We start from the raw sequence: 124,072 nt of genomic DNA on the forward strand, positions 1-124,072 counted from the left end.
GAGTGTGTGCGCCGTTACGAGACGCAGAGATTGGTACCCGATTTTAAGGTCCTAGGTCAACCGGTGACCTCTGAGGTCAGGTCAAGTGCCCCAGGGTACGGTTCAGTTTTTGGTGAATAACTTCGCATAAAACGGCCGCAGAGCCGCGATTTTAGCAGCATCGTGTTCGCCTTGCTCAGGCGCGTCGAATGATATACTTTTTGTTCGGGTCAGGTCAACTTAGGGTGTTGACCTCAGGTCAAGGTCAGGTCAGCACCCCCAGGTCACGAAGTTGGTCGAAAGAGGTCATGCCGCATATCATTCGATTCGGCAGGTCTTCCTGAGTCCATTGGTGGCTTTCCCGACTCGCTAGCTCAATTTGATCGGGAGTTATTGACGAAAAACTAATATGACCTTGATGACGTCATAAATGACGTCACGGAAGGTCAACATTGCAAAAGTGATGCATCTAACCTTGCAAGGAGTGCATCAAATCACGATTCTATATGCTTGATATAGTTGGAGATCGTTTCCGGCGCCAGAATAGCAGTTTGAATTTTTCCCCATTGACTTATAATGGTGAGGTCACGAAAATGACCTGACCTCATATGACTTTTAGGAAAAATCCGAGATATACAAGTTGTGAGACTCATAATGGATACTAGATCCTGCAAGTTTCATTTCCCTGTGACATCTCCTCTGGCAGTGAGGGCGTTGCGAAGTTGCGACATCTGAAGACCGTGCAGAGGTTCACTTATGACGTCATAGGTCAGTGACCTGACCTGACCCAAAAATGCGGTTGGTGTCAAAAGATGCGGCTTGGATCAAAGGTCAGGTATGCCAAGTTTCAGCTCTCTATCGCCAGCGTGTTCGGAGCTATCGCGAAAAAACCCTATGGGGGGGGGCGGCACCCGCCCCCCCCCCCCCCTCGGCCGGCGAGGGTTAACATGCGTGTACTGTGTCCCAAACAGTTTGTTTCAGGGTGTAGTTTTATGGCTAACAAATTGTACTGATTTAATGTTACCTCGGTACCTTGGGGTAAGATGCCCCCTGTCCTGATGGGGAAAGACGCCCCCCTAAATCCGTAGGCTGTCCTTCAAGCAGCCCGTCAAATCATTTATTACATACCTGTGATGAGAGACAAAAGCCGATCTGGGACTATTGAGAGTCCAGTACGGTCGGGTGCTCCCCATGCCGGTCTCTCGGCCCACACAGCGACTTTTTGGGCGGCATCTGACTCTGAGAGCCCTTACGACGGCCTCTGTGGGCCACATTATTGGCTCCAGGGCCCCTCACGACATCCTTTGAGGGCTCCCACGTTGGCTCCACGGGCCGCACTGGCATCTAAGGTCCCCACGATGGGCTCGAGGGCCCTCAAGCATCATGAAGACCTATAAGGGCCCCACAGTGGTCTCCGAACGCCACCACGGAGGCTTGTTTGGCCGCGCTGGACTATGATGGCCCTAACGCTGACCTCTGAAGCCCCTTACGACTACTTTTGAGGGCCCTTACGATGACGTTTGGTGTCTACTGCAGGCCCGAAGGGACTACTGATTCGTTCAGGCGATTCACGTGCCCATTTATGTCACTTATAGTGCAGGGGGCATCTTACCCAACGCCAGGGGGCGTCTTTCCCTCCCTGTGGGGTAAGATGCCCCCTTTCACTTCTTCAGGAAAATGCTTAATAGCAAAAAAAGTTATCATATTTCAAGCACGAAAGTGTGATATTTTTGGAGAAAAATGATGTCGGCTTCCGTTGAAACTACAAGTTTTTGCTTTCCGATCGTCATTTTCGAATAATATATGACATAGTAAAACCCTGGGCATCTTTCCCCACTCTCCCCTATCCTACATACAATTTCAAGGAGAGGTCATTCACAAAGTATTTCAAAAATATTTTCTGTTTGTCCGGTTCCACATTCCGCGTTTATTCATTAGATACTCGGCGTTTGTGCCTGTTTTCACGCTCACGTGTTCTTAGGTAATTTTATGGTTAATTTTTTTTGCCCAACTTCTTAGTCCTGTCACAATAAAAAACCAGCCTTCGCATTTTTAACGGAGGCAGTGATCCGTGGCCGTGCTTTTCATTGATGAGCAATCCAAGGCTGTTGCACCGTCAAGAAAAGCCACATGTGATTCTAACTGCTGAAGCAGGCTAGGTATGGCGTTGTAACGTTTTCTACAAGAAACAAGTTATTGACATGGCCGGAAAACCGTTTCATGAATGAACTTCAACTTGCAAACAAGGTCCGTTCGGCTGGCGCTCATTCAGAAGAGCCGTGCGCGGGCGTCACTGCAACCGTTCACTGCTTTGATACCGCACGTGGACGACCCGACAATAAGGCGGTAAGCAGCAGCAGGCTCGCCGATCGCATTACGTTTGAATTCAGGAGCGTTCCGCCCACATATCTGAGCGGATCGGTGGGTGGGTGTCCGTCGGCCTCAAGTATTTCGGCGTGTAAACAGCCGTTTGGAACAATGCGGCAGGTGCGAGAGCGCCGGCCCGCGCCGGTGACGGACAGTTGGCCGGCCGGCCGGCCGGTCGGCGGGGGCGGGGGCGGGCTATAATAGCGGGGGCGGGCACGGGACGGCCCGGCAGCCGGGAGGGCCGCGGAGGGGCCGCAAGACGGCCACAGCCTCGGAGCGAATCGGAGACGCCTGGGTGGGGCTGATTTGGGCGTCACTTAGGAATGATGCTGCGCGGAATTGAAACGAATCAATTCGCTGCAATAACAGTTCATCAACTTCAAATCTTCTGCGCCTTTTTACTTTTATCTCCTTGCTACTCACCTATAAAAATGTACCTAATGCTGTGTAAAAAGAACTTAATAAAATGTTCTGACACCGTAAAGATTGTGTTACTCTTGTTTTATTTTTGCAATTGCCGTTTTTGCTTCAGCAAAACATAAAATATTATTTTTGCTTTTCAATACACTATGTTTCAATTACGTAATTTTTGTACCTATACTTTCACCAGCCTGCAACTGAAGGGGTGAGTGGACACACGATCAGAATGTAACACGATTCCCGATAAACATCTCTCCGTTATCTTTTGGCACATTTGTCGGGTTGTTTTTGCCGCTCTATGGACGGCGGCCGGCGTCTGTTTGAAGAGTCTGCTGACCACAGCTGACCCGTCCAGTGTCCGGGGAACCGGAGCCCAGTGGACACTGCTCGGTTCACAGGCTACACTGCGGAAAAACACCGCGCCGGCCGCAGATGGACCGCACATGGCCCGCTCCCTCCCCTAGCTCACCCTGTCTCAACCCTTGCGCCGGTCATTTTATCAGCGCCTGTTGTTGCCGCGTCGGCGTCGACAGCGGCGTAGCGCGCCCGCGTCGGTCGCGCTTTGTGCGCCGTCGGACGGCGGACGGGAGCGACGGGCGCGGCGATGGCGGCGCTCCAATGATGGACGATGTAAATCAGACCGATTGTGAGCCGGCCGACAGCCGCGTCCGATCGGCTCCGTCAACAATACTGACCGCCGTCCAGTCCGGGTGTCTGTGTGTGCGTCCGTCCCCTGCGCTCCCCCAGGGAGGCGGTCCTCTGACCCTCCCCGGGAAGCGTCCCGGGAACACTGGACGCTGCTCCCCACCGATAGCAGCAGAGAGCAGCGCTGCGTTTAAACAAATATTGATTCGACTCCAAACTTTACTCCCCCGCTGTAGACCAATCTGCACCGTGATGGATGCTACGGGGGATGTGGCGGTGCCCATTATGCATATGCGACATAAAATAATGCAAATAATGCATAAATCTTTGTGCTTGATTAAAATCATTAAGCAATAAGCGTACCGAGAACCCTACACGTTTGTTTTCGGGATAAGAATTGAGAAGACATGAGAAGAACAGAGGAATCCTTGTTTTTGTGCCTACACAAAATCGAACTCGTTTCACATATCTCTTATCTTTTCATGTACATATTTTTCATTCAGCTTCGAATCACAAAATTTATAATGCATTAAAGTCCAACGCTGGGTGGGACAGCGTTACGTAGGCTGCGTTCCGTTTCACTCGATCGTAACATTGACAGGCTGGATATGAAGGCACAGCCCGTGCATTGTGCTTTTACTTTTTAACTCCGTCTTTCATTGGGTTTTGTACCTGTTGACGGTTTCAATAAAATACAATAATACAAATACAATTGGGGAATGAAAAACTTCATCTGTCCTGTGGACACTGGACTGAATGCCATTTCACCGCAATCTGCGATTGCTCATGGGGAAATATCGAGCGCCAAAGTGGCTCGAACCGGGCTCTTTTCCCACTCGATTCACGGACCCTGCTCTCACCAGCCTGAGCTACGGAGCTGGGCTGATTTATATTGCAGCCAACTCTAAAACTGTGATCTTGGGTGTGAAAACTGTCCTATACATATCGCATTTGAACTTACGCCGTCCTTTAGGTAAAGGTTTATCCGTGGATAATGAATGACTTTTCGTGCAGTAAAACCCTTGTACGAAGTATCCCTATAGATCCTCGTTCCAAAGAAGGAACCCAACTCCCAAGAAAAGACGGCCACTCTCTAAGCCGTCCATCGCGAATTTCCTCCTCCATTTTCCACTCCGTTAAACCGTCTTCGGATGAAATACGTCACAAACACCCACGTCGGTCAAAGGGATTCCAGAATAAGAAAAGTCTCGTCTCAGACGCGGGACTGGGAAGGTTGAATTTGCGGTCCTCTTTTTGAGCTGAATTCCAATCTCATTTCCTCCCCATATATTAGGTAGGACAGGCGCTGGATGGCCTTTATTCCGACTCGCGTGTTTTACATAAAGAGCTCGCTACCACTCACCGAATCACACGCGACCAGCGCCAGGTGCCCCACCAAAAACGACGCCCCAGCGACAAAAGTAAATCCCCGCTCTGTTCCTGTTTTTATTTCCATTTCCTATTCAAGTCGGCACCGATAGTCCCTGCTTTAGTACCACGAATTTATGAAAACCGTTATGCAAATGTTCTGCTGCTTGTCAAGCTGAGCTTTTTTTGCACTGAGACAGAGGGGAGTGGCTTCAAAGTCTAAGCTAAGAAAAATGTAGACGTGCAAAGTTATGTGAAGATTTTGCGTTGACTATTTAGGCACGAACGCACGGTGCACTCAACCGTGCCACCGAATTCAGCTCCCAGCCCGCACTGCTCCCAGCACCCATATGCCACTATCGGGCCGAGCCGTCCTTTCTACGTCGCTGCTGCCCAATTTTTGTCGTGCTTCAATAGTAAAAATTATTGGTTTTCAAAGCCAATAAAAAGAGAGGTGGTCGTGTGAATGGGGCGGCGCGCGCGGCTGCCGCCAGAAACGTGGCCGGCACCTGCCGACCGGGCCACAATGGCGGCGCCGGCCGGCCCGGGACCGCCGGCGACCCAGCGCGACGGTAAAACGTGGAAAATGAGGCTGCATTGCTGGCCAGACGCCCACGAGTCGGCGGCATTGTGCCTCGCAGAATGGTCAGTGGCAGCAGCGGTCGGTGGCGCGCGCGACAAAGAAGCCACGGCTATAACTCATGACCAGTGCCCGGCCCAAGACGGTAGCGAGTCACAGCTGAGACGGGCGAGTTAGAGGCGAGTCGAGCGAGTCTCGTCGAGACTCGACTCCGTTTCACGGCGCACAGCCGGATTACATGGGGCGTAAAACGGCGCACCGCAGCGGCGCTGAAGTGGGGGAGGCCGCCAGCGGTTCTCCGGACCACTTGTGCGTCCCGCGACAGATGGGTGTCTGGTGGGTGGCTCAGCTGGAGATAAGAGGATCTTCTCGGCTCGATGTGTCGACTCAACACAGTGGCTCGTCGGCTTGGAGGAGGAATGAATTGACTCAGAGGAGGCATTCGCACATGGCCTCATCCTTTACGTAAAGTTTTCATCAATGCTTTCGTATGACATCCAATCTCTCGATTAATTCCGTTTTGTCCATTTTCTCCATTTTCTCTTTGAAGTTAATGTAAAATCCCAGACGGCAATATTGTTTTTTAGGCCTTCAATAGTTCTACAGGTAGCCAATGACATCTGCACGTGAACATGGTTGCCTGTGAGAGGTGCACATGGGACCGATCGCGGCTGGAGGAGCTGGTCGAAACGGATGTCTGGGCCTGTGCACTGCAGTGGTGACCGGGGAGAGAAACGGAGCGGGCCGGCGTGCAGCATGGCCCACCTGCAACCCCTCCTCGACCCACCCACATACCCTCTCCGTCCTCAGCGACCCACCCCAACCCGCCAGAGCAGCGCGGGTCACACGTAAATAAATACCCCGAGCCGTCACCCGGCCGACTCAGCCCGCCGCTAAAGCCCGACAGCACCGGCTCAAACCCGACAGTCGTCCACAAGTGGGTGGGGATAAGGAGATATGAGGGAAAAAACGAACATATGCTATACGTCAACTGTCAGATCTGTCTGAGATTGATGTCAGTGGAAAGGGATTGCAGTTGGCCAAGAGTTGGTCAAGTTGGCAACTGTCACCGTTAATTTCGAACAAATCATTAATTGCATATTCACGCAGTAATGCTTGAAAGTGTTACAGACTGGCATGTATTTGCTAATTCCACATTGATTATGCGAATGCTGCACGGTTAAAAACAATATAAGGAACAGCAAAAAAGGAAAATCAGCGATATTTTGATTAAAAAATATTTACGGTGAGCAAATTTGCCATGATTCAAGCACGAGTTAATTATTCCCTATAATCTCAATCATGATTACCTACATGATAACATAGATAATATGTTTAGGTAGGTAATTGAAAACACTCCTTTAGCATAACCATTTTCTTTTTTGTATGGCCTCCGCATATTTCATGACTTTTTTGGTCAAGAGTCAGTGCCTACCTACTTATTTATGGTGCGTATACGGAAAATTGATAATACGAAACTACATTCATTTACAAGCAATAATGCTGTCTAGAATTTTACGTTTACTTCAAAGAGAGAATGGAGAAAATGGAGAAAACGGAATTAATTTTCAGGATGCAAGCATCCATACTGTCATGTTTTGCCATATTTGAATGGCTACCTTCTCTGAGGCTATGTTAGCATTTTTAATGCGAATTTCTACAAAGTAACTGACGAGCAGTGGCGTTTCAACTCAGTGTTATCAGCCAGAAATAGTCGTTTTCACGACGGCCATCTGGTACACATCTGGTGCACATTTGGTGCAGATTAGGTGCATATTTGGTCAAATTAGGTGCACTCGCCAGTCGCCGGATAGCCCGTCGTGAAAACGGCCAATACCTACATATGTACGTAGTTTGACAGAATTCCCGCACAAACATGGTTTCCGTGTTAGTACCGACACGACCCTCCATCGTTACCACCCATCAGTACTATCCCTCCATCGGTACCGTCATAACCCCCATCGGTACTATCCCTCCATCGGTACCGACACAACCCTCCATCGGTACTATCCCTCCATCGGTACCGTCATAACCCCCATCGGTACTATCCCTCCATCGGTACCGACACAGCCCTCCGTCGAGCTCGGCGATCAGGGGCGCCCGTGCGGACGCGCGGGTGAAAATAAACCGAAAATCAATACGGCCGCGGCGACTGCCCAGCGGTCAGGGGACGCGAAGGGTGGAGGGGACGGCAGGGCCGGCCAGCGACGCTGTTTTTACGAGGGGACCTCCCCAATGGCGGCCAACGAGCGCGTGACACCCCGCCGGGGCCGACGGAGCGACGAGACGTCGACGGCGGCGGCGGCGGCGGCGATCTTTGCCCCGTTGGCGCCGGCGGGCGATCGGGTGTCACCGACCCGTCCCTGTCCGCCGGCCGACAGTCAGTGGCGACACGCACAAAACGCACACGGCCGCACCGCCGACCAAGACACGTGGGCGGCCGGCCAGAGACGGGTGGGGTGGCCGACCGTCCATCCCTGCTCCCCCGGCTCCGATACGGGGCACTACGTCCCTCTCAATCATTCAGCCGTTATATTGTTGATTTGCGTCGCAGCGTGAGTTATTTATCCGGCGCACCTCGGCCCGTCCCTACCCACTCCTGTGACGATGTGTTTTATTGACCGGGAAGGTAGTCCCATGACGGGTCACTCACTTCCTGAATACAAACTCATCGATAGACTGAAGTGATCTAAGCCACTTCAGCGTTCTCTCCCGCCACTGATATCCATCATCAATCTCACTTTTACCAAAGACCTTGATCGCTCATCTCCCCGCGCTACGGGCCGGTCGCCAAAATAAGACCCGTCCAAGCGGCCGTCATGCGTGTACGCAGCCGGTGTGCGGCGGGGCCGGTGCGTCGTCCGGCCGGCCGGCGCGGCGCGGCGACCGTCAGCTGACGGCAGTGCGCCCGCCGACCGCGGCCGCCGGCGCTGCCCGCGGCGGTTCCTTCCGGCTGTCTGGGGGAGCTACTCGTCCCATGTGAGTACCGAGTACCCGATTGAACCGCGGTGACCCGCCTACTCGCCTCCTTTGCGGTCCTCCCCGGCGGGTTAGATACCGGACTTCCGGTTAGAGCCGCCCCTCGGCCGCTCCGTCCGGCCGCGGAGGGACCGAGTGTATGGGTGACGTCATAGCTGTGCGTATGGGCAGTCCACGGCCGGTCGATCGGCCCGTATCCCCCTCCCCTCCCCTGTCACCTCCCACTATGTGACCAAACCGGATATTGAATAGCGTGGTGTGCAGACCACATGATGTATTTCTGCAGGGTGTATACATTCTGCACTCTGCAGAATGTAGCAGACATCAGTATACTGATGTCTGCTCTATTACCCTTCTATGTGCGTATCTTATGCATGTCTTGACCAAAGCTTCTAGACACAGAACACTCGCAGCGAAGAAACCACCGCGTTATAGTCCACGTATCAGTACAGTGCACTGGAAAACACCCTCCTGAAAACAGCGGCGTCTTAAAAACAGCTGACAGCGTGCTCCAGAGGGCATTGGCCCTCACTCCAACGGTTAGTTCCCCGACAAAAACAATCACAATCATCCGCCTTCAAGCGCGCGGCTAAAGCTGAATAAGACCCGCCGAGCGGCCTGAAAGCATTTCATCGACAAGCATTTCCTTCAAGGAAAAAGATGGCCGAATTGAAAACATGTTTACGGCTGGGGCTGAAGCGTCTCGTCTCCTCGTTACCAATGTCTGGGCCGGTGCCGGTCCTCCGCGCCGTCCTCTTTGAACTAGCGTGCCCTGTCACGTGGTATAACGGTGAGTAACGGTCGGCCAACCCTTCCGACCAGTGCAGCGCTCCCAGGCGGCCGCACTGTGGCCCAGATTTTTAGCGCAAACAACTCGGTGGTATGGAGGCCGGGGCGGGGCTCAGCGCAGCCCGGCCCGAACTGCCCCGCCCCGCCCCGTCCCGTCCCGCTCAGTCCGACCCGGCGCAGCGCGGTCCCTCGCCCTCTGACTCTGTCATCGGTGGGTAGACGGCGCAATCCTAGCATTAGCTTTTTTTGCTTTAATGAATGGACAATTTGTGTTCAGTAGGTCAAAAGGAAAACATATGTACCTTATAAGCTAGGATATACGTCGTAATTTTACCTCCGTTGACTTCAGCAGCTCAAGATGCGATTGTCTCCATCTGTCATATTATTCCTCCTTTCACCCTCCTACATAGGTGTGAGGTTTCCTAGTTAGTCGGGAGACGTTATTGTATTGGCATTTGCCATGGTGTTGGACCCCGCATGTTATTTCACGTGTTCACCGTTTCCATGGTTACGACTTTGGATTTGTATGAATGAACAGGGTCGGGGGATTGATACTGGCCGGGCTGAGTCCGAACATGTCTGTGCTCCTTCTTTTGTTTACATTGTGAACCGCCAATACACGTAGCCGGTTCCATGTGGCATTTCTCAACACCAAGAAGACCTAACATGGCGCGGTCGGTAAGCTGAGCCAAGACTCCCGACCACAAATCAAGAACGACATCGGCATTACCTACCTCTCTACGACGGCCGACACTTCATCGCCGTGAGTTACACATTGACATTCACTGCGGTCGTGGCCAGCGGAAGTTCAATCGTGAGGTGAAATCGCATGTCTGAATTTGTAATGCCGCATTGTGTACCGTGCTTACTCTCGAAAGGATCGCTAGCGCAGCCGGAACACACTGAGTTGATATAGAAGACAATATACGCCACTCAGTTACAAGTGCCTCGATGGTCTAGCGGTTAGCGTACCCGGATTTCACGCGTGGGTACCGAGTTCGAATCTCGGGGAGGCAGGAATTTTTTAGCGTGATGTCTGCAGGAGAAGAATTCGCCGCTGCAATCGCCAGTCTCACCAGCCTGCTGAAGGACCAGGCTGAGGCCGCCAACCAGCGGGAGCAGCGGATGGCCGATCTCGTCACCCAGGCTCTACGAGGCAGGCAAGGGAGCGCATCGGGAGACGGTGACGACTCCCAGACATCGGACACCACGAACAGCAGACCCCGCCTGCCGCCGTCAGCCACTCCAGCGCCGCGTCTGGTCTGTTCGGCCAGCCTCAGAGAGTTCTCGTCATGGCGTGAGAAGTATAAAGGCTACCGTCTTCTCACTGGCCTCGACTCCCTCGACATCCCTGAACAGCGGGCGGCCTTATTAACACTCCTTGACGACGAATGGACGCGTGTAATACGCTACTCGCTGGACGTGACAGACGCCACACCTATCGACACTCTGCTAACAAAGATGGAAAGTCACCTCAGGAGCCAAAGGAACGTCATCGTCGACAGAAAAGAGTTCCATACCAGACAGCAAGCAGACGGCGAGCCATTCGACGAGTATGTAATGGCCTTAAAGGAACTGGCAGAGTTCTGCGACTTCTGCGTCCACTGCGCAGACGACCGGCTCCGAGACAGGATCGTGACGGGCATCAGATGTGAGGAAACAGTGCGACTCCTCCTCGCCGAATCGTCATTGACACTGCAAAAAACGATCGACATCTGTCGGGCAAGAGAAAACGCGACGCAGGACAGTGAAGCGATCCGTGGTAGTCACGCTCGCCCCGTGTCCGCCTACCGGCAGCGACGAAGCCGGGACAGCAGAGCCGGCCGGAGTCACGGTCCAGACGCCCGAGACACGTACCGAGAAGGCCGATACGGACGGGACGGCCAGGACAACCGGGAGAGAGGCTATGATAACGACCGACGGGACTACCGATCTGCCAGCCGTGGCAGGCGATGCGGCTACTGCGACGGACCATGGCACACCAAGGAGCAGCTAGCCTCCTGCCCTGCCAGAGGCACCACGTGCCGATCATGCGGCATCAAAGGGCACTACACATCCGTCTGCAGGAGATCTAGGCGGAGGCACACGCGGTCAGGCTCTGAAGACAGCCAGACATCTGACGGACCCCACCTGAACGGCGTGCAAATCCTAGGCGTCACAGCAAAGAAAACACCACAAGTCTCCCTCCTGGTTAGTCATCAGCGTGGACAGGGATCACTACTGTGGACGCCAGACACTGGAGCCGAAGTCTCTGTCATCGGCTCCAGAGAAGCGGAGCGGATTGGCATCGACACAGCACATCTGACACAGCCGGCAGACCGGCTCCTGGCCGCTGGAGGACACCAGTTGAAGTGTGCCGGCTCGCTCCAGTGCACACTCACCATGGGACAGCGCCAAACGTCCACCACCGTAACCGTCATACCGGGTCTCCAGGCAGCCCTCCTCTCATGGTACGACGCCATCGCCCTGGGGATAATCTCGCCGGACTTTCCGAAGCAGATCTACGGCATCACGGAAGCAACCGGAACGTCGCCTCCTGCTACCGGACACACGACAGCAGCGCCGGTAACGGCGCGCTCTCACACGGCGGTGGATGGCGACTCATCTCTCCCCACATGGGATCCAAGGAAAGGTGATCCGACTCCAGCACAGAGGCAGGAGCATCTAGACGCTCTGAAGAAGGCGTTCCCGATGGTGTTCAACACTCAGCCACCACTACGAGAGATGGCAGGCGGCCCAATGCGGATCGAACTAAAGCCAGATGCTCGCCCGTACGCGGTGACAGCCGCCAGAAACATCCCGCACGCATGGAAAGACGACATCAAGCGCCAGCTGGACGATCTGATCGCACAAGACGTCATCATGCCCGTGTCCCACCCGACCGAGTGGTGTCACCCGATGGTTCCGGTACCGAAGCCGCCGACAGACGGAAGCGGCGGCAAGACTTCCGTGAGGATGTGCGTTGATCTGACCAAACTCAACCTCTACGTCCGACGTGGAGCCCATCCTGTCACCACTCCTCACGATGCCGTCACCGGAATCGAGCAAGGCAGCCGATTCTTCACGAAGTTGGACGCGAAGTCAGGGTACTTTCAGATCCCGATCGCAGAGGAGGACCAAGACCTGACGTGTTTTATAACACCCTGGGGGCGCTTCAGGTTCAAGCGCGCCGTCATGGGCCTCTGCACGTCCGGTGACGAGTACGGACGGCGCGGAGACACAGCACTAGCTGGCGTGCCGAGAACGAGCAAGGTGGTAGATGACATCCTGGCATTTGACGACGACTACTCAAACCACCTCCAGCATGTTATCCAGATCCTCCAGCGGTGCGACAGCCACGGAATCACCCTGAACCCGGCGAAGGTGACGTTTGCCGCCGAGACGCTGGACTTCTGCGGATACGTCATCAGTCCTGACGGCTACACGGCAGACCAGCGCAAGGTGCGGGCGATAGCCGACTTCCCGACCCCAGAGAATCTCACCGACCTGAGAAGCTTCATGGGACTAGTGAACCAGCTCGGAGCGTTCTCAACGGACACAGCCAGAACGGCCGAGCCTCTGCGAGACCTGCTAAGGCCCCGCAACCACTGGGCATGGACTACAGTACACCAGGCAGCGTTTGAAGCCGTCAAAGCAACGCTCATCGAGCCACCGATCCTGGCTTACTTCGACCCATCGCTGCCAACAACAGTCCACACAGACGCCTCGCGACTCAAAGGTTTGGGCTACGCGCTGCTGCAGCGTCACGGTCAGGACTGGAAGCTAGTGCAGTGTGGCTCCAGATTTCTCACTGACGTCGAGTCACGGTACGCTGTAGTGGAGCTCGAGATGCTGGCAGTAACGTGGGCAGTGCGCAAGTGCCACGTCTACCTGGCCGGGATGCCGGAGTTCAGACTCATCACCGACCACAGACCTCTGGTTCCCATCCTGAACACCAAGTCTCTGCCAGAGATAGAGAACCCAAGGCTCCAGCGACTGCGGGAAAAACTCATGTCCTACAGCTTCACAGCAGTGTGGAAAGCTGGCAAGACGCATCAACTCCCAGACGCACTATCAAGAGCACCGGTGGACCACCCGAGTCCCGAGGACGAAGAAGCAGAGCACGAAGTGGCACACCAGACGCGCAGCGTCCTGCTGGCACACATCAGGAACGGCGAAGACGACGACGGAGAAGGTCCACCATTTCGTGACGTCATTCTAGACAAGATCAGGGAGGCCGCCAGAACGGACGAGACCTACCAAAAGCTGACAGATGTAGTCCTGCACGGGTTTCCTGATCACAAGGCGGACCTCTCCAGCGTGATTCACCCCTACTGGAGCGTCCGCGAGCGACTTTCCGTGGACGACGGACTCCTCGTCTGCGGGGCCAGACTGATCATTCCGCACAGTCTCCGACGAGAAGTGCTGGACCGTCTCCACGACAGCCATCAAGGTGTGGCCCGGACGAAGCGGCGCGCCAGGCAGTCCGTCTTTTGGCCCAACATCTGTCAAGAAATCGACAACCTCGTGACATCATGCCAGCTCTGTCACGAGCGGCTACCCAGCCTTCCGAAGGAGCCGCTCATGACCGACCCTCTGCCGACGAGGGTGTTCCAGTCGGTATCGGCGGATTTCTTCCAGCACGCAGGGAAGACATTCCTCGTGTACGCCGACCGACTCTCTGGCTGGCCAATCGTCGTCTCCTGCAAATGGGAAGCAACATCACGAACTCTCGTCCGCTACCTGCGCGAGATTTTCTCTTCCACAGGCGTGCCAAACATTCTGAGAAGCGACGGAGGGCCACAGTTCTCTGCGCATCACACGAGGGACTTCCTGAAACGCTGGGGGGTCGAGCACGTGCTCTCAAGCCCCCACTATCCACAGTCGAACGGCCACGCCGAGGCCGCAGTCAAGCTCGTCAAACGCCTCCTGCAGAAGACGTCGGTGGCTGGGAACACGGACTGTGACGAGTTCGCTCGAGGCATCCTGGAGATCAGAAATACACCTGGGGCAGACGGACGCTCTCCCGCCCAAATTCTGTATGGGCATCCAGTGCGGTCGGCAGTCCCGATGCATCGTCGAGCCTTCGACAAAGTCTGGCAGAAGGCCGCAGAAGACTGCGACCGAAAGGGAGAGGAGAGACAGAAGAAAGCGGAAGAAGCGTACAACGAGCGAGCCAAGCCATTGCGGCCACTGCGCATCGGCGCGCACGTCTCCGTCCAGGACTCGACCACGGGCCTGTGGGACAAGATGGGACTCGTGGTGGGCATCGGACGCCGCCGAGACTACCTCGTCAAGACGCCGAGCGGCCGTATCTTGTGGCGCAACAGGAGGTTCATCCGCCCCTACCGCCCAATCATCGCAACACGAGGAGGTCTGGCCCGCAGAGACAACAAGGACGGGACGCCCGCCCCAACTCGAAAGACGGTGCGGTTCTCGGAGATGCCGCCGGAGACAATGGCACCGCGGCGCACCGGCCGACGGCGTCAGCCCCCGGGGAGGTTACAGGTCGACCCGGAGCTGAAGACCTACCGGTCGACCCGGGGGGAGATGTGAGGTTTCCTAGTTAGTCGGGAGACGTTATTGTATTGGCATTTGCCATGGTGTTGGACCCCGCATGTTATTTCACGTGTTCACCGTTTCCATGGTTACGACTTTGGATTTGTATGAATGAACAGGGTCGGGGGATTGATACTGGCCGGGCTGAGTCCGAACATGTCTGTGCTCCTTCTTTTGTTTACATTGTGAACCGCCAATACACGTAGCCGGTTCCATGTGGCATTTCTCAACACCAAGAAGACCTAACAATAGGTATATAAGTATCTAGCATAGCACTAGCTAGCTGACCACCAATAATCTAGTTTTTGAAATTTGAATCACTTATATAATTTGCGAATGTGCATTGATTTTCGGCCGCAAGTTTCGGCACCTCTGTAGCTTTCACTGGCGCCAGTTTGATGTCTTGCGAATAATTCACCATTTCCAAAAATCCACCACCGCGACCGGTTGGCCGATGCCATCTGTGGTCCCAGGTGCGAGTCTGGCCCGCCCGCGGTGTTATTTTGGGAGCCCCACGCGATACCACGACTATATATCATATAGTCAGATATCGCGAGCTGTTTCAGCTGAAGGTGTGCGTGCCTATAATGTTGAAATCTCACACACGGTGGCTTCACGCGAGAATACCTATGCATTAACGACGCAGATGTTGGCTCCACGTAATGATTCTGTAGCTTTGAAAACACTGGAGGACAGAAAATTATGTCGTCAACAATGTCACAATATTTATCCGATTTAATATCAATACCAGTACCATTTGCTCCGGCCGATTCACACAACAGTAGAGTGGAAATGAAGTAAGTCGAGGCTACTGAAAGTTTCGTCACGATAGGCTGATTTTTTACCTTAGTTATTCGCGAAAAACCGAGGGGTTCCATCCAACCCCTAATAGAACCAGGGTAAAATTTGGGGTTATCATTTCAAAGAAATAAGATAATATATCCACAACCTTACATATTAAAGCTACGTTCACTACAGCAGTCAAAACACTTAGTTCGGGGACGTGAAGCCTACTCACCATAAGGCGCCATGTTCGGAGCCCGCGGAGGTTCTTCGCGTAACTTTTCCCGATGTGTCGTCGTCCTTAGGAGCTGGGAGTGCCGGGCCGATGTGCCGGTCAGTCACCCTCAGTTGTAAACCAGCGGGATGTTACTTAACGCCTAGAGGATGATGAAAGAATTAAATGACGCTCTTACATGGAGAAATGGGCTGATTCAAAAAGTCATAAAACAGCCTCAATTGATACGGTGTTCGACGTGAAACGCAATACGTTTATGAATGACGAAAAATGAGCTAGTAACATTTTACCTATTTTCGATACCTAAATGGCAATGTAAAATGTTTCCGCCAGTAATCAACTATCATGCTTTATTTTGCGGTCAACCGCTAAAGTAGCGCTCGGTATCCTCAGATGACCTTCTTTCACCCCGGCCGACCGGTCACGGCCGCCACAGAGCCGCCCCGTGACCCCCGGCCACTCCTCCCGCCCCCTCCGGCCAGGTGGTGAGTCAGCTCGCCCTGACGAGCCGACGACACCGTCCGGTATCGGCGGCCTCCGCGGCCGGGCGCCGGGGGCCATCTCTGAGAAAACACGTCTAAAATTATCAGCGCCGCGTGCCGCGCTCGGCCGCCTCACGCGCGTGCGTGTCGGCCCTTCCGGTGTGTGCGTGCGCCGGGGCGGAGGCGGCGCCGGGCTGGACTGGCCGGCAGAGCTGTTTGTCGGCTCTCTGGTCACCAGATGAGCGGATGTCGGTCCGTCCACGGTCAGACAGATGCCTCCCCGCCGACGCCACTCCGGTAATGGGGTGAAATGCAGCGGCGGCCCGGGAGGATGTGCTCTGTTAGTTGGCTTGTTTGATTCCGTTTGTTCTTTGCGGACTCGTCGATATTGAGCTTTAATCATGGGTAGATTTTTCGTTAGTCTTCATTTTATTTAATGGTTATCAAGCGGTGATTGTGGTACCTATATTTTATTTTATTTCATTATGATTTATTTTCACGGAAAACAAATATTTTTTATCCATCCAGATTCCAGACTACCGCTATCGGTTTTTGCGGACGATACGTCCGCTTACAAAATGAAATTCCACAGAAAGATTTGAAAACGCTTGATAGGGTAGCTGTGGATCCTTACACTGTGGAGTGTGGCCTATAAATGGGGAAAAAGCCGAAGTCTAAGTAGTTGCATAAACGGCAACAGAAAAAACGAGCAACAATAACTGATTGATCATTCTTAGATGCAGTGTATTGCTGCATATAATTGAAGGGCTAATTTTACTGTCATCTCAGTGTATCGGTACGGTTTGATCTGTCATGTTCTGGCCTGTCTGACGCGGGTTTCCGGCTTCACACGGAAGTGCAGGGCCCGGCAGTGGGGGTTACTGGGGAGTTTAACTCGGTCTAATCTGCCGCCGACTCTGTCTGGGCTGCTGACCATTAATTAGCTGCTGCGGCTGACCCATAATTGGCTGCGGCCGGCAGCTGGCTCCACTGACCGGTCAGGTGGGATAACTCCGCAGAGGGCACGGGTCAATCAAACAGCGCCGTCTCCCCCCGCCCCCGCCCCCGCCCCGCCGGGCACCAGGCCGGCCGGCCGGCAGGGGCGGAAGTGCCCCACTAATGACCGTGTTTGTAAACGGCCGAGACGACGAGAACAGCGGCCGATCTAATTAGGATCCACCGAATGCAAGCACACAACGATGGAAATTAAAAACAAACCCGAACGCTGCCGATCAGCGCCGCTGGTTGCCATGGCAACAGAAGTCGCTGCCGGGTGCCTGTCATACCAGCGTCGAGAGCGGTGCCTGTTGCGGAAGCGGTCGTATCGGAGGTTAACCAACCTGCGGTAATGGCAGGCGATGGCGGTCAGTTATTTATTAGGGAGCTGAAGGGGTGGAGGGTTTGCCCAGGGAATGAGTACATACCTGGGGTATTACAGGGGGTGTGGACAGCTGCTGTTGGCGGTTTTGCCACGGGCACGGGCGCGCGGGCCGGCCCCGGCAGCACGGGATCACCCTGATCTGTAATGAGACGGTGGGTTATCCGCATGACTGCAGATGCGGCCTCAAACACCAGCCAGGTATGGGCGAGCACGGCGAATCAATTACGGGGGCAAGGCCGCCGAAAACCACCAGGGTAATCTTTGAGCGCCGCCCGTGATGGAGCGAGCGCTGAGCGCCATTTTGCAGACCGTGCAGCTGGCTCTGTTCATAATGAGCCGACTGGCATCGGGAGAGCAGAGTGAAACATAATTTGTGGGCGATGCAGCTCCAACTGAAGCTCGTCACAATCTACTGCAAGCCGAAAACGCATTTGCGTATGCGTTTTCGGCCTATCTATGTTCAATGTTGGTTAGTTGGATAGATAAGAATAGGGGAGACCCGGGAGGTATGGGTCTCCGGGAGGTACACTCGGGGGCAGATTGATGTTCCACAACTCTTTATCCACCGGGTTCCTATGGCTCAGCATTGGCAGCAGCCGCCTGGTACCGGTAGACTGTGCCGCTTCACTTACTTGTCAAGCGGCACAGCCTACCCACCTGTATGACACCGGTCTGGGTCGGTGGCTGGAAGGCGATGTGGGCCGCCTGTGACGTCAGCGCAGCGGTGAGGGCCGAGCCCGGAGGCATGGCTCGGGTCGGCGCGGCGCGGCGGCTGGCGAGGACTGGGGAGTGAGGTGGGGTCGCATCTCAAGGCGCCAATTATTCTACCTAACAATTGCGCTAAAGCAGTTGTTAAAATGTCCTATCCCCAAGACAGCGCCTATCATCATGCTTGCAATGCACATTACGACACACTTAAGCGTGGCAATGGGACAGCCGATAGAACTTATGTCACTCGTGCATCGAGGTGCGGAGCTATATTTTGTATAACATATTAGTATTAAGGCCTTGATCGAGCAGATTGGTGTCTATTGTTTCGCACGGCAATCGTCCAGAGACGTGGGAACTGGGGGTTATGAGTAGTGCCGCAGCCAACGCTCCAATTTAAAGCGATTATTACTGTTGCTCTAATATGTGGTCGCAGCCTCCAATAGCAAACCGTTCCAACTAGGAGCCAAAAAGCCGGCCACTCAGGGGGGTTCGAACCGGGCTTCTCCCACCGGCCAATTCACGACACGAGCGTTCATCCACTGAGCTACCGAGAATGGTCCTCGTCCGCACAAAACAAAATGACATCCACCCGCTGACCGCCAATGACAGTATTGTGACATTTGATCGCGTTTGATCGCGGCGGGTGGTCGCTGGTTTCGGCAGCTCAGTGGATACACGCTAGCGTCGTGGGGTGACCGGTTGGAGAAACTCGGTTCGAAACGTCCCAGGTGCGCGACTTATTTGTTCCTAGATGGAACGGTTTGCTATTGGTGGCTGCGACCACACATTAGAGGAACATAAGAGTTGCTTTGGGACGCCGCGCTATCCAAAAACCAGAGGCGGATCCAGCTCAGAGTTTTTTTGGGGGGGGGCAAACCATAACAATTTATCGATTCTTTCCATGCCTCGTCCATAGGCGTAATGTTAAAATTATGCCGTTGGGGGGGGGGGGGGGCAAATGCCCATTTTGCCCCCCCCCCCCTGGATCCGCCACTGCCAAAAACCCCAGTTCCCACGTCTCTGGACGATTGTTGTGCGAAATAATAGACACCAATGAGCTCAATCAAGGCCTTAATACATATCTGTTAAAAACAATGTAGCTCCGCAACTCGATGCACGTGTGATATAAATTCTATCGGCTGTCCCAATGTCACGTTTAAGTGTGTCGTAATGTGCATGGCAAGTATGATGATAGGCGCTGTCTTGGGGATAGGACATTTTAACAACTGCTTTAGCACAATTGTTAGGTAGAATAATTGGCGCCTTGAGACGCGAAAGTTAACTACACTCGCTCAGCCGCGCGATGGTCCGTGCTCCCACCCCACCTCACTCCCCAGCCCTCGCCAGCCGCCGCGCCGCGCCGACCCGAGCCATGCCTCCGGGCTCGGCCCTCACCGCTGCGCTGACGTCACAGGCGGCCCACATCGCCTTACAGCCACTGACCCAGACCGGTGGCATACGGTGTGGGTAGGCTGTGCCGCTTGACAAGTAAGTGAAGCGGCACAGTCTACCGGTACCAGGCGGCTGCTGCCAATGCTGAGCCATAGGAACCCGGTGGATAAGGAGTTGTGGAACATCAATCTGCCCCCGAGTGTACCTATGGGCCAGCGCAGTTTTGAAGAAGTGTTGCGTATTTTTACACATTTGACCGCGTAAACTGGTAGCAGCCATTTCGTTATACAACCCATGTGATTTCCAAAATCTTCCTCGGTTTTCTTTGGCAATGAGCGGCGATCATGCGTTTTTTGCCCTCTTCGAGTAAAATACGGTACATACAGAAAATTCGTGATAAAATTGAACCAGGCTCGTTTTACTATGTCACGCCAACGCTAACATAAAGTTTAAAGCACACAAAGTAAGACTGGATAGACAATTTGAAGCTTTCTTGCAAGATTATGATATGAGCTGAGATGCTAACCGTCCTAACCGGGAGGTTCGGGCCACCCACCCCCGGTGATCCTAAATAATTGAAATGATGCTTTCATTGAATGTACTCTTCAATAAGTTTTATTTTTGTCGCACAAGGACGAAAATTTAAGTACAAATTGCATTCGAACAGATAAATATTATTTATCTTATTTCATGGAACATTATTAGAGTTTGCCAAAATACATATGTGCCCGCAAGTGACCTCCATGAAGTAAGCTGTTGAGCGCTTATGCGGTACCTGGGCTCTAAGAAAGCTCAAGGTAGAGCCCAGCTACAAGTATTATCTCAATGTCGAGAAAAGAATGTGAAACATGACACCGACCCATACGTCCCGGGCATGGCCCATCCTCCCGGTGTATTTTGATGGATCGAAAAAGCGCATGATTTATTTAAAGTTATCTCGAGATAAAATAGTTTATCCCAAATACCTAATATCAGGGCCACTTTAAAGGCGAAAGGCAATCTCACGTACACAGAGTGAAAAACCGGGTCTAGCCCCTGCCCAATGGAAGAAAATTGCCTTTTCACAAAACCGGCCCATACCTCCCGGGTCTCCCCTACGTAACGACATTTTAGGACTATGATGATTAGCGAATATCTTGAACTTTGTAACCATCATTTAACCCTCGCCCCGTTGGGGGGGGCCATTTTGGCCCCCCCCCTGTGGTTTTTCCTGAATAGCAAGAAAACGGCGGCGCGCAGCGCCGCCAAATTTTCAGTACCTTTCCGGGCATCAATTTGACACCTTCACACCAAATTTCAAGTCTTAGGTCACCTTAGGTCAGGAGTTATTGAGGTCAAACTGAGGTCATGTTCGAGCAAAAATGAGCAAAAAACGTGCAATCTTGAAATGCTCACCAAATCTACAGTTATCAAGCAATTTCAAAGTTCTTTATATGGTCTAATAGACAAAAAGCGGCGCTACAAAACTGCTATCTCGGATTTTCAAAATTTTGGGTTTTTGACCCAAAAAATTCAAAAAAATGATTTTTTTTAGAAAAACTAAAAAAAAATCCAAAATTTTTCCGAATTTCGAAAAAACCGGAATATATGTGATAGTCCCTGCGCTCTTCTATATACATACCAAATTTCAGATCGATATCTCGTTTTTTGGCCAAGTTATAGCGAAAAAACTGTTCAAAAATGATGACGTCAAATTTTTGAACTCAATTTTTAGCGATTCTAGACCTCGTACGGCAAAACAAAGACCACCATTGAACTCCCCGTGACGAGCTGCATCGATTCGATACCCATTTTATGCAAAAATATCAACTTTGAAATTTGACCTTTTTTGACCTGACCTTGACCTGACCTTGACCTGACCTTGACCAAAACGTGACCTAAGCTGGCCCCAAAGGCTGCCTGACCCACATAATCGCATTTGTCATGTAAAATGGACCATAAAACATGTATCACACGACACTTTCATATTGTGACCCCCCAGTGACCTGACCTCAGTGACCTGACCTGGTATCAGTGACCTCAACTAGCAAAATATGTGTTTGAAGAACATTTCCCCATCAATGATTTTCAATGAAATGCATTTTACTCGATTTTACAACGCATTTCTTGAAATGCCTGTAAACGGTGAAAATTGGACCTTTGACCTGACCTGTGACGTCATCGGTTTGACCTAGGTCAATAAAATTGGGTCACAAGGTAGTTCCCTGATAGGGCTATCCAACACCGTTTGCCGCTTGTCGCTACGTTGCGTGGTTCTCGAGATCTTAGGGGGGGGGGGCCAAAATGGCCCCCCCCCCCCCCCAACGGGGCGCGTTGCTCGGCAGAGCCCAACGGGGCGCGGGTTAATAGTGATCTGATAAGTATGTATGGCTTTGATATCAGATCAACACCAAGATACAGAGAAAGTCTTAGATCGGGAGACCGTATCTTACACTCCTCATTACTGACGCTGCATATTTCCACTCTGTCCGCAAGCCTTCCGTTTTCTCTGTGCCCGTTTTCCACGCTGTGCTGTGCGCGCCGGTAGCGCTGGCCCACATATCGGCGATTTGCCGGGGCCGTGAGAGGGCTGTTACCCCGGTCCTGGATCCCTCGGGGCACGGCCATGTGCGTACCGGCTCGCTCCACTGGGACAGCACGCATGGCGAGGGTTCACCGGCGACCGGAGCTCTGGGCGAAGTAGGCCGCTGTTTTCGAGTAAACATGGTCGGAAAGTCGGCCCGTCAGGTGGATTCCAGGTCACCGGCTGGACCAGGACCCAAGGGCCGGATGCACGCGAGATTGCCGCCCGTTTTCACCCGGTTACTGGTTACTGTTTGCTTCCCTGGGTCGCTGCCGCCGCCCGGCCGCCCGGCGAGCCGTCAACAGACCACCAACGCTGCCATGAATTCTGCCTCACAGTTGAACCACCATTGCTGCAATGCCGACCATCCGATCAACGGATGAAATTATCTGTTGTCGACAATGAGTGCTTTTAAACATGCTTTTTATCTTGGAAACAAGATCGTGAGTCTTCCATTGAATAAAGTATTGGATAAACAATAACCATCTCCGTCTGATTGCATCCATGGATCACCGGCCACCGATCGCTCTGATTATTCAATATTCTTATCAGTGTACCGAACTCGTTCTTATAAGTAAATCATAGGGATGCTTCTTCTTCATAAGCTCATGAAGGGTTTGATGAGCTTTGAGGCTTGGGAGTCGAGTTGCTGTCAGTTGTTGTTTCACTCAGGCAGTCATTAATCTGGTTTTTGGTTTTGCACTCTGAGCACATCCGCCCCGGGTTCCTGTGCTTTCTCAGTGCAGTGGACCGGCAGACGAGGTCAGAGGTCAGCTCTGGGCCGACGGGCGGGGTCAGAGGTCAGCACTCGGCTCGTGCCAGACGCTGCCTCCCCGCTTCTGGGGGACCGGGCGCCGCCGGTATTTTGTCCATCCGTCATGTCTCGGCCGGACGGCGGCCAGCCTCGGAGGAAGTCCGCAGGGGGAGGGAGAGGGGTGGACGGGTGTCGGCGGGTATGGCAGGGGCACGCGGCGTTTTGACGCCATGAGCGGAGGAGTTGTCGCGTCAACAAGCATCTTGGCACGTGGCGGGGAGCCGGACCGGATGTGAGGCTGTTCCCCGGCCGGGGATGGACGGGAAAGGCCGGGGAGGGCGCCGGAACCGACCTGGGCCGGGGTGGCCATCCCCCTCCACCCCCGGCTCCGTCTCTGTCTCCGTCAACGGCCCCGGCTCTTGATACAAGGGTGAAGACTCGTCAGCTGTTTAGAAAATGAGATGCACCAGAAAGTAAAAATCTGAAACCATACTGAAACTTGGCATCAAGCGATTTATTATCTTTTCCATTTTATTCCGCATAACCGTACTAATTTTCCCCGTTCAGCATTTGACTAACTTGTTCTGATGTCAGCATTTGAGAGACGACTTGTCCGTAAGGTATTCAGTGGCGGTCGCAGGGGGGGGGGCCATCAGGGCCATGGCCCCCCCCAAAGGCAAATCAGGGGGGCCATCATATCATTTGGCCCCCCCCCCAAACAACCGATGGGCCCCCATGGCCGTATGGGGCCCTGGCCCGTATTCGATTGTCACGAGGCTCGAGAAACCCACGCCAGCTATTAACAGCTCCCATACCAGTCTTTGAGGGTCCTACACTGACCTCTGAGGGCCCTTCAGTGGCGGTCAAGCGTCCACATTGACCGCTGAGGACCTGTATTGACCTCTGAGGGCCCTCCACTGGCCTTTGAGGGCCCCTAAACCGGCCTCAGGGGCCCAACCGGCGTCTGAGAGCCTCACACCGGCCTCTGGTGGCCTCATTTCTGTCTCTCGAGTCCCAAGACTAGCCTTTAAGTGTCTCTGAGGGCCCCGCACTGGATTCTGAAGACCCGATGTCGAGCCAGCATCGGCCTCTGGGGGGCCATCTTGGCCTTTGAGGGCCCTCCGCTGGTCTCTGGGGTCCAACGCCGGCCCATGCCGGCCTTTTAGGGCCCCACACTGACCTCTAAGGGCCCATGCTGGCCTGTAAGGACCCACATTAGCCTCTAAGGGCCCCCCGCACTGGATTCTGATGACCCAATGCCGGCCGCTCAGGGCCCGCATCGGCATCTGAGGGCCCATCTTGGCATGAGGGCCCTCCGCTGGCCTCTGGGGTCCAACGCCGGCCCATGCCGGTCTTTTAGGGCCCCACACTGACCTCTGAGGGCCCATGCTGGCCTGTAAGGATACACATTAGCCTCTATGGGCCCCACACTGGATTCTGTAGACCCGATGCCGGCCTCTAAGGGTCCGCATCGGCCTCTGAAGGCCCATCTTGGCCTTTGAGGGCCCTCTGCTGGCCTCTGGGGTCCAACGCCGGCCAATGCCAGTCTTTTAGGGTCCCATTCTGATCTTTGAGGGCCCCATGCTGGCCTGTAAGGGCCCATATTAGCCTCCGAGAGCCCCCCGCACTGGATTCTGAAGACCCGATGCCGGCCTCTAAGGGTCAGCATCGGCTTCTGCGGGCCCATCTTGGCCTTTGAGGGCCTTCTGTTGGCCTCTGGGGTCCAACGCCGGCCCATGCCGGTCTTTTAGGGCCCCACACTGACCTCTGAGGGCCCGTGCTGGCCTGTAAGGACCCACCTTAGCCTCTGAGGGCCCTGCACGGGCTTCTGAAGACCTGATGCCGGCCTCTAAGGGCCCACATCGGCCTAGTCTGAGTGCCCATCTTGGCCTTTGAGGGCCCTCTTCTGGCCTCTGGGGTCCAACGCCGGCCCATGTTAGTCTTTTAGGGCCCCACCCTAACCTCTGATGGCTCCATGCTGGCCTGTAAGGACCCATATTAGCCTCCGAGTGCCCAATTCGGTCTCTGATGGTCTCAAACTGCCCTTTGCAGGCCCTGTACTGGTCTCTGAGGGCTCTAAACTGGCCCCTAAGAGCCCAAACCAGCCTCTAAAGGTCCCACGACCCACACCGGCCTCTGATGGTCCCATTTCTGTCTCTGGTACCGAAACTGCCCTTATGTGCCTCTGAGGGCCCCGTACTGGCTTCTGAAGGATCGATGCCGGCTTCTGAGGACCCATACCGGTATTTAAGTGCCTCATAGCGACACCTGAGGCCCCACACTAGCCTCTGAGGGGCCCGCAAACTGGCCTATGAGGTCTCTACACCGGCCACTGATGGCCCTATTATGTTCTCTTGGGGGCTCAAGCCTTACCTTTGGGCGTCACGCACTTGCTTATGAAGGCCCACATCAGCCTCTGGGGCCCTACCTGGGGCCTTTGAGGCCCTTCGCTGACCCTTGGGTCCAACGCCAGCCTCTGGGGGTCTGACACCGTACTCTAAGGGCCCCATTGCAGCCTCTAGGCGATAGGTATCGCCGAAGCGCTATCGATGGGCCCATAAGTGTAGGAACCATGGGTGCAGTGGGCGCAGTTGCACCAACAATAATTCTGCAGTGAGTGCAGACAATGTATTCTGCATCCACAATAATCTGGAACAAAACCCCCTTTCCTCAGCAATACTACTTTCCATGCAGCACGACAAATTTAGGATATTTTGCCCACTATCCGTCTTTCGAAGCATTTGCTACTGTAATGGTCTTCAAAATTTGCATTTGTGCTCAAGTGAAAAAATATTAAACGGAAGTCGGAACACATGTGTGAACAGATACCGATGAGCCACTGTTAAAAGTTTTAGCACGATGATCTTAACCTTCGCCCCAGTGGGGGGGGGGCATATGTTACCACCCTGTCGCGTTTTTCGCGTGTGAATAAAAAACCGCGGCGCGTAGCGCCGCGCCGCTTGGGGTAGCTTTTGGTACATCAATTTTGGACAATGTGTGAAATTTTTGACCCCAGGTCATGTCAGGTCAGGTCACCAGGTCAAGTTAACTGACCAAGCCTTAAAAAAAGTTTGCAATCATGTCCAGCCTGCAGTGTTTGTCAGAAAGGTTTTAAACTTGGTGGATTGCATGCTGTTATGGGAGCCTACAATTTGTATATCTCGGATTTTTTATATCCGTGACCTAAGGTCAGGTCAGTGGCATGACCTTTCCATTACAAGTCAATGGAGAAAAATGAAAATGCCTCTAGATCCGTGTGTACGCATAGGAACAGTCCAAATATTTCAGAATCACAATGATTTAGTCCACTCGTGATGACCAAGGTGTCATTTTTGCTGATAACCTCTAGAAAGGTCATCCGAGGTCATTTGAGGCTACAAACAGTTTTTTGCCAATAACTCGCGATTGGAAAGAGATAGAACGCTGGGGATGGTCTCATTGTGTTTGTCTTGTTGAGACGCATCGACTGATATGCAACATGACCTTTTCCGGTCAGGTCATGACCTTGACCTGAGGTCAAATTTTTAAGTTGACCTTTCAAGGTCAAATTATAGTTCATTCGACGCGTCTCGGTGAGGGGAACACGATTCTGGCAATAGAAATGTCGTGGCTTTTTGTAGTCGAAAGTTATTGACGAAAAACACTTTTCGTAAAAACAGCTATTTTTTGAGTTTTTGCCCTCTGGAGGTTAAACCGTTGACCTGAGGACAATATTGATAATGAGCTTTTCAAAAGAAGAGCTCAAAAGCTATCGAGTGCTTTTCCATGCGTTTTTCTAGCTACCATAGTTCCTGAGATAGCGGCATGTTTTCTGAAAAATATAATGACAATTGGCAAATTTTGACCTTTGATGACCTCTGGTGACCCCAATATTGCTCTAAGGTGAAAAATGACCGAAATACTTTCAAACGTACGTATTGAGAGCTATCGACTGCTTTTTACCGCGTCTTTCTAGCCCTCTTAGTTTTTGAGTTAGAGGTGGGTGGTAACATATGCCCCCCCTCACTAGGGCGAAGTTGGCCGAGACCGCCACTGGGGCGCGGGTTAAAAAATTGCAAAGTTTTTTTTTTTTGCAAAGAAAATTGCAAAGTTAGCCGCCTTTACTTTTGCGGTAGTCCATTCACAGTTGCGTGAATTATTGACAAAATCAATGCTTCAAAATGCACTTTTCGGTACCTTTTCGACATGGTGCACCCTCAAAGCTCTCAATGAGCCTCCGCTCGGGTGCCGCTCCCTACCCCCCCCCCGCTTCACTGGTCATGGCCTAGATTTCTGCACCCGTGCACTACGCCCGTGGGCCCCTTTAAGCTAGCACCGGGCCCCCCGGATCAGCGCAGGGGCCCCTTTGCCAAGTTGGCCCCCCCAAACTCCAAGTCTGCGACCGCCCCTGAAGGTATTATGGTTATTTTTAACAGAAAAAAATGCTTCTGATGCTTTACTCTTTTCAATCGTTCCGATACATCAATATTAAAAATTATTTTGCGCCGTCCTCAAACTACCTTTGCAGTGAGTAGGTACACAACGCCAATAACGGCTGTTCGGCCTAACTTCAAATTACCGGATAAATTTTGCTATATTTGTATTTATTGAAACCGTCAACAGGCACAAAACCCAATAAAAGACGGAGTTAAAAAGTAAAAGCACAAATAACACTAATAAAAAATGCCACATTTATGTTATACATTTGATCAAACTTTACTCGTTTTGTTCCTGCCAGCTCTAAGCTACGCCACAGCCGGCCTACACTGAAAACAAGCCCACACAGACTGCAGACAATGGCGATACTGTGTGAACCGGCGGGGGAGTGCAGCGTCCTGTCAGCTTATTGAAATCGGCGGCGGAGTCGGGGCCGGACCGGCAGTCCGGTCCACAAAGGCCCCAAACGGCGCCGGACACTGACCACTCAATGGGGCGGCGCGCATAAAGCCGCCAATGGCCGGGATGCATTGCAGTGTCAAAACGGTCAAGCGTGCCATTTTAGTGTCGGGGCCGGGCCGGACCAGGGGAGGGTCGGTGCCGGAGAGTGGAATAAATCAGCGCCGGCGCAGCTGTGCCGCGGCAGCTGCGGGAGCGCTCCGCCGCTGACCAATGGCCACTTTTTGTCGCCGCTGACCGGCGCTTTGTGACCGCTGTCGGCGCAGCTTTGTCGCCCCCGACGCCGCGCCTAAAAACGGTCCACCCCGCGCGCCGGACCCGCGGCGCGAGATGCGGCGGTTCTCACGCGGCCGGCGCCGCCAGAGGTGCATTTCAATGCAAAACTGGCCAGTGGCCAGCGGCGATTCGCACGGTCGCATTCTTCGTGTCCGGTGGAGGCTGGGGGCCGCCGGACCCGCCGGGCTGGCGCAGGGGGACCCGGTGTAAAAAATGCGGAGGGACACTGCAGGCAGCCTGCGTCCACCGGGCGTCCACCGGGCGTCCACCGGGCGTCCACCGGGCGTCCAGGGGCGCCCGGTGCCGACCGCAGCACCGGGGCGCCGTCAAATTTCACAGGGAGAGCCGAACCATGCAGCTGCACGGTACTTGGGTGGGGACGTTAGACCGTGATTCTAGACCATGAAAATGAGAAAAAATGTGCAAAAAAACGTTTGCTATATAAAATCACAAGTTTTATCTATGCTCCAATGAATAATGGCCTTTTACTAAAAATAAGACGCCCACTTTTGGCTGGGATGGAGAGAGGTGTCAGGTGGCTAATGATAGTCAGTAGCGGCGGAACACCTTTGATTAAGGGGGGAGGGGGGGGGGCACCGCCGACTTTTGGTCCCATTCTTTCCATGCAACGCCCATAGGGCTAATGTTAAAATGCCAAAATCAAAGGGCCCGGTGCCCTCCCCGTTCCGCCGCCTATGATGATAGTGACAGTTATGCCAGTGATCTAATTTTCAGCATCGTCTAACATCTTTGCCGCTCTGTCACTCCGTTCCGGGGGCTCAGCCTTACTTAACTTAATATCACTATCTCGGCCCGCTTCTCCTTCGCCAGCCCGTCCAGCCGCGAATCCAAGAATGGCGTGGCTCTTCCGGCTGTCTGTATGTCTGTGTGCGCGCGTGTGTCTCTCTCACTCTCTGTGTGATGGCTTTCATTAGTGTCAAAATTGGCCGTAGCCCTCGCGTTTGTGGCCCCCAGTGCATCAATCATCCACGGTGCGGCTGAAAACGGACCAATAAAAAGCGTCCGCGACGCGGCGCCGCCAATCGGGGCCGGCCGACCGCTGAATGGGCGCCCGGCCGGATTTTTGTCATTGGCAGCCGCCCGGCGGCCCGCCGATCAAAAGGCCGGCCCGTGGCAGCGCGTGCGTTTTTAAAAGAGCTCGAGTTTTGGGTATTTTTATTGTGAATAGCGCGCGCGGCGCCGTCCGTTGAAATCTAAAAAGGGAGGGATATTCAGACAGTTGGTGAAATATCGATGGTTTCTGTGAAGGGAGGACGGTTGGAATATAGCGGACCAATGTCGACCCGTCGACTGTTCCCCAGTGTCGCCTTCGCTGTAACGGCTCGGGCATAACGTGGGCCCGAGAGGAAACGCTTGTCACTGCGACAGTTTCTTGAAAATATGTCTTATCGAGGCACGACTTTGTGGCAGCGGCAATGCTCCCGCATGTCGCTCGCACTTCACGGCGGTTACTCGTCCTAAAAGCTGCGCGCCCAACGTGCCATGATCTATAGGTTTGACATTCGTAGATGCCAGTCGATAATCGAAATGTATAATGCATCTTCTCTAATTGATCGTGTAAGACCCGAGGACAGGTGCAGCATGCAGCAATGGACGTCTTCCCGAGACGGTGTTACGCTGGTCATGGACGTTTGAACAAATTGCGCTACATTGTTTTTTTGGGCATCTGTATGTATATGTTCGCACATGAGCTTGCAAGTAAAAATGACTGTCCCAGAGTCCTGACCAGACATGTGCTTGGATCCGGAAAAATGGATCTGAGATCCGATCCCATGGATCCCGATCCGAGATCCATTCAGATCATAGATCCAACCCCTCAATTTTGTCGAGAGATCTACTGGGATCATAGATCTGACCCTTCAATTTTGTCGCTAGATCCACTCGGATCATAGATCTGGCTCCCCAATTTTGTCGTGAGATCCATTGGGATCATAGCTCATAGGTGCTCAAAATGTTAACAACTTTCTTTCATAAGAAGTTTTGAATACCAAAGTATGGTTAGAAACAAACAATCTTATACAAAGGACATATTAGTAAAGGCATCCAGTTACATTATACAGAATACAAAATAAAGGAGGCTCATGACGGTCACAACTTGAGAGAATTGAGTGACATGAAGATTGTTCACAGTTCACATACCTACCAACAGAAAAGTCCTCCCACCTTAACATTAGATTTGAGTTGAGATAGCCAAATTGGTGGCCATGACCTGAAAATACCGGTTTGGGCACTCACAACATCGAAAAATGCTTTAATTCGGAGATATCGAATTTCAAACTTGCAGTTTTCGGATTCTAAGGGGCTAATGCATTGGTATGCCCCCTTAGAATTTGTGACGTCAGCGGAGATCTAACGATTTTAAATCTTTTACTAAAACGTTTGGTAGCACGCGGTGGTATATGCTGCTTTGCGCGCAACAAATGCCGCACTTTCAAATAAAGTCGCTAGGAACAGCGGAGATCTCAAAAAGTAAACAAAAGTAAAAGTATAATATCTTGAAAACCGGTGAATATTTTTCGATGAAATTTGGTAGATATTCGTTTTTGCTCTTTCTGAACCGAGCGACATCACTTTCATGCCAATTCATTAACTTTTTTGAAGGTGGGAGGGTCCCTTTAACAATTAACATAGAGGTAAGTCAAAGTAATGACTAATGAACAATACATAACTAGGTACCTACCACATCACAATTCATGTTAGAATCTACATAATGATATTGATAAGACAATCTTGCATTAGACAACCATGAGGCTTTCCAGTTTCCACTTTCCAGCTACCACAATTGATTGATAAACAATAAAAGATGATAATGACACATGTGGCTTGGTTAGGTAAAGGTATTTCAATCTATTGAAAGAAATATTTGATAAAATAAACTGAGATATAAACAAAAGTATAAAAATATTCAACAGCCTGCGGAAGCGATGGGAAGCGAAATATCAATTGTAATGGCCTTGGATATTTACCGTAAAATGATTATTCAGTATATAAATAGAACTCGTGACGTCATTTCAAATGACAAATGAGCTAGGCGTTCTACCTTCGAGTATAATGAAAATAAATAAAAAATCAAACTGGAAATTCAAAAGTCTGGAGTTTTTTTTTTTAAAGAATGTTCATTTTTTCTGCCTCACATAATTTTACGATACGATTGTTTGTGAATATCATCTTTGTAGCGTTGAATTTAATGACGTAAACGTAAGCTGAAACGGTATTATATGGCCCAGAGCGGTGTGCGCCTTGCATTTTTGTTTTATTCATTTTTCAAAAGAATAACAATATCTTACGTCATTAGTTTAAAGAGCCTATTACGGGGAATCTTTTGGAATCATTACGGTTTTGGTCAAATTAAGATGTTTCATTGGTCAAACGACAATGACGTAATAAAACCATATTACCAAAACGTGAGCTGTGAATTTCGTTTGTCTTTTTTTGGGAGGCTCTCTCATAACAAAAGCACAGCATGGCACCACACACGTGGCACGGTGCCAAATGTAGGTAATCTGAAGAAGTTGATGCCATTTTATTTGGAAAGTATTAGAGGTTGGTTGCTTTTCTTACTAAATCGAAATTGTGTTGCACATACTAATAGCTCATACGAACATTCTGGATTGGGATTTCATACCTACCTGGCAGAAGTGGATTGCTGCATGTTTTTAACAAAACTGACCTATTTGGCTTCCAGGTTTGATTCCCTAACATCTGTCCATAGGCGGCAGAACAGGGGGGGGGGGGTGGCACCAGGGTACAGTGCCCCCCATAGATTTTGGCATTTTAACATGAGCCCTACTGGCGTTGCATGGAAAGAATGGGACCGAAATGAAAATCTGCAGTGCCCTGCTGCCACTGCATCTGTCTGTACTGCTTGTTCATTGAATTAAAGTGGCTGTAGCTTGTTGATAAGATTGTCATCAGTGCTGTCATGAAAAAGTTACAATTGGTCACAAAAAGTAGCAATATGCATGTTCTTGGTTTATTTTAAATGTAGTACAAATGTTGTTTATTTAAATTCAAATTTAATGATGATATCTAATGATTACTAGTGGTCTTAACCAATAACCATGTCCACAAGTGATAATTCTCAATTGTATTGCACTGTAAGTTGTACAATTATGTAGGATAGGGGTTTCATTGGCTACATGTTGTCGTGAGATCTATACAGATCATAGGTCCTCCACAAATTTTTGCCCGCTGGATCCACAGAGATCATAGATCCGACCCCTAAATTTTGTCGAGAGATCCATTCGGATCATAGATCCAACCCCTGAATTTTGTCGAGAGATCCACCCGGATCATAGATCCAACCCCTCTATTTTGTCGAGAGATCCACTGAGATCATAGATCCAGCTCTCGGATCCAAGCACATGTCTGGTCCTGACTGTCCCAAGAGTGGTTTTATCGATCTGTAGATGGTCTTCGAGCGGATACCTAGGTATGCGTGGCTTAACTATGTTTTTATTTGTAAAATATTTCACCGCTTACAATGATTCCAGCTCAAGCGGCCATTTCGCTCTATTCTAGTGGAGGCTGTCTGGTTGGTCCCTGCAGTACGCTGGCACGCTCAATGCGACGTATAGTCGGCACGCTGTGGCATTGACCACGCACTGGCGACGAATAGTGCGCGCTGTCGATAAAAGACTGTGGTGAATGACACGACCCCCACTGACATATAGTGCGTGAGGAGCCGCACTTCTATACGCACACTGGCACAGCTGTGCCATCCACGGGATGTCTAAGGGACTAGAAAACGGCGCGACATCGCTCGCTGTTTGGTAGGACCTTCTTCGGCATATTTGTTCGTTGCATCCACTATCCAGCCTGAACTACCATGATTTATTGAATAGATAAATGAAAAAAAACATAACGGAGACCTCCCACTTTTTATTTTATAATGTCTTATGCCGCAGATTGCCTGGGAATCGGGTCTGTTCCCGTCGGATGACAATGGTTGAATCGTGGGTTTCGTGGTGCTCAAAACGGGTCGGTCTCCGTGGCCCATTGAGACAGCAGCCGGACACTGAGACAGGAGCTGGACACTGAGACAGTGCCTCACACCGGTCGGCAGTTTGTCACCTCACACAGAGCGGAGCCGCCACTATCCTACTGCCAACGGAAGCCTGGCCGCCGGCGCCGCCGCCCCTCCCCTCCTCCCCCACACAGACCGCGTCTGGGCCGCGATTTGTTACCGGTGTTTTTTGCCGCGTCTGGTCAGTGGGCCAGCCGGCCACCACCGGAAGGTCGGTCTGCAAGGCGCTCTGCGGCCTCCCACGGTGACATGAGTTCAGCTGCTCGCCAAAAAACGCCGCCGACTGACCCTCCAGAGGGGGGGGGGGTCTGGTGAATGAACGGGGAGGGGAGGGGGGGGGGGCACCCCGCGGAGAGAGGACAGCTGGGTCCAGTGGAACCAGTGGTCCGTCAGTTTGGACACGGGCTACCCCCGCATACCAGGCCCTTTTGGTGACAAAAAGCGGCTCTGGAAACGGACAGGAGGTAGAAAATTCCTTAGTGATTGGTTCTGTTCTTCCAAAGCTCGTGACTCGTGAGTTGTAGTACGTATTTGTTTTATGATGCTCGTAAGATCTTGGAGTAAAGGGAGTGGGGACTATGACATAAGACTGAACTGAGGCGAGATAATGTTTTTCTTTTCTTCTTAGGGAGGTTAGTATCACTTGTTTGTGTATGTAGGTACTTACTTGGTACGATTAGTGCTCGCTTTCAATTAACAATTACCGAACGTTTTCGTATTATCGGCAGCGCTCGATGCCTAGCGTTGTCCAGAAACAACTGCTTCATGCGGTGCATTTCAGCGCAGCCATTGTCAAGAACCGCAAAACGGTTTCGCACCCTGTCCAGTGTCCATAGTCCGTCTCCTCACATAATGCCTTCATTGACCGTTAATACCGTCTTGTTAACGATTGGTTTGGACTTGGAGCCGTTCTGTCCATTCACACCACACCTGGGTGACAACACAGGGAAACAGCCGGCGTGGCGGCTCATCCCTTCTGTGACCGAGGAGTTGCAGCTGGTCAGTGCCGCGGTGTTTGTCGCTGAGGTCTCCTCTCTGAGGCGCCGTCGGGGGGCACGTGCGCCCGTCTCGGTATTTCCGCGGCTGCACCGACCGGCCATCCGCCCCAGCCGCGGCGGCGGCGACCCCTCCGGCCCGGGGCGGGCTGTTTTCTCCCCACTGATCGAACTGGTCACCGCTGCCGTCCACACAGATGTCGGTGAACAAAAGTGTCGCTGTCGGCCCGCGGCGATCCGCCGGCGGCTGGCGGTGACCATTGTCCAGTCTAGGGGGCCGAGTTTGAGCCGCTGTCCGCTGGGCGGCGCTGCGCTCGCCGAGGGGGCGGCCGCCGCCCGTAGGACGTGCCGCAGGGGATGGCGGTGCGTGCTGATCTCGAGAGGGGAGAGGAGGCCGGCCAGAGGTGACGGGGTGGCCGCCGGCGCCGGACACCACCGCTGTGAGTGAGTTCAGAGAGTGGGATCGGAGGACGGAGCCGGGGTGACACGGCGAGGAGCGCGGCACAGGTAGGTGTCCCAGGGAGGGCGTGCTCGGGTGGAGCCGTGACACGGCGCGGAGAGACGGGTGATCATGATGTGATTGATCACTCGGACGACCCTGCTGTTTGGTGGATCGGCAGTGGTCTGGGGCGGACTCCAGTGTACGGACTTGTGTGGTGATGGTTGCGTGGTGCTTGGGCTGTGGTTTGGCGGGCTGGGATGGTAGGCTTGTTGAGATGAATGAAGGCCACACTAAAGTTTACACAGTTCCGTGATGTTTGGCATCTTTTTCTGCAGCACTAAAAATTCGGTGTTCGATACTTCGCTACGATTGGTGCTTTGCCATTGCTCTTGGCTGTTATTTGGTCTTGGAATGGCTGCTTCTAATGTGTCATGTCATATATAGGCATCGTGAATTCGGAATGTGCTCGGGCTATAACCATTGCACTGGTTTTAAATCACATTAAATGTTTCTATGACTGCAGGCTTCTATTTCGCGGATAATTTGTGCTTATTTGGATCTTATCTCACGACACGCATGTTGTCCATCAACCAGATGACGGTTGAAGTGCGGTAATTACTGTTCGAACATTTTTTTCTCTGTCTTCCTACATGTATTCAGAAGGCGTACCTATAATTAGCTAAATATCAAGGATCGTAGGCTCTAGCTGTCAATGGTGATTCTTGTTTTATATTGTTGCATTATCTGCCGGGGACAATGAATATGCTTTCTGGCTGTCATCGATCAGTTATTCAATCATATATCTGCCGGCTCTGGCAGATAAATTCTTGGGTCATCCGCACGTTTGTCCGTCTCCGTTGGGGTATGGTATTAAGTTGTTTTTGCATTAGCTGACTCAGAATGGCGAGCCATACTTGAGTCGAATATCGTCTCTTATCAAATGGGGACAAAGTATTTGAAGTAAGTGTAACGTCTAGAAAATTTGATTTGTCAGCAGTCCTTAATCTTACATCAATAGCGCGGCATCGTAAGCATAATCGCAAGCACCTCATAAAAATCGTATATCATCAGCATCCTAAGCAAGCAATAGGTATGCATTTAAGCGCAAATGTTCTTATCTTTAAATGCCGGGAGCAATGGCACTATAACTAGTGGTGCCAGCTTTAGAAAATATTCGTCCAATGTCCGTCCGCGATGTCCGATATTTTCGTCGACTGTCAGTCCAAAATGTCTAAGCCTGCCATTTTTCCAAAGATGTCCGAAAACTATGCAACATTCAGTGCTCGCCAAAATTGTCATTTACTTTCCTTTTATTGTACTATCTGGCCAAAAGCTGAATAACACCGAAAGCAGGGTTTTCTGTTAAGATATATACGACTATATTTTAAAAGGTTGAGATGCAGTCAGTGATTGTCCGACTTTGTCCGAATCCTGCTGTCTCTGCCCAAGAATTGTTCCGTATTGGACAGTGGACAAAGCCCGAATTCCGAATGTCCGAGTTCCGATTAGCATCTCTGGATCTAACAAATTATCTTATGTCTCGGAGCGTCCAAACGATTAGTGATTACAGACTTCTTTTTCTAGTGATTCCACACAGACTTTTATTGAACTTCTGTGCCTTGACTCGACAGCGGATATCGGACACATTTGACCAAATGGCCGTTGTTATTGGCGACTTCTTTGAGTTCCATATAATAAATCTGCCCCTCCCCGACTGTATATTATACAGTATGTATAATAAATCTGCTTAGTCGGCGTGGGTGAAATTTCATGGGTCAAACAAACGTCAGTCGTATTATTATCTGAATGCTCTTTCAACATGCAACGTCTTCGAAACACGGGAACTGTGGTTGTAAATAATACAAAGGAACGTAGTTAGGCTGTGCCGCAATGACGGGTGTTGTGCGGCGCAGTCTACCTACTGTCTCTCGTTGCGCGAAGCCAGCTTTACATTGCCGGTTGTGTTCATCAAGGAACTTGGTCAGGCTGACAACGTATTTCCATAAACGATTACTTGACAGGCTTCCAGTGTGCAGTCAGGTTTCAGTTTACGTCAGCTTTATTTGTTGTTGTTGGGAAGGGTTAGATTGCACGACATTCGCTGTTCATCATTTTTATTACGCCGGGGACAAAGTACGCAAGTTTGAAAATGCAGCATTGAATAATGCATTGCTTTTTGTCAGGTTATCTGCTATTTTTTATTTCATACTAATGCTCTGATTGTAAGTTGAAAGTGCATTTTATGAGGCATACTTTTCCTATTTCCTAACATTTCAACTAGATTTGATCACTTGTCAAATGCTTGCTGGAGGAATCTGAGTTTGATGCAAGCGGCTTTTCGTCAGCTTTGGAAACTTCTCACAGCACCGACTTTCCTGGGAAAAGATGCTTATTGCGTTTTGCCCAATCATTCTATTCAAGAGGTGTGCGGCACGAGCACGGGATTCACTTTGGCGTTAGACGAAGTCCGCCCATCAGTCAGTCCATCTAACTCCGTCTGGCTGTCCGTATTTCTGTTGATCCGTCTTGCCGTCTGTCCGTCTGTCCGTCTGTCCGTCTGTCCGTGTATCTGGCCGTGTACCTGTCAGTCCGGCTATTCGTATTATATCCGTCTATCCGTCTGTCCGTATGCTCGTCTGACTGTCCGTATGTTCCTCTGTCCGTCTTTCCGTCTGTCCATCTGTCCTTCCTGTCTGCCATCTGTACGTCTGTCTGCTATCTGTCCGTCTGTCCGTCTTTTCGTCTATCCGTCTGTCCGTGTGGCTGTCTACCTACTGTCCGTCTGTCTGTTCGTGTATCTGCCTGTCCGTCTGTCCGTCTGTCTGTCCGTCTGTCCGTCTGTCTGTCCGTCTGTCTGTCCGTCTGTCTGTCCGTCTGTCTGTCCGTCTGTCCGTCCGTCTGTTCGTCCGTCTGTTCGTCCATCTGTCCCTTTACTTTCTTTATGTGCTTCGCTATCCTACTCGTATCTGCCAATGTTGCATCCCATATGCCGAACCGTTCTCTGTTCCGCCGACTGCCGCGGCTGCTGAGTGCTGGTGGGACTCCGCTCGCGGCCCGGCCCTCCCCTCTCCACTGCAGCCGCCGCCGTGTCGCCGTCCATTTTCCCCGGCGCGCTCCCCTCCGACCCTCCTGTTTAATTTACATTTTTATCCCTGATTTAATATTCGGCGGCCGGCGCGGGGCGCAGACGGCACGTGCCGGCGGCGTCGCGTGCGCCGCTCGCGCCGCGCCGCCGCCCCGACCATAAAGGGCCGCTAAAAAAGCCGGGCGGCCGCCCGCCGGCCGGCAGCCAATCAGCTCGTCTGATGCCACCGCGCCGGCGGCGTAAAAAGCTGCACACCATCAAAAATGGCCGACTAATAGCGGCCCCCGCGGCGCCATTATGAAGGGTTGCCTATAAAAAGCCCGGGCGCGAGCTGGATCGCGGGTAATAGAGGCACGATCAAAATGTCGGACAGACCTGGTGGTTTTAGTGATGCTTTAGTGGGTAAAGTGGCAAATGATTTTTATTAACGGGACTGATAATAAAGGTACAGCATCTGACGCCGTTAGTGCTGATGGTGAGCCTAATCAAACACTTTTTATTTGATAAAAAGAAAATAACACTGGTGCGTGGTCTAGGATTCCCCTGGTGTGGTAGTCACGACAGTTGCAGTCCAGTTGCGAAGGGATGCCGTTTATTAATTTACCTTCACGACAAAAAGAAACGTTTAATTTAGCATATTTTTGCTTTTATTTATTTTTGCTCAGACATTGAATTGATCGTTAGGACTACACGCCACGTTTGTAATTCTAAGTTTTCAATTCAGCCAAGCCAAACTTTTAAATTGTGTTCAGATTTTGCTCTGATTTGCTATGCATGTGCAAGGAAGGCAGGCACATCGTATATTCATTGATTTGTCGAGTTCGTGTCACCGTCGTCAGTGATGCCTAGGTATATGTATCTGGCGGAGTAATCAGACCACCGCCCCTTCGTTCCATCCCGTCCCCTTGCCTCCGTCAGACGAAATTCTCTGGGATTTTATCGGAGACTCGGTCGATGCTTACGGTAGTAAAACCACCAGACTTGGCCGTTTTAAGAATTCCTCTTCTTCCCACCCGGCTCCGTGCCAGTAGCCGTCCGTTTGCGCCGCTCCGGTCCGCAGTGCGCCAATATCGTCTGTTCCGCGGCGCTATCGCCGGCTGCGCGCCGCGGCCGCCGCTGACTCAGACGCCGCCCCCGCGTACAATCACCACTTTATCATAGTTTATTGGCCATTTTATAAGGGAGGGTATTTTAGGAATAATAGGAAAACGCGCCGGCGGCGCGCGGCGACTCGGGGCGGCGCGGCTGCGGCGGACGGCCGGGGGCGAGAGTAGTGGCGGCGCGGAGCGCACGGGGGGGGGGGAGGTCTCAGGAGACCGGTGGCAGAGAGGCTAGATGGCTGCGCTGCAGACCCCAGCTCGGCGGCCCCCTGCCAGCTGAAAACAGCCACCAATAACCACCGCCGGCGCCCCTCACCCATTCAAAATTGGAAATATGAGATTATTTAGGGTGTGCGGATGAGGGAGGGCCGATCAATCGGCGGCGATGGCCGCGACGTGCCGCGTCCGATCGCGCCGCGTCGGTCGCGACGGCGCGGCCAAAGGGTGCGCCCGCCGCCGGCCGTCGATGAGTCAGCGAACGGCGGCCATTTTTGGGAGCGGCGCTCCGCGATGGCGGGACGGCTGGTGAAAAAGCTAAACAGCTGAGGGCGGCGCCCGTTGCACGACCGGCCTCCGCGCTGTGCAACGGACCGCGGACGGCGGCGATGGCGGCAGCGGCCGCAGTGGGCTGTTATGGGAGTAGCGATGGTTGCTGGGTTTCAGTGTGCCTGATAATTCGCCAGTAATATTTTTGAAAGCTTTTCGTTGCCTGAACTCCTCACGAATGGATTTAGCTTTAAATGAACGGATTATTCAGCTCGTGGATCACGATCAAAATTTATGCATTCATTGGTTGAGGCATTTAAATCTCCAACATCTTGCAACACCCTTCTACTCGTAAAGATGTCATCGCTGTGTGGTGTTTCAACTCCCTTCACCTGTCTGAGCTGACGGGACGCTCCAGTGGCGGCGGCATGATGCCCGGGGGATCACGAACCCACGGGGTCACGGCCTGGGGCGGCTGTCCAATCCGCAGTCCACATGACCGGTCTACCGCCGTCCGGTACTTCTCGGACCATCCAGTACCAGCTGTTTACCGGTCCTCAACCGCCGGCCTGGCCCACTTCTGAGCCGGCACAAGAATGCGATTTCCCCGGGCCCCATTGTTTATTCCTTTCTGTGCCCTCTCGCTCTCACAGAGAGCATTTCCTTGGTCGGGGAGCACAACAACATGCCCTGACGGGCCGCGCCCGGGGCGGGCGACATCCTGCTCCGAGCGCAGCCTTCCGCGCCGCCGCGCGCGCGCACCAGCGCACCAGCGCACTGCCGGGACTGGACCAGCCAGAGCCACCATAACCACTCCAGGTGGTGCAGTTACCGACTGGCACAGCCGCCATGGCTGGAGTCGCAGAGGGACAACCTGTTTGGTGTGGTGATCTGGAGTCGGTCAAAATGTCTCAAAATAGACGCAGCAAGTGACAGCGCTGTCGGTCGAGACGGGAACGTAAACGTCCTATGTCCTCTTCTCCGCCTGGTTTTGCTGACAGTTCGCATGGTTCGTCTGGTTCGCCTGGTTCGCGTGGTTCTGGCGTTTCTACTGCGTCTGTTGTATTCTACCGCGCTCGAGAACATCCTACATATATTCGACTTATTCTTACTGGCTGGGGCCGTTCGAATGAAGCTGTTTTACCGTATGATTCAAATGATAAGAGGCTCAAAAAAGCATTTTCATGAGGCCACATACGCTATGTAGTTTATTTAATTGAGTTAAATGATGTTCATTGCTGGACGCAGTTATAAAAACATATCAAACGGTATTTTAAATGAATGTCAAATGAAATATCATTTATCACTATCGGATAAGGTTAAACTTTATGATAAAACGTCATATTTTTGTACCTTATACTTTACTTTGAATGCATTTTGAATTTATTCAGTTGTGTATATGTGGGATTTTCGTTTAAAAGGAATGATTTTAAATTCATTTGATTCTCTTCGTGAAGCACCATAAAGCTTATTTACTCTTTGCAATTATTACGGTGGATAAATGCGTGGATAAATGGATCTCGTAAAAAGAAAAATAATTCAAACAAACTTAGGTATCTGTTCACTTTGTGGTTATCTCATTGTGCTAAACACAGCATCAAAAGCGGGGTCGCACTCTATCTTCCGTCCGATCTTAGCGGGCTACCCTACCGAATTAGTCCCGTCCCGGTCCGGCAATCCCTCCATGGCCCACCGCCGCTCCACGCCGGTCCCGCTAGACCGGCCATGCTGTCACCCTTTCGAAAGTGTTACACGCAAACGCCCACATCCGCACGCGCTCCGCGCACATGCGTCGCTGCCTGGGATGTGGGTCACCGTTTTAACCCACTTTACCCCACAAACAAACAACAATGGCGGAGCGGGCGGCGGGCGGACGGCGAGCGGCGGCTGCGGCGCGGCCCGCAGAAGGGTTGTGCGTGCGCGTGTGCGTGCGTCGCCGACGTGTCGCTCCCGGCGCGGGCCTGCTCTCGGCTGCCTGTCGCCGCACTGTCGCACCGTCGCACCGTCGCACCGTCCGTCCGTCCGTCCGTCGCCGCTCTCCGTCGGAAGCTTAGGTGAGGACACATTGGTCTCCTCAGAGTGAACGTTCAGGATTGTGGTGTTTTGAATTGACATGCATAAACATTTATTGCATTGTAGTGCAGTGTACTCTGTTAAAAAAAAAATATTCCTTATCATGTTTATTTTTATACGCAAGGTAAGTGGTCGAAAACTTTTAGCTAATTGGCCATATTGATTGTTATAGTCGAGGAGGTATCATGGAGCTTCTTTGAAGCCTTTAATGCATTTTGCATTTTTACATGCATGATTAAATCATGCACATCATTAGGTTCGTGCCGGTGCTTTATTACGGAGCGAGCGAAGCGAGCGTAGTCTTTCCTTAGATTAACGGAAATTTCTGAGTATGAGCGGCCGGCCGGCCGGCCGGCCGTGCGGACGCTTTTGCGAGGCTTATATCTCAGCAACCACTTGACCGATTTACACGCGGTAATTTTTGTAGGGTAGCTTCATTCCTTCTACCAAGTATTGGACTATTCCTGATGCATGTGGGTGACCCCTTATGCACGTGTCACGTGCAAAACGAAGAGGTGTCAGTTTTGTAATTGTTGCAATATCTCGGTAACTACTTGGCCGATTGCGCTGAAAGTTGGCATGTAGGTAGGCACCCACTAGGCACTGCATATCCATGTGCCAGAGTTGGGGTGCTGCTGCACGTGCGCACGTGCAGGGGGCGTTTCCAGATCTCGAGAACGGCTGGACCGATGGCGCTCAAATTTGGTACACGGTTAGGGACCAGTTAGTAGGGTGCCGTGCACAAGTCAGTTGGGACCCATTTTGCACGTGCGCACGTGCAGGGTGCTGCTTCCAGATCTCGAGAACGGCTGGGCCGATTGTGCTCAAATTTGGCACATCGCTAGAGACCGGTTAGTAAGGTGCCGTGCACAAGTCAGTTGGAGGTACCCCCTCGAAATTTCGCACGTGCAAGGCCCACCCTCTCGCTCGCTCCGTTAGTCGCCCCAAAAGGCGTTATACTGGTTTCATCATTCGAATGAAATGCTCTCCGGAGTTGTTAGTCCATTTTACACTCCATTCGGTACCTACTCCTTATTCGAAACAATAGCATTCGGATTTAAAAGTGTCTTGATTTTGCGTAACGTTCATTTTAGTTTACCAGTAAAACGCCTTTTGGGCGAAGAACGAGCGAGCGAGATAGTGAGCCCTGCACGTGCGGAAGGGCGAGAGGGTACTAACAACGGGCTTGTGCAAAGCACCCTTCTAACCGGTCGCTAGCGGTGTGCCAAATTTGAACGCAATCGGCCCAGCCGTTCCTGAGATCTGGAAGCGGCATCCTGCACGTGCGCACGTGCAAGCGGGGTCCAAAATGACTTTTGCACGGCACCCTACTAACCGGTCCCCAACCGTGTACCAAATTTGAGCGCAATCGGCCCAGCCGTTATCGAGCTCTGGAAACGCCCCCTGCACGTGCGCACGTGCAGTAGCACCCTAACCGCAACACATTGGAATGCATTGCCTGGTGGGTGCCTACCTCTATGCCAAGTTTCAGCGAAATCGTCCCAGTAATTACCGAGTTATTAAAATGGGAACAAATTTGACACCTCTTGTTGTTGTATTTTGCACGTGCACTGGGGGTGACCCACATGCATCGAGAGTATCCTATTTTTGGTAGAAGGGATGCAGCTACCCTACAAAACTTACAGCAAGTCAATCGCCCAAGCGGCTGCTGAGATATGAGCCTCTCAAAATCGCTACTTTTGCAAAACAGCTTGAACACCCTTGACTTTTCACGTGGCACGTGCCACGACGGTCACTGAGACGTATCAAAAGTAGTCACTTACGGGGTAGAAGGGATGGGGCTACCCAACAAAAAAGACCGCAGGCCAATCGGTCCAGCGGTTGCTGAGATATAAGCCTCTCAAAAGCGTTACAGGCCGGGCCGGGCCGGGCCGGGCCGGGCCGGGCCGGGCCGGGCCGGGCCGCTCATACTGAGATTTTTCCGTTATATTGAAAAGACTTCGCTTCGCTCGCTGCGCTCGCTCGCTCGTAATCATCTACTTTTGACCCGAACGCTTATTCCTTCTTGTATTATTTTATAGATAAATGTGTTGCTAATTTTAAGCGAATACGTTTTATACCTATTATTCGCAACGCCTCTGCGATTAAATATATGAGAATCGTTTGTTAATACTTTTCTCATATATTTACCTTTAAAATATATCATGTGTCGTCATAAATCATGCGTAAAATTCATTTTTATATTATTAGCTCTATCATACATTTTTGTTTTTGATAATTTCATATACACTGAACAAAATATCCCGGTACAATTAGGTACGTCCGGCTATTGTTGGTTCGCTGATCGTTATTCTTTTTGCTGGTTCTCGTTATGAAAATTCAGGAAATAATATCGAGAGCTAACACAGTAGAGCTACAATTCGAATGTAATTGACTCTCTGAAGGTGGACTATAACGGTTGAAAAAGTGATCCCATATATTAAATATGACAGGTTCTATAGCGATTAGTCACACACTCGCATTATTTTACATTTCCTGTGTCATTATTCTGAGCGCTTTTCACTGTAAAATTCGGAAAGGTTTCTTCATTCGGTTGTAGTCTCCTTGCGGTGGTATGAAATTGCTTAGCAAGTATCTGAAGAAGCATTGCTTAGTTTCATTTCTCAGTGAAACATATTCCCATCATTTGCCGCTACCTCCGCTCGTGTGATCAGCTGTGCTCGCTTCAGTTCTGTCCCCATGGTGCCACCCCGCTCGCTGCTGATGGCCCGCTCACTTTCGCTAACCATATTTGCCGGCTGCCGTCCGTCCGCTCCTTCCGCGAATCATACGCGCCGCGGGAGGCAGCTTTCACTTTTGACGACTATTTCGGTCCGCGGCGACAGGGAGCAACGGCCGGCCACAAAACGCTGTCCGCGAGCGGCGCAAAGGGTTCGGTCCGCACTACCTACAGCCGAGGACGGGCTGGAAAACACCCCATATACCGGGCACGTGTCGCGCGCCGCAGCCGGCCGGCGCACCGCCTGTTCCGCTTCCCGGTCGGCACAGGTGGGGCGGCGCCCGTTCGGCCGCCTGCCCGCCTGCCCGACTGTTTGCCGATCCATATTTTTGTCATTGCGGAAGGCGCGGCGTCACCGAGCGGCGCCGGGGGGTGGCATGTCGCCGGCCGCTGACGAAAACAGACGGCGGCCGCAGCGCCTCTGGCGGAGATCGCCGGCAGCTCGTGTAGCGTCGGACCGTGTTGGAACTTCGTCATGAGGTCTTTAGCAATCAGTTCCGGATTATGACTGCCTCGTGGCTTTCAGAAATCAGCGTCCAAATCTGTTGGAAACGCGGATAAAGACTCTTCGGTGAAGGCGGGGGAGGAGACGCTCTGAGGCGTTATAAATCGGTAACGGTCACGGCTTATTTCCCACGATCAGGCGAGACGTTTCAGCGAAAGGATTCCACTCCACGCTCTTATCCCTCTTACGGGTCTGACTTGTGGCCATGCTGCTGCTTGCTTGTGTTCTGATTAGCCTGTGGCCGATTTTTCCGGCACTTACCATTCATACGCGGGCGGCTTCTCTTCCGGTTCGCTCAGATGGGTTCCGCGGTCGTGTTTCCATTACCTATTTTTTTATGCAGGGTTTGTGATTATTAGGGTAGAACATGTAATCACCTATACTAATCATGAGGTGCGGAATAGCTCACCATATTCTCTCTTGAACGAAGAACTGAACTAAACTCATGACGTTGGATCATGACCCAGGGCTTCCATAAAGTCGTATCGTTGGTCGGCAAGTCCATTTAGGTATTTCTGTAATGAGGATTTCAATGCTTGTTACGGAATTCTAAACGTTACCTTCTTTTACACGATAGACAGGTAAAGGTTCGCATTTCAGCTCTTCGACCTTATCAGATATATCTACCTAACTGGCGCACTCCATCACCCGAGACACCGAACATTTTGGGGACCGGGCAGCCAATGAGCGGATTCCGTATTTAGCCCTCGGTTTCCTTTTCAGCGGTCAGTAACCCTTTCTTCCGCTTCCTCCCCTCCATGGCACCGATCGGGGGTCAAAAATCGGATCACCAACGCGGAAGTGGCTGTGTGTGTGCGTGTTTTCCGATGGATTTTACCGGCACAACCGGAGCCTGTTTACGTGGCCCACTTCTGGCGCGGCGCGGCGAAAGCGCGGGGAGGCGCGGGCGCGCGCGAAAGGGGAGCAGGCGGGGTGCGTGTGTGCGTGAACGGCCGATAACCGGGTCGGTGGCGGCGCGCCGAACGGTCCGCCGACAAACAGTGTGCGTGCCGGGCGCGGCGGCGGCCAACGGCCCGGCCGGTCACACAGCCGGCCTGGGACGGTAAACGGGACACCAGATAGGTGCCGCGGGCGGGACGGCGACTTACCGGACGGCACCGGGTTACAGACGGCACCGGGTTACAGACGGGTGCTAAGCGAGATACAGGACGGGAGAAGTGATATTTAGAGCAATGATCAGACCTGACATCGCGACTGCACGGTGTTCGAGCTTATTTTAAAGGGACCCTCCCACCTTAACATTAGATTTTAGTTGAGATAGCCAAAATGGGGTCCCTGGCTCACAATTACCGGTTTCGGCACTCACAACATCGAGAAATGCCTTAAATCGGAAATATTGAATTTCAAAATTGCAGCATTTTGATTCAGAGGGGCTAATGCTTAGGAATACCCCTCTGAATGTGTGACGTCAGCGCAAATATCTAACGATTTTTAAATGTTTGACTAAAACGTTTTGTAGCACGAGGTGGTATATGCTATTTGCGCGCAACATCTGCCGCAAACGCCGCACTTCTAAAATAAAGTCGCTAGAAACAGCGGAGATCCCAAAAAAAGTAAACAAAAGTAAAAGTCTAATATCTTGAAAAACCGGTGAATTTTTTTCGGTGAAATTTGGTAGATACATATTCGTTTTCGCTCTTTCTGAACCGAGCGACATCACTTTCATGCCAATTCATAAACTTTTTTGAAGGTGGGAGGGTCCCTTTAACCCGCGAGTTGCTGGGGGGGGCGTTAAACGCCCCCACTTTTTTCGCCGGGCCATAGCATAAAAACGGCGCGCCGCAGGCGCGCCAAATTTTGGGTACCTGTAGGGAATTGATTGAAGTTTATTGTGACAAAGTTTCAAAAAAATCGGTCGGAAAATTTTTGGGATATCGAGGTTTTAGTGACGTCATGATTTCTGAGTTTTCGACCAAAAACGGCATATGTTCAAAAAATCATATAAAATCACAGAATAGACATACAGACATGCTGTAAACGCCATTAGACTGCCAATACCATGATCAATCAAATGGCTATCTTCGATTATTGATTATCGTTCCGCATTTTCCATAATCTTGAACTGAATCTTGGCAATTTTTCGTGACTACTTCATGACCATGATACATGAATTTCTTAAATTGAACTTTTTGAGCCAAACACGTACACATATGATAAAATAAATGTCACCATCGTGTTCTACGCCCCAAATTACCCATAAAACATGTGTCACAGGCTGCGAATATCAGTTTTGATTTTCGGGGATATGTGCCTACCCGGTTGACCTGACCTTGACCCTGACCTATGCTTGACTGACCCCTACATGGAGCTGACACTCTTGTAGGCCTTATAAGATGGATTGTGCACCGTTTTGACAGAGTTTATGGCGAGAGGCGCCCATTGCGAAGTCCTGAAGTCCATGCTACTGAAAGCCCGATTTCAGGTGTTTGACCTGACCTTGACCCGACCTGTGACCTCAAAATTGAACTTTAAAGTACTCATCTGAAGCGTCTCGTCGCGCTCTTTCGTTTGCCGCCTCGTGCGTTTCGCTGCGCCTATTGGTTCTCGAGTTATCGGCTGGGGGCGTTTAACGCCCCCCCCCCCCCCCCCCAGCAAACGGTGGGTGGCGAAATACCCCAGCAACTGCCGGGTTAAGCACACAGATATATAGGTAGCTCAACGCAGTTAATAGCGATTTATATTTGCATAATTATGTAATGCTTTCTAAATCATATGGGGGGTGAAAAACCAGCGAAAAACAAGTTTATTACATCACCGGTTGTTACGAGCGAGCGAGCGCAGCGAGCGAAGTGAGTCTTTTCAATATAACGGAAAAATCTCAGTATGAGCGGCCCGGCCCGGCCCGGCCCGGCCCGGCCCGGCCTGTAACGCTTTTGAGAGGCTTATATCTCAGCAACCGCTGGACCGATTGGCCTGCGGTCTTTTCTGCTGGGTAGCCCCATCCCTTCTACCCCTTAATTGACTACTTTTGATACACCTCAGTGACCGTCGTGGCACGTGCCACGAAAAGTCAAGGGTGTTCAAGCTGTTTTGCAAAAGTAGTGATTTTGAGAGGCTCATATCTCAGCAGCCGCTTGGGCGATTGACTTGCGGTAATATTTGTAGGGTAGCAGCATCCCTTCTACCCAAAATAGGATACTCTCGATGCATGTGTGTCACCCCCAGTGCACGTGCAAAATACAACAATAAGAGGTGCCAAATTTGTTCCCATTTCAGTAACTCGGTAATTACTGGGGCGATTTTGCTGAAACTTGGCATACAGGTAGGCACCCACCAGGCAATGCATTCCCATGTGTTGCGGTTAGGGTGCTACTGCACGTGCGCACGTGCAGGGGGCGTTTCCAGATCTCGAGAACGGCTGGGCCGATTGCGCTCAAATTTGGTACACGGTTGGAGACCAGTTAGAAGGGTGCCGTGCAAAAGTCATTTTGGACCCCGTTTGCACGTGCGCACGTGCAGAATGCCGCTTCCAGATCTCAGGAACGGCTGGGCCGATTGCGTTCAAATTTGGTACACCGCTAGCGACCGGTTAGAAGGGTGCTTTGCCCAAGTCCGTTGGAAGTACCCTCTCGCCCTTCCGCACGTGCAGGGCTCACTATCTCGCTCGCTCGTTCTTCGCCCAAAAGGCGTTTTACTGGTAAGATAACGTGTTGTAAGTCAAAGATGAGAGGGCTATAAAAAATACATGTCGCTAGGACTAAAAACGCATGCGAAAGTGTCAACATTCCCAATATCGTAACTCATTTTCAACCTCGTTCCAAATGTACCGTCTCAGTTGCTGATTTATCAAGTCAGCCAGGTCGGACAGTTCATTGGCTCGCTGATGGAGCGGTGTGGTGTGTCCCGTCTCTGACCCGCGCCGTTCTCCGGCAGGTACTCTCTGCTGTCTCGCCAGCCGCGCCCATGCTGGAGGAACCGCTGAAGATGGCCTCGAGCCATGACCACACGGGCGGGCCGACCGGCGGCTACCAGGCTGGCCTGCACTCGCCGCCGCCAGCAGCGCCGCCGTCACCGCCGCCAGAGGCGCCAACATCGCCGCAGCAGTACCCCTCGCCGGCCGAGCCGCCGCGGCCGCGAGAGACCAGCTCACCCGACTACAGCCTGTACGGGTTCGGCGCGGGCCACGGCGGCTTCCCGGTACCCGTGTACCTGGACAAACCCCGGGAGGTAGAGGAGAGGTCGGAGAACGGCCACCCGGAGCCGGCGCCCAGCCCGCCGCCGGCCTCCAACGGCCACCACGGCAGCCCGCGGCCGGCCGCGGAGCGCGCCGGCTCGCCGCCGCCGGTGGAGCCGGGCTCTCCGCCCGCCGACTGGCCGCGCACCGACTCGGTGCTTCGGTTCGGAGACCGTCTCCACCCGCCCCCCTCGGCAGGACCGGAGCGGACCGGTGACGGAGAAGGAGACTGCGAGACGGGGACCGAGGAGCTCGGATCGCGGACCAGCAGCTCCCCGCCGGCCCCCGGGACTGAGACCGACCAGCGGCCCGAGGGAGACACCGCGCCCGCGCCCGGCTTCAACGCCCTGCAGCGGCTGCAGCACGCGCTGGAGCAGAACGGCACGTTCAGCGTCTACGGCGAGGAGTCGCCGAACGGCGGCGGCGGCGGCGGCGGCACCGAGATCTACCAGTGCCACCTGTGCACCTACACGGGCAGCTCGAAGTTCCACTTCAGCCAGCACATGCACTCGCACTACGACTTCAAGTGCTCGCAGTGCGACTTCAGCACCCACTCCAACGTCAGCCTCAAGGAGCACATGAAGACGGAGCACAACATCGAGATCAAGGACTACATGGACGAGCCGGGGGTCCGCGTGCCGCGCGTCAACGCCTCCGGGAAGGTGCGCCTGCACAAGTGCAAGTTCTGCGAGTTCAAGACGGCCACACAGGTGGAGCACTGGGAACACCTGAAGGGCCACATCGCTCCTGAGAAGCGCTTCTGGTGTCACGTGTGTCCGTTTATCACAGACGTCAAACACCACCTCACCTACCACCTGCGTAACCACTTCAACTCAAAGCCGTTCAAGTGCAACAAGTGCGAGTACTCGTGCGTCAACAAGTCGATGCTGAGCTCGCACATGAAGTCGCACACCAACTTGTACCAGTACCGCTGTGGCGACTGCAACTTCGCCGCCAAGTACGCCAACGCGCTCAAGAACCACCTGCGCAAGGAGAAGCACCGGCCGGGCATGGTTCTCAACCCGGACGGCTCGCCCAACCCGTTCGTCATCATTGACGTGTACGGCACGCGACGCGGACCCAAGATCAAGAAGGACGACAACGGCATGCCGATCCTGCCGTCCTCGTTGCAGGAGAACTACGTCAACTTTATCCAGACGCAGAACAAGTACATTACGAGTCCGACTAACCCGTGTAACAACTTCAGCTCGCCGTACCTGAAGTCAGAGCCGCCGCTGGACGCTGGCGAGGGGAAGCTGGCGCTGCCGCGCGGCTACATCCGCTGTGACATGTGTCCATACAGCACGCCGGACCGGGAGCAGCTGACCCGGCACATGATGAACCACATGACGCCCGACAGCCAGCAGCCCGAGGAGACCTCGCCCGCCTCGTCCAAGTCTGGGGACGAGGTCCGCGAGCCGCCTCCACCCCCACCGCCGTCCGGACTCGGACGGATGGAGCTGCTGCGCAGCGCGCTGGCACAGCCCGTGCGCCTGCCGACCAGCCACCTGTCGATGACGGCGTCCCCACCGCCACCGCCGCCGCTCCCGCCGCCGCCCCCACCACCGGCGTACCGCCGCCCGGAGCCCAGCGAGCCAGCGGCGCCGCGGCTGCCGCAGTACGACTCCCTGGCGGCCCACCGGGTGCGCGAGTACTTCAGCCGCGCGCTGCAGTCGCCGCTGCTCTACAACCTGTCGATGGCGGCCGGGCTGAACGGCGCGCCGCCGCCGGCCGCCGGCTTGCCGCTGCCCTTCAGCATGACCCGGCCGCCGCCGCAGCCGGCCCCGAGCCCGCCGCACACGCGCGTCGTCTCGCCGCGGCCCAGCTCGCCGCCGTTCTACGAGCGTCCGCCGCCCCAGAGCGAGTCACCACAGCCGAGCTCGCCGCCCGCCGAGCGCGGCGACGTAGCGCTCGACCTGAGCCGACTCGGCAAGCGCTCGAGCAGCGACGAGTCTCCTCCTCCTCCAACCAAACACCGGCGCAAGGGGCGCGCGCAGAAGCTGGAGCTGATCTCGCAGCGCCTGCAGGAGGCGGGCGGCTCTCCGCAGCACTCTGCCGGCAGCCGGGAGCGCAGCAGTTCTCCGGAGCGCGGCGGCGAGGAGCCGACTGACTGGCGCTCCGGCGCGCACACCTGCCACAACTGCGGCATCGCCTTCAAGGACCTGGTCATGTACACCATGCACATGGGCTTCCACGACTACCGGCGCCCGTTCAGCTGCAACAAGTGTGGCGAGCAGTGCCGGGACGCCATCGCCTTCTTCCTGCACATCGCGCGCGTGCCGCACTCGTCCTAGGAGCGGCCGGCGCCTGCTGTGTCGCCGGCCCGGTGCCTAACCGTCGTCTCGTCACACCACCGCGTGCCTCGAGCTCAGCTGCTGTGTCTCAGTGTCTCACCATTGCAGCCTCACCAGTCCGAGTTGGCTGGATCTTGTTGATTGTTTTCTTTTTATTTCTGATAGTATTTTTGTTGGTCGGTTTTGAAAGCACGACGGCCAGTAGTGTTAAAAAGAGTTTGCATATCTTGCCTGCATTTAATCGTGTAAGTCATGTATTGTTTATTTATGCGTTGTCGCTGTATTTGTATTTTTATGGTGGTTGTTCCTGAATATCTAGTCTGGGCATGGCATCGTTGCTAGACTTCTTTGAAACGAAGGCAGTGACCTCTTTGTATCTTTATATCGACTGATGTTATTTTTCGTATGGTTGAACTTTATTTATAGGATATCTTCAAACCTTCGACGATATTGTGGCCTTGACGTTAGTGCTCTGAAGTTCATTCCCGCCTCAGACTTTATTTCGGGTTCCGACTTGATGCTGCTACAATAGTCTTTTGTAAATATTCTTGACGTTTTTCTTGTGCCCAAGTGGTATGTATTGCATTGATTGACCTGAAGCCAGGTACTTCACAGTCCAACGTATTTGTATCGTTTGATACACAGTGTGCATGCATGTATTGTAAATGTTAGAATAGGCATTCAAGGATATCTCAGGGATTCGCAGGGATTTTGTGTGCACGTTTAGTTACACTAAGTGCATTTCCCGTGAGCTCACTGGCATTTTATCGAATCGATCTCTGGAACTGGCATTTCCCCTGTGGCACTGTCTCTGCCGGATACGGCCACCTGCTCATAGTGTATGATCTCCACAGAGCGTGTTCGCCGCCCTCCTCTCACTATAGGTATTAGTACCTCTGGGTAGTTCCACCCCTGTACGCGGGGAGAGCGGTACCGTACTGCCGCCGCCGTCCGAACCAAGTCCAGACCTCGCACCGCTCCCAGTACAAAGGTTGACCCGCGCCCGGAGTGTCATCCCCGTCCCCCGAGCGACCGCGATGTCTCGGTGTTTGTCTCATGATTGTCTCCGGGGAGACAGGCGCCAGGGCGGTGTTTGTCTCGATCAAGATCGCGCCGGATCTAACGGGCCTTATTGGTTGCCTCTATGCATCTCAGGAAGTTCAGTTCCAGTTGATTTGGCCGCTGGTGTGGAGCGGCGTGAACAATGTGTACAACGTACTGACAGAAACGGGTTTTCATTGCCAAATGTGTGAACAGTCGGCGTGTGAGTGTGGGTGAGTGCTTGCATCGTTTTGTAATTTCCTAGATCTGGATGTAAGATTGTTTATTCTTTTGTGGTTGGTGAATGGTAGCTCTCTAGTATGCTAACTTCATGAATAAACCGGCAAACCGTTCGGACTGTTTCTGGGGATATCACAGCGCCCGCTTGCGGGACTGGGTCTTGGTAGAACAACGCTAGCTGCTTTGCGTGATTGTAATTTCGTATTGTGGTAAGAGACAGGTTGTGGCTAATTTAACGTTCAGTTAAATAGACGTTCAATGAAATAGATCGATGTCGTTTGTGGTACTTTCAGAAGCAGGTTATAAGTGACATATCATATGGACAAGGTCATCTTCACCAGTGTTCTTATGAGGGTTCTTTCGTAGCCCCATGCAGAAAACAAATGGCTTGTTTCATTTATTATTGCACATACTTTCGGCGTCATTGACTATAGATATTATCGCACATATTGAGCCACCACGCGGTGGAAAACAGCAATTTCTACTAAAAGCATCCAGCGAAGCGATTTTCTCTTATATAAAAGCTACACTGTAAAACCTGCACCATCAACACCAAACATTGGACACAAGCACGAGTCTCGAACATGATCACATCGGACAGACGCTGCTGTCACCTGGAGCCGACACCTCGCAGCTCCAGTACACAGTTATCACGCTAGGTGGCACTCAAGTCGCGCGCGCCGCGCTCACCCGCTCACCGTATTATGTGCGGCTTCTCACCGCATCGCAGCTGCCGAAAAGTCAACCGCTCACCACAACCCGAACTCGCTGGACAGGGCCTCATGTCACAGTGGCCCGTGTCCGTGTCCGTGTCAGTGACCCGCGGCCGTGTCAGACGGCGGGCCGGCGCCGGCGCGGGGTCACGCGTCGGTAGTCTCCTCCTCCAGCGTGGCGTCGATGAGACTCTCGGCCCTGCTGGCGGGCCGCGGCAGGCCGCGTGTGGTACCGCCGCGCAGCACCTGCCGCACCTCGTCCGGGGTGAGCTGGCGCGGCGCGGCGCTCTCGGGCAGGCTGAGTCGGCCCGTGCGCAGCACCTCGCGCACCTGCTCCGGGGTCAGGTCACGGGGCAGACTCCGTGACACGGGCGGCACGCTGTCGGCCGGCAGCTGGCGCAGCAGGCCCAGACTGAACGAGCGCTGGTGACCGAGCGGCGGGGCGGGCGGCCGCCGCGGGTATCCCTCCTCGGTCAGCACGGCTGGCGGCGCGGCCGGCGGCGGCGGAGGAGCCCGCTCGGCCGCCGGCCGGCGTATGGAGCTGCCGAAGCGGCGCAGCGAGCGGCGCAGCGGTGCCGGCATCTGCTCCATCAGCAGCGAGGCGTAGCTGGGCGGCGGGTCCGAGGGCACGCCGCGCTCGGCGGCCGAGCTGGCGCGGGCGGCGGCCCCCTCCTCTGCCCGCTCGGCCGGCGCCGCCAGCTGGCGGACCGCGCGCATCGAGCGCCGCATGCTTTGTCGGAGCATCTTGGCGAGCCGGGCGCCGGTGGCGGTGCTGTAGCTGGGCGGAGGCGTGTACTTGGGCGGCGGGTCCGTGTAGCGGGTGCGCGTGCGCTGCACCGTGTGCTCCTCCTCCTCCTCGGCCGTCACTCTGCCCAGCATCGCCTCGTTGTACTCGGGACGGTACAGACTCTGCACGCGCTGAAACCACAGAACAGAGGACGGTTAGCGTCAAACCGGAAACAGCCTATACACATGATAGGTACGGCTTTGCTAGTAGTTACTTCGTAAAACAGCTTATTTCTCACAAGGGCGTTGATGCAATTGATTCACTAAACTCATTACGTCACATGAATGCCATATCATACCTATACGGTACGACACCGGTCGAATGGCTAAAAAAAAGAAAACATGAAAAGGGAAATATGAAACAGCTACTCGTACTATCTAGCGCAGACACTCGCTTGAAACCGTATGTCAGAGCGTAACTACAAGCGCTATTCAATCTCGACGGCTGCAGAACGTCGCATAATGCCGTGCGGCACAGCATAGCTTCAGGCGCTATCCGCTGCTGCCACCTAGCGTCAGGAATCAAAACTCGTTCTGTGTCATCCGGCACAGCATATCTTAAGGCGCCATTCACTGCTGCCATCTACCGACAGATATATAAGCTCGCTAAATGCCTTGCGGCGCAGCATAGCTACAGGCGCTATTCACTGCTGCCACCTAGCGTCAGGAAGGAAAGCTCACGCAAGGCCGTGCGGCACAGCATAGCTTTAGGCGCTATTCTTTACTGCCATCTAGCGTAAGGAATTTAAGCTCTCGCAACGACATGCGGCACAGTATAGCTTCAGGCGCTATTCACTGCTGCCATCTAGCGTCCGCTCTGGAAACTCGCTCTGCGGTATGCATATGCCTACTACACCGCTTATTAATGCTCAGCGCTGTTGTCTTGCACAGCCGATCTACTTCTCCCGCTCCCTCCCCATCCACCGTGCACTTACGTCGTAGAGGTCGCCCTCTCCGGAGCGGACGAAACGGATGGCCTGTACGAGTCCGACGATGGGTACCAGCAGGATGGGAAACATCATGAGCATGGAGCCCAGCTGGCGCACCCACAGACCCCAGTAGCCGTAGCCGGAGCTCTCCTCCCACGTGAAGATGGCGTCAAAGCCGCCCGTCCGGAAAGACACCACCGAGAGGACCTGGCGGTGGGCGGAGAAACACAGAAGAGCGTCAGACATGAGCAGGACTCGAGCGACAGAGAATGATCATTGCGCTTCATTCAAACGAATTACACCAAGACGTCAGAGCTCTGAGAAGTAAACTTAAAAAATCCATGACCGTATTAGGTTAAAAAAGACTGGAAGCAGACATAATACGTTTAACGTAATACGTTTAACATAGGTCATACATTTCATACATTTGATCGTGAGGTGATAACTGTATGAACATCAAGCGTAGCAATCTCTCACCAGTAGTGCCATAGGCATCAGGACGTGCCAGACGAAGCTGAGGAAGGGCCCGGCCCAGTTGGTCATGCAGCCGTTATTGGCGATCAGAATGGTGACCACCTGAGTGGAGGCGAACGGCGTGCCGCGGATGTAGAACACGGCAAACAGCTGCAGGGTGGAGGGGTAAGATCGTCAGTGACAAGACAGAGTTGCATAGGTCTGTGCAAAAACATGGGCACCTATAGCCAATGAGTGAATATTTGATGACTTTGCTGCAGGTGAAGTGTCCTTGAAATAAATAAGGACAAATATAAAAGCCCATCTTTTTCTCCTAGAAGTGCCTAAGGTCGATACAAAACAGATGCCAAAATAAGTAACCTCCGTCTTCACTCAAACGCACTTGTTTACTAAACGCGCCAAAACCCCATTGCTCACCTCTAACACGTAGATAACGACCAGCCACCACAGACAGCCGACGCAGTAGTCGAGGAAGTAGATGATGTGGATGCCGATCTCTGTCATCAGCGGCAGGCTGAGGCCGAAGCCGGTGACGCAGACGATGAACGTGGTGGTCAGCTCCCAGGAGCGCATTTTGGCTGGACAGACGGAGATGACGGCCTCGACCACGGCTCGCCAGATGGCCAGCTGGGGGAGAGGAGAGGGGTCAGAGACGGCTGGGGTGATTGAAATAGGGGAGTGTGCGAAAGTTGAGATGACTCCCCACTCCCCAGCTTTCAATCAGCTTATTCAGTCATTTCCATTTTTTCAACCGTTCCACCTCTACCCCGTTCATCAAGTCGTCCGCTTTAGCCTGTCCTTTTTTTCTCTCTCACTATCTCCCTCTCTCTTTCTTTCTCTCCCTCTCTCCCTCCCTCTCCCTCTCCCTCCTTCCCTCCCTCCCTCCTTCCCTCCCTCCTTCCCTCCCTCCCTCCCTCCCTCTCTCTCACCTGTTGTCCCACTCCAAAGAGCAGCAGCGCCAGGTAGAAGACCAGCGCCCAGAACGAGCTGATGCCGCTGCCGCCCACCACAGCCAGAAGCGAGGGGAACAGCTCGGTGGCCAGCCGATGCACCTGGTAACCCGAGCTCCACACTGTGCCCTCCTCGCTGGCTGCCGACAGCTTGATGATGACGCCCGAGACCAGGTTGGTGTAGTGTTTCACCTCGGGCGGTGTGCCGCCGGAGTGCGAGGAGCCGATACCGGGCGCGATCAGGAACCGGCTCCGCTGCTCCGTCTCTGTTGAACGAGAGAGCGGGAGAGTGTGGTGAGAGGCCGATGTGAACAAGTTACTTTAACGACCAAATAAATGTGTTCTCATAGCATCTTCCTTTAGGTACAGCGTCAATAGTATCTGGATTTCCGAAGCGTCGATATTAGCATACAAATCCAGATACTGGTCCGTGTATCTTGAAAGAGCTCTCAATATTTAACGAAGCAATGGAATACCAAAATATGTCGATAATGTCATGCGTTCACTGTTCATAACCATCCATTGAGAAATATGTGTGTCGTCAATTACAAAAAAAAAAATCATAACCCTTTCTATCCTCAGACCTCAGTATCCCCACGGCGCTCTTACCGAAGGAGCTGGAGCCGATGATGTAGCCGATGTCTCCCACCCGCAGCGCATGCAGACAGGCGTATCCAAACAGTGCCGATAGGAAGAGCACCACTAATGTGACGAAGGCCACCAGGGTGGTGTCTCGCCGTAGGTTGTGGTTGAATTTGTTATGTGACGTCACAGCCATCAGCGCGGCGCCGTGCAGGCCCCAGATCATGAACGTCTCGCGGGCGGCCACCACCCATGGCTGTGGGGAGGGGGAAAAGTGTCAGAGCGGCCACCATTCACAACTGGGGGTGGGATGGGGGGGGGGGCAGGGCAGTGTCATAGCGGCCACCACCCACGGCTGGGGGAGGGAGGGGAGAGTGTCAGAACGAGCCGAAATCTGTCCACGACTAGGTACACGAGAGGAGTCAGAACGGTCACCAACCAATTCTGGGAAAGAAAGGGGTGATTCATAGAGATGAGTCATAAATAGCGCGACATTTCGGCTCTTTGGATCCCGGACTATATAAAATGCGCGTTTAGATACTGCCTAATAATTGTAGCAGGTTCGATTATGGAATGCGAAACTTGAACAGGGACTGGCTCACAATGTATTGCATTATGTGCTCTTACTCTCGCACTTACCACGGTACTCCAGAAGACGTTATCGAAGAGGACCTTGTCGGTGAAGAACTCGTTGAGTCCCTCCGTCCAGGAGAGCAGCTGGATACAGACGGTGAAGAAGGACACCATGGCCAGCAGTACGATGGCGTACACCACCTTACCGTACGACCGCAGACCTGAGCGCAGGAACGGAGGGGGAATGGGGTTAGTTGACGGTGGAGAGAAACAATGCATACTTGAGGAGCCAGTCACGTATTGCATTGATAAGTGCTTAAAAATATCGCCACAAATACAAAACATTTATTCGCCCACTTCTTATCTTGTACTTTTTGTTGTTTTTTTTTCTTTACAGGAAAAGGAGGTTTCCTACTTACCCTGTATAAGAGGGATAAGAAGTTTTATTTTTGGTTTCCAAGTTTAATCTACAATTTTATACGCTGCGGTGTTTAAAAACAAAGTTTACGAATAAACACTCTATTGCCATCAAATCAGTGCACTCATTAGCTACATTTTTATAATAAGCACGCTCCACCTACCTCGTCCCAGAGAGAGGTACACCAGGATCCAGGTGACGGCCAGGTTGAACGAGATCTCGAAGCCCAGGTAGCCCACCTCCGGAAGGCCCGTTCCCGACATATTACGCTGAAGAACGCGTTGGCTGGAAAAACGAGTAGGTAATGTGAAATGTCGGCACATTGTCAAACATATGATTCTAGCCATCGGTAACAAACAGCCAACTGAGCATTATCGGTATGCACCCGTACAATTACGACCGACATTGGTAGTTAACGAAGAGGAACTGACGCAAAAAGTTCCGTTAAAAGAGAAAATGTCGTTAAAGAATAAAGTGCTTGCTATTTGGTGCAGTTCAAGAGACGATGTTGGAGAAAAATATTATTATATAATATAATAATATTATAATGCCTTTCCAACAGCGATCTCAGTCGTAACCTCTCCGTTTTCAAGCCTCGCGCTCCTGTCGTCCCCGAGCCCCAACTCACTTGAAGTACTGTGGCACTGTGTAGGTGACGAGCTCGGCGTACCCGACCGAGCAGTTGCCCGGACAGGCGGCCCACTTGTACCGGTCGTAGCTGGAGACGAAGCTGTCGCGCAGGTAGACGAGCATCCACGAGATGGGCACCACCGTATAGACGCCCAGTATCAGCTCGGCCAGTACCGCCGCCAGACCGATACCCTGTGGTGAGGGGCAGGGTGGGTTAGGTCAGGGCGGGTCAGGGTGAGTCAGGGTGAGTCAAGGTGAGTCATGGTGAGTCAGGGTGAGTCAGGGTGAGACAGGGTGAGTCAGGACTGCGCTGACACGACCGCCAGACCGATGTCCTGCGACGAGGGACAGGGCAGGGAAGGTCAGGGTGGGCTAAGTTTGTCTCAGGACAGGGCATGGAGGGTCAGGGCAGATTAAAGTGGGGCGGATTAGATGACGGCCAAGCAGGACAGGGTACGCTATAAAAGAATGGGACAGGATAGTGGGCGGAAGGCACCTACAATGACGGTTAACGGCATAAGAAGTTCACAAAGAATGGGATCTGATTAAGGCTTAGGAAGAGTGTCGTGCCAATAAGAAGAGTGAAGAAAACGAAAGTCTAAATTGGCGTTGACGAATTAGTTGGACGAGGTTAGTGGGACAGCCTCTAACAATAAACCCGGCCTCGGGTGTCCACCCATATCGAGACAAACCCAGAAATCGGTTTGTACTGCAGCTTATTATAAAGACCGTCCAGCCCACACACTTTTTTGTGAAGCTAACGGTTTGACGACCCAATGATGGACGGATAAGCCGGATCTGGTCACTGATCCGGGTGGGTATTAATTAACGGAGCACACGCTCGTGACTGTGGCCAGACGTTGGAATTTTATTATCGGATCCAGCAATATCAGAGCTGGAAAGCTCGGAAGAAGGGAAACCAACAAGGCACGTTATACAGAGAGACTGAAAGGAGTAGTAAATTGAGAGAAAGAGAGAGGAAGAGAGAGAGAGAGAGAGAGAGAGAGAGAGAGAGAGAGAGAGAGAGAGAGAGAGAGAGAGAGAGAGAGAGAGAGAGAGAGAGAGAGAGAGAGAGAGAGAGAGAGAGAGAGAGAGAGAGAGAGAGAGAGAGAGAGAGAGAGAGATACGAACAGGCGGCAATAGAGAAGGCTGTTTACCTTGAAGATGGGTGATATCCGCCACATGTCGACGATTCCGGAGCCGATGTACTGGCCCATGGTCATGTGCAGCGTCATCAGAGGCATCCCAACGAGCAGCGACAGAATGAAAAACTGGATCACGAACGCCACTGAAAGCAGCACACGTGACCGTTCAAACACGAATTATGGCAACGAGCGCTCCGGTTCAAAAGTACGTCGACACGTTTATGTACACACTACACATTACACATTTAACACATTCCGATAAAAGGAGCAAAATGTTGTAGCATGTTATGGTTACTCGTTCACGTTGCCTTGTAGTGTACTTTTCAATAGCAACAGAACTATACGAGTGTAGGTGGCATTTCAAGCCTCTCCCGACCTTTCACTGCTCGAAAAGTCCATTTGCCCTTTCATGGGATGTGACATTATTGACTTTGGACACATTCCTGATAATTGACTCAATACACTCTCATCACTCCCGCTCCCTCATGTCATCCTGCCACCCACATATCCGTATTTCCCTACTCCCTATCTCCCTTCCACCGTACTCTTGCCTACTTACCTCCATAGGTGCCTCCGAACAGGGCGAACCGGCAGATGGCGCCCAGGCCGATGGTGCACGAGAGACAGGCCAGCGGCGAGGAGTAGTTGTGCTGCCAGAAGCCCCTGGCGGCTCTGCGCGTCTCCTCCTGGTCGCTGAGCTCCGGCACGGTCTGATACACGCCCAGGAAGGAGGAGCCGCGCGACAGGAGACGGTTGGCGCGGCTGGAGCTCGCCGCCGGCCGGTCGGCGATCGGAGACGGCGCCGGTAGCGGAGGAGGGGGCGGTGTGTCGAACGACACACTGAAACAGACAGGGACAGAGGTCAGACGGGGTTACACAGGTCACACAGGTCACACGGGTCACATGGGTCAGTCGGGGAGCACACAGGTCACACAGGTCACACGGGTCACAAAGGCCACACGGTAGCGTAGAGGCCGACTGAGAAATGCGGCGGAAAGAGGCGGTAAGAGACCGGACAGAGGCCACAGTCCACGACAGGGAGGTGCAGCTAAACAAACATGTTTGTAACGTGGGGTACTGAGTATCGCTTGGTCACCGGTTCCGTTTTATGAAGAGGGGGAAACGAACATTTGCACGAAAATTCACTCAACTTGAGTCTTGCACGATCAAGGCGGGCAACGGGAAATTCCATCGTCCCGTAACCATCATCATCATGATGCAGCATCAATAAACGCTCAGTCATTCAATTAGCCGCTCAATACGTGTACATGGAGCCAACTAACTGTATGAACACAATGCGACGACCTCTAGCCCGACAGGATCATGACAATGAGTTCCCAGCACACTCCACGTAGTCATAACCATGCGACCCAATAGCGCATCTCAGCATGGAGTTCATTCATCCACAATGCTCTGTCAGCATGTTACATCACATACAGACGTGCCGGCTGCCCGGCATTGGACGGTACTGCAGAGCTGCGTCCGTTTTATGACTAGAGAGAGAGAGAGAGAGGGAGTGGGGCTCCACCGGCACCGTATCGTCTGCACTCTGCACCGTTAGCCAGCGATACAGCTGATCGGTGTATTGTGACCCGTCCTCACCCAGCTGTGTAAGCTCTGGCCGTGACCGGTAAGCCGTGACGACTCGAGTGTCACGACCGTGTGGGGACTAAGTGCAGGACTATGTGGAGCAGGTCGACGATGTCGGATCAGAGGGAAGAAAAGGACGTCTGGTGCTGTCAGAGATTCAACAATGCAAAGATTGGAAAGAACGTCTGGGATCGTCGGCAATTGGACTGTGGATAACATCGCGAGAAGAGGGAAGGACGTCAAACAACATCCCGTATCTCCACAACTCACGCATAACCGTGACTCTGGAATTTCGGCCCACCCAGCTAGTCTCTCCTCTCAGACCTCTGTTCTTCCTCCCATCTCCCCATTCCCGAGTAATTCCAATTCCTAGCTCTGCCGACCCCGGCGGCTGAAGAAGGCCGATCCATCGACCCACCCCCGTCATCGGTCTCACACCAGTCACGCTCCGGTCTGTGCCGTGTAGCGGTTCGGTGTGCGGGGAGCGGCCCTCGTGGGCGTCCCATTGACACCGGCCCGATGACGTGATGTCGGGGTGACGGCGGGGTGGGGCGGCATCAGACTGACGCGGCTCTGTAGCGTGCCACGGCACGTGACTATGACCTTATGGTGATGATGGTTCACACCTGATCGACGCCAGGTAAGTCAGGATCGCTTCAAATCGAAATGTTTAACTAGGTGAACGCTCTGGTATTCATTGTTGACTGTATATTTTGTTCTTTCTTTCCAATGGTTAACGGATCAGGATACCGGAGCCTTCAAAAGGCGGCGAGCGCCTGCTGTCACCGTTTAGTCCGTGTGCCTGTGCCACTGCATTCCGCTGTTGTCTGTCAGAAATGTCACAACAGTCACCTTTCCGACTGTCACCAGGCCTTGCCGGCTGCACCTCGACCGCCGGCGGTGATCTCATGTCGCTGACGTCACCGCTAGGCTCCGCGAGTTCTCAGCCCAAACTGTGGCGCATCATAAACCTTTCAACCACTGCTGCACACTATCTCGTCCACTAGCGCTACTCTGCTACAGCAACACTCGGCCGAATTCGACTTTAGCAGCGATTACGTGTGTCTTGCTGTGTTCGAAATCGGCCCCGCCCCAAACCGTTCTGCACGTCAGCGTGCACGGAGTGGAGGACGGGGTTGGTAACACCGGCTCAAATATACGGCACGGGACAGAAATGGCGAGACAGGCCGATGAACGAACGGTGGACAAACGGATAAAACGGCGGGTGGACCAATGAACCAATGAAATACTGAAATTAGCCAGCGACAGAGGAATAAAAGAGTGGAATGTATAACAAACAAGCAGACGAAAAAACGAGCGAACGATCAATCAATCGAAAGAGCAAAATAGCGAAGAAACGAGCAAATGAATACACTTACTAGCGAGATAACAAACGAACAAACCGTCTAACCGGCCAGGGAACATGATTGAAAGAATGGTGTCCGTATGGACGGGACGTTTACCTCGTAGGGATAAACGGACGGAGGGAAGGACGGCGGGAAGGATGGACGGTGCGAACGAGGATGGACGAAGATGACCAGATAGCCATACGGACGGTGGGCTGGTATGATGGACCCGGGGCGGTAGTGAGAGTACGTCGAGTGCGTCGGGTGCGTGTGCCCACCGGCCGAGCCGCGCTGTCTGCTCCGCGCGCGCTGATGGGTCCACCGATATGGTGACACGGAATGTCGCGGCTAGCGGGGTGAGGTGCTGTTGTCACCGCGGAGAAGCGCGGACGACGGGGAGGCGGAGAGCGACATGGAGTAGGATGAGACGAGGAGGTATCAAAGCGACAGACGGCGAAAGATCGGCACACATGTCCCCTCAGAATTTTTCCTCCCCAACATCTCTAAATTGGGCTGTCTCATCGGGTGTTCGTTGTCCTCGCCCAGAACTTCAAACGTGCAGCTACTCAACTCCTCTATATCTTCTCCTCTATGTCTTTTCCACCAATGCCCGTTCAAGTGCGCACTATGCCCCGAGGCCGACTGGACGGCGCGGTGCGGCAGTTTCGACCTGCCCACCTGTCCGTCACTTTGTCCGTATAACCGCCGCGCCGGTCCGTTTCAGCCGGGTATTGTGCACTGAGCCGAGCGAAACGCCACGCACGTCTGAACAGACAGTGACGTGACGCCGGGACTCGGCGTTACGTGACGTTACGTGACGTGACGCGCCGTGACGCGGTGTGAGGTCAGAGGCGGATCGGCCCCGGGGGCACTGCGGGAACTGGGGCAGGGTCGGGGAAAAGTCACGACCCTTGCCATGGCGGCCGCCGCAAACAGTGCACCCAGCAGCGAAAGCGGGACAAACAAAACTGAGAACGACAAAGGCCAGGGGTTTATGTCATCGACCGGCAGCGCCTCAGGAAGTTTCTGTCTGGGAGGATGTCTGGGAGGATGTCTAGGAGGATGTCTAGGAGGATGTCTACACGTAGCTCGAAAGGATGTCTGGCCGAGTCCGCGGTGATTCGTGGATAGGGTCCATCTAACGGTGATCAGTTCTAGCGTTCTGTTTGAACGAATCGTGAGTCAGCTGGGCCGAATGACGCCCAATACACAGGCGCCAGCGGAGCGTGGCGAAATCCCAATCAATGGTCAGACGGCAGCGAATGCGGCACCATGCCATCTGTCTAGTAATTACGGCACGCTGTTCAGCGTCCACGCTGCTCCACATCCAGGGCGTGTTCCACCGCCACCACCACGCTCCCTATCCACAGCACGGCCACGCCCGACTCCCGACACACCCACTTCCCAAACCGCGTCCCACCCAGGCTCTGTCCCACTCCCCCGTCCCAGCCATACTCCATCCCGTTCATTTGTACCACTCTGCAGTGGACATTGAGCAATGCTGCCCGTCTGTCCCAATCCCGAAGTTTAAAAACGTTTGAGTAGTGCTGCTAGTTCAAACTATCAAGGTAAGTTATAACTGACGGGGTCGCTGCCATTGGAAGTACTGACCGGTGATAAGGGCACATATAAATAGTGGAATGCCCGAGTTCCGAGGGGCGATAAGGGCGCCCACACACGAGTCGAAAGGGCACCTATAGGCGACCCGAGGGGCGCCAATACCCGAACAAGGAGCGCCCACAGTCGAGCGGTCTATAGATGGGCGCCCAGTGCCCACGAGCCGGCTGTGAGGTGCAGCGGTGCGCCCAGCGAACCGGAGCGGTCGCCGCCCCCTCCCTCCCACGCCGGCGCGGCGTGTCTCCGGCGCCGACTCCGAACGCCAACCGTTTCTCACGCGACTTAGCTCCGAGATTCGGACGTCCGGTTTTCGAGCGTTCCACGACTTCGCATTATGTGCGTGCTCGAAATAGGAGGAAGGTGAAGATTGTATAGAAACTTCTGACAGCATATCTCAAAGTGAGACACATCAATGCTGCAGATGATTCAACATTGGTAAATAGCTAACTTGTTTCAGGGTGGACCAATTGTTTACAACAGCGATGAAGTAGGTTTACGGATAGGATTCAATCACAACAGCCTATCATCAGCCTTTTCTTTCACAGTTTATCGGAGCCCTGTGTGTACTGAACAGCGATCCGGCACCCCGGGATCGACTCACCTCATCCTCAGCGCGGTCAGCAGGGCGGGCCGACATGTCCTCATCGGACGGACGGCCGCCGCCCGGGCGGCGCGCTCACACGCCACCGTCACTCCTTCCGCCGCCCCCGCCCGCGCCCGCGCCCGCGCGCACCGGAACAGGAAGCCGCTCACAACGGTACCGCCGCCGCCGCCGCCGCCGCCGCCGCCGGGGTGGGTGTGCGCACTTTGGCGGCTGCCGGCGACCGTCTCCACGGGCACGCCGAACGCTCACCACCGGACCCACGCGTCACGTGATCGGCCGCCGACGGCTCAACGGGGTCACGTGATCCGTGTGACGGTATCGACGTCGCGACGGCGTCGATGAGGCTCGGCCGGCGCCGACGACCTGTTGACCACCTTCCGACGCGCCGTGGTTTGAGTCCGTAAGGCACTGGAGCCCGATCCAACACCGCTAACCAGGCAGCACTGGCGGCGACTGTTCGGTCGGAATCAGCACCCACACTGTCTGATGGAGAGCCGACCGGCCTGTCACACGCGCCCGCCTCGGCTCCCGGCGTCCCACTGCCACAGAATGTCACCGACCGACTGCGGCGCGGCGTGCCGGGCGTGGCGGGCGTAGCGGCGTGGCGGACCGTGCTGCTCGCGCGGCGGGCCCGACTGACGGACTGCGCCGGCCGCGCTGACTGCCGCGGCAGCGACACACGTGGAGTCGGCTGAGGTACCGTAACGGGAGGACAGCCGCGCCGCAGCGGGCCGAACCACCCGCACAAAGGAGAGAGGAATGAACGCACGCGCAGATGGCCGGCAGTGGCAGAGGGGTGACGGGCGAGCGGACGGACAGACGGACGGACGGCTGGCAGTGGCAGAGGGGTGACGGACGAGCGGCGGGAGGACGGACGGCAGACGGACGGACGGACGACTGGCAATGGCAGAGGAGTGACGGATGGACGGACGGAGGGCTGATAGAGGAGGAGTGCAAGCTCAGGAGGGCGGGAGCGCAAGGACGCGTTACTAAACAATCGTCAGACGGGGAAGTTATGGAACGCGATAACAATGGAACTCAGCTGCCACCGAAATGGTGGTGAAGCAAGACCCGTGACTGGTGATGGTTTGGTGGCTGATAATGGCGGTGTTTGTCAACCAAAGCAACGGCAGATGGAGGACGTAAGTTAGAAAGGATAAATGGATGAAATAATAGCCCATAAAGATATAACAACTGTTATTGACGAATGGTACAGAAAACCGTCCTGATGCTTAGGCATAAACTTGCATGATGACTTCAGCAACCCCAGTTCGTCGACTCCAATCAGCAATTCATTCCATCAATTCATCCCAACTCAGCCCAATTCAGCAGAACTCAGCCCAGTCCAGCTCAGTCCAGCTGCAGCCATCTCGGGTCGGTGACTCGCAGTTCCATGCCTGCCGTCTCGACAACCCGAGTCCCGCTAGTCCAGGCGCGGTCGGCCGGCAGCTGCGCCGATCGGGCCACTGGCGTGGAGGGCAGACCCGACACGAGCATGGACATCTGCCGCCCTGCGACTGCCAGAAGCCGCGGGATCAGCCGCCAGCAGTGGGATTCAGTAGATCCAGTGGGATACAGAGCGACAGACGCCAGCCGGGTCGGAGCTCCAGCGCGGCGGCGCGGTCAGTCGCCCCGGAGACCGAGAGAACTGCTGGGCGGCGGAATAGTCGGCCGTATATGAAAAAGGTGTGCCGACTGATGGTCTGAAGATGCATGATGTTGGATTTTAATCTATTGAATCGGGAGTGGAAGGAAAGATTAACATATCCGCACGCAAGGACGATTGAGGATTGGGATTGGTAATGGGATGTGCGCCATCTAAAAAGTGATTAAAATGTTAACGTTACGTCATATTCATTCATATTTCTCTCCTTTTGCTGCAATATTCACCCATGAATTATACCTATGTAGCGAATACGTGAAGCTAAGAAGTTCAACGCCCTACACAGTACCCACCCACCCACACGCCGAGCGTAACCAAGTGTAAGATGCCTCGCTATACCGTGAACAGCATTACACCTATCTACCTACGGTCCGGCCTTTTTGACGGCATAATTCGCCGAGTGCTAACTGTACACGGGCCGTGTCCGTCCGACTGACGGGCTATAAAGCCAGCAGGCCGGAACCGCCGCTCCCCGGGGCCATCGTTAGTCGGTGTCGCCGCGAACGGGCGGTTCCGCGGGGCGAGACGCGGCCCGGCTCATGGGCGGCGGCGGGGCGGGGCGGGGCGGTCCCACGCTCCCCGGCACCGGACATTGGCAGGAGACGCCCCGATTATCACCACACAGAGTGACAGACAGGAACTGACCGAACGGATGGTGGTGTGTTCCGGTGGGGCCAGCGAGCCATCACAGAAGGCTGATTTATTGGTTATAAAAAATGAAATGTAGCTGTCATAAAGAGGCATCTGACTTAACTGCAAGTCCCGGCAATGGTCTATGAGCTGAATTTGAAATTTATGAAGCATTCACTACGATGATGGCATGAAGATGCTATAACAAAGGTAATTCGCCTTTTGTTCCGATGTGCGCTCCCGTCCAATTAGTTTTCGTTTCTGCCCACACCGTTATAACCTACCTCAAAGAATGGCCGTCCCCTTCCGGCCATTGCGGTCCGTTACCGTTTCCGGACACGTGCTGGGATTCCAGTATCCAGGCTGATGTGGCCATGTGTTCGTGCCGGCGGACACATGGCCTTTCTCACCACTTTCTCAGTAAACTCTTTTGTGTGTGTGGGGGGGGGGGGGAGCAGGTCATCGCATCATTGTAACGATGAATTGATGCGGGCATGCGATGCTTGTTGAATAGTCGTGAATAGGGCCACGCCTCTCAAAAGTGGAAACATTATACATTTGAGGCAGATTTAGCACTCCAGGTACAGGTGGTGAATGGAAATGCTAAAAAAAATATAGGTATCTATAGCAATTCAGAGCGGTGCAACAGGGGCGGACAATGTTCTGCCTGAATCTATTCTATGTGAGGTAATCATTGCTGGCGCTCTCCAGGTAAACGGTCCCCCCCCCCCCCCGGCTCCGTGCAATGGTGAGGACAGTACCGGCAGACAAAGGGTCGGAACAACAGCTGGACAACCACCTGGGAGCGCATTGTGTGTGTCTGTGCGCCTCTGTGTGTGTTTGTATGTGTGTCTGCCAGCGTGAGCATATAACGGAGCCCGAACGAATATGCATAAACTTCGTGTTCAGAGCAGGGCCTGCACTTCAAAAAGTAGGCATGCTTTCTGTTAAGCCCATTAGCATATTCTAATGGGCTGATTTGAAATTCATCCATTAGTGCCCGTCTAAGTGCACGTGCTCTAAAAGTTAGCCTTCTTGAGATGAATTAACACTCGAAAGGTTGCGCTTCATTGCAACAAACAATGTCCCTTTCAATTATCATTCAGTTCGAAGTGGCGCTGTTTTGAAGTCTTTCAGGTCCAGGTATGTACCAGAGCACATTGGCGGCGGAACGGGGGGGGGGGGGCGGCACGGGGCACCGTGCCGGGTGCCCCCCTTTGATGTTGCTATTTGAACATTAGCCCTAATGGGCGTTGCATGGAAAGAATGGGACCAAAAGTCGGCAGTGCCCCTCCCCCCCCCCCCCCCTTATCTGAAGGTATTCCGCCGCTACTGCCAGAGCATCGGTGTTGTTTCGCTCCTACAGGCTGACACCCTACCAAAGTGATGAATTGACCCGAGACGGGCCAGACGGCTCAGTTGGCGGCTCTGTGGAACCGACGCGACACCGTGCGGCCAGGTAGTGCTTCCACACCTGTCCGACAGAGGCGCTGCGGGCGGCGCCCGGCGGTGCGCAGGGACGCGTCGAGGCTATCAATCATGTCACGCCTGCTAAAGGGGGAGGGTGAGGGAGGGGAGGGGAGGGGAGCACAGCAGCGGCGGACTGCAGCAGAGCGGCGCGGCGTAGCGACTTCCTCATTGGCTCACAGGCGACACATACACTACGGCTCGAGCATCGAGCGACCGAGTGAGCCTTCTGAGGCGAGCGATGGGGACCACTGCGCCACTGCCGGCTGATTCTGATACCGCCCCTGCAGCCGTGTCCTTGGGGACGGCGGCCCTGTCCGCGAGCGGGGAGCGGCCAACACGCCGGCGGTAGGCGTGGAATCACGGCACGGGCCCGAGCTGAGAGCCCGCGCCTGGCGAGGGTCACCACAATCCGACTGCAGCTGGCGGAGCCGACCCGATAAAGGGCGGGGCATCAGTATCACGCATCGAACGCTAGGCAAAGACCGACCTAACCTCATCCGATCCATTTTGATATGATTGAAAATCTCTGAGCCGTAATAATATCTAAATAAGTATCTGGAATCACAGGCTTTTCCGTGACTTTTGAACAATGAGTTCTCCAAAAAATTAAGCAAGGTCATCTTTGTTTTGGCTTTGTTGAGACAACATGCCTACCTATGGCTGCAGAGCGGGTAATATTACTCTGTGTCCCGATAAGAAAACAGCTGGCGTGCAGGCAGGCCAGAGTGCTTCATCTCGTGCATACCAATGGAAGCATCGCCTAATTACGATCTGCGCAGTAGCGTCGTGTTGTGCCGACCGGCTATACGGAGCGGCGGCGGCAGATGCCATCAGAGACCAGATTCTGAAGGCCAGTGACGGTAAGCACGGAAATACCAGACAGTGCCTACACGGTGATGAAGGGTTACATAAAATCGACAACCGAGGCCAACACATTCGGCCGTTTACCTTAAATGCAAGGTGAGCTGATAAAGCTGCTATAATAATGAAAGGTTAGGTTAAAATGGTCTATCTTTAAAAGTATTGAAAGAAGGCTGCATTGAGGTGCAGTGTCACCGGGAATCAGGATTAAACCATGCCCGTCTATGGCCACATGGCAAATCGAGCACAGTTGCACACCCTCGTGGCCCCATGCAATGTGCTCCTGGTGGGGTTTCTCCTCGGGAGACACTAGCCCTCGCCCGCACATGGGGGGTGGTTGCCACCCCCCCCCCCCCCAGGTAGTCTTTCTGCTCTGCACTCAACATTTTTAGAGCTGGAAGGCTGATTTTTCGTATAGCTGCTCCTCTATCCTTTCTTGATGTCCACTGAAAATTTCAAGTTTCTGTGATTTTTGGTTTCGGAGATATGACCTTGTTTTTCAGGTCATGTCATGACCCAAATGGCCAATTCTCAACATCTTTCACTTGCCATGGGCCTTGTGAGCTTTTGACACCCTGATTTCGGCCTTTTTTGCCAGTCTTACCTCCCACCTATCATGGAACATGTTGTTCGACGATGTACAGGGGTCAAGGTCAGGGTCAAGGTCAACCTAGGTCATCTAAGATAATTGCGTTTTAGGCAAGCTGAATTTACTTTTTGTGAAGTTTTTTGACTGCATTTTTGGTAAAAGCTTCTCAGATCATGATTTCATGTAATATGGACCCAAAAACAATCGGTGCACACATCAGTATACACACAGACACACACAGACATACAAACACATATAATTGACCTTGACCTAACTTGACCTGAAATGACCTCAGCAGCAAAATTCTGGTCGGGTAGTGTGACAAAGAGGTTCTAGCTGGCTTGGCACCAGAAAACAGCATCGTCATCGGTATTTGATAAGCAGCGCACTTGATATCCAACAGTGACCCAAAACAGCAATATTTTTTAGTTTGACCTGACCTGGAAGGTCAATGACTGACCTGAGAAGGTAAAACTGGGTATCATTGGATTCGTCTCTTCCCAAAGAATCTTTTTGGTCTTTACTGCTAAGCTCTATCTCCAACAGGAACGAAATGGCGCGGGGGGGTGGCAACCACCCCCCCCCCCCATGTGCGTTCTAGGATGGGAAAATAGCATGTGCGGGCGAGGGCTAGTAGTCGCGCTATCTCGCTGGACTTTCACTGGCCGCGAGCTGCTGAGGCCGCCCAGTACCGATCACGGCCCGTCCGGGCACACCCAGTACTGATCACGGTTTAACCGAACCGGCATCGATCGTGGTACGACCGATCCCACCGAATACCGATCACTGTCGGACTCAAACACCGAACACCGCGGTCACAGTTCAACGGAACCTCTACGGCTGATCACGGCAGACGACAAGTATCACCGTTGATACTGGACTCATATTAGGCCCAAATCGTTCATAGCATTTTCTAACCGCCTTGCAGTCGATTTCCTCGGTCCAATTTATCTCTTCCCGGGGCTCTGACGCATTTGTAGCGGCTAGTTTTCGCAATTATGTATGGACGAGTATAGGCTGGTGAATTTTCCTGAGTATGTGCGATGGTCACATTTGAGTCGGACTCTCCGCGTGTCCCCGCCGTCGCGGCGAAGTGTGGCGCCAGTCCGGCGACCAGACCAGCCGGACCGGTCAGCAGAGCCGTGGGCCCGACTCACACCAGGAAACAGGGCCGGCAGGGAAACCAGAGGCCGTGTGACGGCGGACAGGACACTGCGGTCCCAGAGGGGTCCGTCCCGGTCCGTCCTGCAGCCCTGCACGGCTGAGCGTTGCGCCAGAAGGCAAAAAAGACATATCTTCATTGACAAGCCCCGAGAGACACATCCATCGGGGGCATCGGGACTCTTGCTGTGAGTGCATGCGAAACTTATCCCTAAATGAAACATAAACATCATATGTCAATGCTGCTAAATACTGCATCGGTTATAATCACGTCTCTAAGCTCGTTTAAAGTTCCTTCGAGCTGATATGGGTGTTGGTTGACAGACCACGGCGCCAGCAAGAGTTGGCGAGTTAGAACCTCACGGGACCCCCGGGAGTGACTCGGCAGTCAGTCCGGTGTACCCAGGCCTGTCCCCGAGCCTTCCCGCCCCTCTGACTGAGGCCAACCGTGACGCTCTGTCCACACGGGCCTCCTTCCTACAAGAGGGCGGGTCAAGGCGCGGCATACGCCAGTCACGTCCGCTAGTTTGCGCTCAGCATGAGAAGCCAAAAAGGTCAGCTGTGGTGTCCGATTACACAGTAGGTAACTTGTGTTTTGATCGGACCTGGACTGCGCTGTAGACACCAACAAAGGACGTGCTGACGCTTTACTGACGGCAAATCGAGTGAATATCTAATCTATGATCAGGAGCGCAACGAACCAAACAGGTATCTTTCCAAGTTTATCCCTTGGCTCAAATATGCAAGCCAGATGGTTTGAAGGTGCCGCTTAGCACACTTACTTATTCAAATCTAACTCAAGTGCGGCTTTGACGATCAGCTATCTACCGGGAATTTTCCTGTAACCTATCCCACCCTTGTGTCACAGCAGCGCGTCCAATTCAAGATGGCGGCCTCCAGTGGGCCCTGAAGCCGTGACAGGGCGGGTCGGCCAGCCTTCGGTGGCAAGGTTACGCGAGTGCCGCTGCTGTGCGAGTGGAAGTAGCTGGCGGCAGACCAGTCCAACTAACGGGGAGGGGTGAGGCACACAGTGCGTGACGCAACGCCGGCCGAACTGGAGCCACTGGCGACGGTCAGAGGAAAATACAGACTGTCCTGTGACGGTCAGAAGAAAAAAACGCCGCCTGCGTCGTCCGCACAGAGGGAGAGGGAGAAGAAGAGGGAGAGAAAGAGGGAGAGGGAGAGGGAGAGGGGGAGGGAGAGGGAGAGGGAGAGGGAGAAGGAGAGAGAGAGGGAGAGGGAGAGGGAGAGGGAGAGGGAGTGGGAGAGGGAGAGGGAGAGGGAGAGGGAGAGGGAGAGGGAGAGGGAGAGGGAGAGGGAGAGGGAGAGGGAGAGGGAGAGGGAGAGGGAGAGGGAGAGGGAGAGAGAGGGGCGAGGGCTCATTCGCCAAGTAGTGATAAGCGGCACGATTGCAGTATGGGCCAGCTGGACAGCGCATGGTCTAATTTATCGGGGCCTCTTGAGTGCACCCAATTAGGGTCCATGACGTCACAGAGGCCAAGGTGCTGCCGAGGTGATGCTGCTGAGTTAGTGCGATGAATGTTTGAATCACACTCGCCGCTGCGAACGATCTGCACTCTGCGCCCGTCAAAAGGCCTATGCGGAGTTGAAGTCCCCGAGATGTGATACGTTGTGGTGAGGTGATGCAGTCTCCAATGTTCATTGATCACTGGACTTATCCCTGTGATCTGAATCGATACGCTGTGCCGCACTGAGAGGCTGTTCTGCGGGACAGGATACCCCGACAGGCGGCATCCACGAGAACCGGAGACTGCGGCCCCTCACAAGAGCCAAACACCAGTGAACAGTGACCGAACTTCAAAATAACCCTTCCTAGTTCATACCTACGCATGGCTCGACATCCGATCGCCATAGTATTTTTGTTGAATATGTAGATACTGATTTATCATTCAAGTCAAAGGATATTTCAGGAAATAAAAATGAACCTAGACTTTGCAGCTATGTTGAAATGGCTGTAAACGACCATTGTCACTGATAGCCAGTGAATTCCCTCGGAGACAAATAACGGACAACCAAACGGTTTGAAACGGGTTATGATGACCATTGTTCAGACTTCGAAACATCAGGTGAAGGGCACTCAAACTCAATCACTGAGCAGCTTGGACGGGCAGTTTACGACACAAGGTCTTAACGAAAGCATGGTGACTAAGCCTCGTGCACAATACTGAGCCTCATGATTGTTGATTCATCTATGCAAATAGGGGAGACCCGGGAGGTATGGGCCCCCTGGAGGTATGGGCCATCGCAGTTTTAAAGAAGTGTTGCGAATTTTTACACATTTGACCGCGTAAACTGGTAGCAGCCATTCCGTTATACAACCCACGTGATTTTCAAAATCTTCCTCAGTCTTCTTTGGCAATGAGCGGTGATAAAGCTATTTTGCCCTCTTCGAGTAAAATACTGTACATATAGAAAATTCGTGATAAATTTGAACCAGGCTCGTTTTATGATGTCAGACCAATGCTAACATAAAGTTTAAAGCATGCAAATTAAGACTTGATAGACAATTTGAAGCTTTCTTGCAAGATTATGAGCTGAGATGCTACGCAAATTCTGGCGTCCTAACCGGGAGGTTCGGGCCACCCACCCCCGTTGAGCCTAATTCAATAAAAAGATGCTTTCATTGAGTGTCATCTTCAATAAGTTTTATTTTTGTCGCCCAAGGTCGAAAATTTAACTTCAAATTTCATTCGAACAGAAAAAATATTATTTATTTTATTTCATGGTGAATGATTAAGTTTACCAAAATACACATATGCCCAAGAGACCTCCATGAAGTAAGTTGTTGGCCGCTTATGCGGTTCCTGGGCTCTAAGGGAGATCAAAGTAGATACCAGCTACGAGCATTGTTCTCATTGTCGAGAAAAGAATATGAAACATGGCACCGGCCCATACCTCCCGGGCCATGGCCCATACCTCCCGGTGTATTTTGATGGATCGGAAAAGCACATTATTTATTGAAAGTTATCTCGAGACAAAATAGTTGATCCCAGATGCCTAATATCAGGCACACTTTGCAGGCAAAAAGCAATTTCACGTGCACAAAGTGAAAAACCGGGTCTGGCCACTGCCCACTGGAAGAAACTTGCCTTTTCACAAAACCGGCCCATACCTCCCGGGTCTCCCCTACGTCTTTGCAGCATCATATCCAGAGAAAAGATGCTCTCGAGGTAACCACTTAGCAATGGCTTCCCTTTGCATCGGCGCAATAGCCGCTCGCAACTGGTGTGGTGTCGTGAATACTGAGCTGTGATTATAAGCCCAGCAGTCTCGGTCGGGTCAGGGCTGATTGCTGTAACTAAGACCGATAGAGCCGTATCGGTGTCCACACAGTGTGTTCGCGAATTAGGCTCACCCACATAATCGAGCACATCAATGCATACCGATCGAGCACGTACCAACAATAATTTACATAGAAAATGTGTTTCGGTTACAAGGGCACGCTCAACAGGACATCGACAGCTGATTTCAGCAGCACGAGCGCCAAGGCAGTGGCTACATTACACAGCTCGTGCTGCGCACTTCTCTATATACATGATCGGTGCGGATGTTCGTGCCCGTGCATATGAAGTGGAAACTGTGTTCACCACGGTGCCCACCGCCGCAGTTTATAGCTTGCTATAGCTTTGCATGTTATCGCGCTGCATAGCTTTGCATGTTAAAGTTATAATTGCAGCGCGGTTCTTTAGACGGCTATAGGCGCCAGTGTCACCGCGAATCCAACGCTCGATCAACGCCAACAATGCAGTGCCCAGTTGCGGTCGGTGGGTGGTGACAGTGCTGTTCGCTCCTGTGTTACGAGCTGCTCCACCGTGCAGTGCTGAACAGGCCGTCCGGCCACAATAGCCGACAACCACAAACAGCTGTGCCGGCGGAGACAACAGTGCCAGATCGAGTACGATTGTGCCGGAGATAGTCATTCCACACATACTCCAGAGGTGTACTCGTATGCTTGTAAAACCAGTAAGACGTATTTTGAGGAAGAAAAGATCGAGCGCGAAAGTGAGCCTTGTATGTTTACAAGTTCTTTCTTTATAAATTTGTTTTGACAACTAGTTTTATTTAAAAAGCTATGCCTCACCGATCATTGAAAAAGTATTTATAGAACAAATGGTCGCACTATCATTATATAGAGTATAAGCAGCTTACCATTATAGCCTAATTGACAGTATGAAAGCTGAAACAGTGCGTAAATGAAAAGTCGTTTGCGTCACAAGCATGTAGTTTCGACGCATGGCCCCTAGCCGGGTGTGGCAGCTTATAATGGAGTCCGCTGAGCCGCTTTGCTGCGATAGGTACCACCGCTGAAGGACCCCCAGCAGTCAGCGGAGTTCAAGGAGCGATATCAATCGACATTAGAATCGGCGAATAGCCTTGAGTAGTCCATAAGCATTTGCAAAGGAGCCGTTGTTCGTTTGTGAAATTAATGGTATTGAAAGAAAATGTGGAGAATTGTGTGATTGAGGTAGCAGTCCATAGCTCAATTTGAAACTTTTAAGCCATCCAAAGCTTCTTATGATGGATATCTATACCTATTGACTGTTAATTCTGAACCTAAATTACAAGCAAATTCGTATTACATACAAGACAGGAATAGATTAGGGGTTAATGTCTTGTAAACAAACACCGCGAATATCAGTACACACAGCTCCGGCAGCGAGCCGGTGGGCCCGGCGGGGGCCGACTGACCTTTCCGATTCCTCCAGGGCCGGCAGCGGCGCGTCGTGCAGGTGCGGCTCCCGCGTGCTGACCTGGATGAGGTCGGGGCCGGCCGCCACGCCGCTGGTGCCGGCCGCGCTGCTGGCCGCGCCGCTGGCGCCGGCAGTCGCGCCGTTCAGCCGGTCCAGCAGCGTGCTCATGCGGATGGTCTGGCCGCCGCCGGTGGCGCCCGTCTGTCCCGGTGGCGGCGAGTCCGTGTCGTCTCCGGCCGGGCTGCAGCACACCTGTTCGTCGGAGGTGCGCCGCGCCGCGCGCGCCGCACGGGTCTCCATTGCAGTGCGTGTCGACGGCGTCGGTGACGATTGCGACGGCTGCGAGGCGCTGCTGCGCCGGCGCAGACCGCGCGACGACAGACGGAAGTGGAACATCTTCCTCATGGACGCGCGCAGGAACCGGGACACAGCGCCGCCGCCCTCATCGTCCGTGCTGACGTCGGAGTCGGGCGGCACCAGCTCCAGCCGCGAGTCGGCGCACGAGCCGGGCCCCTCCGCCGGCTCCCGGCGCTCCGAGGGGTCCTCCGAGGGGTCCGCGGGATCCGCGGGGTCTGCGGGGTCCTCCGAGGAGCTCTCCGCCGGCGCCTCACTCAACGGGTGTGCCGGCGACTCGGCACGCGCCGCCGTCCCCGCCTCCTCCGCGCGGTGCGACGTGACGGGAGACTCAACACTCTGCAATGGCACTGTTGACTCCGACTCGGCCGACTCAGCCGACTCCACTGACTCGTGCGGCGACTGGGAGCAGTCGGCGTGCTCGGAGCGGTCGCCCAAGACTGTGTTCCGACACTCGGCGGGCCGGCCGCGCTGGCCTCCATCCGGGTCACGGCCGCTGCCTTTCTCCTCCCCGTCCGAGGTGTAGCGGCTCTCGGCCGCCGGCTCGCACCGCCAGCCGAGCGTGGGGCTGCCCGCGGGGCTCGCCCCGGGACTCGGCGCCGGGCTGAGCTCCGAGCTCGGCCTCTGACACACCTCCGGACTGGACTGCAGACTCCGCTCCTGGCCGTGCTTCTGACGGAGCTCCGGACTGGACTCCGGACTCGATCCCGGACTCGACTCCACGCTGGACTCGGAGTCGGCGCCGCGCTCGCTGGGTGGTGCCGTCTCGTCATCGTCACTCTCACCGTCTCCTTCAGTGGCCGCCCCGGGCCCGTCCTCAGGCGTCGGAGCACGCGTCGTGACGTCATCGGCGGCTGCCATGGCGCGTCGGGCCCCTCTGCGGCGCGGTGGCGGCGGCAGAGCTGGCGCAGCGGCGGCGCGGGCGGCGCGGCTGGGACTGGCGCGCGCGGCACCTGCCGGCACGGACGGGGCGAGTCAGCGGTGCGGGGCGGCCGCGGCACGGTACAGAGCCAAGGCGAGAGGGCTGGCTCCCCGTGACCGCGCGAGGGGGGGAGGGAGGCGGAAGCCGGGGGGCTGCTGAAGCGAAAATATAGCGTCGTTAAATGGATCGCTCTCAGATAAAAACACACTGCTAAATGCGAGACGGGATTTGTTAGCGCCAGTTCCCACGATAGACGAGCATGATGAAACGGCAGCACGGAATTCATGTCTCACGACTCCGGAGCAGGGCGCGAGACTGTGCATGCGATTGACCTTTGCACGCTGATGGTTTGGTTTGCTGCTGGCAGAAATAGGCCAGCGAAGGTGACGCGAAAGCCGGTAGAGGGCTGCGCTCGCCGTATATGGGTTACTTGCACGAGGAATAAGGTGCGGCCTGAACACCAATTGTCACGAGCGTCCCTGGACCACTGCCTTCCGCAATGGTCAGGGTGGATTAGCGACAGGCCACAACAACGCGTCTACGCTGCTTACAAACACGAAACAATTTCAGAAGAATGAGAATGAAAAAAACGCTCGCCCCCCATAAAACGCAACATCATCAGAATGTTCGATAACTAGGCGATAACTGGCATTGCGCAAAATGACGCGGTTCGGGGAGGAAAATTATTTTACGCAATAATGGCCGTTCAGCAGGATCACAATAGAGCTTGTGTCGACATGTTTGAGGTCAATTTTACGAATGACATGAATATGTGAGTGTGACTGTGGTGAAAGTTACCTATTCGGGTGACAAGGTCCACATAAGATGGCAATGGTAATATATCAGTAAAGTGATGCTAACCTTTCGTTAGATGGTTTCGTAGATGTAACATTCGCACATCTTTCTGAGCTGCAATGCTCTGTGCATGCCGTTAAAAAAACGCCGTTCTGTCCCCATTATCTACCGAACACACCAAACGAACACCCCGCACACCGAACACCCCGCACCAAACACGCCGCCAATTTCAAACGAGCACGCGGCGTGCGATCCTGATGGTATCGATTATGGCATCGGTGGACCCTCCCCTCCCCTCGCGCGGGCGTCCCTGTGTGCTCCCCGGGCCGTCCCTCGCGATAGGGGGCGGTCTGGCTGACAAACAGCCGCGTACCATACCTACAGCACACAGGCAGCCGACGAGATAGGCCGGGAGGCGGCGGGTGGCGCGCGGGAGCTGAAAGGGCCGGCCGGAGAGGGTGATTATTCAGCCCGGTGACGCCGGCCAGGGGCCGGTGGGACTGAGAATGAAGCACAGAATGCACTAATGCACAGATATGCTTCAAAGTACCATGACTAAAATGTTAATGAAGATTGCTTGATAGCCATACATGAGAGAGGTTCACTTTGTCGTATATATCGTGTTATACAACCAAACTGGACTGCATTAGCGACAACTATCAGCTATTTCCGCCTGCAGGCCGATCATATCTCAACAGGTAAGATGACTGCTCAGCAGGATGTTTGGTTTGGTCGTTGTCCTTGAAGCGAGCTCGACCACCGCTGCCGAAGGAAGTTCAGGCACAAGGAAAAACTCTGAGAGATCCTTAACCGACTTCTCGGCCGAATGTGAGCCGTGCTGGGCCGGACCTGCCACTTCCGCCCCTGCACCCCCACTCCAGCCTTTCCCGCCCGTCCCTGAACGGTGGAGAAGCGGCCATCGGAAACTGCAACGTAGCACACGAGCATACCCAGAAGACTACAACGTGGCACACGGGCCTAACTAAGAGACTACCGCAGCACAGAGACTTTACCAAAACCAGAGACTGCTGTGGATCACACAGGTCTATCCAGGGGACGGCAACGCGGCATGGGTCTAACCAGGACACTACATAGGTATCCGTAACACACGGGTCTAACTAAGATATTACAGCAGATGCAGCAAGTCTATCCAAGAGACTGGCAACGTGATTCACGGATCTATAACCAAGAGACTGCAACGCAGCACACAGAAGTAGCTTAGAGACTGCAACGCATCATACACATATAACCAGTCTGCAACGCGGCAGACACATCTGACATAAGTCTAGCCAGGAGACTGCAATGAGGCACATAAGACTAAACAGGAAACTATACCGTTGAGCACATGGATCTAGCCAAGACACTACAAAGTACAAACGTGGGTCCGTAACCGAACGAATGTAGGTGTGGCCACAGGAATCTAACAAGGAGACTGCAGCGTATCACAAATGTCTGGCCAAGAGACTGCAGCGTATCACAAGGGTCTAACCGAGAGACTGTAGCGTATCACAAGGGTCTAACCGAGAGACTGCAACGTATCACAAGGGTCTAACCGAGAGACTGCAGCGTATCACAAGGGTCTAACCGAGAGACTGTAGCGTATCACAATGGTCTAACCGAGAGACTGCAGCGCATCACAAGGGTCTAACCTAGAGGCTGCAACGTAGATCATGAGTGAAGTCAAGAGACTGCAGCGCAGCAAAGGATCTAGCCACGAGACTGCAACGCGGCACAAACGTATAGCCACGAGACTGTGCCAGTTCACAGGGGCCTAACCAGCTGCAACGCAGCACATAGGTCCAGCCAAAAGACTGCAGCGACCACTATACCCAAACGAATCTATCCAGGAGGCTGCAACGTGGCATATAGGTATAGACAGGAAGCGACTGGCAACGTGGCACTCAGTGTAATCAGGAGACTGTCATGCGACACATGAAGCTTCATATGGAACGTTAGTGGACGGACAGTATCGTCTTCCAGCACGGCTCACACTGATTTTAAGTTGTCACTGATGTACATATATTCTCCTTCGTATCTATACCTACCGTATCCGTAAACGACGCTCTAGCACGGCGTCATTTTTACGTACATGAGTGAATGCTTTGCCGAAAGAGAAAACAATAAACTATGAAATAAATTTCTCAAATCAGGCCTGATTTTACATGGTAGGAAATGCTTTAACACCGTCTTTGCATAGGTACATTTTTATGGCATGTTGTTGGAAAGAAAATATTGCTTCAGCCCCTCGCTTCCAGCATCCTGTAGCACCGACTTTCTTTGGTCAACTCCTGCATGCGCCTCTGACCAGCGAAAGCATGACGATTACCTTCACGGTTTTTTAATGTACACCCCCGGCTCGCAAGAGACTGGTCGGACTGGAAAGACTGCCGAGTTTCCTCATGACAGCATGCCCATGCCTACCTTCAGCTTTTGCATTGTTTCCAATGCCAGTCTAAAACACTCCGCACCGTAAATAACATTTCAATCAGCGTTACCATTAAAGCTTAAACAAATACCGTTGGCATATCAGCGGGCCCCCACATGCTATAAGGTAGGACCCATGTGCACAGTGAAATCAATAGACGGCCTGCTGTAAACGTCCCGTCCCGCAGTCTGATCCCTGATTTCGCCTTCAGATATTCGTAGAAGCAGAGCAGGATGCAACCAGTAGCGACTGGTTCAGCGATTCGCTTCAGGCTTTATTGTGCTCGGACCAAACCGGTCTAGCAACCTTCCTCCTATGCATTTAGCAAGGAGGCCAGCCGTGACGTCTGTGAGGGCCCTGGTGGTAGCGAACAGAACGAGTAGTGTCGCCTGATACCACTAGACGGCGCTGCCCAATCCCTTCTTGTGACTCTTGCTGAGCATTGAGTAGGCACTAGGCATATCTCGATGTTCATTGAGCAATAGAGCATTCAGATGCATAGACATGGCATATGGAAAATGGATGCTTCACTGTCGGAAGTAGGCATAGATCTTCTGGCCTCATTATCAAGATGGTAGGTAAGTAGGTAGGTAGGCTGTTACGAGCCTATATACGGCCTTAGTTACGAGGTTCCCTTGTAGGTATAGGCATTGGTTTACCAGTCGCATTCGCGAGTGGTAGCGTCATTCAGCTTTCCTGATACCTGACGTCAAACGTACCATATTTGAGAGCATAAGAACAATGGAAACCTGAATCTTATATGGACATACGGATAGTGGTGGAAAGTCACCCACGTCCCACACTCCACAATCACCCGCAGTTTCACAGATTCCTATTACGACGCTGCATTACGGCACAGAGCGGCAGAGTAAGGTAACCGGGCACTTGCTACGCACATCACCCATGACCTACAAATTTCAGCTGCGTGTACCATTTCCACAGCTGCAGACGCCGCTACCCCGTCTGCTAGCCCAGCCGGCCGCCGCCCGCCGCTCGTCCCGCTACACAGCCTGTTGTTACCACAGAGGTCGCACAGGTGGCTGTCTCTCAGTGCTGGCTGCAGCCCGCACGGCTGGGTCGGCCGCGGCGGCTGCGAAAGGCCCGTCACCTCAGAGCTGCCCTCACGGCGGCATTAGAGTGGACGGCTCCATCCGCTGCAGTAGCCGATGCGGTAACCAGACCGATGGCATATGTCGGCATATGGTGGACAAACTGGGATGGAACAGGGCGAATTAACTGGGGAACATTGCACATCCTGCAATTCATTTAATTATCTGTGATAATTGAAAGAAAACGAATAACAGATTATCAACGACTTTGTTATTGATGCGTGACATAAAAGCTACGGCTGAAAAACGACGTGGTATTCTTTAAAAGATTTCAAAATCAAAACGCAAATTCAGATATTAAACGGACTTCGGAAGACGAAAGTCGGATGAATAACATTTTGGCGTCCTAAATCGTGCGGAAAGCTGTAAGTTTTCAGAGTTTTGGAAGTTCAGAAACAAACAAATACAGACGATAAATCGATTTTCGATAGGTAAGGTATGTATTGTTCGCTTATCGCTTTTCGCTTCTCTCATTGCGACTGCAATGTCGTACCGATATACTATCGGCAAGAAAATATGTTTTGAAATACCCTGTGTTCCTACAAAGATAGAACATATCCCTTCATTTCTATACCTATTGCTTTGCACGGCAGTCCTGCCACCGCACTATTCCTTGACAGGTCAATTACTGCAAAAGTCGTTTGCAGTTGTCAAAGTCCGCTACCTCTGGATGTGATTAGCTCCGCCACTTATCATTGACCCACATATTTCGGCCATCCTGCAGGAGCAGAGCGGATGACGTTTCCTGAATTACCGTCTTACCACCGAGCCGCGGCGCGACGGTGCCTGGCCTTGGATCAGTCATGCTATGACAGCAGTCAGTGAGCGGCAAACGGCGATAAGTCGCCGCTGCATGAAGTTTCCCGCTGACCCATTGGCATCGATGCAGCGTCTTAGAGGCGGATATAACCGATTTGCCCTCGCCCGAGCGGACATTTTGCCATCTCCCCAACAATCCGGCTCAAGGACTAATGGTGCTAAAACCGGCTGCGAGCCTTAGCGCAGGCTCTGCTTTCTTGAAACCGGTATTTTACGCGCCGCCATTGGCGACTGGAAGCAGTGTGGTCACAATATTTCCAGGCGATGGGCCCATGCTGGGACAGTTGAAAAACCAGTCGGACAAAGTCGAGAAGTGTCTTTGGAAAGAAATGGTAAAACTGGTCATGACAGGCATGTGTGATAAACCTGCTGTGAAAATGTTTTGCCTATCTATCTCTCCCGAAGAAGATTTGGTTTTCATTCCAACACGATTATTTTCGATAAGGAAATGCTTTCTTTAGCAAAATAAATGTTTTATAAGCAGACATGGACATACAACGTATTGTCTGAGCGTTCATACTCGTATACAAATCGCGTTCTTTAAGTTTTTATCCCTGACGTGGCGGACGACCATGCTCGTTCAATCAATAATTTGATGGCAGACCGTGGCGATACTGAGTTCGGTCCTGCCATGGTGTGCATAGCATATGTACAACAGGACCGCTTTGTTCCACGGTTCGATGCTGACTGCTGACAGATGAACATTAGACAGTCTGCGACAGATCTGGCGCACTATCACCGCGCGGCTGGCGCAGCCCGTGCCGCTCACATGCGAGCCAGAGCTGTCAGCTGCTGATAGCAGCTCGAGTTTCCCGTGACTAAATTGAGCGTACATGACAGTCTGCAGCTATTGGATATCATATAACGTAATGAGAGCTGCACTAGCCGACACGCAATGGATGATATGTGACCATACAGTTATCGGGCTTCGAACTTTGGCGGATTCAATTCAATGATCGTGGCATAAGGAAAACGGTGCTTGATGTTGCTGCTTCATTCCTGAAAATCGTATGTGAAGCAAATGCTAGAATTTACACTTGAATTTCACAGGCTACGTCGCACTAATTCCTCGAACGGATCACACAAGAGTTTAGAAGAGATATCAGGCATACTCAATAAGACCTTCCAGCATTGGCGATCAGTTATCTAGATGACATTAAAGTGGCTCCACATTATTACGGGGACGAATGAATCGTTCCCTAAATGTCAGCCTTCGTGCTAGTAGGTAGTTCAGATGAGTACAATTACTGCCACCGTTACTCTGGTATTTCAAAGATAACTAATGCGATTCGTCTCATGTTTAGCTTTGGCAATAAATGGTTTTCAACTTCATGAGGAAGGAATACAGCTGCTGGATTTAAATCAGCGAATAAAGTTTTCTCTGGATATTAACCCCCGTTCTGAGTCTCACTGTGGCCGGGCGGGCCGGCCGTTCCTCGGTGCCACCTGCCGCCACCCGCGTCACTTTGCGTGACGGCGTCACGCCGGCTGCCAGTCGGGCGTCACGCGGACTGCCAGTCGGGCGTCACGTAACGCGCCCCGCTGGCGGCGAGATCGATACATGCACTGCACCGCCGCGGCCGAGCTGAGCCCGCGACAGCGACGGTGTCGGGTCGCTGCCCCGGCGCTCCGCTGTTATTAGGGTCACACCACACAGTCACACACACCACCGCACTGGGCAGTCGGTCGGCCTGGGGAGCGGGCAGACTAGACCCTCCGGCCCGCGCGGCCGGAGAGGGGCGGCCACTCCCTGCAGTGGCTCCATGGCCCAGCGTGTAATGAGATCGCACTGACGCTGTTATAGATGGCATCCTCCCTTTCTTCCTCTCTCTCTCTCTCCCTCTCCCTCTCCCTCTCTCTCCCTCTCCCTCTCCCTCCCTCCCTCTCTCTCTCTCTCTCTCTCTCTCTCTCTCTCTCTCTCTCTCTCTCTCTCTCTCTCTCTCTCTCTCTCTCTCTCTCTCTCTCTCTCTCTCTCTCTCTCCTTTCCTCCCTCCAATCCTTGTTCGATCGACGATCTATAATCCGCTGTGCAACTGACCGCGGGATGGCCTCGATTACCTCAGTGCATTCACAATAATCTGTGAGTCATCCAACCACGGTTACCTACTCCAGGAATGAAGGCGTCCGGTGAATGCGAGCGGGGTTTAATAAATCACCGACCTAAGGGCGCACTTTCGACGCTTTGAACGGCTTACTTCAAGCGGTGGAAGTGTTTATATTTCGAAAATAGCATTGCAAAACGTGCCTTTTGTCACACTTAAGTGGGTACGAATATTGTACCCACTTAAGTGTGAATAACTAAATGCAAACAAAAAGTTACCCAGTATCTTAATTTTATTTCATGTAGGTACTACATGATTTGATCCTTACGTCAAGCAGGAGAAAGAAATAAATTCAGCTCTGTTCAGAGACAAGCAGTGAAATCTAAAGGTTTTGGCATTAAATACCGTCCATGTTGGTGTGTCGTAATCCCGATGTCACATATTGCTTTGCAGCGACGGTCCCTCCAACTACCACGAACAACACTGCAGTGCGGAAGTGCCGTGCCGTGTGGGGAAAGTTCCCTCCGCCCTCGAAGTGGGAGGGGCCGGACCGGGCGGCGGGCGGAGGGGTCACACCAGACCGCCGTGACCGGTGACCCGACAAACTCCACGTCTGTCACGTGCTATGATCGTCGTACGTGACCAGCCATGAATTGGCCAGCGGCCCGCTGAAAACGGTCACCGCAAACTGACACTGCACTCAGCGTACGTACGTGTTTGTGCCGTTTGAACTGTGAATGAGTCCAATCTTCAGCCAATAATACAGCACGCGGCCTAAAATCAACTTTTGCTGTGTTAAATGCAATACAAATGGTTTGCCTTGGAACACGTCTAGTCCATTATAATTTGTTTATATCCCATGTAACACGTTTTAACGCAATTAGCTGCATGATATTTGATACGTTACTCACTGGAATCATCCTTCTTAGTCGTTCGGCATTTGAAACATGCAGGTCTAGCCTCTGCGCTGCTCTCCAGCCTGGTGCAGGGTGCGCACTGCGCAGCCCGCACCCCTCTGCCTCGCGTAGAATCGGATCGGCCTGTCCCTGACTGACCGCTATATGGGACTTTTCCACTGTCAGCGAACTCGGTAAAAGTATGCGCTGATTGTGGGCGAGCGAATGACGTGCATACAGTGCACCAGACACCGCGCACTGCACACACTGCACACACGGCACACCGAGAGAACTTTCCTCGTATGTTGCAACGATTCACTGCTCAGTTCCGCGTCTGGTTATGGGAAACTTCAGACCTTTGAACTCAGTGTGTGAAATTGTATTGGTAAATTATTTCTGATTATTAATCATACGTAGATAGGTACTGTTTTGATCAGTGGAATATTTTGAGAATTGAGATAGAATTTGGTTGTCAGAAAAAGAAGACCTATCGAATTGCACACATGGAGAGAGAGAAGGGACGGGTCAGACAACGGTGTGCAGGGTGGCCAAATCCCACGACTGCCGACCTTATCAGCTCCGGCATCCAGATCTCCCGCGGCGGAGTCCTTGACGGCGCGGCGGCGGCGGCGGCGGCGCGACGCACGGCGCTCAATCTGACGCGGCAGCGGCGGCGGCGCACCTGGCACGGCCCGCTCGCCCAGCAGGACCCGGGTGGGAGTCAATACGGGAAAGACGGCGTTGTTTTCACCACCGCGGCAGGGCGGTCCGTTAGCTGAGCATTGCAGAGCGGCCGGCAGGACCTCCAGAACGGTCTCTACCGGAGGGTATATCGGGAACGCCATCATAAAATGGCGGAGGGAAGCCGACCGGATAAAATGCGTCAAACAGCGGCACTCCGGTCTCTGCAGCGGCCGTCGATGCCATCAGATAACCGGGCGAGCCAATACACCATAAGCGTAACTTTATATCTCTTTGTGGGTGCTCAAGCACCCCCAATCCTGAGCTCAGCACCCCCTGCCTTCTTAAAGCACCCCCAGCCTCCTCAAAACATTCCCAGCTGACTCAAGGCCCTCAATAATCAGAAGGTCCATCTCCTAGTACTGTAATGAGCCCAGTGAATCATGCAAATACTATGCTTACTCAATTCAGTGACTAAGAGAATATACATTGAATAAATCACCACAAATTAAGATGCATGATATTTGTGTTAACATTACATCTGATATTATCAGGGGCCCGGGAACGACTTTCAAGTTGGGGGGGGGGGGCGAGCCTAAAATACCTGACATGCATATAAAACAGTGGCATAGCTAGGGGTGTAAGGGGACACGTTTCCCCTCCCCCCATCGGATTCAAAGGGACCCTTGGGTCCGAGAGGCCCTGCGGCGCCATTTGACCGCTGAGGGTTAACGATGGCCATATTTCTACTCAGAAGGGCCCCGTGGGGCTCTTTAGAGCACCTCATGGGCCCTAAATAGCCACACTAAGGTCTCCATAAGGGCCCCACGCCGACTTCTGAGGGCCTCTTGCGGCTTTTAAGGACACCTCGGTGGTCTCCAAAGGCCCGTTAAGCCTGAAACAGACTCTTTCCGCAGTCAGGAAATCGCATGCGAGAGCCTATTCAAATACATGGAAGCACGCTCGCATCAATCGCACGCACCTCCCGCGAGCGATTGCTGCGAGAGGAATTACAATGTTTTTGAATAGGCTCTCGCATGCGATTTCCTGAACGCGGAAAGAGTCTGCTTCAGCCTTTACTGGCCTCTGAGAGGTCTTACCGGCCAATGAGGGAAAGTTCTAGGGGCATTTCCCACTTGTGATGGTCCCACACTTATTTTTCTGAGGGCCCCATAACGGCAACTATGGGGCCCTTATCGGCGCCTATGAGGGCCCACGGCCCCACACCGGTGTCTCTGAGGGTTTCACACCCCCAACTCCGAGTGCCTACACCAGTGCCTATTAACCCGCGCCCCGCTGGGGGGGGGGCAGAATCTGCCCTCCCTCCCGTTTTTCGCCAATAACTTCTAAACGCGTTACGCCAGCGACGTCAAACTTTCAGTACCTTATCATACATCAATTTGACACGTTCCCTGAAAATTTGAGCGAAATCCGTCGGAAATTTTTTGAGAAATTGACGTTTTAGTGACGTCATGTTCGCCATTTTCGCCTAAAAAACGGCAAAATTTCAAACGCCGCTAACTTCTTCATTTTTAAAGGAATCAGGACGTAACAAAAAAGGTTATACGTGATTCTACTTTGTCTATCAAATGGCTATCTCGGTTTTTTGAAAATTTTGGATTTTGGCCAAAAATTTTCCAAAAAACTGACTTTTTTGGGAAAATATTTATAAAATCCAAAATTTTGAGTTTATCGAAAAAACCGGAATATATGTCAAAGAAGTGGTCTATGTGCACCTACATACCAATTTTTAGAAGAATCGGTTCAAAAATGTGGGAGTTATTCAAAATTTTATGACGTCACGACACACAAATTTTTTGAAAAAAAAATGATTTTTTTTTGGAAGTTCTAGACCTCGTACGGAAATACAAATAGCACCATTCGATTCGCCGTGAAAAACTGCATCGGATAGACACCTTTTTAGGCCTTAACAACCAACTTCAAAATTTGACCCCTCTTGACCTGACCTTGACCTGACCTCGACCTGAAATTCATCCAGAGGTGGTCCATATCACTTATTGAGTGTGCCTATTGAATTCTATGAGTAAAATGACCCATAAAACATGTGTCGCACATGCCCTTTTCTATATTTTGTTTTTGGTGACCTGACCTGACCTGACCTGACCTTGACCTTGACCTTTGAATGACATTGTGTGCAACGAATATTGTCTTGGTAGTCTAAGAACACGTTTTGGGCAATCAGTCTCCGTCCATTCTTCGGCAACTACGGTGCAAGGCCGATACTGTAGAAACTTGCATTTTGTACCCTTGACCTGACCTTGACCTGACCTCTGACCTACTTAAACAAAAATATTTGGGCTCTTAAGATCCGCCTTGTTGAGAGCTTTCGATTGCCGTTTTCCCCGTCTTTCTACGACCATCGGTTCGGAAGTTAGACAGGGGGGGCAGAATCTGCCCCCCCCCCCCCCAGCAGGGCGCGTATGGCTGAATAGCCCAGCGGGGCGCGGGTTAAAGCCCTATATCGGCGGCTCTGAGGACCCACCCAACACCTGCGCATCTAAAGGCCACCCACTGATGACTTGAGGGCCCCACAACGGTGACCCTGAGGGCCCCACCGGCGTCTGACAGTACCATGCCGGTCTCTTAGGACCCCGCAGGACTTCTTCTGCCGGCCTAATAAGGACCCCTTGCCGGTCACTGAGACCCCCTGCCGGCTTGTAGAGAGTTCGCGTCAGCAGCTCTAAAGGCCCCACACCCGTCTGTAACGGCTCTACACCAGCGTCTATGAGGACCCGGAGCAACGCCTGTAAGGACCCTCATCGGCGCCTCTGAGAGAATCACACTAGCACCTCTGATCGCCCACACCGGCACCTGCATGGCGGCCCCACACCGGTGCCTCCCTTACCGGCGGCTCTGAGGGCCCTACGCCGGTGATTCTGAGGGTGCCACCGATAACTGAAGGCACCACACAAGCCCTTAGTGTAGCTGAGCTTTAATCCCATACCGGCCCTCCGAGGGCGCCACGTCAGTGCACTCATTGCCCCACACCCCTCCCTCACACCCGGAGCGGGTAAACTGTGTTATACCTATAGCAACGATTTTACCACCGTTGTACGTTATGTATTTCTCAAAGTTGACTCAAAATGGTCCAGTACCAAATCTGGCCTGCCAAACTTATGGCCAAGGTCAGGCCCAAACACGTTTTGGGCAATCAGTCTCAGTCCATGACTCCATTCTTCGGCAACTACGGTGCAAGGCCGATACTGTAGAAACTTGCAATTTGTACCCTTGACCTGACCTTGACCTTGACCTCAAACTTTAAATTAAGTGCATGTTTTTAGTTATTCGTGATGAGATCTTTCGATTGGCGTTTGAATTTTCCAAATCAGACCAATAGTTCGGGAGATAACAGGGGGGTAAAATTTTTCCCCCCAGCCCCGCGCGTTCGGCTGGAGAGTGGAGGCCCCAGCCCCGCGCGGGTTAATGCATTGGGTGAGCCAAAATTGTTTTACAGTGGCGCTATTAAAACAAGCTCTCGAACCGATTTAACATCATTTCTTGCATGATGCCTGATGGCTACAGTAAAAAAGAACAGCTAAAAAAAACTACAAAAACTATGGAATGCCTTTCTGAAAGCTATTGAGCACCCCCAATGATTTTTGGAAAACTACACCCATGCAATACACTGCGCAAATGCGCGACACCCTTCGACGAGAACCTGCAGGAATTGATTTAATACCGTGCTCTTATATAATATTCAAAGAAACTTCACAGTAGGTACCTACATATATTCGACCAATGGTCATGTCAATATAAAATATATGCAACAGTACTACCGTAAAGTGGGGCTATTTGAGACAGTGCACAGTGGGGATTTTTCCGATTTAGCACGTATTTATTCGTAGAGGGCAAACCATAGGTAGAATTGTAGCCAGATTGTGCACAGATGTTGGCTGGTGTGTCCTGGTGAGAATTTTACCTGTAAATGTGCATAATCAACATAGTATAGGGGGTTCAATTGGACCCCCCGCTCAGCCGTTTGGCCCCTGATCAAGCTAGAGCTTCGCGGAAAAGTCAAGCGTGCTGCCTATGACGAAATTAGGCCGAATATATCCAATTTCAAAGTCCAAGGTCATAAGCTGACTTTCCAAGTCAGTTTAATGACCCAACTAAAGTTGGAAAATCGAGACCTCTTGAAACTTCGCAAAGTTAGGGTGTTACGGGGTATTTTGGGGTGCTGATCACGAATTTCATGTTAGTTTTGATCACAGACGATGTCTTTATGCATTTAGGCCAGGTCGGGTCAGGTCAGGTTAGATCAATTAGTAGGCGTCCTGCCGGCCATCCATAGAAGTGTCACCTACTACTGATAGCTTCGTAACATGGAACGAAGGCACTAGAACTACTTCGTAAATATTCAAATGGCTGCTAAAATCGAAATCAGCACCAAAAACTACCCTAGAAACAAGTAAAACTCGAAAAAGTGAACCAAGGTCACCAAAAGGTCAATGACCTTGACTTGACCTTCACGTGACCTTGACACCCACCATTATGCATGGCACCAACATCATTTCACATATTTGAACGTTTAAAACCACAAAAAGACTGGAAACCGCGGATAATGTGAGCTGGCATACGCCGAATCGCGATTCCGGCCAAACATGGTCTCGAGAAATATGCCACAGGTCAAAGGTCAGTTGGGTCAGAGTCATGAAATTTTTAGTTTAGATGTAGAATTGATGATCTCGAGGGTACCGAAAGTTTCGGCGCGATCGGCCGCTTTTTGCGCGAGTAATTTGCGGAAAACCATTGGGTTTTATCCGACCCCTTCCCCCTCCCCCTCCCCACAAGTGCGATGGTTAATAAGGTTACGGTATGTATAATTTACGCTTGTCATCCTATTCCTAATGAATGTGTCTCAGAAAATATGCATCATATAAATCACGAAGTAAAATTATTCGCCTATGTCCGGAACATACCTATATCGTGCTGTTTGCCCTAGCGCTCCTCGAGTGGGGTGTTAAGATACTCTAATGTGAATATTCCGTGTTCAGGCAAGTTTCGGCAGCCAAACTAGGCGTTGTCTTGTGCAGAAGAAAGTGGCGAATTCGATAGGATATATTTCGGAGTGGAAAAGTGTGGAGAACATTGTTGATTTCCTACATTTATTTAGAATACCATTCCTTCAATATGGTGTCTGTAAGGGTTTTTTTTGTAAAGGGCATTTTTGTGACCTTAGTAAGGTTGTGGCATACTTTCCGTTTGCCATTCCATTCCTAATAAAGGTGCCTTTCAGACGATATGCAACTTTAAGACCTCGCAAGATTAAAACCAACAGGACAGGACAATGAAATTGAGCTATACTTTCGGGCCTTGCTGAGCCCATTGAGTAATCACGCATGAGTGTGAACTTTGGGCGCATTTTTCCTAGTTTTACTGTGGACATACAGATAAAACAATGCCATATATGAAAAATTCAGACATTTCTTAGCCCTACTGACACAAAAAATAAACCAAAATCCAAAAAATATTTTTTGAATTAATAGGCGCTAGATGGGAAAAATCCCCACTGTGCAGTGAGGCTATTTGAGACAGTAAGGTAATGGTATAGTAAAATCGCTGTAAAATGAAAACCGTTTGATGTTTTTTCATCATTTTTGCTTAGGCTAATGTGGGATTGAACAGTGAATGCTCTGAATAACCTTTTTGAAAATTTCGAAAAGTTCTGAAAGAAATTTGCAATAAAATACGAAATACAGAAAAACGCACAATTTAAGTTGCTCGAAAAGCACCCCTACCTGCAGTTTAAAAACGTTGAAGTTTTAACAGCTTCGCCACTGTATCTATCGTTACTACCTTTTTGGTTATAGGCTAAGCACATTTTTCATGAAAATATTATATATTGTTAACGGTACTGCCGATTGCGTAACCCATTGTATCAGAATCCCGATGATGCCCACGTCAAACCTCAACGGATATGCCAATTAGCTGATGATAAAGGTGATTGGGTGCACCCGAGAAGACTTACCACCATCCACCTGAAGTGCATCGAACGTTCGACATAAGCAACACCGGTGAATCGGTCGTGGTCATAAACGTGCAGTGGGTTCATGGTAGGTACTTTTAGCAGCAAGCAATATTTACATGTTCGTAGTGTAACATAATAACCCTTTAGCTGGTGACCAAACTAGTTATTCTGATGAATATGTGCTTAAAATGTGCTTCATCAGTCACTGACTCATTCGACAATCAACATATGTCTACCTTGGTTGACCAAAAAGCACCATTGAATGTTACTTAACACATGAACGTACTGTTAGATGAGCCTATCCAAGTACTTGATGTGGTAGGGTAACCGGCCAATTGATACAGCATGCAGCGATCGAAGAAAATCGGCATAAAATCAAAACCGTTTAACATTTTTCTGTTATTTCTTCGAATGGAGATGTACAATGGAAGAAACAATCATGCAGACCATTCACTCAAATGTTTTGGGAAACCTTTTGCCTTGTTTGATTCATTACAGTGTGCTTCATAAGGTAGCGAGACTGTCTCAAATAGCCCCACCGACTTTCGGTATATCTGTTTTCCTGTCACAGGGGCTATATACAAAAACTTACTTTCAAAAATTTATTGTCGATGACTTTAAAATAGTCCTTGATGATCATCCTGTCAGTTTGAAAGCTATGGGTCACATCATATTATGATAGCCTTAGCATATAGTGATGCAATTTTATACCCTACCAAAATGAAGTGTCCTACGAAAAAGGAAAAGATTGAATATAAAGGTCATATAACAGTCTTTGAAAAAACAATTTTTGCCAAAATGATCAAAATTCAATTTCCAAATGCATGGCGTTTAAAAAATTATCTCTAGCGTGACCGATGTTCTTTAATTTCTTTGCAACTAAAACTGTCTCAAATAGCCCCACCCTATGGGGCTATTTGAGACAGGCTTTAACATAAAAAATAACCTTAATCATTATTACTAGCTGAACCAAAATACACCTTTATGAAAGAGCTTACAGAAAACTACATTTTTGCAATTTACATGCTATAAGAAATATGAACCATCTTTAAGGGAGAGGCCAAAAACTGTAAAATCCGTTTCAAATAGCCCCACTTTACGGTACTCCAAACTACCATCTAACATCGTAGGTACGGGAACCTTCGCTCCTGATCCGAAGTGCCATCCAACCATTACTTCTTATATCATTTCGGTACTATTCCACTGCCTCTCCTCGTCATGAGGCGGCGGTCGAGCGGCGTCGCAGTTTTACCGGGGTTTCCAGTTGCCCGCAGAACCGGTCCCAGCCACCGTCATCGGTGATATGTGGTCGCAAACCAGTCTCCGGCTTAGTGTGTTTGCTCATTGCCTCTCTAGAACTCTGCACACGTCTCTCTGTTAGCCCATCGGCCTGCGCGATGTCATGACAAGAGTCCGACTCTGGCGAGCCAGTTGGCTGGTTGGAACTGATTAGGAAGAGTTATCCGTGCATTTACATATAAACAATTTACCGGTAACCGCTGTCTATTCACAGCAACTCTTGAAATACACACGACAAAGCAGGTAGATGTGCCAATGCTCCGCCTATTTATGCTTTATGAACGGAACGAATTTCAATTTTTAGCTTCCGACTAAACAGGAAAATAGCATTTTTGTAGTTTCCGTCACTCATGATGAACGACGTGATGTATATCGCCAATTAGAGGGACGGTCCGGTGCCGGTCCAGCCACAGTGCTGTCTCCGACCTCATCTCGTGACAGCCGGAGGCAGCGGCAGTCGCCACATACAAAAAGGCCGTGCCAGGCGGACCCTGGCACAGCCGGAGAGGATGCCAGCCTGGCACAGCCGGAGCGCTGACAATGGGCGGACCAGCCTCCGGCGGACGGGAACTGATCGCGGCTGCTGCAGGGGAACAGGAGACGGCAGAGCTGACAGCCTCACATCGGGAGACGGCAGAGCTGACAGCCTCACATCGGGAGACGGCAGAGCTTACAACGGAGACAGCGGAGCTGACAGCTCACACGGGAGACGGCAGAGCTGACAGCCTCACATCGGGAGACAGCAGAGCGCACAGCCTCACACGGGAGATAGCGGAGCTGACAGCTTCACATCGGGAGACAGCAGAGATTACAGCCTCAATCGGAGACGAAAGAGCTCACAGCAGAGCCTAGCGCTTAAGCTTGAATGGTTCTCAGACTGATCATTTTGTCTGGTCGATGGAGCAGTATGCTTACTTGGGTTAAGACTTTGGAGATGGCAAAATGCAGCGGGTCACTTGCACACATTTACTGAATAAGGTTGCAGAGAGAGCCCATTTCTGGCACCGAGCGCAGCACCTTGGTCATCGAGTGGCCACCTCAGAGTCTTATCGCGGCATTCTGAGTCACTGGTAATTTATTGCTATGTCCTCAATGCGCAATAGCTTTGACGTTCGGAAATAAAGAGATCCCAGTAAGCCGATAAGGAGACGTGCATCCATACAGCTTCATGGAAAACTTCCAAGATAAGCAGCACGAACTCCAAAAATGGTCGCGCACCGTTGAACGATAAATCGCCTCTCGATCGCCTATTTCATCCACCGCAGCCTCGTACCGATAGAGCAAACCGGGCTGGACGTGAGTGGACTGTCGAACCTCCTTATAATGCCCCTAGTGCCGCCGAGTGTATACCAAAGCTGCTCGCATGCACTCGGCGTCCCACACTGGGCCTCCATCAACTCCGGTCACGTCACCGGCGTCTGCGCGCATTGCATCAGCCGCCGACGTCTCGCCGGGCGGGGTCTGAGCCAGACATGTGCATGGATCCGAGTGATGGATCTATGATCTCAGTGGATCTCGAAGCAAAGTACAGGCTGGGATCTATGATCCCACCGGATCCGGCGTGAAAAATACATCTTGGATCTATGACCTTATATGATCTGACGATTATTTAAGAACATGGATCTATGATCTGAGTGGATCCCACCATGCACCACATTTGAAACCATGTTTTAAAGGGTTTCTATGCCAATAAGTGACACAAAACTGTGGATTATGACGTGTGATCACATAAAATCACTAAAACAGAATGTTTGTGAGTTGAAACAAGTGCTTTTTTGGGATATATGTGTTGACAAAAAATAAGTGAGGATCTATGATCTCACTGGATCTCAAGCAAAATATGAGACTCGGATCTGTGATCCCTACGGATCTCTCGATAAATTACAGAGCTGGATCTATGATCCCGTCGGATCCGAGATCAGGATCCGTGGGATCAGATCCCAGATCCATTTTCTCGGATCCATGCACATGTCTGGTCTGAGCCATCGGCCGTCGCCGACCGACAGACAGCCGATTAGTCCCATCAACCACCGAAGTCTCATCAAGTCATTAACGTCCTACCAGCCGCCGACATTCGTCGCATCAGCCGTCGAGGTCCGTCCTATCAGCCACCAACGACTGCCGGGACAGCGCCCCACCGTCCCGCCATCCGCCGACGTCCCATCAACCGACCCCGTCCCACCAGCCGCCGACCGACGTCCCATCATCCACTGAGGTCCCATCAACCACCGACGTCCCACCAGCGCGCCGCCCTACTGCACCAATCCTATATGAGCGCTGTGTGACAGTCGCCCAGTCAAGGGCAGTCCGAGCAATAGCCCCCCAGTCACCAGCACGCTATTCGCCAAAACTGGCTGTCCGGGAAGGCCAGTACTAGCGCTGTATGTATGTCGGGTGACCGGACTGAAAGGCGGCGGTGACGTCAGTGACGAGCAGGACCAGCGCCATAGACGGATAAATAAGGCAGACGCGAGGCGTCGAATGTCTGCGGGAAAATGCATTAGGCGTGGAGTCGCTGAGAGTATAGATAAGAGATGGACAGATGCGACATATAATACACTACATTAGCTGCAGATAAGTTCATGTTTCAGCGTATAAAAGTTCCCGATGTAATATAATTATCTGGGTGTACCTAATGTCGTCATTGACGAAGGTGATCGCAAAGGTCACGACCCGTCACGATAAAACGCACCAGTCAATTTTCCAATCTGCAGTACCCAATCGATCTAGTTATGTTGTCGCAATGCGTATTCTCCCGTCATGGACTGGGAACTGACTCACGCAGCCTCTGTTAATGTGTCTCACATATCCTCCAAATGATATTTGACTAAAATAAATACCAAATACGGTATTCAAAACCAATAACCCATGAAATAATCGCATATTATATTTGAACTACGAACGGACAAATGCTCAAAGCTTTTCAGGATTTGAATTTTCAAACGGCAGATATAGGGCCAACAATCGGGCAGAATCGCATACCAAAGCGACGCCTCGGTCACCTTTCTGAAGTGCTGCATCATTCACAGGTGCACACAGACCCGTGTGACACTGCCGAACGGTCCCACACGTGCAGTGTCCAATGCAGATGTGTCTGCCGGCCGTGCGTCGGCCGCTCGCTCGTGCTTTGTTCGCGGCTGGGCCGGCCGTCCGCTGTGCTGGCGAGTGGACCAAACCGAACCGGTCCGGCGGGCCGGGCCGGGCCGGGCCGGGCCGGGGCCGACGGACGGCCCATTTGGCCACTGGTGCCGGCCACTGCTCTCTTCTGGGCTGCTCCGAGAGAGAGAGAGAGGCGCCCAGGTAGGTGACCAGGTTTCGCCGGTCTACCGTGAACGATGGTGCAGACGCAGCGGGGGTAGAGGAGAGGAGAGGAGAGGAGAGGAGAGGAGAGGAGAGGAGAGGAGAGGAGAGGAGAGGAGAGGAGAGGAGAGGAGAGGAGAGGAGAGGAGAGGAGAGGAAAAGGAGATGAGATGAGAGCAGGGGAGAGGAGGTTGGAGAAGAGGGGACGAGACGATGCGAGACATGCTGGGAGTACAGAGGACACGAGATAAGACGAGAAACCAGCCCAAAATGCTTAACAGATCTCAGCGGGATAAATGCTAAGTTGCTAAGATATACTGGTTCCTATGTCGAAATGAAAAGATCCGTTGATCGCATAATCAGCGACGGACAGCTGCAGACGGGGGCTGAGCTGGGTTACGATACACAGACGGGGGCTGAGCTGGGTTACGCTACGCAGACGGGGGCTCCGGTCCGGTATGCAGATCAGGCGCGGAGACGGCGTGGCGTCTCCACTCTGACAGGATCTGTTCACACACCGACCGGACCGCACGGCCGAGCAGCGACCCAGCGTGCGTGTAGCCTCTGATTCAGCGGAACACACGACGCGCGCACTCCGACGCCGCAAACGGCGCCTACGTAACGAGTTGGTCACACCGCGCAAAAACGCTCACCTGGTACTGCGGCGGTCTCAGGAGGCTGCGACTCCAACTGTCGGAGAACTCTGCTGGCTCACTCACACTCAACGCTCACTCTATCACAGCCGACCTCCACACCACTTTTCTATCCTCACTGTACACTGTATCTCTCAGCGTAAAATATCTCGCTCTCGCCTCTCCTGGGCGTCGTCTGGATACATTGGCGCGGCTCGGCTGCCTTCGGCCGGAGCTCACCTCGCCCACTGCTGCGGGGACGTCGGTCGTCCGCTCACTGCTGCGGCGGCCACCGCCGGCACGGCAGCGGCGGCGGCGGCGGCGGGACGGCCGGGGCCGAGCCTTTTGTGGTGATTCGTAGTCCGAATGCCGCGCGGGGCGAACCGCGATGGCCTGCCGCTGCACGAGCAATACCGAGCGACATGTATGTTAGTTTGGATATTTATTTAAAAAAAATGTTTTGTGAAATTCGGATAAATTATGAAGCCCCACGGGCGATTAATTGAACTGTTTTTTTTTTCTGCAAAAGACATTTATTTTAAACATGACATTATATCCAGAAAACAAAGCATTTAGCTTCGCCCCGTGCATTGAAAGTGCATCTATTACAAAGTTAACAAAATTTTGAAAATTGAAAATCGAACATGACGTCACTCTGACGTCATTTCCGGCCGACCTATGATAGATACGAAGTTCAAATTTTGACACAAGGTGTCAAATTGATGCAGCATATGTACCTACTGAAAGTTTGGCGGCGATACGTCAAGCGGTTTAGAAGTTATTGCAGAAAAACGGGAGGGGGGCTATATGAATAGCCCCCCTCAAGCCTCTTCGGCACACCAAAACCACACGCTTATTTCTCTTTTGGCTCAAAACTCGGCAACGCATTCCATACACAAATCAGGACAGGAAGCCTCCCATTAAATGCCAATCTCTACCAGCTCCAGAAACTCTCCACCCCTCATTGCGTTTGTCACAATGAACCAGAAACAATAGGTATAGAACGTGTGCAGTAAAGCTCTCATGCCCCGCCAGGACGGTTTCGCTGGCGCCGCCTCTGCGACTCCGTGCAGGCGGCACCGTGCAGGGCATGGCACGGGCCGGCCGGCCGGTGGAGAACGGTGCTGCGGCCAGCGGAGAAAGGTGCCGACCGCGACCGGCACTCGGCGGCGACCCTCGGCGGCGGGTCGGACTGGGCCGGCACCGGGGCGGGGCAGGGGAGCGAGAGGGGAAGACGGAGGTGGCAACGGGAACTGGAAATTTTTTCATCATTACCCAGCCCACATAGGTAGGTGTCAGCTGTGATAATAGGCATTCGCTTTCTGTGCGTTCGTGTGCTGAGACTATCCACCGAGTGCCGAGCGCCTGTCGCGCGAATCATGCCTGTCGGCCTCAAATGTTAACTCAAACAAGCCTCGATAGCAAGGGATGGGCAGATCACGCTCCCTATATAACCCTCGCCCGTATCGATCAGACCCTCCCCACTTCTTCCGACGAGTCAGCTCTGCGGAACGATCTCGAGCTTCGTGGAAAACAACGAGCGTCTTGAAGAGAAGAAGCCTCAGGAATTGTAGTAATTTTCGACAAGGTAAACCTTTCAAACGATCGCTTCGTAATGGTCGACAATTGCTAAGAGAAACAGACAATAGGATGGATAAAACGTACCAATAAGTCTAAGAAAATTGATATCGTTGACCCACGTTTAACCCTCGCCCGCACATGCCATTTTCCCATCCTAGAACGCACATGGGGGGATGGTTGCCACCCCCCCCCCCCCCGCGCCATTTCGTTCCTGTTGGAGATAGAGCTTAGCAGTAAAGACCAAAAAGATTCTTTGGGAAGAGACGAATCCAATGATACCCAGTTTTACCTTCTCAGGTCAGTCATTGACCTTCCAGGTCACGTCAAACTAAAAAATGTTGCTGTTTTGGGTCACCGTTGGATATCAAGTGCGCTGCTTATCAAATACCGATGACGATGCTGTTTTCTGGTGCCAAGCCAGCTAGAACCTCTTTGTCACACTACCCGACCAGAATTTTGCTGCTGAGGTCATTTCAGGTCAAGTTAGGTCAAGGTCAATTATATGTGTTTGTATGTCTGTGTGTGTCTGTGTGTATACTGATGTGTGCACCGATTGTTTTTGGGTCCATATTACATGAAATCATGATCTGAGAAGCTTTTACCAAAAATGCAGTCAAAAAACTTCACAAAAAGTAAATTCAGCTTGCCTAAAACGCAATTATCTTAGATGACCTAGGTTGACCTTGACCCTGACCTTGACCCCTGTACATCGTCGAACAACATGTTCCATGATAGGTGGGAGGTAAGACTGGCAAAAAAGGCCGAAATCAGGGTGTCAAAAGCTCACAAGGCCCATGGCAAGCGCAAGATGTTGAAAATTGGCCATTTGGGTCATGACATGACCTAAAAAACAAGGTCATATCTCCGAAACCAAAAATCACAGAAACTTGAAATTTTCAGTGGACATCAAGAAAGGATAGAGAAGCAGCTATACCAAAAATCAGCCTTCTAGCTCTAAAAATGTTGAGTGCAGAGCAGAAAGACTACCTGGGGGGGTGGCAACCCCCCCCCCCCCCCATGTGCGGGCGAGGGTTAATTCCATAAGCGTAGGAACCATGGGTGCAAGGGTGCAGCTGCACCCACAATATTTCTCTAGTGGGTGCAGACAATGTATTCTGCTCCCACAATAATCTGAAACAAAAACCCCTTTTCTCATCAACACTACTTCCCATGTAGCACGGCAAATTCAGGATATGTTGCCTACTATCCATCTTTCGAGGCATTTGCTACTGTGATGGTCTTCAAAACTTACATTTATGCTGAAAAAAGGGAAATGGAGCATGTGATTGAACACAGTTATCGAACCGATAACCCACTGTCAAAATGTTTAGCCCGATATCCTCGAAAATGGCTAAGTTGGCCGCTTTTACTTTTTGCGGTAGTCAATATTGACAATATTAGCCCTCGAATGTGTGCGGCGTTTTCCAGCTTCTAATGTGTAGGGGGAGGGGGGTCGGTCGGACCCCCTGCCGTTCGGTCCCTTATCGAGCTAGAGCTTCGCGGAAAAAACGAGAGTATTGCCTGTGACGAGAGGAAGCCGATGATACCCAATTTTAAGGTCCTAGGTCAATGGTCATTGGTTGACCTTCCAGGTCAGGTCAATATTCCAAAAGTCGGGAAAATCGGGAACTGCTAGAACTGCGTAAAGTGAAGCTGTTATCGGGGTTTTCGGGGTGCTGATCACAAATATTTGATGTTAGTTTTGATCACAGATGATTTCTTCATGCATTTAGGCCATATCGGGTCAGGTCAGGTCAGGTCAACCATTAGGCTTCCTACCGGCAATCCATAGTAGGTGTCAACTACCACTGACGGCGTCGTAGCATGTTACGAAGGCACTAAAACTACTTCGTAAACGTTCAAATGGATGCTAAATTCGAAATCAGCCCGATAAACTACCCTAGAAACATTTAAACTCGAAAAAGTGAACCGAGGTCATCAAAGGTCAATGACCTGACCTGACCTTCAGGTGACCTTCACACCCACCGTGATGCATGGGAAGAACATCATTTCACATGTTTGGACGTCTACAATCACAAAAAGACTGGAAACGCGCGGATAATGTGAGCTGACATACGCCAAATCGCGATTCAGGCCGAACATGGTCTCGAGAATCAGGGCACAGGTCAAAGGTCTTTTGGGTCAGGGTCATGAAATTTTCAAAGTAGGTGTAAAACTGATCAACTCGACTCGAGGTAAAAGTTTTGTCGCGATCGGCCGCTTTTTGCGCGAGTTATTTGCGAAAAACCATGGGGGGGGGGGGGGTTCATCCGACACCCCTACACATGCGAGGGTCAATGCTTCCAAATGCACTTATCGGTCGGTACCTTTTCGACATGGTACACCCTCAAAGCTCGCAACGAGCCTTCGCTCGGGTGTCGCTCCCTACCCCCCCCCCTTCCCCGCTTCACCGGCCATGGCTGGATTTCTGTACCCATGCACCCACAATGTTCCAGCCGTTCCTACGCCCATGTTTAATTCAATTTTTAAGCCCTTCAAGCAGTCAACGGGATAAACTTAGCTACGCCTCTCATGGACAAAAGTCACTAAATACAAACAACCATCGGGTTACAGGATGCATTCAATGATGAATCAGAGAAGGGACCTCGCGGACCATCTTCACACCTACCTTACGCTGAAGACATCTCAGGCTATTAAAAATCTTGACTCAAGAGAGCATTTTTTGCTGGAACTTTTGATAGGCGCGCTAGAACGGTGAAAAAACTTGAATGCGCTCAGCTCAGTGTTACAAATTTATTTACATAGTCAGGTCTATTCTCTATAGATCAGGTTTATATATCGGTCAGGTCATGACCTTTCTCGGCCAGGTCATGACCTTGATCTTCTGTCAGAATTTCGAGTTGACCTTTAAGGATTTACTTAAAGATGATTGGACTAGGCTCGACGCGAAAAGCACAATACCGATGTCCGTTACAATGAACGCCATTCAAGCTTTGAGTCAAAAGTTACTATTTTGCAGCTAAAAAAGAAACTCAATTTGGACGTTTTAATGCACCGTTTAGGAAAAATATCGAAATAGGCCAAAGTAAGCATTTTTCTTACCTCAGGTGACCTGAGCTTTGGCCTGACCAAAATAACATTTGCACTTACCTACCTACTTTATCACGATTTTATTAACTCTTTCACACGCCGCTTACTTGTGATTGTCATGTAACTAATTGTAATTGTTCTTCCGTGACGCAGAAGCCGTGTTGGAGGGTGGACGTAATCATCCCATTCCACCCCACCCCGATGTGTTTCGATGGGACCGCTGCTCTGGTACAAACTACAAAGCTATTTAATCCGCGCCGAACCGGGCGGACGTTTGGATGCTCCCTCCCGTCTAGCTTGGGTACTGGGCATGGTATTGGGCCTAGTGACACACGGTAGGTAAATGGTGTTCGAAAGAGCGTTATTAAAAGTAATAATAGAAGTTCTTCAGTTAAAGCTTAGATTATGTCAATAAGTAACCCACCAGAGGTCATCAAAGGTCACATTTCGCCTACCTATTTCAACGCTTCTTGACGAATCGGCGCATAACTTTGGAGCGAATAAAAGAGAGCGCCGCCGAAAAGCGCATTCGGATAGCCATTCAAAACACTTAGAGTAATGCCCTCAGAGTTTAGGTCTAAGGTCAGCGGTTAACCTACAGAGGGCAAAGACCTGCACGACGTTAATTTTACTGGCGTAGTCTTTTTTCGTCGAGACGCGTCGAATAAATAATTGCTTGATGCCTATTTTTTTTTTTCACTCGGCCATCGAGCGGGAGCGGGGAAGGGCAGCCCCCTTTTTTCAGCATTATTCTTAAAGCACACCACGCAAGCATACAAGCATACATGCATTTTAGCATGCGTGTTATCGGCGACCCGTCTGACCAGACCGGGACGGTGCCCCCTGACGGTTTTTTTCGCGATTGCTGAAAGCCAACGGGGGCGCGTTGCTCGGCAGCCCCCAACGGGGCGCGTGTTAAAAGGGCCCGCGTAGGAACGGCTGGAACATTGTGGGTTGTGGGTGCATGGGTGCAGAAATCCAGCCATGGCCGGTAAAGCGGGCAGGGGGGGATAAGGAGCGGCACCCAAGAGCGGAGGCTTATTGCGAAGTTTTGATGGTGAACCATGTCGAAAAGGTATCGATTAGTGCGTTTTGAAGTATTGATAATGTCAATAATTCACGCAACTGTAAATTGACTACCGCAAAAAGTACAAGCGGCTAACGAAGCCATTTTTGAAGATATCGCGCTACTTTTGACAGTGGGTCACCGGTCATCGGTATGTGTTTAATCCAGTGGTTTAATAGAGTTCAGTGGTTCAATCGTATGTGTTCCGTTTCTTTTTTTCTTTCTTTTTTACTTGAGCACAAATGCTTAGTTTTGAAGATAATCACAGTAGCAAATGCTTCGAAAGATGGATAGTGGGCAAAATATCCTGAATTTGTCGTGCTGCATGGGAGGATAGTGTTGATAAGGAAAGTTTTTCTTCTTTTTTTTTTTTTTGTTCCAGATAACTGTGGGTGCCGAATACATTGTCTGGACCACAGGATAATTATTGTTGGTGCAACTGCACCCACTGCATCCATGGTTACTAGTTACTACTCTTATGGGCCCATCAATAGCACTTCGGCGATACCTATCGCCTAGAGGCTGCAATGGGGCCCGGCTTAGAGAACGGTGTCAGACCCTCAGAGACCGGCGTTGGATCCAAGGCTCAGCGAAGGGCCTCAAAGGCGGCCCCAGATGGGGCCCCAGAGATTTGGGCCCTCAGAGGCAAGTGCATGACGCCCAAAGGCAGGGGTGTAATTTTGTATCTCTTTGTGGGAGCAGATGCGCCCACAATCCTGAACTATGTCCCCACAACGATGAAAATGCACCCGCAAGTCTTTTACAAGCGTCCTTTCGAGAGCACGACGCCCTTCGCATGCTCTAACGGCGTCCTCCTGACCGTCTCGCGTTCCTGGATAATATAGCGCTTTTAATCGATCGGCGCCATTCTGGGAGAACGACGGCCTTTTGACAGCACTGCGCCATTCTCATGGTCTAACGGCGCCCTCCTGACCGTCTCGCGCTCTTATGTCTCTGCCCATCGTGCATCCCTCGACTGTTCGGCGTCCTTCTGCCCTCTCAGCGCCCCTGGAACATACAGCGTTTTCAATCACCCGACGCCCTTCTAGGAGAATGGTGCCCCTTTTCATCGCCCTCGTCACCTTCTGGCGCCCCTATGTCCCCACCAATTTAGCACTATTGACTGTTAGACGCCCTTCTGGCCTCCCAGCGCCCCTGGACCACATAGCGCTTTCAATCACTCAGCGCCCTTCTAGGAAAATGGCGCCCTTTTCATGGTCTCACGGCGCCCTCGTAACCGTCTGGCGCCCCTACGTCCCCACCAACTTAGCGTTACTGACTGTTCGGCGCCCTTCTGGCCTCTCAGCGCCCCTGGACCATATAACGTTTCCACTCACTCGGCGCCCTTCCAGGAAAATGGCGCCCTTGTCATGGTCTCACGGCGCCCTCGTAACCTTCTGGCGCCCCTTTGGCCCACCAACTTACCACTGCTGACTGTTCGGCGCCCTTCAGGCTACTCAGCGCCCCTGGACCATATAATGTTTTCATTCACTCGGCGCCCTTCTAAGAGAATGGCGCCCTTTTCATGGTCTCACGGCGCCCTCGTAGCCGTCTGGCGCCCCTCTACATTTTTAACGCCCTTCCGGTCACTTTACACTGTTAACCGTGCATTTGTTTAGTCAGACATGTCACTTGAAGCGCCTTTTCGGCTAGCAATGCTATCAAATTCGGTGTTAATTTAGGCTCCCACATAAATAATATCCATTGCGCCCCAAGGCGGTCTGGCACCCCTGCAGCTGAGCACCCACAATCATTTGAGGAAAAATTACACCCTTGCCCAAAGGTAGGTCTTGCCCCCCCCCCCCCCGAGAACTGAACCCGCGCCGGGCCGTCCCCGCCCTGCGGTTTTTCGCAGATATCTCAAAAACGGCGGCGCACAGCGCTGCTGTTTTTTGCACACCTTTTTGTGCATCTTTTCACACACGTGAAAATTTCAGCCCCACGTTGCTCAAGGTCATGTTACCAAGTCACGCCAAGTGACCTCACCGCAGAAAAAAAAAATAGAATGCTCGTCATGGCAACACCGACTGAATGATCATTGCCTTGAAACTTTCAGCGATTGATAAGAGTAACAGTACCTATCATTTACAAAACGTACCTATGTCTCGGAATTTTGATATCGGTGACCTATGATCAGGTCAATTTTGCGGCCTCTCCATTATTAATCAATGGGATAAAATTGAAATGCGTTTCTTTTGCAGGAACGCCATTCTAGACACTCTCAAACATCGGGATGCAGGTAAAATTGACACACTGAACCGGAAATTGGAAAATGGCACCTGTGACCCCTCGTTATGTCCCCGAGGTCATCTCAGGTCACGAATAGCGTCTAACAGGTTTTCGCTAATAACTTCTGATTGAGGCATGCTAGAGCAATGAAAACGCCTTAGATGTGTTCGGCTCGACGATGCCGATCGACTAATATGCAACATGAACTTTTCCGGTCAGGTCATGACCTCAACCTGAGGTCAAATTTTCAAGTTGACCTTTCAAGGCCAAATTAGGTATAGTTCATTCAAAGCGTCTCGACGAGAAGAACACGATGCCGGCAAAAGTGATGTCGTGGCTCTTTTTTTGAGTCAAAACTTATTGCTGAAAAAAAACATAAAAAACATTTTTTCGTGAAAACGGCTATTTTTGGAGTTTTTTCCCTCTGGAGGCTAAACCGTTAGCCTGGGCTCAAATCTGAGGACATGGCGAAAGAACGTTAAAAGAGCTATCGAATGCGCTTTTCCGCGGCGCTGTAGCTCTATATCGGTTCCCGAGTTAGCTGTTGGCAGTTTCCAAAATGTTGAAATAGCCAACATTTTACCTTTGGTGAGTCCTCTGGTGACCTGACCTTTGACCTGACCAAAAAATGGCCGACGTGTTTCGTCTTTATTTTGGATGTTCTTTCGATTGCCCTTACCGTGTGTCGCTACTCGCTACCTGACCCAGGAGCAGAGTTAGAAGGGGTGTTTAGACACCCCCCCCCCCTCCCTCGGCCCGGCGCGGAAGTCTCGGAGCACCGGCCCGGCGCGGGATCATAGGGCCATCAGTGGCAGGTGTAGAGACCTCATAGGCCAGTTGGGGCCTATAGAGGCCTGTTTGGGGCCCCTCAGAGTCTCAGTATCTAGCCGATCGGCTGGGTGTCGGTCCGACGTCGCGGCTGTGCCTCGGGTTGATATAGCGGGGAGACGTCGGCTGAGCGTCGGGTTGACAGCGGGGAGATGTCGAGCCGACGTCGGCCCGACCGTCATCTCGGCTCAACTTCGGCGAACGATCTCGGCCCGACGTCGGCCCGACGTCGGCTGGACCTCGGCTGGACGTCGAGTATAGGTATGCGGATTGCGGACGTTCCCGCCGTCCAGCCGACGTCGGGCTGAGCTTGGACCAAGGCTATATGGTTGGACCGATGTTGGGCCGACGTCGGCATGTTTACTGGGTTTCGCTTGGTACCGCGTTTGTTTCCGTAGCTGACCCTTATTTGCGGTGTTAGACAGGGAGCGAAAAACGTCCCCCAGGACTGTGATGGTTAGGATTGCCCCCGGGTCAGGCCGGGACCGGTTAATAAAAATAATTCATAGCTCAGGCGAGGTTCACGCCTGTTGTCCCTAAAAGCGAAGAAAAGCGATTGTGAAGTCAAAGTGACTCTTTCTGGGTGATAAAAGGGACGTCGAATATGGAATAAACCATATTCCAGCCAATAGCCATTATAGAGTTCAGCCATAATAGCCATCAAGATTCCTTTACTACTCCAAGATTCCTTTATAGCCATCGTAGTCGAGTTCAGTAGGAATAAAATATGATACCAGTTTGACGGACATGCAAGTTATCTTTTGTTTCATCCGCGCAGTTTTTGTCGTCATTGCTAATGCCGCGCATTTCCCCAAAGGAGAGTGAGTTTTGGTGAGTTTTGAATAATTTTAAATTTGAATAGAAGTATGATCAAGATCGTGACATTAATTGGGTGAACTGAAGCTGCATAAGGTTAAATAGAATATTCGTGGTTATTTTTCCTTGATTTCAAAACGAAAACAAAAAAAATGCAACAAATGAAAATGCTCTTTCCCAAATGTGAACACAAAAAAAAACAGCAACCAACCAATTCAAATTCCAAACCGTCCTGTGGTCTGTAGGTGTTGTGTTGTTGTGTAACAGCAAAACGTAATTAATTTCTGGTGATTTCCTTTGTAATTATAGCAATAATTACTGGTAAAATAACAAGTAAGTATTGAAAAGTCCCATGTACGGTACCTAGGTAGAGTACTTCACTTTGACTTACGACGGATATACCAGACCTTTCAAGTATCTTCTCGATATGTCTGCAATATCTAATGGGATTATGATATCTATCGTGATCTTTCTAGTTAGTAACTGAGTGCTGCCTATGTGCTTACTCAGCAATTCTGCTGTCTACAATAGTCCTTGCCTCCTATTATGGTAGGATAGGTATCATTTGATTTAAGATCAGATGATATTGTTTTTGGTCAGTTTTTTTATCTCAAAAGACCTTCTTTTTCATTGTTGTTGAAAATAAAGGAAATATTTCAAATATGAAAGTTTTGTTTTCAAATAAATCAAGATGTGAAATTAATCGATACCTTTCTATTGACTACTGGTTACTGGTTAGGCATACATAGTTAAACTCAGGTGACATGATTATGTGCTATGAAGTACTTCATACTTGTCCAAAAATTTGCCAAGCATATTTCTAATCCTGGCTTTCACTTAATCAATGATCAAGGGAAAGGTCATGAAAAATATAAATTGACAAATATGTAATTTCAAGAGCTTTTTGTACCATGCTGTAGCACCAGTAAAGTAATCTTGGTACTACCAATCATTTATCTTTGATCAACATTTGCAGCTGGAGAGGATTTTGAGGATCTTATGGCCTATGGGGGATTTTGTGAACTCCTGGCATGGAGTGATTAGGGTTCCTTGAACACTTCACACCCCCTATCCTCATTCCATTTTATAAGCAATTGGCACCTGCCTGTATAATCCATTTCTTGGTCAATGTACTAGTCTCAACTACTACAAAACCTACCAAGTAATAATTACCTACAAATCTATAAAACTTTATTCACTTATGTTGACATTTTCAGAACTGTATGTTACCTACAGGCTACAAATAAAACATTGCTGATTCTTTTACTAACTTTAGGATAAAATTTCAGAGCAAGTAAGGTAGGGACAGCAGTGGAGAACTGTGTATTGTGGCATCATTTATTTACCTTAAGTCTTTTTCTTTTGTTCAAATTTTATCACAAAACTGTTTGAAGGTTGGTGACTGGATAAGATTTGGCTGGGCCCAATGAAAAGGCCACTCTCCACTGAACTAAGGTGCTGCCATTTTCAGCAAGTCACCTTTTTGCATCCTGGCTCACTCCTCAAAAGCCACCCACTCATTGCCAAGTTTTGATAAAAATCACGACATGTTACCACTGTTCTGTTTTGTTGCAACAATTCCTTCAATATCATTTGGTTTGCTTAATGCCTGTGTCCTGCATTTCAGAATAAATCATGCCACTAGACTTTGATGTAGAGACATTTCTTCACAACCTCAAGGCAACCAAGCCGCCATATGAGTGTCCGGTGGAGAGCTGCGGGAAGGTGTACAAGAGTTTCTCTGGAATCCAGGTGCATCTGGAGAACTATGACCACAGCATCCCCACACCAGTGTCTCAGTCCAAGTCAGGTGAGTGACATGTCAGATGATCGAGGAACAGGGGAGAGGCTGGTCTGAGATGGCAGTAACTATCATCCATATAGTGTGATCATACCCACATTTGTTTTTCATTGAGTTCGAGTTTTCATATTTGCAGTCTATTTTCTGCAGTGACTAGTGAGTTAAGGTAGTGCATGTTATGTCAATAAGGCTGGCAAATGTATTTACTTTGAAGACAGCTGAACTAATAATTCTGATCCATATATTTATCCATCTACCTGTCATCTCTCTTGGTCCCTTCATGTCTCTGCTCATTACATGACCGTAGCATTTCTATTGTCTGTGTTCTGCTGACTGCTAAGCCCATATACTAGCCTGGGTGTCTGCTGGAAGCCACCCCCACCTAACCCCTCTGCCCCATAGCGCGTAAGAAGGGGAAGGCGCGGCGCGGCGGCCAGGCGGCCGACCGGTCCCCCTCCCCAGCGCCCGTGCTTCCCGTGAAGGCGCAGCGCGAGCCACGCATCAGCTATGTGGACGCCACCAAGATGCTCGAGTACGAGACCGACGGCGGCCTGCTGACCTTCAGTATCTATGACAACCTCACCATCATGTCCAAGGTGAGGCCGTGGGGACCGACTGGGAGGAACAGCGCGAACTGTTCCGTAGTGGCGGACTGTTTTTGCAAGCCTTGGAGGATAATGCTGATTGCTGACAGCCGACTCGGTTTTTCACGAAGCACGGTTGTCCGCACAAATTACTTGGAATGTCACTAGGCAAGAGCTGTTAGACCGCTCATGTACCGAACGACGTCTTTTTGAAGACTGCTTCTCAGTAACAAGTTGCGTAGAAGTACAGTGGTAGGTATGCATTCTGTCAGTTTGTCTACAATAACGTAACGAACACATTAGCTGCCATTCTTTCTTTATTCGACCGTTTGTTTGTCTTTGTTCCCCGATGTCACCCACCTCTCGCCCAGCAGCCCCTCGCCACCCCGCTGTCTGCTCACGGCTGCGCTGCCTGTCTCACAGACCGAGTACGAGGCGCTGGTGCCTCCTCCCCCGCCGGACCCGGTGGCCAGTCCTGAACCCGGTCAGCCGGCGGCCGCCGCGGCCCGGCACGGCACGCCGCGGCCGCCGGGCCGCTCGGCCAGCGGGGAGACAGCCACGCGCCACCCGAGCCAGTCCGGGGACGAGCGGCGGCACCGGGCGCTGCCCGAGGCGGCCTTCTCAGAGGACGACGACTACCAGCTGGACGACGCGCCGCCCATGCCGACCAACTACATACGGTCAGTGGCTGTACCACTAGTGTACAGGGTGTCCGGAAAGTCATGGCGCTTTTCAATTTTTCGCAAACAAATGCGGCTGGTTCATATATATTTAACAACTGGATGAAACAATGATCGGGGACAACAAGAGACATCCTTCCGCCAACTGTTCACTCGATATAGCCGCCGTCGGCGGCGACGACGGCCTCGACGCGGGGGCGGAAGCCCTTGCATGTCTTGACGATGTATGCCGCCTCCAGACCCTCCCACGCTGCCACGATGCGAGCCTTCAGCGACTCCAGGTTGGGATGAGAGGTAGCCTGGACCTCATCCTGCAAGACGCTCCACACGCTGTAATCGAGAGGGTTGAGGTCGGGGGACTGAGGCGGCCACATCTTCTTTTGCCAGAAGTGGTCTGGCCCGCCCAGCTCCTCTGTCAGCTTGGCTTGGACGGCGGCAGCGTTGTGGGCGGGCGCTCCGTCCTGTTGAAACACGAAGTTGCCCTCCGGGTAAGTCGCCTTGATCCACGGGATGACGTGCCTGTCCAGGAGCTCCTCGTAGACCAGCCTGTTGATCTTTTCGTTGGCATCAACGAAGATGATGGGACATTTCTGCCCGTCCGATCCGATGACCCCCAGGACCATCACCTTCTGCGGGTGCTTGTTGACTGGGTTGAACCGAATCCGGGGATCCACTTCGTCAACAGGCTTGTCGGACAAGTAGCGAGAGTTCCTTCGGTTGATCTGAGCGTCGACGTGGAACAGCTTCTCATCGGAAAAGATCCGAACGAAGCTGGAGGTCACTGGGCTCTTTAAGAAGTTCAAGAGCAACTTGCTTTTCTCCAGACGGCGAAGACGCGTGACCTCGGTTAGACGCGGCCTGTTCTGGATCACCCTGGACTTCATCCCCAAATCTTGGTGAATCAGTTCGTGCATGGATGACTTCGGAAAGCCGAACTTCTTTGCCAGTTTTCTGATCGGCTGCCGCGGATTCTCTTCGATTGCCGCTGACACGGCAGCCACGTTCTTGGCAGTTCTGACCGACCGGGGCCTTCCCGATCTGGGGGCATCTTCTAAAGAATCCCCACGTCGGATCTTGGCTTTCACCCGCTGAACCGTTCGCCGAGAAACGCCACATCGTGCTGCGACTTGCGCCTCGGTCATGCCGGACCCGGCCGCCGCGCGCAGACAGCCAGCGACAAGTTGCCTCTTCGTCTGTTTTTCCATGACTGAACGCAATTTCAAGGTCAAATTTACACGGCCCACGGCTGACCGGTCAGTGAGGGGTCACGCCTGCGGTGATTGGCTGATCGTCCACCAATCACAGCGCTCGTTAGACGGCATATAAGAGAAGCGCCAGGACTTTCCGGACACCCTGTACTGTACTGTGGGCACTGTGTGAATTGTACCATAGGTGATGTGTGAGCGTACCAGCTGGACGACGTTAGGTTAGGTGTGAATGTTGTATTGCGCAAAATAAAAAATACGTCATCATGTGCCAGCAGTATTGGTCTGAAGAATTTGATGTGTTTGTCGGTAACGCGATTCGTTATTTCTCATGTATTCAGAAACCTGTGAGTGCTTAGTTTGATGAACTGTCACGTAGCACTTTATGCGACACATTCCGACATGCATTTTAGTTCACCCGTGTCCTGACCACCCGCCGTCCGTGTTCGTTTCTCCGCGCGCAGCTTTATCGAGAAATCTCTGGACGAGCTGGATGAGGAGGTAGAGTACGACATGGACGAGGAAGACGTGGCTTGGCTGGACATCACCAACCAGCAGCGCGCCGAGCGTGCGCTGGCACCAGTCAAAGACGCCGACTTCGAGCTGCTGATGGACAGACTCGAGAAGGAGAGCTACTTCCAGGTACAGAAGTGGAAATAACTGTGCTGTGACCAAGGGCAAACATGAGGGGCAATTCCGGTTAAATATTAGCTAGTTTGTTGCAGTAACACCCAGTATTTACCATGTCAGGCATGATCATCCTTGTCAGTGCGATAGATCGGATAAAATTGTACCCCGTCCCCGCTGGCACAGACGATAGTGGCTGACCTCCCCTCCCCTCTCCCCTCGGCAGGCACAGATAGTGTCATCTGACCAGTGACCCCTCTCCCCATTCCCCGGCAGGCGCAGACGACGGTGGGTACGAACGTGGCGCCGATCGACGAGGAGGCCGTCTGCTGCATCTGCATGGACGGCGAGTGCGAGAACAGCAACGTGATCCTGTTCTGCGACATGTGCAACCTGCCCGTGCACCAGGAGTGCTACGGCGTGCCGTACATCCCCGAGGGCCCCTGGTGGTGCCGCCGCTGTCTCCAGTCGCCCTCCCGAGCCGTCGACTGCGTGCTCTGCCCCAACAAGGGCGGCGCGTTCAAGCAGACGGACGATAACCGGTGGGCGCACGTGGTCTGTGCCCTCTGGGTGCCCGAGGTGTGCTTCGCTAACACGGTGAGTCGCCGGCGGACGGCGGGTGACCGGCCGTCTGAGATGTGTGTGATGGGTGCTGTGCTCCTATTATTCACTGTTGACTGAGTTCTCACTGGGCGCGTGTCCACTCGGCAGGTGTTTTTGGAGCCGATCGACAGTCTGGACCGCATCCCGCCGGCCCGCTGGAAATTATCTTGCTACATCTGCAAACAGAGGAACGTGGGCGCCTGCATACAGTGCCACAAGGACAAATGCTACACAGGTAAGTACTGGACTGTCGGTGACGTTTCTAGCCATGAAGCATGCTTTCATCTGTTGTGGATTATTTGTGAATTACATTATGGCAAGTTGATTCATTCCCGGAAGTCGTAGATAGTTATTTTCTTGGATATGTATTTTTCTTGGATATGAGATGCATCCCCAATCATTTTTGAAATCGGGCTGTCATCTGTTTAATATGAAATATATTTGTTGTTTGCATCCTCGATGTACGCAGACAAAGTCATATTCGAATTTTCACTTCGCATTTACCACTTGCTCCCGTTAGCTGAGCGTGCCAACTCGTTCCCCTCCCCCCACCACAAACCTCTTCTCTCTCCCCTCCGCAGCGTTTCACGTGACGTGCGCGCAGCAGGCGGGCATGCATATGAAGGTGGACGCCATTCGCGAGACGAGTAGCACGGGTACCTCGTTCATAGTGCGGAAGGCGGCCTACTGCGACATCCACACGCCCATCGACTCGGACGCGGTGAGCAGCTGGTGCAGGGGTGATCATGGTTGGGCGGCTTTGGAAGCGTGGCTGAGGGGTAGACGGTGGGTAAGAAATGTCACTGGCCATGCAGAAGCCACAGCTTTGAAGACTTTGTGGTTTTGTGCCGGTGGCTGTCCGGCGTCCACAGCTCTGAAGGCTCTGTGTAGTTTGTGACTGGTGTCTTTCTGACCATTCAGAAGCCGCAGCTGGACGAGGCGCCGATGGACTCGGCCCGCAAGGCGCAGGCCAAGGCCGAGTCGCGACAGAAGATGAGGAAGGCGCGTAAGATCCTGGCCGAGCGTCGGTCGGCGCTGCCAGTGGTGTCGGTACCCACCATACCGCCCGAGAGGTCAGTCAGGACTGGGAACAGACGGCCCGAGAGGTCAGTGAGGAGAGGGGGTCCGCTAGGGACAATACCAGCCGAGAGGTCAGTCAGGAGGGGGATCAGACCGCCACAGAGGTCAATGGGCAGGGGTCAGAGGACGGTGGTCAGGTCAAGGGGTGATGGCAAGGTCAGTCATGGTCGATGACCGTTGTCGACTGACGAAAAGAGGCTTAGTTGCGACGAAGGATAGGCTGAACGAGCTTATTAAAAACACCTGCACATAAAAATGATATCGGTATATCGGTCTGTGCCCGGACTTCGCCCAGTTTATTATCGAGATGGGTCTCTCAAATTTTGTGCCCCACCGTTACCCAGTGGCCGACCCTCCCCCCCCCCTCTCCCCCAGAGTGCAGCACCTGGCCTCTCTGATCGAGTGCCCCCGCAAGAACCACTTCATCCAGCGTCTGCTGGCCTACTGGACGCTGAAGCGCTACTCGCGGTACGGCGTGCCTCTGCTCCGACGACTGCAGGTGTCGGCCAAACAGGCCCGGCGAGCAGACTCCGGCGGACGTGACCCGCTCCAGGACAAGGTGGGAAAAAGAGAGGGCTCTGGGCTGGGCAGTGGGCCGTGGGCTGAAATGTGCCGGCTTTATTCGGTGAGTTATCCTAGTTTTGGCTGTATCGGAGGATGTAAGAATATCCGTTACTGAGTTTGTGCGGTGTTTTTCGTCCTCAGAACGAGATTCGTGAGCAGATTAAGTACTGGCAGCGGCTGAGACAGGACCTGGAGAAGGTCCGCCTGCTCTGTGAGCTCATCAGAAAACGGGAGAAAACCAAACGAGAACTCATCAAAGTGTGAGTCATGATGCAGCTGCAATGCGGTGTTGAAAATTGTGCTATTGTTTTATTACGATCTTTCTCTATAATTTCTGTACTTGAGCTTTCTGTTGGCTGAGGCGCACAACCTCTGGGGCTCGTGAATTTCTGCTATGGGACACTGAATGTGCCCGCTGACACCGCGCGTCCGATCCGCGCCTATCCCTGCAGCTCAGAGCGGGAGCGCCGTCTGCGTCTTGCACCGCTGCAGTTCTTCCTCGAGGGAGTGGTGGAGCAGATCAGCGCCCGAGACCAGGGCGGCATCTTCGCCGAGCCGGTGGACACAGATGAGGTAGGGGCGCCTGAGAGGATGGGGAGGGGGGTCTGCTGAGAGACCTGTAGCGGTCTGTGGGCGGTGAGCGACTGAGCAGGAATGTGCAACTGAGCTGATACGCCTTGATTGTGATTCTGAAACATAGAAGTGAACTTGCAAGATCAACTGGAGGGTACGGCTGGGTAGTTTGGTAATAAATGTTAGTGGTCGATGGCCAGCCTCGTGTAGCAACTATTTAGGGCAAAACAATTACATCGATTTTAGACGCCAAAATATTCGCACTAGCTTGACACTTGAAACGCAGCAACACGTCGGTATCACTGACGCTTGCCGTAGCATTATATTGGGAGCTGCTAGGCCTTGTTAATTCACGTATTTAGAGACTGTCACCGTAAATTTTTCCGCCGACTAGAAAATTGGTCCGGGTTGAATAATGAATATGACTCAAACAAAACATGACGCTTTCAATATTATTGAATGGCACTCATTTTCGCAGTCCGGACAAGCGAGAAAAATGGTATAGAACGTTTATTGTACTGTTGTTATTGGTGTTTTTGATACGTTTCTCTAGCGTTTTGCTAAATTTGAGATAACTAGATGTTGTGAGCTAGAAAGCTTATTTGCTCTGAGTCACTCGGTTTGCGTGCAGTCATGGAAGAGTTCATGTCTGCTTCCATGTGAAATACAAGCAACTGGAACGTTAGTCACATTCAGTTGCTCTATTTACCCTTCATTTTTATCGTCGCTTCCGTGGGTTTTACTTTCTCCTAATTTGGGTAACAATGGATTTGAAAGCCTTGTTTCTTATGTCTTGTCTGTCCTCAGGTATATTCTGATAAATATAATCACTAATCAGACAGCCAAGACCTTTCTGGATTATTTCACACCAATCACTCCGAAGTTTTCTCTTTTCATCGTTCCAAAGATGGCAGTGGCTGGCGCTAGTGGCCGATTTAATAAGCACACTTGTCGGTTCAAAGGAGCTTGTCTTCTTTTTTCCTATGGTCAGATATTTTGTATCGATAAAGAAGCCGTATATAAAGTATCTATTGTTAACATCGTCGGCTCGTGTCCACGTACACCAGTCGGTGTAACCCGTCCCCCCCCCCTGCCTCCACCATCAGGTGACCGACTACCTGTCGGTGATCTCGGAGCCGATGGACCTCTCCACCATGGCGCGCAAGGTGCGACAGCACGAGTACAGCTCGCTGCCCCAGCTAGTGGCCGACTTTGACCTGATGATCCAGAACTGCCTCACCTACAACGGACCGGCCACGCTCTTCTACAAGGCCGGCGTCAAACTGAGAGACGCAGTGAGTGGGCGATGGCGGGGCGGGGGTATATTACAGTGTGTTGATAAGGCTGTGTGTGTGAGTGTGAGTGAAGGCAGCAGTGAGTGATGATTGTGGTTTGCTTTTCTGGTCTCCGGTTAATTTGACGTAGGTGTTATCACGTGTTCACTGACTTTAAACCAGATGCTGTGTGTTTTGCTCAGTGTGGGACGGTGCTGGTGTCTAACCACTGTTGCTCGTCTCCCACAGGGCGGCGCGGTGCTGCGGAAGGCGGCCCGCGAGATGGAGCAGATCGGCTTTGACTCGGAGACGGGTCTGCTCCTGACTGAGCGGCCGCCGCAGCACGACGAGACGCTCACTGACGAGGACGTCCTCGAACAGGGTGAGGAAGACAGCGGCACGAGCGGTCTGTGTCTGCTGTGGGTGAGCTCGATATCACACTGAACGGCGGCTCACGGAGCCCCATATCTCTCATGATAATGCAACTGTTTCCGTAAGAGTTTGACGGCGCTCGAATATTGCAAACGCGTTGTTACCATCATTCCCTCCGTTTTAGTGAACCAACGTCTGTCCTGTGGCTTACCATCTCCGCTTCCATTGGACCAGTTTCTGTCCATTATCGCTTTGTTTCTCCGTTTCCAGTGGACCAGTTTCTGTCGAGCTCGTACCGTGAGACGATGAATGACGAGGAGCAGATGGACGCTCTGCTGCGGCACCTGGACCGGGTGACCGAGCTCAGACACGGCGGATCGCGCGTCAAGTGGACCAAGGCGCTACGGTGAGAGGGGGCGCAGGTCAACGACAGGCTACAGAGTGTGATACTCGGGTCAGTCTGATGGGTACAGGCTGCAGACTATATGGTGCTCTGGAACTCAGATGGGGGAGTGGGGTTAGAGAGGGAACTAAATAGGATACCCCAGTGACTGGTGGGGTGGGTGGAAACCTTACTGCGATAGCGCTGCACATGATATGTATTTCAAATAAAGTGCAGTAGCATTCTATATGCCACTGATTTCTTGGCCTCATTGTGTTTGAAGTGTCACTTGTATTGATGGAGACGACCTGACGCCCACGCCGCACCGTCTCCCCAGTGTGGAGATCTCCAAGCTGCGCCGGAAGAAGGCGCTGGCGCTGACGGGCGCCACGCCGGGCCGCCGTCCGGCGCCGGCCACCCCGGCCACGCCGTCCCAGCCGGGAGGCCACAAACGGAGGCGGGGTCACTCGGGGTCGTCAGGCTCAGGTGGGTACTGCAGGGACCGGTACTGGTACTGTCCGATGCAGACGTGGGTACTGCAGGGCTGGGACTCGTACCGCCTGGTGCAGCTGTTGTGGGTACTACAGGAATGGTACTGATTGGTACACGGACAGGTCGGTACAGTCCTGTCCTTAGCACAGAGGTCATGACTAAGGATTGTGGGTACAGTCAGGCTGGTTTCGCTAGTATTTCTCAGTTTGGATCAGTCAATTATGACTGGAATGCTGAGTGTGCATTCAGCGGGTTTATAATAGCGCAACAGCCTGTCCACCCAGTGATTCCCGTCCGTCTCTGTATGACTGCCGTTCCAGACGACGACTCGTCGGACGGTACGGAGGAGCCGGCGGAGACGGCCTCTGGACGCTCCAGAGACCCGTCTCCCCACGAGACAGAGCCGCAGAAGTCCCCTCCGGCGCCGCAGAAAAAACGGGCCCGTACCGCCGCCACCGGTCAGTTAGAAGTTAGGACAGGCGAGCGGTGACTAGGGAGGAGTGACAGTCCGCGGCTCTGGAGCAACCTCGGAGACAAATGTTACGGCAGCTTCTTGTCTTAGTACGCATTGGCCGTTGACTGCTTCTTGATTATCACAAATATGATTACTGATGGGTCAAGTAATTTTAGGCCTTAGCCTTTTTTCACTATAACGACCGTAAGCAGAGGGTGCAATCTGCGGCGCTGGCCGGGCAATATGTGACCGCCTGAGCTCGCTGGCATTTCTGTCCTCAGCCCTAGGTGAGGCACCTGTGACCGCGTATCTGTCAATGACGATCGACGTCTTTGTCCACAGAGGAGGGCTCGCCGGCCGACCCAAAGTCCGCCGCCGGCCGCCGGACCGTGCCGGGGAAGCGGGGCCGGCCCAGTGGGCGCCGCCCGCAGGCCAGGGGCGCCTCTACCGGCGGTGGCGGCGGCTCCTCGGGCGGCGAGAGTCGGGACGGCACCGAAGGCGGCGGGGAGGGCTCTGAGGCGCGGCCTGCGTCCCCCTCGGGCGGACGGCGACAGGGCGGGGGCGGCCGGCCGGCCGTCGGCGGCGCCGCCTCCAGTCCCGCCGGCGTCAACCGGCGGACGGCCGTGCTGTTCACCAAGAAGGCCGCCGGGATGAAGGTGGGCGAGACTGCAAGCTGTGTGTTTAACAGGCCGAGGGAGAGGAAGTTATTAGTGCTTTAGGAGCAGCAGGGAGGGAGCAGTAATAAACTGTGCTGAGTTGTGAGGGAGCAGGCCGGCTGACCGTACCAACTGTTACTACAGCTGTTGATCTGTGATGGGTGGTTAGTAGCAGCTCCTTAGAGCTGATGTCTTTGTCGCCTCTGATCATCGTGTTTGTGTTTTCAGGGGAGTCCGTCGCCGCAGAAGAAGGACGGCAGGAGGAAGTCGCGGTCCGGTCCGAGCCAGGCCGCCGCCGACGACCAGGAATCGGTACGACATATGGCACACACATTGTTATATATGATATAACAAGCTGAATATGTTTGGGGAGCTGAATCTCTCAGCGGTGTCCCGTCATGTTGTTTTGGGTGATGTGGTCGCTCAGTGGTTGTATTTGCACGGCCTTTGCAGTTGTATGTGTATTGTGTATCTCATGTTTGTAACGTAGTTCGCCGCGCTGATCATTTTCTGTTCATCACCCGCCCTCTCTCGCTCCGCAGGCTGGCCGCTCGAAGCCGTCGTCGTCGGGCGGCGGTCCGTCTCTGGCCAGTCGCGGGTCGGAGGAGCGGGACAGCGGGGACGACTTCCAGCCGCGCCACCGGGCCAGCTTCACTCAGTACCGACAGGGCAGAGGTGCGGTACGAGCCGCCGGCCGACCGTGCCGACGTGGCGGAGAGGGGGAGAGAGAGGTTGCCATTGGGGGTATACGGGGACTCGGTCGTAGGGACCGGCTGAGAGTTGCCACGCATGTAACGGTGTGAATTTCTGCTAATAAGTATTTACCTTAAGTATTTGCCTTAAGTAAAGGTCATTAGATACCCTTTCGAGTAATAAGACCCTTTACTCAAGAGGCGCCTCCTCCTCTTCTGATGAAGACGAGTTGGCTGCCATGCTTGTTGTCGCCATAAAATGACGACCACTGTTGTTAGTGACAGTAGCTACTGTTGTGTAATTAATAATCTCCGCTTTAGTTGAAATCTGTCCGACAATAGTGCCGTTTATATTTCCCTGAAACCACTAGGTCATTTCCCATATTTTCCCCACCGTTGTTATCCCTGACCCCTCGCCCTCCCCGCCTCTCCTTACCATCACCCTGACGCGACCCCTTGTTGCTCTGCCAGACGTGGCCCCCGGCTCTGACGAGGACACGGCCAGCGAGCCGGACGAGCTGCCGCCGCCCGGCCTGGAGACTGGATCAGAGGACTCCGAACTGGACTCTGAGCTCGAGGACGCCGACATCAGCAGCTCCGAGATCCCGCTGGAGCCGCTCGACATCGTCTGGGCCAAGTGCCGCGGCTTCCCCTGGTACCCGGCGCTGGTGAGTACTGGGTAGTCGGCCCGTCCCCTGGTATCCGGCACTGGTGAGAAGTCGGTCCGTCCCCTGGTACCCGGCAGTGGTGAGTACTGAGTAGTGAGTAGTGGGTCCGTCCCCTAGAACCCGGCACTGGTGAGTCGAGCACGGAGAACCGGAAGCATAATGACCTCGCTATCGATGCTCCCTTAAACCCAGCGAACAAACAAACAGCGCGGAGGACCGGGATGTATGACGTGCGTGGGGAGACGTGGTGACGTGGCGATAGGAGTTGGTCACGTTTGATGAAACGTGAAGGCTTTTCTTTTCCACGCTACATTAGCGTTTACTTAGTTGTTGTGTAATGCGCACGATCGCTTCACTCTACGTCAGCGTCAAAGAAATAGCGCTACGGGGTGAACACGGATATGTTGCAAATTGACGGCGAGTCCTGTAATGAGTTGAGTGCACATTGCACTTGCAATGTGCACAAGGATGTTGTTGCAAGGCTGGTAGTGTAATGAACCGTCAATTTAGAGAAAACCGTCTATCGTAATGAGCCTTAAGTCTAGCGAAGACTTTCAATTAATGTACCATCTGTGTATAACCGTCACCCAACTTAACCCTTCTCTCCCTGTCTTACACAGATAATCGACCCGAAGATGCCTCGGACGGGCTACTTCCACAACCTGGTGCCGATCCCGGTGCCGCCCGAGGACGTGCTGGCTCTGGCGGCCAACCACACCAGTCCCATGTACCTGGTGCTCTTCTTCGACGCCAAGCGCACCTGGTGAGTCTGGGAAGGGACTGGGGGTGGGTTCAGGCCGGCGTGGGATTTGGTCCGGGAGTGTGGGGGCGTCGAAGCTTGGTCGCATTGTGTAGAGTTTGTGTGTACAACTATTGCGGTTGGCGACGTGTGTAATGCTGTCGTGAGAAGTGGCGTTTGTATAAATAGGAAAACACGCCATTTACAGTTAACATTTACAGTTAAATCAAGGGTTTCATGCACTTCGAGTAGACCACAAAGAATCGACTCGTGGCCTTTGAGACTCTGCGTCGCCGTTATTTAGTTTGTCCTTTTCAGTCCCCTTTTTCTGACCCCGCCCCGGTTCTCTGCCCGTTCTCAGGCAGTGGCTGCCGCGCACCAAGCTGGAACCACTCGGCGTGGACCCGTCCCTCGACAAGGCCAAGCTAGTTGAGTCGCGTAAAGCCAACGACAGGAAAGCAGTTAAGACCGCCTACGAGAAGGCGATCCTTCACCAGTGCCGCGTCACTGGCAAGAGCGCCAAGTTCAGTCTGGAGGACAAGGACAAGTCGGCCGTGGACGTCTACTACAAGAATATGACCTGAGCGCGGTCAGTCCGGCCGCCGGCAGATGGGGAGGGGTGGGAAGGGGGGCTCCCTCCCCAGTGAGGTCGCGGGAGAGACGGGAGAGGGAGAGGGAATGCCAGAGGCACTTCATCCCAGTGAGATTGTGTGTACAAAGATGGCACCGTATACGTTCCCGGAGTGATGGCCAGAAGGTAGCTGAAATATTTTGCTCGAACACGTAAATCATGACTACACGTTTAAACCCCTACACTTCCCTAGATGAGGAAGGTAACACGGAAGCTGATAACGCCCAGCACTGTGTAGCCCGGGTAGTCCCGTTCGGGGGGGGGGGGGGTGAGGGTGCCGAGTTCTGCGGGCGACTCCGTCCCGTACCGTCCGACCCTCACCGCCAGGTGAGGCGGCGAGGGCCGGGAGTCGGGCCCCGGTTGTGTCCCGATAGGCTGCCTCGTGGTTGGCGGGAACGTTGGACGTGTGAGCTCATGTAGCGTGGGCGGCATTTATGGCACCATACCGGGTACGCGTGGTCTCATCATGTGGCGAATTACCCAGACTGTGATGTGTGGCGGCGCTGTTAGCATCTCATCGTCTTCATCGCATTCAGTTCCCATCAGCACCATACGAGAGCGTAGGACGATGATGTGGCATAATTAGGAGGTGCTATTTTTATGTGCGCCGATAAAACATTTTCCGTAAATATACAGAGAAGTCTGACATCAGGGTGTCAAAACTGAAGTGATTCTGAATGCTAATTGCTAATTCAACTAATTTGTAGGACCTCACTTAGTAAGAGGATCAAGTACGAGGAATTTAATGAAATGGAAATGCTCGGGAAGTTGTGGGTCTGCTATGGTATGATGATCATTACGAGTTCACATTATGTCTTCGGAATTTCTTCGTGATCGGCTGACACCACTTTTTTACTTCAAGGATTATGTATTCGTATTGCATCAAAATGACCACCATATAAATAAGCAATGACACATGTAAAACATAGTATACACTTTTTAAAACAAACCGGTGCTGTAAGACATCTTTTCAAACAGCCTGTAAAAGACTCGCGAGCTTCTAGAAGCGAAGAGATGCTGGAAGTCAGCTTATCGAAACCACACAAAATTATCTATAAAATACACCTACGCCTTGACGTTATAAAATCCTTCGAGCGCACCATTAGAATATTTTTCGGCATTCAAACCCATCCGCGATTGACGGCGGCAGCTCTCAGCCTGTCACTCCTCCGGCGCTGTAAGACGAGGCTGCCGGTCCCCACATCAGGGCGTGAGGTAGGAGGAGGTCCTTCGCCAGCTGTCACCCCGCCCCGGCCAGCGGTCAGGGGAGGTCAGCCAGCGCGCCAGGGTCGCCGGGCGGGTCGGACACCCCTGGCCGGTCTCTGCTGCAGTGACCCGTCTCCTCGGGCCGCGACCCGCCGCCGGGGAGAAGGTCCGTGACCTGACCTGACCTCGGCGACAGGCCGGGGACGGGGTGAGAGTCCGTGGTGAGAGTCCGTGGGCCGGTGAGCGGCCGGGTGAGCTGAACTGGCCCGCGGGGCCACTCGGTGGCGGCGGCGTGCAGGGCGGCCGAGGGGATGCCGACTGGAGCCCCGTGTCCAGCAGGGAGTGCACTGGCAGCGAGTGGTGGCTGTGGTACCTGGAGAGTGGAAAGCATACACAGTGAAGGTCTGACATCAGATCGTGCATTAGTTCACAACACACACCGTTCTGATCCATTACCCCGAGCCCGTCCTTGCGTCATCCTCCCGACCATCCCCTCGCCGTGTCCTCACCCGGAGCCGTGCAGCCTCCCGGCCACCAGCAGCCAGTCGGAGCTGAGCTGGCCCAGCTGCTGCACGTCCCACGAGTCGCAGACGGTCCAGCGCAGCAGCGCGCGCAGCCGGCGCCCCAGCCGGCCCAGCTCGCGCAGGTACAGCGGCCAGTTGTCCTGCCGAGAACACGGCAGCTCCGGTCAGACGGCGGGCGGACAGGACATGTGGTTACAGAGCAGTGTCAGGGGACCGGGACGGCGTCTGGGGCGGCGGGTGCCGCGGCTCACCCGACAGATCCTGTGTCGTAGCAGGGTGTCCCTGGCGCCGGCTCACCCGACAGATCCTGTGTCGCAGCAGGGTGTCCCTGGCGCGCTGCAGCCGGCACCACTCGTCCAGCAGGCCCTGCGGCACGGCGTCGTGGGCGGCCAGCGCCAGCTCCATGTGAGCCATCAGGGTGACCCGCCGCGCCTCCAGCCACTCGTGCTGGTCCTCCACTGACATCTGCCGGAAGACGGGGAAAACTGGAGTTGGTGCTATGCTCGCTAGGTTTCTGATAGGTGACAGGTTACTGTCTTGTTCGTCCGTTCAAAGCAGAAACATTTTTAGGCATTTATCGTTTATATCCACTGTTCCTCTGTTCCAGAGCCCAGATTCTTCGACCGAAAGCGTGCAGACTCCATGGGCTATTGAATACCAAAAACCTTCTAAGCCCTCATAGATCGGTGTAATGTCGTCTCCGCTTAGGGTGAGGCCTTTTATACCTGCTGGTGACGTCTTTCCAAGATTGTGTGAGACAGTCACATCCTAAATATTTGAACCCTTCCCGCATGCTTTGAGAGCGGTCTTCACCGCTGACTCCAGCACAATTGTATTGTCCCCGCCCACTCTGAAGTGATGTAACTCTCAACCAAAACACGTCAGCCGGTGCCGCGCTGACGCGACTGACCTGTGCCCGCGGCTGTATGGGCGGCGGCGTCTGTAGATCCAGCACAAACTTCTCGTACCGGGAGACGTCCCAGCTGGGCTCCATCTGTCGCCACATGTCGACCGGCACTCCCCAGGGCACTCTGAGTGGCACTCCGCGGACGGTTCTCGACTCTCTCGGGGCACTCCGCGGACAGCACCTCACCACCGCCGCACTCTGTGGTCGGCACTCTCTCAGGGCACTCCCCCCGGACACTCTCGTTATCACTCTCCGGTCGGCACTCTACCGGGACACTCCCTGTCCATGGAGCACGAGCACTCCTCGGGGGACCTCTACCAGGACTCCCTCGGACAGCACTCCGCCAAAAACTCGGCTCGGTCTGCGGTCCGGCCGGTCAGCAGGGGCGGCAGTGACCTTGACACGGTCACAGCAGTGTCAGCGATTGGTCAATGATCAGAGGCGCTTCCAGGCTCCTCGTCTGTGCCGGCAGTGGTTACGGGATGCCGCAACCTCACTTTGATCTGTCTCACCTATCCTACTGGTGGCAAGACTGATTCGCTGCGGCCAGCGCCAGCCTTCATAGTTGTAAATATTTTTGATAATCACTGTTATCTTGAGGTTTATGCTATGCATGGCTGTGCTGTCCCTGAGGTTTAAAGTTTTAAATGCATTAAACGCTGCGTAGTTACTTAGGATTTCTGTGTTTGCTTTGTATTGCTTTATTTTGTACCGGCTGACC

At 52.5% G+C, this 124,072-nt stretch overlaps 4 protein-coding genes across 6 annotated transcripts; 2 read left to right on the top strand and 2 right to left on the bottom strand.

Moving 5' to 3' along the window:
* The first annotated feature begins 8,303 nt into the window (after positions 1 to 8,303).
* LOC122379160 (protein hunchback-like) lies at positions 8,304 to 52,467 on the top strand. The gene is made up of 2 exons (XM_043361118.1): positions 8,304 to 8,338; positions 48,485 to 52,467. Exon 2 carries the CDS (start codon positions 48,515 to 48,517, stop codon positions 51,077 to 51,079), a length of 2,565 nt encoding a protein of 854 aa, XP_043217053.1. The 5' UTR covers positions 8,304 to 8,338; positions 48,485 to 48,514; the 3' UTR covers positions 51,080 to 52,467.
* A 277-nt stretch (positions 52,468 to 52,744) lies between these two features.
* On the bottom strand, positions 52,745 to 97,345 carry LOC122379156 (sodium-dependent transporter bedraggled-like). Of its 2 annotated transcripts, XM_043361110.1 has the most exons (13): positions 97,088 to 97,345; positions 75,802 to 77,110; positions 60,120 to 60,400; positions 59,573 to 59,703; positions 58,414 to 58,607; positions 57,949 to 58,070; positions 57,434 to 57,588; positions 56,822 to 57,050; positions 56,192 to 56,478; positions 55,680 to 55,889; positions 55,266 to 55,412; positions 54,795 to 54,995; positions 52,745 to 53,991 (listed from the first exon to the last, which is right to left on the bottom strand). In XM_043361110.1, exons 2-13 carry the CDS (start codon positions 77,016 to 77,018, stop codon positions 53,221 to 53,223), a joined length of 3,945 nt encoding a protein of 1,314 aa, XP_043217045.1. In that variant the 5' UTR covers positions 77,019 to 77,110; positions 97,088 to 97,345; the 3' UTR covers positions 52,745 to 53,220. The 2 variants fall into 2 exon arrangements, with proteins under 2 accessions (XP_043217045.1, XP_043217046.1); XM_043361111.1 differs by lacking the exons at positions 75,802 to 77,110; positions 97,088 to 97,345 and adding an exon at positions 64,715 to 65,350.
* A 9,273-nt stretch (positions 97,346 to 106,618) lies between these two features.
* LOC122379135 (bromodomain-containing protein 1-like) lies at positions 106,619 to 121,360 on the top strand. Its single transcript, XM_043361080.1, has 23 exons — positions 106,619 to 106,640; positions 108,265 to 108,447; positions 108,841 to 109,034; positions 109,446 to 109,702; positions 111,372 to 111,549; positions 111,811 to 112,131; positions 112,246 to 112,372; positions 112,719 to 112,858; positions 113,059 to 113,210; positions 113,593 to 113,776; positions 113,923 to 114,041; positions 114,234 to 114,354; positions 115,461 to 115,649; positions 115,878 to 116,010; positions 116,271 to 116,406; positions 116,720 to 116,868; positions 117,195 to 117,332; positions 117,671 to 117,984; positions 118,213 to 118,296; positions 118,527 to 118,659; positions 119,148 to 119,344; positions 119,965 to 120,107; positions 120,445 to 121,360. The coding sequence occupies exons 2-23, from the start codon at positions 108,273 to 108,275 to the stop codon at positions 120,665 to 120,667; spliced, it is 3,807 nt and encodes a 1,268-aa protein (XP_043217015.1). The 5' UTR covers positions 106,619 to 106,640; positions 108,265 to 108,272; the 3' UTR covers positions 120,668 to 121,360.
* Positions 121,361 to 121,562: 202 nt separating this feature from the next.
* Positions 121,563 to 123,781, bottom strand: LOC122379124 (translation initiation factor IF-2-like). 2 transcript variants are annotated; one of them, XM_043361066.1, is made up of 4 exons: positions 123,355 to 123,781; positions 122,742 to 122,909; positions 122,430 to 122,584; positions 121,563 to 122,293 (listed from the first exon to the last, which is right to left on the bottom strand). In XM_043361066.1, exons 1-4 carry the CDS (start codon positions 123,448 to 123,450, stop codon positions 121,918 to 121,920), a joined length of 795 nt encoding a protein of 264 aa, XP_043217001.1. In that variant the 5' UTR covers positions 123,451 to 123,781; the 3' UTR covers positions 121,563 to 121,917. The 2 variants fall into 2 exon arrangements, with proteins under 2 accessions (XP_043217001.1, XP_043217002.1); XM_043361067.1 differs by having other exon boundaries at positions 122,696 to 122,909; positions 123,355 to 123,716.
* Positions 123,782 to 124,072: the final 291 nt, after the last annotated feature.

The sequence above is a fragment of the Amphibalanus amphitrite genome, unplaced genomic scaffold (assembly GCF_019059575.1).
Source record: "Amphibalanus amphitrite isolate SeventyFive unplaced genomic scaffold, NRLGWU_Aamphi_draft 000072F_arrow, whole genome shotgun sequence".
NCBI classification, from domain to species: Eukaryota; Metazoa; Arthropoda; class Thecostraca; order Balanomorpha; family Balanidae; genus Amphibalanus; species Amphibalanus amphitrite.

Bases quoted from the DNA above. Each gene is read 5' to 3' on its own strand.
- LOC122379160 (XM_043361118.1), top strand. From the start codon at position 48,515: ATGCTGGAGGAACCGCTGAAGATGGCCTCGAGCCATGACCACACGGGC.
- LOC122379156 (XM_043361110.1), bottom strand. From the start codon at position 77,018: ATGGCAGCCGCCGATGACGTCACGACGCGTGCTCCGACGCCTGAGGAC. The intron at 60,401-75,801 runs GTCAGTCGGCCC...TGTCTGTTTCAG, and splicing joins GCCCTGGAGGAATCGGAAAG to TGTGTCGTTCGACACACCGC. The intron at 54,996-55,265 runs GTGAGAGATTGC...GCCCACCGCCAG, and splicing joins TGATGCCTATGGCACTACTG to GTCCTCTCGGTGGTGTCTTT.
- LOC122379135 (XM_043361080.1), top strand. From the start codon at position 108,273: ATGCCACTAGACTTTGATGTAGAGACATTTCTTCACAACCTCAAGGCA. The intron at 113,211-113,592 runs GTCAGTCAGGAC...CCTCTCCCCCAG, and splicing joins CCCACCATACCGCCCGAGAG to AGTGCAGCACCTGGCCTCTC. The intron at 114,355-115,460 runs GTAGGGGCGCCT...CTCCACCATCAG, and splicing joins AGCCGGTGGACACAGATGAG to GTGACCGACTACCTGTCGGT.
- LOC122379124 (XM_043361066.1), bottom strand. From the start codon at position 123,450: ATGTGGCGACAGATGGAGCCCAGCTGGGACGTCTCCCGGTACGAGAAG. The intron at 122,910-123,354 runs GTCAGTCGCGTC...GTCTTCCGGCAG, and splicing joins CCATACAGCCGCGGGCACAG to ATGTCAGTGGAGGACCAGCA. The intron at 122,585-122,741 runs GTGAGCCGGCGC...TGTTCTCGGCAG, and splicing joins TGCGACACAGGATCTGTCGG to GACAACTGGCCGCTGTACCT.